This window comes from Meriones unguiculatus, chromosome 21, assembly GCF_030254825.1.
Source record: "Meriones unguiculatus strain TT.TT164.6M chromosome 21, Bangor_MerUng_6.1, whole genome shotgun sequence".
In the NCBI taxonomy this organism is placed as follows: domain Eukaryota; kingdom Metazoa; phylum Chordata; class Mammalia; order Rodentia; family Muridae; genus Meriones; species Meriones unguiculatus.
Window position 1 is genome coordinate 13,583,104 of NC_083368.1, and position 142,627 is coordinate 13,725,730.

Sequence of the window (142,627 nt, forward strand, 5' to 3'; positions counted from 1 at the left end):
ATTTCCTTCTGTTTCTATTTTGTGGAATAATTTTTGGAGTATCGGCATTGACTTTTCTTTAAAGACTGGTAGAATTCCATGCTACAACCTTCTGGCCCTGAGCCTTTTTGGATTGGGATACTTTTAATGACTGTTTTTTATTTCACCAGGTGTTATAGATCTGATCTTGATTTAACTTTGGTAAGTAGTATGTATCAGGAAAATTATCCTTTTTTTTTTTTTAAGATTTTCCAATTCTGTGGTGTATAAGTTTTAAAGTATGACCTTCCTTATGATTCCCTGATTTTGTCAGTGTCTTTTGTTATTACCCCCTTTTCACACACACACACACACAGTTGTTTATTTATTCACTTTACAAAGCCCCTTCCCTCCTCTCCTCCAGGTCCCATTCTCCATTCACTTTCTACTTACCACCCTCCCAGATATTTAAATGGCTATATCAGCTTGCTTTCTACATCCATTTGCTTGGAATATTTTTCCATTCTTTTTCCCTGAGGTAATATCTATCCTTGATATTAAGGTATGTTTCCATCCTTCTGCTGCATCCTGTTTTCACATCCATTCTATTAGTCTGTGCCTTTTTATTGGGGAATTTAGACCATTGATGTTAAGAGATATCAATGACCAGTTTTGGTGGTTCCTTTTGTATTGTTGTTGTTGGTGGTGGTAGTAATAGTGGTGGTATTGGTGGTGGTGATAATGGTGGTAATATGTGTGTTTCCCTTTTGATTTTGCTAGTCTGAGATTTTTATTATTATTCCCTGTGTTTGCATGGGTGTAGTTAAAACCTCTTTGGGCTAGAATTTTCCTTCTTTCACTTTCTGTAGGGCTGGATTTGTAGATAGGTATTGCTTGAGTTTGCTTTTATCATAGAATGTCTTATTTTCTCTGTCTATTGAGAGTTTTGTTGGGTATTGTAGTCTGAGCTGGCATTTTTTGTTCTCCTGGAGTCTGAAGCACATCTGCCTTTTATAGTCAGTGTAATTCTAGTAAGTCTGCCTCTAGATGTTACTTGGTCTTTTTCTCTTGCAAATTTTAATATTCTTTCTTTGTTCTGTACATTAAGTATTTTGATTAATACATACCAAGGGAAGTTTCTTCCTTTAGCCTAGTCTATTTTGTTTTCTGTAAGCTTCTTGTACCTTAATAGGTATCTCCTTCTTTAGGTTAGGAAAAAATCTTTTCTATGATTTTGTTGAGAATAATTCTTGTGCCTTTGACCTGGGTTTCTTCTCCTTCCTCTATTCCCATTATTCTTAGATGTGGTCTTTTCATAGTGTCCCAGATTTCCTGGATGTTTTTATGCCAAGACTTTTTACATTTAACATTTTCTTGGACAGAGGTACCCTTTTTATTCTATTGTATCTTCAATGTCTGAGATTCTTTTTTAATCACTTGTATTTTGTTGGTCAGCCTTGCCTCTGAGGTTCCTGTTTCAATTCCTAAATTTTTCACTTCCATATTTCCCTCCGTTTGGGTTTTCTTGAATGATTATATTTCTGCTTTCAGGTCTTGAACTGTTTCATTCATTTCCTTCTACTGTTTGTTTGTGTTTTCATAGATTTTTTTAAAGGGATTTATTTATTTCCTCCTTAAGGACCTCTATTGTCTTCATAAAGATAAAGGCCGTTTTAAAGTCTTTGTTTTGTACTTCATCTGAGCTGCAATACCCAGTGCCTGCTGTGGTAGGGTTGCTGGACTCTAGTGAAGAAATATTGTCCTGGCTGTTATTGATTGTGTTTTCATACTGGCATCTAGGAATTCGGGTTTGGGAAGATAATAATCCTAGGTGCTCGTGTCTGGTCTTGTCTTTCTTGGACGGGCATTTTGTTCCTTGTTTTCTTTTGCCCTCTCTGGTTCTTAGAAGAATGTAGTGGTGGCTCTGTGTTGCTTGGTAGAAAATTCTTCTGGGATTCTGATAGGCATGACTACTGGGGGTTCTGTGCAAAATGAGCTACTTGGTCTTGAGAGATGACACTTAGAAATAGGGATGGATTGCAAGTGGTGCTGAGGTGGTCCACAGAAGGGAGGAAAACATGGTGTTTCACCAGGATCTGCTCAGTACCCTGAGGATAAGGGGAGAGAACAAGGAGAGGCTACAATGTGTTGGCTGCAACAGAGCTGGGGATGAGACTGGGTGACTGGATTTGGAGAAGAGAAGAGAGAATGAAGATCCGAAGCTTGCCTACCTGCATCATGACCTACTTGCTTCTTTAGGCTTGGCTGGTGGGTTCCCAGGGAAAGCCTGCTGGGGTTGGGAGCTGGTAATAACAGGATAAGTAGGGAGGAAGTTTGGAGGAGAAGATGTGCATGATCCACTGGAGATGTGGGTAGAGAAGAGGAGGAGGAGGAGATCTTAGCAGGTTGTTTGCTATAGAGATGAAATAAGATTAGGGGTTTGGATTTGGAAGAGAGAAAGGAACAGTAAAGATTCACAACCTACAACCTGCTTCCTTGGCTGGGGCGGCCTATGGGTTCCCAGAGAATGCCTTCTGGGATAAGGACTGAGTAGGAGGAAGCAAGTTTAGAGGGGAAGATCTGTATGATACACTGGAGATGTGAGGTGAAGGGTGATTGCAGCAGGTGTTCTGCTACAGAGCTGGGAATGACTGGAGGACTGGATTCGAAGGAATAGAAAAATAAGAAAAAAAAATCTGCATTTAGTTTACCTGTTTCTCTAGCTTAGGGACCTACAGGTCCCTAGGACAACCCTTTATTTTAGACACACATATTTAAGCAAATATGTGCCTCCATAGAGGGTTGGGATTTCATCACCAATGCAGGAAAACTGGGGCTCTGTGCAGGCAGGGAGACCAAGGTAGGAAGGGCCTCACACAGCCCAGCCAGGAGGAATATGAACATAGATGTTGGATGGACGTAGGTACACTAGTGCAGATGTGGAGCTGATAAATAGCAGCCATGCTGTATTTGGGAAATCCACCATGTTTTCTTCTGAGCAGGGTGGCTCCAGCCCCAGAGACGTGCAACCAAGCAAAAGGGAAAGAGCAGAGGCCACCCTACCATGCAAGAGGGTGGGCCAGCACCTCTGCATTTGGCTGAAACACTGAGGCAGCAATAGAATAGGGACAAGGAGGCTTTACAGATACAAATGCAGACCTGGGAAGCTAGAGGCAGAGAATGACTGAGGAGGTTAGCCTTTTCTGATTGATTCTGAGACAGGAGTGGGGACAAACTTAGTAATGCAGGCAGTTATTAATCAAATTCTTCTGGTTTGGGATGAATTTTTCTGAGTACCAGTCAAGATCTCTGAGCTGGTTGCTAGAGATGGAAGCCAGATTTGCCCTAAGTCTGTCTCAGACAGAGGGTAGGTTTCTCCAGCTGCTGACCAGCGATGAAGGAGTGAGAATAATGGGTCAGCTTCCTAGGCTGGTGACTGGGATTGATAGGTTGGATCACTGTGCAGTTTACTATGGAAGATGTTGGTTCTGTGCATTGGTTCTCTATAGAAGCTCCAAAGGACTAAGAACACTAAGCAGGCCACGGTGAGGTATGAGTATAGGATACAGATACTTGTAATTTGCAAGAACTTATGAAATGCTTGCAAAGCTTTGTTTAAAATTATTGTGCATATGAGGTTTTTTTTCCTTGCATGTAATGTCTGTGCACAGCTTACATACCTGGTGCCAGCAGAAGTCAGAAGAGTACTTCAGATCCTCTGTAACTAGAGCTATGAGAAGCTCTGAGCTGCCCCGTGAACACCGAGTCCTCTGCAAGAGCATGGCGTGCTGCTGACTTCTGAGCCATCTCTCCAGTTCCCTGTTGCAGAGAGCAAGTGAAGTCCTGAGTGAGTGTATGTTTGACATGGGCACAGACATGACAAAGGACCTCAAAGCCCCAGCCACGGGATTGGCAAAACCTCTCCTGGGTAAGGCTCATGAATTGCAGAGCCTTCCACTGGTTCGCATGCGGATGTTGAAAGAATATGCAGAAAATGCCCACCGTAGCTTTCTCTACCCTGCCCCATGTTTACAGTCTGGAAATAACTCCCCAACAGAGTGCTCCCACTGGGCTTGTCTAAGCATGCCTCCTGGTTCAACTGTGTATCATACCCATATTCCTTGCTTATCTGTATGCAGTAGCCCCACCTTGCTCTTCAGCGGTGTATAATAAGCATGCTGAGCGTGTGGAAGCCTGCACGTTCTCCTTCAGAAAGTCCAATCCCCTTGAGTTCAGCTTTTCTACGAGACCCATATGTTTGTCTTTTTCCATTTCCTCAGCATCCCAGTTAAGTTGATCCCTGAAGCCACAGTGCAAGGCTCTGCACCCTGCTGCTTTGATTTCTTCTTTCTTTTCTTTTCTTTTTTCTTAAAGCACCTGGAGATTCCTTTGAGTTTCAAGAGAGGAATAAACCAAGAAGGGGACTTGGAGTCCAGGACACAGAAGACCCAGGGATGTCCCAGTCCATCCAAACAACTGTTCTCTGGAGAAGCCAGATGTGAGTCCCAGATCTGTGTAGAAAACAGAGTGCATGGCAAGGAAGGTCTTTCATTGACTTTGGGATATCCAAATGCAGTCAAGAGGGCAGTGCACTCTAGGCTCCCAACATTGTCAGCTGAATGCTAAACGCAGGTGAGAACACCAGCAGGCTGTCTCGGGGAGGAAGGGCGTGTGTGTGTGTGTGTGTGTGTGTGTGTGTGTGCGCAGTACTGGTAGTAGCCAGGTTGCTACTGTGTTAACCTTAACCTAAATGAGGAATTTGGTGTAGAACACCTGACCTCAAACTGCCACAAAATAGCAGTATGCATCTATCTATTTAGAAAGGTGGGTTCAATGAGGGAGGAGCACAGTTGGAAAGGTTTCATGTTGCCTCTGAGGAGTGAGTATCAGGGCTGGAGGCGGGATCCAAGCTGCTCTGTCCAGCAGTGTCTTGGAAAGGTCACTTGACCTTCGAAACTGTCTACTCTGTACAAGTTTGATAAATACGCAAAGGAGACATCTTCCAGACCTCTGAAGAATGAATCCCTTCTTTGTGGAAACAACTATACTCAATGCCTATATATAGCCTAGAAAGGCATCCACTTAGAACATCCCTGCACATGGCTTGGCCCAGCGAGCAGTCTCCTCTGCCCCACCCTAACAGTGTCTCAGGTGGGAGTGTAGTCCCCTACCCCATGCACCTCTGATGGCACACAGTATGTGTGGGGCAGAATGACACACATCATCAACCTTTTCAGAGGAAACTCAAAAAAATATGCAAAATGCAAATACAATATTGTTTACAGCCTACACAAACATTATTTCGCTGGCCTGAGCTAGTTAAGCACAGCCTTGCAGTGCCTAAGGCAGCATGGCACAGATGGCTCCAACCTCCGATTACAACCGCGCTTGGAATTGAGGTCTCATCTGATCATTGCCCCTCTGCTGGGGGAAGCCCAATGGTAGTTAGAGATGCTTAGCAGTTCATTTATTTTGTCAGAATTGGAGGTCCCAAGGTCAGAAATACTGCAATACAGGAGCCTGAAATCTGTGGCTAGTCATCTGGGTGACAAAGCAAGAACACATTCCACCAAGCAAGAAGTGGTTTTTATTTTGGTTTGGTTTGGGTTTTGCCAAATTTTGTTTCTTGCGGTTTTAGTGCCAGAGGGACTGGAAGCCATCTTCCCAGCTGTAAGGTGGGAAGATGGTTGCAGATATGTTTGAAAGTTATCACCCTCAGGTGCCTGCCATTTACCACACTGGACTTGTGCTCAGGCATGCTGCTAGGAATGTGTGGAAAGGCTCCTCCAGGGCCTCTGCTGGGCAGGCACTATACCGTGCCCTCACACAGTGCCAGTCAAGGCCTCACGGTGCTGCCCCAGTGCCACCATGCAGCAAGACTGTCCATGCAGAGCAGGAGAGTATTCCAGGAAGGCTTCTCAGAGGAAGTATGCTTCCACAGCTGGAAACCGGAAGCAACCGGGCAGAGTGGCCTGGCTTTCAGAAGGAGGCCATGGCTTCGCAAGGACACAGGGTATGTGTAAGGCACTCTAAGGCAGGCATGCAGGGGAGGTGACCTAGCGGGGCAGTCAGAGTTCACCATGTGTGATTGATGCTCTTCTCTGTGTCTGGAAGTGTATTTACTAAGCTCTTTCCTAGGCTCCAGTGCACTGCAGTGCAAGTTAGGCTATGAAACTCCTGGAACTCCTGAGGGCCAGGGGACATGGTATAGATACTGACTGCCTGTGCCTGCCAACACCAACTGAGGTCATCTAAGTTAAGTTCAGCCTTTCTGATAGCCATGCTCTTCCGGTGTCACTGCCGATTGGGACCAAGGGCTAATAACTCCCAGCTCCTGGTGGTCCAGAACCCTGCTCAGGTCTTCCTGAATAGCGCCTGTATTAAACTTCCTAAATTACTCAGTTTGCACAGGTAGTTGTTTTCTGCCTGGACTGATGTATCAAGTCCCTGTTGAACCCTGGGAGAGGATAGGTTCTTGGGGTGGGGGTTACTCCGACCTGCCGGCTGCAGGTTTGTACCCCGTCTCCACAGCTCTTAGGCCCTGGTTTATCACGGGCTGTAGTTGTGCAGGCCACCTCCCCTGCGCTGCACAGCTGAAGTCTTCTCGGTCCCTTGGTTGTCCATAAGGCTCCTGGCCTCCACTCTCACCCTCATAATCCACCCTAATCCTGCTTCTTCCCATACAAAGTCTAGACAGGCTTTTGCTTGTCATGTAATAGTGATGGGTGGGCTGTAAATAAATTTACCAAAAAGACAGAAGCAGAAAATGTATCAAGTCTGCTGTGGCATCACCCTCCAGCTGCCTGAGAAAGGATGGAGATCTTTTGTAGCAGTTGTGAGGTCAGTCTTATCCCGTGGATTGGTACCTAAGGGACAGTCTGATTTCTCTGACTTGTTAAGCACATTTGTCTCTATGGAACCTAGTGATGGGATGGGGCATGGTCCTTAGGAACCTGGCTCTGAGTGTTGACATCAGATTTCACAAGTCTAAGGTTCTGGCTCCAGTAGTCAGGGCCTGATTGCCCAAGTGTGCAGATGTTTGCTTTAATTTGGGGCCCTTCTGTCTCTACACTCTTTCTTCAGCAGGATTCCTCCCACGAGACATCTTTCACCAGCTTTCTCGAGGGAATACACCAAAGGGAATAAAGAGAATAGGAGAGGAGACTGGAGAGATGGCTCAGTGGTTGAGAGAATGGGAGAGGAGGAGGAAGAGGTGAGGCCTCTTCCTAGCTGAGTGGGGTGGGGGCTCCCTCGTCAGCTTCTCAGCCCAACAAAAGGGCAACACTGCCTCCTGGGCTCTGCCAGAAAGGTGCAGGTTTAGGGGTGCTGAGGCTACACCTGCTCTCCTTCTTAGCAGTTCCAGGTGGCACTCACTTGTTTTGAGGGTGCTCAGGGACAGGAAGTCACTTCTCATCTAAATCTACTTTCTCCGGTATTTAAAGTCTATTTAGACTCTCACATGCTTACAAGCCATTATTGCTGGTTATGCTCAGGGCAGGAAGGTCATGTGACCCTGCCCAGGAGGTTTGGGCTCTAAGTAAAAGAGACAAAACAATTCAAGGAAAGGAAAATGCGTCTCCAGCTAATCGAGGCCGTTCCCCACCCAGAGGGCCGAGGTTATTGGCTTTTTCTCTTATTCATTCTTTTTTGCCTGGAGGGTACCATACCACCTGGCCACAGATCCTTTAATGGGAATTTCTATGTTAATATCCTTATCGTATCTATTTCAAAGATTTAACCATTTTACCAGGGGAGGGACACTGAGTTTAGAGGTTGCTTTGTCCTCAAAAGCTCAGAGGCCTGTAGCTTTCTCCAGCCCCCATAGTTTTCAGGAATTTAGGGCAGATGGACAATGTGCCCCAGTACCTAGGTACCTACATGTAAGCCCGATAGCCCCTACTCAGGCTGCTGGTCTGTGTGGAAAAGAAGAGATATCCTCATCTTTGCCTCAGAAACTCTATCTTCTTGCTTGCCTCTTCCAGAAACACAGCACAGACTTCCAGGCACACTGGGCTCTGCAGGTGGCTCAGACCCAGCCTCCAGGCTGTCATGTGGTGTGGCCTTGAGCTGTGCTTTGCTTGTAGCACCTCTATGTGTTACAAGAGGCTCTCTGAGAGGTCCACTGGAAGATGGACCAAGCCTTGACACGCACAGCACCAAACCAGGAGGCTTGTTCTAAACTATAGCTATCATCTGGGCTCATGCAGTCAGCCATAGCTATACAGTGAGCCCAACACAAAACTGTGAACTGATTTAAAACACTGAGATTTTCAATATTTTGTTTGTTTACCATGTGTGAGAGAGTGTATGTGCTTGTGCTTGAATTTTGGTTTTAAATTTTCACCATGTGGGTCCAGGGGATGGAGCTTAGACACCTTTACCTGCTGAGACATCTCTCTCTCTCTCTCTCACACACACACACACACACACACACACACACACACACTGTGAGAAATTTTGTGATTTTTTTGTGTATATGTAAATATGTATGGACATGTGGGTAACTCAACTGTGAAGTTTTAGAGCATGAACTCTGTGGATGACATCATGTCAAAATGTCACAAAGCTGCAGCCCCTCCCCCCTTAAAAGTTCTATCATGCGGTAAGGCTGTCAAGGCCATCGAGTGTGGGAAGATCGTCCCTTTCTGGGTCCCTCCTCAGAGCAAGACTCACTGAGAGGAAGGAGCCTCCTCCTGCGCCTGGACCTGGGACAACACTGATTCCTGGATGCTTCAGCTTTATGGTTATCAGGCCAGATGTTTATGGGCTTGAGCCTGCTTCCAGGCCTGCTTCTTCTGGCAGGTTTTTCCTAGGTGCATTAGGACTCTGCTGAGGGAAGGGCAAGTGTCCGGTAGTCATTCCCTGTGTGGACAGCCCGATGAGAATGGTCCGCTGGGTAAGGGACCGTGAAACACTGCCTCACCCAGAACTCACACGTGGAGGAGTGCCTGGCTTGTGCCTGGAACTGGCTGTCTCTTTTCTGCAGTTGTTTTGGATACAGGACGCTGAACAGCTTTCCCTCGCTCCACAGATCCTAAGCACCATTTGCCACCTCCCATGAAAAAACAGATGTGAGGAGGGTCAGTGGCTCAGACTGCTCACACCGTTTAAGAGCGGTCTCTGGACTCCAGGTCTGATGCCACATGTCCTCTTACCACTGACCCAGTGCATGAAGCAGCCATATTATATGGCCCACCTCCAATGGGCCTCCTTTAAAGTATACAGTGACTTCATCCTCACACAATGAGAACCTGAGGAATGCACTATTTGACACATGCCATTAAGCTGTCCCAATTCTAGGCAGAGGCAAGATGCAAGACACAGCTGGCAGACACTATGTCTATGGCTATCTGGCATCCCCACCTTTTGGAACATAGACAGCAGGCTCCTCACAATGCTGAGACTCAGTCATTCAGTACCTTTTCTCTACCCCAAAGACACAAGACTCTCTAGCATCCCAACCCCACTCTATGATCTGCTCTAGTTCCCTAGCCTGCCTCTCATAGCACGGGGCTAGCCCCTTGTGTTGCATTCCTACCCCATCTCCACCAGTCTCTCCTCAGCTCGCTGTTACTATTGAGTGAGACACAAGGCCTGAAGTCCTCAGATGAGTCCCTGGGGGCCTTTCTGATTCTGCCTAGGCTATCTCAGTAGCCACAGAATACATCAACTCTGTGATTTAATCAGGAATAGCCATAAATGAGGAATGTTCTTATCCCTGGGTATGCTAAGCTTTCCAGAGCTTATAGATGTTATAAATGTAGATATTGCTGTCAGTTATAGAGTAGGTATCAGCAGAGCTGTAGATGTAGCTATGGGCATGGATGTAGATGAACACATGGACATTGTTGTATATGTAAACGTAGACATAGATGTTGTGGTTTGAATAAGAATGATTCCTATAGGCTCATGTATTTGAGTGCTTAGTCACCAGGGAGTGGCACTATTTGAAAGGTTAAAAGGATTAGGAGGTGTGGTCTTGTTGGAGAAAGTGTGTCATTGGGGGTTGGCCTTGAGGTTTCAAAGCCCATGCCAAACCCAGCGCCTGTCTCTGTCTGTCTCTGTCTCTGTGTCTTTTTCTCTGTCTCTCTCTCGCTCTTCCTGCCTAGGATCAGGATGTAGCTCTCAGCTACTGTTCCATTACCTGCCTGCATGTCATCATGCTCCCTGCCATGATGATAATGGACTAAACCTCTGAGATTATAAGCCAGGCCCCAATAAATGCCTTCTTTTATAAGAAAGCATGGTCATGGTACCTCTTCACAGCAACAGAACGATGACTAAGACAGATGTAGATAGATGCAAATAGATATGGACATGGCTATAGATGTAGAAATGAACATGACTATAGACGTAACATGGACATGGACGTAAATGCAGGCACAGATATGAAAATAGAAGTCGATATGAACATGAATGTAGATGTAAAAATAAAAATAGATGTTGCTACAGCTGGACACATAATGTACATCTTATAAACTTTGTTGTGGATATAGGCGTCGATACAGATATGGCAAACGCTGGGGGCTGTTAAGAAAACTGACTCTGCAGACGGGTCAAGGACACCACAAGAACATGGCCCACAGAATCAACTGACCAGAACTTATGGTGGCTCGCAGACATCAGGGAGCCTGTATGAATATGACCTAGACCCTCTGCATATTAGTTGTGTAGCTTGGTGTTCTTGTGGGATTCCTAACAGTGGGAGCAGGGGCTGTCTCTGACTCTTTTGTCTGCTTGTGGAATCCTGCTCCTCTTATTAGGCTGCCTTGTCCAGTCTTAAGGGAGGCAGAGGCAGGGTGGTTATGGGGAAGAGGGGAGGTGGAAGGGAGAGATTGGAGGGAGGGGAGGAAGGGGAAACTGCAGCTGGGATGTAATATATAAAAGAAGAATTTCTGTTTGACTCTTTCTTTGTTTTTCAAAACAGGGTTTCTCTCTTTTGCTCTGGCTGTCCTGGAACTCACTCTGTATACTGGGCTGGCCTCGAACTCACAAAGATCTATTGGCTTTGCCTCACAAGTGCTGAGATTAAAGGCGTGTACTACCACCACCTGGCTGAGAAGAATAAAATTTTTTAAAGGAGAAAGAAAGAAGAGAAGGGAGGGAGAGACAGAGAGAGAGAAAGAGAGAACTGGCCCTGTGACTGATAGGCCCACAGCCTCTCTGTGTGGGCCACAGAGCTAAGGAGGACAAGGCTGTGACTCAGTCAGAAGAGCTGAGGCCCTGAAGCCTTGGCACTGGTGCTGACACCAAAGGTCAGAGTACTTGCGGTCCTGACATCCAGGGCCAGGAGAAGAGGCATCCCAGCTGGGACACCTAGAATGGAAGTGTACTCTCCTCTGTCATGTTGCCACATTAGGCCCTGCTGACAGGAGGGCACAGAGCAGCACTGGGCACAGCAGGCTCTTCCTCAGTCAGATGGGAGGCTGACCTTTTCACCAGCTGTGGATATGTTGACACTTAACCACCAACAATCTACTTTACAAATTGGGAAACTGAGTTTGGAGGGCAAGCCACTCTCCCCAGATTGACACCCTGCATTAGTTACTTACCTGGTCTATTATAAAAACACCAGACAAAAGCAACTTAGAGGGGGAGAGATTTATTTTGGCTCACAGTTCCAGGGGGATAGAGAACATCACTGCAGGGGAAGGAGAGCAGGGGCAACAAGCTGGAAAGCCATAGTGCAGAGAGTAAACACGAAGTAGGGCCAGGCGCTAAAGCCTTAAGACCCACCCCTAATGACCGCTTCCTCTAGAATGACCCGTCTTTCTTTTTTTTTTCTCCTTCCTTCCTTCCTTCCTTCCTTCCTTCCTTCCTTCCTTCCTCTTCCTTCCTTTCTTTCTTTCTTTCAACATTATTTATTTGGAGAGCAGACTACTCTTCCAGAAGACCCAGGTTCAATTCCCAGCCCCCACTTGGCAATTCATGGGCCATCTGTAACTCCAGTTCCAGGAATCTGACACCTTCTTCCGACCTCTTCAGGTACCAGGCATGTATGTGGTACACAGGCAAAATACTCATACATCTCAACACCATTGCCCAAATGTGCAATCTCAAACAAGTTAGTGCTCCCTTTCTGAGGTCCCCAGATCAAGAGGCAGGGGCCATCTGGAGCTGGGCCTCGCCCGCACCATTTTGATCGAAGAAGGGCGGGACCTATGACATCCAGCCATGGCTCCTCTTTCTAAAACTCACACAACCTGTTCAAACAGTGTCAGCAGCCAGGAAACAACTGTTCAAGCACGTGAGCCTATGGGGGAGGGTTCACATTCAAGCCACAATAGACCCCAATACGAATAGACCCCATGGCTCATGAGGCAGCTGCCTGAGGAGCAGTACACCCAGCCTGAGCCACTTGCTGGTCATTGCCCTCATCTTCACTGCAGCCTTGGAAGGTGCTGCATGAAGCAGACATCTGAGACCAGCTCCGACACATTGGCCTGGCTGGTGGCCAGACTTGATGACAAGGATGATCAGACAACAGGCCAGTGCTGATCTCAGAGCTCAGGGCCCAGCCTGGCCCCAAATGTGGATGCTCAGTCACTACTGGCCAATATGCAAGGGGCAGTGGCTGTTTAAACCCCAGGGTGTCCTGCGTCTAAGTCTGGTCTGATACCCAGGTGAAGGCCTAGGGTGACACAGGGGAGGGGACAGCTTTGTAATAGGCCCCACTGTGTTTTCCCTCATCCCCATAGCATTGCATCATGCTGTCCCAAGCAGTCACAAACATGGCAGCAGTCCTTGTGGGGCCTCATGGAGGCTTCCTGGAGGTTGGACAGGCCTGCCCTTGCTAGGCGCTGGAATGGGGGATGGCACGAGGGATAACAACATGGTGTTGGGTAGGAGAGAGAAGAACAGTGGATATTTAAGGGACAGCTCCCAGACTAAAGGTCCACATCAGGGACACAAACTCAAACTCCCTAAAGGACAACTACAATCCCCATTACAGCAGGTGACTGTCTCAGACTCCCTGTGGTTAACTACAGAGGAGCTGTGAAATTGAAAAGCAGCTAAGACCCACCTGCCTTTTCCACAAATTGCCCTGAGCCCCATTACCCTGCATGCTTGCATAGGGGCCTCCTGAGCTCTTTCTGGCTTTAAAATACACTGGTTTCCTATGCCCACCAGACAGATCAACCTGATGAGGGCTTTTTCTGCTCTTTTCCTGGTTTATGCAACAGAAAAGCCTGGGGGAGACATGAGGATGCAGGAGAAGAAAAACCTCTGTAAGCTGGAAGTGGGCATTTCTCAGCCCCTGCCTGTACTGCCTCTTAAATCAAAGATGCCTGGGGCTCAGTCCTCTGTGCCGCTGTAAAGGGAGGGAAAGAACTTGTCTCCCTACAAGGCTGGGAGACACTGGGGTGCAGCTGTCTTCAAAGTCAGAAGTCTTTGGGCTCAAGACTGGCTGGTAAAATCAAATACACAGAAAAGGAAAATGCACTGGCAGGGTCCCTAGAAAAGAAGTCTGGGTGAAGCTTTATCACAGCCCAAAGGTATGCTGTCAGCCTTGGCTGTGGGTTCAAAACAATAAATTCATTACAGACCCATTGGTGTCTCCCAAAGTACAAAATATCCTCTTCCAGCTTCATCTTTGTTGTGTATTGTATGTCTGTAAATAGGCAAAATACTCCAAAAGGTTACACTGCGGCTGCAGCACTATCCCTCTTCTGTTACTGGTTCCCAATCTGAAACCAGTCAGCGCAGGATGACTCCATCTTGACACTGAGCACCAGGAGTTAGTGTCACATTCCACAGGTTTAAGGGAAGGTGTCAACAAGACCTCCATGGTGCCAGCTCTGTGTGGTCTCTGGATCACTTGTGCTCCTGGACAACTGGCCACCAATCCAGAGGTTCCCGTGCCCTCTCAGCTTTGATAACTCACTGATTAAGTCACAGAAGTGGAGAACGTACTTCTGTTTACATTCTTATAATAAGGGACACAAATCGGGTACATCCACTTGACAGAGACACATAGAGTAAGGTCTGTGGGAGCTTGTATGTCCTCTTTTATGGAGTCAACCTGTGTGCCCTCAGGACACAGTGCAGTTGGTGACCTGGAACCTCATGACACCTTGCTGTTCAGAATTGGCCTGCGCCCTATTTCACAAGCAGCACTGATAGGATCACTGGCCAAAGGAAAGTCCCCAAGATAGTCTGTAGGGTAAAGGGCAAGCTGAGAGCCTACCTGAAGCCCTTGCTGCCAGGACTGGGCTGTGGCTTAGGACACTGGTGTCAGCTACCTCCAGTAAGGAAGATGGCTCTGTCACTTGAAACTTCCCGCCTAGGACCAGGGACCAAGGCAAAGTCTCTCTATAGGCAAGTGCTCCTAGGTTGTTCAACAAAGAGAAGGCCTATGTATGCCTCCACATCCTTCAGAAAAAGTTTGCTCTACCTAGCTGGTGGCACACTGCATTACACAATGCAGTTTAAACTTTTTTCTAACAAAAAGATTTACCTTTAATTTTCATTATTGGCATGCATATGTGTCTGTATGAGAGGATGTATATTGCACAAGAGTACAGTGCCTACGAGGCTAGAAGAGGGCATTGGATCCTCCAGAGCTAGAGTTACAGGTGGCTGTGAGCCATCTGACACACGAGCTGGGAAACAAACTCAGGTCCTCCGCAAGAGCAGCACACACTCTCAACCGCTGAGCCATCTATCTCTCTGGCCACTTCTGTTTGTTTTTGAGTCAGTCTCATGTAGCTTCAGTTGGCCTCAAGCTCCCTATGTAGTTAAGGATGACCTTGAACTTAGGATCATCCTGTCTCAGCTCCCAAGAGCTGGGATCACAGGATGTGCCAGTCTGTCTGATTTTATGCAGGGCTAGGTGCGGTGCCCTGAGCTACATCCCAGACACCCTGGAAGCACTTACTAGAAATATTTTAGGAGCATGTGACCAGCACACATGCGGTTCTGGCTCCGTGCCCAGCTCCTGGGAGCGCACACATGTGAGACACAGACACCTTCTCCTTGTAATGCTTAGCAATCTCACCTGTTTGCTACTGATGTAAATTGTTTTGTGTTTGGCTGGCACAGCCTGTGAGGAACAGCCACATGGCACCTACACACAAGTGTGTGAGGCCACACACTTGGAAGCAAAACCTGTGAGTGGTCCCATAAGTGCATTTGTGTTGCAAAAGGTCTTTTGGATACTGTCCATTTAGAAATCCATGCTGGTTCCACAGCCACAGAGACTGTGTTCCCTCGCACGCACCCTGCCATCTTTCTGTGTTCCCATGTTTTAGTTCCAGTTTTTCTTTTTAAAAATTTATTTTAATTTTATGGACACGTATGGTTGTTCTGCCCACAGTATGTATGTATGACGTGTGTGCCTGGTGTCTGCAGAGGCTAGAAGAAGGCGTCTGTCTTATTCACTGTTCTCTTGCTGTGAAGAGACACCATGACCAAGGTAACTGATGTGTGTGTGTGTGTGTGTGTGTGTGTGTGTGTGTGTATGTGTGTGTGTGTGTGTGTATAATTTAATTGGGGCTTGCTTACAATTTCAGGGGTTAGTCCACTAGCATGGTGGGACCATGAAAGCAAACAGGGGCAGACATAGTGTTGGAGAAGGAGCTGAGAGTTCTGGGCTTGGCACGGACTTTTGAAACCTCAAAGCCTACCCCTAAGTGACACACTTCCTCCACCAAGCCCATACCTCTTAATGCTTTCAGGTAGTGCTACACTCTGGTGACTAATATATAACCCGGGGGGGGGGGCATTCCTATTCAAACTATCACAGCATCCAATCCTCTCGAACTGAAGTTACAGGCAGTGGTCAGGCGCCATGTGGTGCCAGGAACATAAACAAAACCAACCAACTGAACGGGACTCTCCAGCCCCATTCCCCAATTTGTAATGTTGCTGATTTTTTTTTTTTTATTTCAGTCCTTGGTTGCTAGGTTTTATTTTGGTCTTAGCATACCTCATTTTAGAGGGTGCTTTTAGGTTCACAACAGTATTTGACAGAATTATAAAAATGCCTTTTACAGATACAACCATTTCTAATCCTGCCAGAGGAGTCAGTGAGCCTGAATTGAAGACTCTGTGGACAGACACCTTACCACTGAGAGTTCTCAGTTACAACCTGATTCTCTTTTGTGTTCTGTGTTTGGAGAAATGTATTTTTAAATACATGTATTTATTCATGCATTCATTTATTTATGTGTGCATATATGTATGTATTTGTGGATGTGCCTGTGGAGATCAGAGGACAACTAACTGCTAGGAGTTGACTCTCTCCTTTCATCATGTGGGACTGGGGGATCAAATTCATGTCGTCAGGCTTGGGAGCAAGCAACTTTACTCACTGAGCGATGTCCCCAGCCCTGAAGAGACATATTACATTACAGCTGCACGAACAGCTATTGTTCATCTCTACCCTCTGGTGTGTGTGTGTGTGTGTGTGTGTGTGTGTGTGTGTGTGTGTGTGTGATGGGACCCTAGCCAGGCACACAGAGGAAGCCCAGGAAGCAGAATTCAAGGAGTTTGGCCTACACTTCTTTGAGCTTGCAGAATTAAGCAATTGAAGCTGCAGAGAAAGCAGGAACAGATGCTCCCTGCGGGAGGAGGTGCAGTGGGAAGGGGCGGAGCTGGAGGCAGGGAGGGAGGTTCCCAATGAGCCCTGCCTTACCCAGAATGGCCTAGTCCCTGTCCCCAGGCACCAGGGAGAAACTGTCTTGGTTTGTGGCTGCTGTTCTGTTGTTGAAGCAGGAGACCTACCTGCCTTCGTATTTTGGTGTTTTTGTTGTTGTTGTTGTTTTTGGTTGTTGTTGTTTTGACAGGATCTCATGTGTAGCTGAGGACGACCTTGAGTTTCGGACCTTCTGAGCACTGGGTTACAGGTGTACACCACCATGCCTGGTCATGCACTGCTGGGGATTGAACCCAGGGCTTCATGAATGGTAGGCAAGCATTCTGCCAGCTAAACTACATCCCCAGACACATGCCGGAATGATTTTTAAAGCAAGGTATTAGTTTATCAGCCTCTGTCAGGAGCTTATGGAGTGAGGACAAGGCCAGCAGGAGCGGAAGCTGGTGGAGGCTGCAGGGGTGGGAGGACAGTTGTGAAGGGATAAAGGAAGGGAGGAAGGAGAGTGGGCAGGGTGGGGCAGAGTGGAGAAAGGTGGGTAAACGCCTAGACAGGAGCCCAGCAGAAGGCCTGCTGCTGTAGTAACCACTACAGGAGTCTCTCAGACTCCATGGAAAGCTGTTTTCCATAGCAGCTGGAAGCCCAAAGAGGCCATGACCTCTACCTGCAGGGTGAGATTTTCATCCTTGCTTTGTACTTGGAACCCAGACTCCGGAAAAGGGAGACTAGGCTCAGTGTTGGGGTAGACAGGTTGGAACCTCAGATGGACAAGGTTGGGGTCTGAAGAACGATGTACCATAGGATGAAGGTCAAGATGGGGGCAGGGACAACCGCAGGGTTAAAATAAAGATCTAGGGGAGGCTGGAGTCTGTATTGTAGCTAGCTGGGTTGGGGGAGGCAGCTACAGACGTACATCACTTGCTGGGAAGTGAGTAGGGACAATTATCAAACGCAGGGGTGGTGCCAGCCCTAGGGCTGTGACCCAGAAGACGGTGGGTGGGCACAGGTTGGTAACCAACAGGAGGCAGCTGCGGTGCACCTGGAGGCCAGCCAGGCACAAGGCCTGTGGGAAGGGTGGAGCACAGATCTCTTCCAGCTGAAGCTGCTCAGGGACCTGCATGTGCCCTTTTCCTGTTCTCACGCTTGTGGCTGCTGCAGGCATCTTTGGAAAGATATGGGGCTCTCCTTGCTGCCCATGGCCTTGCTGGCCTTGTCTGCCCTGCTGCTGTGGCCCGCAATGACCCAGGATTCTGAGGAACCCAATGTTCGTTGTGGAGGTGAGTGCTGATGTGTGGGTAGGTAGAGGAGATGGGATAGCTCAGCCCCAGGTATCTGGGGGACACTGCCTGTTCCCACTCTGTGGGAGGCAGGCCACTGGACAATTTCGTTTCCTCATTGCTCCTGTGTCCTCTGTACTCAAGAGAAGCCCTCTGAGGTTCCTGCTATGTGGCTTCTGGTCCAGTCTTGGGGTGCTGAGCTTGCTTCTCTCTCTTCTGGCATTTCAGCTGTTCTGATCTGGCTTCTGTGTAAACCTGGAGGGTCCTTCACCTCTGCCAGCCTTGTCTGGGGTAGATTGGAGCCCCGTTGTGACTGGAGGGAGAGGCAGGTACCTGTCTTCCCTGGATAGTTTGGTGGGCTGCTAGTTCCAGGCACCAGCTAGATGATGCCTCGCTAAAGAAGCGCTGTTGTGGTTTTAAGTGTCAGTTCGAGGCTTGAATGCATAAGGTCCAGGGGTGGTTCTAGTCATTGGAGAACAAAGGACTGACTTGTCTCAGCGCTGCTGTCCACAGTGAGCATTTCTAGTGAGCTGTGAGAGTTGTAGGCAGGACGGTGTTAAGCCCAGAATAAAAATGCCTATCCACAAAAAGCCCAGTTGGTAGAGGACTACCATGTGCAGAATGGGGGGAGACCAGGGGGCAGAGGCACAGCCAGCTGCTTCTGGTTGGCTTTGGATTTGTTAGTTCACTCTTGAGTAGAACTCTTTACTGTCTACCTGCCTCTGGGCATCCACAGTCTTTACAAGATGACCAGTGGAGACTTGGGTTTGGGGCAGCTCAGTCAAGCTGTCTCTTTCTGAGACGCTAAAGCTTCTCCATATGATGTTGGCTTCTAGCCTGGCTCTGGGACCAGGACTGGGACTGTTGCAAAAGCACCAAGAGGGCACAGGGGGCTGACTATAGGGTTGAGAGAGGAGCAGAGTCTAAGAAGACTCTATCCCTGTGGCTCTCAACCTTCCTAATGCTGTGACTCTTTAACACAGTTCCTCGTTTTGGGCAGAAAATGATTTTTATTGCTATTTCACAACTGTAATTCTACTACTTTTATGAATCATAATTTCTTTTTGAATTGAAGGTTTGTCAAAAGGATCATGACCCACAAGTTGAGAGCTGGAAGGGGTGTGGGGCGGGATGAAGTTGAGGTGAAGTGCTGAAGGGTGGTGAGGAGTAGGGTGTGGGATGCACTCTTCCCCAGGCCCCTCCTCACTTCCCAATGTCAGCTGAGCCTCTCCCCCTACCCCAGCACATCACAGCACCGCCCTCCCAGCAGAGGTCATCAGAGATGAAGCAGAGATCCCACCACCTCAAACATGCCCTCTTATGCACAGACCCCGCACTGGATGTATTTCAGATTTCATAAAGCTTCTGCTCTCATGCAAATAGGAGGCCCAGCCCAGGAGCCTGGCCAGTGCCCAACGGAGGAGTGCTGATGACCAGCTGCCCAAGACAGAGTATGCTTGTGAAGGCGGCTGCCTGAGGAAGCCTAGAGCAGCAGTTTCCCAATCTTTCAGAGGGAGAGTGGTGGTGCGAGAAGCAGCTGGCACACAGAACATGGACCCTTGGGGCTGGCCAGGGGAGGCATGAACTTTGAGGGTTGGGGCGATGGGATAAGCATTCCTGTTGCTTCCCCGTCTCCACCCTGTGCTGTATGCAGCATGCAATAGGATTTCAGAGCCTTGGTGTGGACTTTAAGTAGACATATGTTGAGAATGCTTTGTGCATTTTGAGATTCTGGGCACAGGGTCCTGTGCACCAGTACCCCAAGACCTGGGTAAGGAGTTAGGAGCTAGTGAAGGTCCTAGCATGAAGATCTCTCTCTCTCTCTTTCTCTCTCTCTCTCTCTCTCTCTCTCTCTCACACACACACACACACACACACACACACATACAGCTCATGTGTGTGCATGTGCATGCATGCACGTGTGTGTGTTGCATACATGTCCATGTGTAGGCATACCTGTGTAGGCTGGGTGTTCCCTCAGTTGTCTTTCAGCTTGTTTTTTGAGATCAGATATCTCATTGAACCTGGAGCTCACCAGTTCAGCTAAACTAGCTGATCATTGATCCAGGGATTTTCCTGCTACTGCCTCCCCTCTGGGATTATAGGTGCATGCCGCTGTGCCCTTGGGTTCTGGGGATTAAGACCTCAGGTCCTCACACTCCTACAGGTCCTCCTACTCCTATTCCTACGTTGCTCACTGAGCTGCCTCTGTAGCCACCATTGTTCCTCTCACCTCTCTCTCGAAGCTGAAGCAACCCATTTAGGGGAACTGGATGGGGGTGGCTCCTGGTTTGGTTGGAGCTCCTGTCTCCGCACAGATGACTTCAAGCAGACAGCGGGTCCCTCAGCGCACCAGAGGCAGTGCCACTGTGTGTCTTGAGGCAACCCTAATTCTCTCTCAGGGAGAAGTAGAAATGGAAACCCATCCACACCCAAAGGGAAGGTGAGCACTCCCTGCCATCTTAAGGGGCTGATACTCGGGGCAGAGGGCAGAGCAGTACTCTGTCCCGCTTGCACACTGGTCATTGACATTTTCACTGAGAGGTTAATTGCAGAGCATGCACTTCTGACTTGGCTTCCCCCCACCCCACCCCTGGGAACGCTGGAGCTGGTGATTCTGCAGCCTGAGACATGTAAGGAGCCAGGCTGTTCTTAATGCCTTAAGGAGCTGATGAGACTGCTAAGCAAAGCCAGGTATAACCCTGATCCAAAGCACTGGAGAAGTGTTTTATGGGAGTTGTCTCCCTGGTTCTCAGAGACTTCTAAGGTGGGGCTCCAGCCTGTAGGTGACCTGCCTGTGGGTACGATGCCGATGCCCCTAGGCTGAAGGTCCTAAGAGCTTTGGTCTCCCAGCAAAGTCTCAGTCTGAAGACAGTGATGCTGGACGGCAGTGCTTCTCAGGCCTCAGAGACCATGGGTGAGTCTGGGGCTGTAGCTCCTGCCCCAGATCGCTCATTGCCCTGGAAGACAGCCCTGAAGGTCATTCCGTGCTTACTTGTTCTGCACACTGCCTTGGCAAAGGGTTAACTAGAAAACAGTTTAAAGTCACCGACCAGACAGTCTCTGAACTGTTACGTACTGACTTCTCTTGCTGTAGGTAGCACAGAAGCTGCCCTGAAAAACAATCATAAACAGGCCAACAAGATGGCTCAGCAAGTAAAAGCGCTTGCTGCCAAGCCCAATAACCTGGGTTCAATCCTCAGAACCCACATGGAGGAAGGAGAAAAGGAGTTCCTATAAGTTCTCCTCTACTCTCCAACCATGTGCTGTACCCCCTCCAGAGAGAGAGAATAAACAAACACAACAAAGAGAAAACCTATAGCACTCGAGTGTGCCTATGCCCCAATAAACCATGCAGAGCAGCTTCATTTGACCTGTGATAGCTGCCCAGCCCCGCTGCACAGGCTCTGGATCTACCCACGAGCATTCCTCAGTGGCTCCAAGCATGCACCCTCTTTACTGAAAGCTCACCTCTCTGTCTGCCACACCACTTCTTTGTTCCGGAAACTCAGCGTGTGGAATTATCATCCCATCGTCAGGTGAGGCCTGAGCGCGCCCTACCCCAGGGTCCTGCAGTTGAAGAGCGGCGCAGGTTCCGGGCTGGCTCCACGCCTGTGTTCTTACTCCTGCTGGCTGGCATCTCCACTGCCTAGTTGAGTGCTGGGTGGAAAGAGTCTGGGTGGAAAGGGGTTGGGGGAGACGGTAGGGAAACAAATGTCCTGGCAGGCCACTTTTCCTTTGGGAGACAGAAGCCCCGTGTGAAAAGGAAGCTCTTCTTTCCTTTGGTAACTGATTCCACACAGACTGCAGCTGTCCCAGACATGTGCCCCTCTGCTGTTGACACTCCCTTCCACTCCTTAGCCCAGATGCCCAGTGAGATGGCAGCCCTGTGGTTCTCACCTTTCTGATCCACTCTAGCTGGAACAACCACTTTGGACTCAGAGGTAGAAGACACTTGTGGAAAAGTAGAACCACCCAACCCTGAATTTCCTCTCAACTCTGACCTCTGGAATGCATTTCCACTGTGTCCAGAGCATTTTGCTTGGAGTCTTGTTAATGCTGCCTTCTCACCGTCACCCATAATCTTCCTATAAACATCCCACACCCCCACCATCACCACACAGCACCCCAACACCTCACAGTACACCATCATCACCCCACAGCACCCCACCATCACCCCACAGCACCCCACCATCACCCCACATCTCCCACCACCTCCCCCAGCACCCTACCATCACCCCACAGCCTCTACACCACCTCCTACATTCTCCACCATCGCCCTAAAGCACCCCCCCACATGGTCCATTTTCTACAGTGGGTGAATCTTTCTGACACAACATCATCAGCTGCAGTTCAAGGTCACTCCTGCACACGTCACAATGTGGGCATATAAATGTCATGTGTCCCACAGTCGCTTTGCTGCCCTGAAACACAGTGGATTTTGAGCTGACTTCCGGCTGGCCTTGTTTTCTCACAGCCTCACGTAGGTAAACATGTAGTGACTTTTCTGTGAATTTTGTAGGGACACTGCTGACACCCTCCGTGTTATCTCACCTGTTACCGCCCTGCCTGGATCCTGTGCTAACACTTGCCTGTGTTCTGGCTTGTTCTGCTTCCTTAGCCTGATCACTTCCCATTTCTGTGGGGCTTGACTCACCCAGACACTGGCCTGCCGATCTCTGACCCATCTTCTCTGTGCCCTGTCCTTGTCTGTGGAGAGCTTGGTTCCATCCCAGATGCTACTCTTAGATCAGTTATGTGAGTGGGTGTGTGCAATGTGTGTGCATGTGTGTGTAATGTGTGTGATGGCACAGTGTGGGGGGGCCATGTGGACTCTGTGTGTATACATGTATGCGTATGTTTGAGCCATGTGGCCTATATGTATAAATGTATGTGTGTCTTTGAAGCATGTGGGTTGTTTATGTATGTGCATGGGGAAAGCATTTCTTCGGGTCATGGTGGTTGTATATGTGTAGATGTATGTATGTACGTATGTATATCATTGTCATAGTTGTTGTAGATGTGGATGTGTATGCATGTGTATTGTTGGCTCATGGTGGTTGTGTATATGTGCATGTGTGTTTGGGGGCCATGTGGATTATATGTATGTATGTATGTATGTACATGTATAATGTATATGTGTATATGTACATGTATATATGTGTGTGTGTGCATGTGTGTTTCAAGGCCATATGAGTTGTATATATGTATGTATTATGTATATATGTATGTATACATGTACGTACATGTATGCATGTATTTCTTTGGGTCATGGTGGTTATGTAGTATGCATGCATGTGTGCATGTTCTGCATGTGTGTCTTTGGGTAATGGTGGTTATGTGTGTATGTATATGTATATTATGTATGTATATATGTGTGTTTTTCATGTTTTTCTTTGGGCCATATGTATATACATACACATATATGTATACATATAAATATATACACATACATACACATATATTTATATATAAATATACATATGTGTAAATATGTATAGGTATGCATGTGTGTCTTTGGACCACAAATGTTGCATATGTACATAGGCATGTGCATGTGTGTCTTTGAGCCTGTGGGTTGTGCATGTACATGTGTGCATGAATGTCTTTGGGTCCTGGTGGTTGTGTATGTGCACAAGTGTGTCTTTGGATCATGGTGGCTGTGTATGTGTAGATACATACATGTATGTATGTATGTGTGTCTTTGGGTCATGGTGGCTGTGCGTGTGGATGCATGTGCACACCCACATACATGCACGTGTGGTGGATTTTATGATGCTAGCTAGTCTGGAATCATTGTTGTATTGAACACCTGTGCTTGTCTTCTTGGGCACAGCTCCCTTCCTCTCAAGGACCAATCCCTTCTCAGAGAGCTAGATCATGTCCCAGGAAGATGACTCAACAGGTAAAAATTCAGTCTGATGACCTGAACTGACCTCAGGAACTCATGTGAAAAAGCTAGATACATGGTGTGTGTTTGTAATCTCAGCTCTTCTATGGCAAGTTGGAGGTAGCAGAAAGGACAAGAGAGACCCCACCTCTGTAAGAGGAAGACACAGACTCCTGAAAGCTGTCCTCTGATCTCCACATGCATGCCTTTGTACATGTATGTCCCCTCTTTCTCTTTCTCAAAAAAAAAATTAGAAAGGGGAAGAAAGAAAGAAAGAAGGAAGGAAGGAAGGAAGGAAGGAAGGAAGGAAGGAAGGAAGGAAGGAAGAAGGAAGAAAGAAAGGAAGGAAGAAGGAAGGAAGGAAGGAAGAAAGAGAGAGAGAGAAAGAAAGAAAGAAAGAAAGAAAGAAAGAAAGAAAGAAAGAAAGAAAGAAAGAGAAAGAGAAAGAAGGAAGGAAGGAAGGAAGGAAGGAAGGAAGGAAGGAAGGAAGGAAGGAAGGAAGGAAAGAAAGAAAGGCCAAGCAAGACTGTATGGACTTAGGAGTGAGTGGTTTGGTGGTCTGAACGTACTGGAATATTGGAAATCCGTTCTTCTTGTGGGCACATTGGCTGCTGTGGAGCTGGCGCTGCCTGGGTAGCAGAGCCCCCCAGTCCTTCCTGCATACATGCAGCTGTCCATCCTCGGGCTCGGTGGCTGCACTTCTTCAGTCTTCTCACCAGGGCTCACAGTGCAGATGCCGCCCAGCGGGTCATCTCCAAGGTCAGCCCTGTTTTCCTGAGGACACCTGTGCTGCGTCCTTGCAGACAGCAGCTTTCTGCATCTCCCCACCCGCCACTCACTCTCAGAGGGCACTTCTCCGGCACGTTGCTGCCAGACCTCTCAGCCCATCAGCCCTCAGCATAATGGACAGCCCAGGCTATTGATTTAGTGACAACTGCTCCTCTGAGACTGGGGCTAATGTTTTCATTACACTAAAAACACTGTAACAAGTTCATTCTGAATTAGGGAGGGAATAGTGTTCACTGAAGGAAGGGGACTTTTTGGAAACCTGAGCTAAGACCTACTCACAGTGACACAGATGTGTGTGTCCTTGTGTCACAGATCACCTTCCAGTGAGGGCTGGGAGACTCGGGTACTTTGCTTCCTTCCCATTGGGGTTTCTGGCTTCCCTGCAGCACTGGCCAGATGACCCTTATGTCCTGGGTTCCTCTCATCCTCCCCTTCTTTAGCAGTCAGCCTGGACTGAATCTCTGTGGAATGTTCACCCTCCTCATCTGCCTTCTGGGCATTTTCTATGTGGGGTGGCTTCACCCATACCTACTCAATTTCTCCACTGTTCATAGACCTATTTGATCTCAACCCCTTGCGCTTGGCTTCCCATATGTATTAAGGTGCTTTCTACTGTCGTGATAAAATAGCATGACCAAGGCAACTTGCAGGAGGAATGGTTTACCTGGCTCAGAGTTCCAGAGGTACAAGAGTCCATCACCATCACAGCAGGAAGGCGTGGCCCCAGGCAACTATGGCAGCTGGAGCAGCAAGTTGAGGGCTCACATCTTGAACCTCAAGCAGGAAGTAGAGTGCCCCTGCCATGACATACTTTCTCCTGCAAGGCCACCTCCTAACTCAAACAATAAGGTCTGGGTTGACCAAATGTCCTTCTCCCCACATGGGAGACGTGGGGCTGGTAATAGGGACCTGGGGCTTCTGCTGTGGCTGAACTCAGTGCCTGTGGCTGGTCGACTAGGAGCTCTTCAGTGTTTTCTGGTTTTCTGGCAGGAGTCAATGGGAAACTGAGCTGTGTGTCTAAACAAGCCCAGGTGCTCAGCAGCCTTGCTTGTGTCCCTGCCATGACAGAGACACCAGGGCCCTTCCTTTTTAGAGCTGAAACGTTGGAGCGGTGGTGAGCATTTGCCCATGAGGAAGTCAAACTGCCCCAGGGGGAGTATAGGCCACCGCTCTCAAAATGCCCCTCTGAGGAGCCAATAGTAACTGGCTGCCTTACCGCACCCTGCCAAGACTGAGCTCTTCAGGCTGGGAGCCAGGCTCTTCTTTGGAATATACTTCAGAACTGACTTTATTGTGGCATTATTTTCTTCCTGTGCAGGACAGGTTAGTGAGCCTGCTAGGTAGGTCCAATGCCCTTGGATGAGACTTCAGGGGTTCAGTTATCCATCAGCAGAGGTGGCTGGCTTGGAAGACAACAAAGCTGGCCTGAGTGGTTTCTCTGTCACTCTCAGAACTCAGATGAACTGCGCTCTTCAGATTCTTGCTACCACTAGAGTATTTTGCCTTCGTTTTTTGAGACAGGTTCTTGATATGTACTCCAGGCTAGTCTTGGCCTCACTGCCTAGCCCAGGGTCACCTCTGACTCACAGTGAGCCTCCTGCTTCAGCCTCCTGAGTGCTGGGATTACAGGCATGCACCACCCGGCCTGGGATGCATTTTCTCTGGAAAGGGGCTGTGGTTGGAGTCTCGAAGGGTTCTCAGGAGACAGTCCGTGGTCTTGAGACCACTTGGTGGCTATACCTGGAAGAGGTTCTACCTGCCCGCTTTCTGCTCACCGGCCACCTACTCACATGCTTCAGAGGGGTTTCGGGAAGGTGACAGCCAGATTAGGGAGCTCAACTTGCTTTTAAATCTTTGACCCTTACAGAGTAGGACCCAGAGCACAAGAGTCGCCTCGGGTGCCGAGCAGTGTTCACAGAGAATACCAAGGCCAGCGTCTGCTACTGTGGCTTGTGGCCTCCAGCTTCCCCAGGAGTGTCAGGGTGTAGCCTCCCCAGAGTGCTTCTAATCACATAATGGTTCTTGTCACCGACACAGACCCACGGGACCCATGAGGTGAGAAATAACACCGAAGCACCTGCCTGTGTCTTGTGAAACAGCAAAGCAACATTCAGCCTGTTGCTTTTTCTGTTCTCGCCTTCCCCTCCTTCTCATTGCTTTGTTTTTTGAAGCATAGTCCCATGTGGCCCACTTGAGCTTGGGATTACAAGCATGCACCGCCACACCCAGACTTTTCTTGAAGTAATCAAATATTTTTCGGAAGAGAGTCAGCACTCAGGAAGCATGGAGTAAAGTCTCTCAAACGAGATAGAATACGGAAGCAAGATCCGAGTGGTGGTGCCTGGCTGGGCGCCATGCATTTCCAGTTACCCAAAAGCTGCCGGCAATGCTCCATTTGATGTTCGCAACTTAAAGTCCTCCCGCTGTATGTCTGTTCATATGTTTACCAAAACAAATAACATTTTCTGATCATGGTTCTCTGTGTCCTCAGGCACACAGGGTCGTCATCTTGAGCATCAAAGATGGTTGTAGCTGGTGGCAAGCAGAATGACAAACAGTGACACTAGACAATTCCTTAAAAGTAACCCCCACACCCTAACACCAATCACACATCTTCCCAGAAGCAGGAGGGAGAAGCATTCTGGCTCTGTGGAGTTGGTCCATTTTTAAAGCAGTGTTCAGTCGGTTTTTTTGTCCTTCTCAGCATCCATCCCTCCTCTTTGTCTCTCAGCCAAGGCATCTTAAAGTTGTGAAAATGAGTTCTTCCCTTAGAGTGGCTCTGATTTTAGACCTGGAAAATATAATTTGGGTTAAAACTCAGTGGGGAGCCCCTCCCTCAGCCGGGTTGCCGTGGTGATGGGATGGGGGATGCAAGGCCTGCTGCTACTTGCAGGAGCCCCAGGCTTCGGTTTTGTCCACACCAGCTGGTAGAGCCTCATCTTTGCAGATCATCCCCCTACAACCTGCTGCCTCCTGAATCTCTGCCCAATGCCAGACCCTCACAGAGTGGGATGCTGCTCTCTGGCTAGACATGCTTGCTAGTTAAGCCCTTTTCTTGCTCAGCTAATGAGCAGTCAAGAGCTTTGGAGACTGGGCCAGGCCTTCCCAGTCCTGTAAGGTAGGTTGTGGCCTGCCTCAGCCGGACATCCTGACTGCTTGTATGTAGGAGACAAGATGAGGCCAGGCCACAGGATGGCGCTGGCCATAGCAGCAGGCTTCAGAGATGAAACATAGTCCTTTTAAATGACAAGTTGACAGGCTTGGGAGACCCAGCTGTGGGGGGTCTGGGACTCTGAGGCCTGGAACTATAGATGACATCAGTACCCTGCAGGGAGAGCCAAGAGCATCGCCAATATGTGGACCAGACAGGCCGTGAGGGGCTGAGGCAAGCAACTGGGAATGACCATTGAATGGACTTCCTTCCTGTAGAAGGCAGTTTTTCTTCCTATTGCTTGTTGGGTAGAATTGTGCCTCTCTCCATTCATATGCTAAGACCATAGCTATCCATAGGGCTGTTTTGGGAGACAGGCCCTTTAAACACAAAGAACTAATTTTTAGTTATAGGGTTTTTATTTGTTTGTTTGTTTGGATTTTTTTTTTTTTGTTTTTCAAAACAGGGTTTCTCTGTGTAGCTTTAGCTATCCTGGAACTCATTCTGTACACCAGGCTGGCCTCAAACTGTGAGTGTACAGAATGAGTTCCAGGATCTGTGGGGTGGGCCTTGTCCAATATGCCTGGTTTCTGATAAAATGAGTAGACATACATACATACACACAGAGACAGACATGGATGGAAACATGGAGAGACACATCATTGGTAGGCCACAGAGAATGGAAGCCCTGGGAGGAACTGCTTTGTCCCCCTAACACCTTCATCTCACTGTCAGCCTCCAGAGCTGTGAGAGACTTCTGCTGTCAAGCCCTGTCTGTAACACAACAATCCTAGCAAACTACAGTACCTCTGAAGGTCACAGGCTTCGGAAGCAAGTTGCATCATGCTGAACAAAATGCCTTCAACACCAGGGGGATGGATCAAAGCACACCCATGAAGTCAGGCGCCTACGAAGCTCTCAGCTCTCCGGCTTCTTCCTTCTCCCTAGCTCTGAGATGTTCCTCCAGGTCTCCATTTTGTAAAGACGGGGAGCTTCCAGAAGGCCTCCAGCAGCTTTTCCCTTCACACGACATCTCCATGGATATGATGCAGTCATCCCATACCAGGTCAGGATACGGTCAGAGGATAACAACTAGATGTGAGCAGTGTTTACTAACAGAAGAAAGTGGGCAGCAATGGTACCTGGGAGGCAGCCAGTGGGACTGCCCTGCCCTGAGTACCACCTCATCACCAGTGCTCTCAAATTCACTGACTTGTTAGCATTTTGCCACCGTCGTAATTGAAGCTATGGCGATCTCTGGCCTGGACTGTTACAGTAGCCCATCAGCTATTCACCTGTGTACATCCTGGTCCTTCTTCTTCTACTTCTTCCTGACTGTGACTTAAATATTCTGGACAATATACAAATCTCAAGTGTCACTAAGATCAGAAGACAGGTCTCTCCTGGCTCAGAATGAAGACACTTTTCCTTCCTGTCCCTCCTACCCTGCCACCTCAGCAAATAGCACACAGTCTCTCTTTTTCTCTAAGAATCTGGGCTCCTGTTTTTCCTTGTCCCTCCATCTTGCTTTGCACCTTTCCATCACGGTGTTTTCGTAAATGGTTTCCTCAATTCTCCCACTAGTCAGCAAGGCCTGGTTCTGAGGTCTCTGTGGCTTTTTAGGGCCCTCCTCTGTTCTCCACTGGTACCTACCCAGCTGTCTTGTGTGGCATCAGACACCAGCTCACTTCTACAATCTGGCCTGCAGCGCCACCCCTGCCAAGGTGTGCAGCACAGCAGGTGGTCCTGCACAGCTGGGGCCTGGCTCTGACTCTCACTTGCTTCCATTCTTGCGCACTCTTTTACTGTGTGGCAACCAGTGTGGCTCCTTACACAGTGGCCAGAGCCCTCTAAGCAGACTGTGGTGAAGCTCAGGGAAATTTGGGAGGGTTCTTGGCCTCCACACTTTGCACGGTACCTCTCTACCATGTCCATCAAGGCAGGTGACAGGTACTGCTATACCCAGGACTGCCAAAGCGGATGCCTCAACCCCTGCATGGAAGAGAGGCTGAATCTGTGTAGGTGGATGTGTCCTGGCATGTAATCCCTCTTTCCTGAAGGACACCAGAGCTCTGCTCCCATGAACTGATAAAGGAGAGAAGGCAGCCTTTCCATTCACAGTGGCAGAACCAGAGTGTGCACATTCTGAGTTGTGATCCTCAAGCCAGTGAGAAGCAGTTTCACTCTAAGTGAAGGTGTTCAGGTGTCTGTTGGCAGAGAGGTGACCCCAGGCTAGACACACATCTTTTGTCTGCAAAGGAATGGGGCCTGCAGTACACATGCCTGTTGGGATATTACCCGACAATTTAAAAGTAATTGATCATGCCGAGATTAGTAGCCACCCCAACCCAGGCTCCTTGTACCAGAGGGCTGTCGAAAGTTTCATGGGATCCTGTCCCCAGATGGACCAGATGTCATTGGGCACCAGTGGTGTTCTTGGATGCTTCTCACCACGCGGCTTGTCTTCTGAGACTGAGCTCACAGATATCCACCCTGCCAGGCAGGGCTGTGGTTTGTGCTCACTGACTTCTTTGTACCTCATAAACAAGCATCAGATTCCTTTGCCCCAAGAAAGATACAGCACCAAAGAGCACACAGCTCCTGAGTGGCAGTGCCTGCCTGTTCTTATTATGTAAATTCTCACAGTGTTGTGTCCTGTCCAGGCTGAGTGTCTTGCTGGCTTTGGGAGGTGATGCATGGGGTCTGCTCTAGTGGATGTCTGGAGATGGCCCATTCAGGAGGTCACCTGAATTTCCTGTCCCCGTTTTCAAATCTTCTTCTGAGAGAGAAAGAGGAAGGCAGGGGGAGAGGAGGAAGTACAGCATGGAAGGGGTTGGGAGACCCAGCTGGGAGGGGGCTTGCCCTCTGGCAGGCAATGTGACCCGCCAGTGCCCCCAGGAGGCTCCACCCCTGCCGTCTGCTCTAATAAACTCTAAACTCCAGTGGCTTACGTGAAGATTTCAGATTAACATTTAAATTAATGCTGGACTTGAAATATGGAGCCCAGGTCGCTGATGTGACTCTCCTTTAACATGTTCTGTGACCTGGGGCAGAAATTTAAAATGATCTTTTCTCAAAGAGCTGCTCCTCCTCGGGGAGGTCAGAGATGGCATGGCAGTGCTGGAGGTGCCCCTCCCACCCACCTTGTCCCTTCCAGAAGCTAATGTTGTCCTCTCAACCCTGAGAAGCTGTCCCAACCATGGCTGTGGGTGCTCCCCTGAAGGCTATAGCCTTCTGGGAAGCCCCTCAATGCCCCTCCCAAGTCTAACCGAACCTCTGGGCTTCTCATCAGGCCTAGATGCAGAAGCAACCCTGAGATTGTGAGACCTTAGGATGGGGTTAGTGAATGTCCTGCACATAGGAATAGTCCCCTCTTTAGTCCTTGGGAGGTGAGAAAGAGAAGCAGAGTGGGCTGGGAGGGCAGCATGTGCCAGTGACAGCCTTGCACTCCACAGTAGACACCACAGCCGTCCCCAGGACTCCAGTAGCCAGGATTCCTGTCCTGACTTGACAGCTCACAGTCCACCCCAGGGAGAGTGACCGTGACCTGAGGCTTGCTGGCTGGAAAGGTTCCAGACACTCCCACAGTCCATCCCAGGAGGCACAGGGAAGTACAAAGCCATCCGTCATCCCTGTTCTACCATCCCTGCTTTCCCCTGCTCATTCATTACCATGAGTGAATGCCTTCCCTTCTCAGCTATTCGGGATGAGGGCTACGGAGGCCCCCTGGGAGGCACTGGACCCACAGTTCCTCACCAGACATCTTCTTGTGTCCTGCTCCTGACTGCCCAAGACCAGGCTAGACCTGATCCAGACAGCATCCTCACTCTAGGAGTAAATCAAGAAGGAACAAGAAGCTGGCCCTTCTGGAAGGTTTTAGAGCAAAGAGCTTTAGAGTCAGCAAGCATCACTGGGAGGGATGCTTGCATTCTGTGACCCGAGGAGTGTGATCATAGCCCAGAGCAGCCTCACAGGTCACGTTAGTATAGTGCCAATTGAATTGTGGCCAGCTACACCTGTGACTCTAGTCAAGAAAACCTTTTATCCCCACAGACCATGGTTGAGGAGTACCCTCAGCTGTTGCACTGAATGCCCCAGGCTGCACACACTGGATCCACCGTTCAAGTAGTAATCAGGCGCAACCCCATTTAGCTTCCCAGACCAGATAAGACTGAGTGGTAGGGCGGTACACTGGTCCAGCAATAATGGTAATAATGATTGGCAACAGCTCGTTCTGACCTGGCTGTCATCAGCAGGCTCAAGCAAAAGAGTGGCTGGGCCTGCATCAATGGGAGGGATGCATCAATGGGAGACTGATGCCTTAGTTCCAAGTCTGTGGCTGAGGGAAGATCAGAGCTGGATGCATGGGGCAGCAGGCACTGTTCCCTTCCAGACAGGCCCATGGGGCAGGGGGAGCTCCGGCATTAGCCACAGGGCAGCATCCATGACTGCAGAACCATAGCACCATCTACGTAGCAAGTGACTGGAAAGCAGCAAACATGCAGCCCCCCGGAGTCTCCATCCTTGCCTCGTCAGGCCAGCCTGTGTCACCAGCTGCTGCATTCTGATACACAATCAGGAAAGCATCTAATCCAGGGTCAGACCTCCAGTGCTGAAGGCTAGTTCTGGGCATATGAGGTTCCACTGCACCAGCAAGGATGTTCCAGGGTGGAGACCCAGGGTAGAAGGAGACAGCCTCTAGGTCAGTCGCCCAGCTATGTCTGCACAGATTGCCTGGAACCTGGATTTGCCCTGTTGAAGTTCTTCAGCGTCCCCTCCACCCCCAAAGCTGCTGCTATTGTGCTGGACTTGTGTTCACAGAAAGGCAGAGATAAGGAATCCAGAGTCAACCTCCAGGGCAGCTGAGGAGGTTGGTGTGGAGGCACCAAAGGCTTTATTACAGTAACAGCTCAGCTTTCTCAAGCTGGACGGTGAGCACCTGAGAGGGAAAAAGATTTTAGGTGGGGTAGATCATTTAGACAGCCCACAAGAAGTACGCTTCAGAGTTCATAGAGATGGACTTTTAAGGGCAGGGGACAACTTTTGGACAACACTTCCTGTGGTACAGGTGGCTTCTTAGGGCCAAAGCAAAGCCATCACAGGAGCTCTGGGATATCTCATGAGTTGGCAGCTCTAGCAGCTTCCCTCAGTTACAACAGTGCCATCTACGTGCAAGGGGAAAGACACGGTTTGAAAGACCAGAAGAGAAGGTCTGGAGAGGTGGTTAAAAGTACCTGGGTTTGTTTCCAGCTGTTTCCTAAATTCAGACCTTGAAGGGGAAAATCTCTTTGCCTAGCCTTAGTAAGGATTTCATTTGTCAACTGAAGCAGACAGAAGACAATAATAGAATGCTAGAGAGAACTTAGGTTTGGTTCCAAGAACCTGGCAGCACATTCAATATGATGCCCCGTTCTGGTATTCCCCACACACCAGGCATGCACACAGTGTACAGACACACACTTATATACAGAAGAGAGAAACACATCCTTTTTCTTTCCTTAAAGAAAATGAAAAGACCACTGTACAAAAGAGACATAAGGAACCCAGGTCCTGGTCTGTCTGCCTTTGGGCACTGCAGAGCAGTGATCCTCGGTCCCTGAGCCTGTCCCTGAGTTGGAGTCCATGCACATCTGTGATTGTAGGAGCTCTGTGCCCAGGGGTGCAGCCGGCACTTCCTCCACCTACCCTGCTCTCTCCCCTGACCACACCATCTGTCTTGTTTAGCATGCAGGGCCCTGATGGATGAGGTGGAATATGACATCACCAAGGCTCGACAGAAGAAAACCAAGGTGGGCTCCTACCGCATCAGGCCTGATGGGACACAGGAGAGGAAAAAGGTAGCGGAAAAGGAATTATGTGCCAGTATATAATTGCGGATGTGGGCAATTACCAGCCATTTATCCAAACAGCAGTTGGTCTTAATCTTCTAACCTTGCTCTTGTTCAGGGTGTCAGCTCTAAATTGCTTCTGAGTCCTGGGGGACCAAAGTAATCTTTAAGCTTGAAATTGAAGTATCTCTCTCAGCACCTAAATTTTGTGTTTTGTCAAGTTGGAAGACATTTCGGCCCTGTTGTTCATCAGAATAAAAAATAGTGAGACCATGGTTCTTAGGCAAGACCAGCAGGGGGCCCAGGGGGTTGCAGGGCAGATGCTCAAAAGCTGTGCAGGCCCCTCTTGGGCACTCCACCCCTCCTCCTTTCCAATTCTACAGAATGAAGCCAGAACAGAATACAAGCTCTTCTTGGGAAAGACAGGCCCATGGCACAGAGGAAACCAGGGACCTCCTTCAAATGTACTCAAAGGGGGCTTGGCCCAGGGGTCCACAGTGGCAGGTGCTGCAAGGGAAGCACCTGGGCTCAGCCTGCAGGCAGGACTGCCAGCTGAGGGGAGGTCAAACATTTCAGCAGACACCATTCCTTCCAAGCATAGATTGTGAACACTGGACTTAGAATGGCTGTCCCCTACGCTGTCCAGTCCACAGGAGCTGGATTCTCGCTGTCTTGTCCTGTGTCAAAACAAACATGCAAAGAATTTGTCTACATATTATCCTCTTTCTGACATGTCCTTCCTGTATGGAGGGTTGATGTGTGTGTGTGTGTGTGTGTGTGTGTGACATGCTGGCAATATTGCTTTAAAAGCAATTTTTAGTAACCTGAGTGAGGGCTACCTGATCCATCACAAGATCACTTAGATCAGTAGAAAGATCATTTTCATGGCATCATTGGGGTGACAGAGGAAAGTCCCATGGAAGGGCACAGGGCTTGGAGGGGCCAGAAAGAAATGGGTGGCTGTTTGTTGGAAGACACAATATCCCAGCTTCTAAGCAATTTCTAATCCTGCGAATGACCTTGAAGAAGAGCTAAGACCCTGTGATACTGCCCACTGTGAAAGAGCCATTACACAGTGGTTCAGGGAATTGGAAGAAACGACCTGAGCATCTTCCTCCTTACCCTACTGCAACATCCTGTAGCTACTTCACCAAAGACTAGTTGTGTATGAATCCTGTACCTTCCTGGGGGTCTAATCCCAAAAAGGAATTAATTTTACTGTTCTCTTTTCCTCCTTGACCCGCCTTGGCAAGCTTACTCCAATTTTTTTTTTTTCTGATTTGCCAGGACACAGAGTAACTTCAGAGTCTCCACGGTACTGCACATACCATGGAGCATTAGACTTGGGCCAAGCTCAAGGTGGTAGCAGCAGCATGGGGACTGTCCTGGGGCTCCTCCATGCACAGCGCATCCTGTACACATACAGGTGTGCAGCGGTGTTGCTGGGAGAACTGTCAGATGGTCAGTTATCTGCTCTGGCTGCCTCATAGTGGCGTGATTCCCCATAGCACGATCTTAGGAGAACTCCACCAGCTTCAGAAGAAACTGACTAGAGGGTTTCATATATTCCATTTGATTGACAAGGCTTCTCTGTGACCCAGAGCCCCACAGGGGCTCTTCAGTCCTAAGCTACCTGGCCAAACCTTAACCACAGGGGTTTCACAGTGTGCCACAGAGGAGCTATCAGCTCCTCCACGTTAGGCCTAGCCAGCTTGAACAGGGTCAAGGCCACATAGCCTTGCCAGTGGTGCAGATAGAGAGACATCTCCATGGCCTTCCCTGCAGATCAGCATGAGACTCAGAAAATGAAATGAGGTGCTTAGCTATGTGGCTGGGCAGCCCACTCTCCTTGCACCCTCATACCCCCCTCAGCCACCTTTCTCACATAGTCCTCTTGGACAAACTCCCTCTCTAAAGCACCTCTCTCACACCTACCTATCCTGCATCCTTGATCCTCCACCTCTCTGGCACAAACCTTTTTCCCATACTACCTCTTTGCTTACTGGTATCATTTGTGGCCTTCTGAGAAACCTGCCCCTTCCAAGACAGTGTCAAAGGCCTAGCAGGCAGCTGGAGAGCCTGGGTAAGCTCCTTAAACCATCAGAGGCCAAGGCCCACAGCCAACCAAGGGATCAGAATCTTTCCCTCTACTGCTCTTTCCTTTGTCCCTTTCTGGGTCCTGGCTGGCTGCTCTCAGCCCCTTCCCTGGCCTTTCTTCCTGGGCACCACATGCTCTTGAGTAAGGGCTGCCATAGGCAAGGGAAAGCCATTGGCTGGAGCCATCATATCTCTAAGACCCTAGGTGAGGATGGGGAACATGGCCAAAGGTGGGTGTCCTTAGAGCTCCTGGTAAGACTTTGGCGTCTCAGAGGCTTCCTAGTGGTGAACAGACCCAATAAAGTACTGGGAAGATACAGGGCCTTCATCTGCACTATTCTCTCCAGCCCCTCCCCACCCACGGAGTAGACACTATCTTTTAGGAAGTCCTTACTTAAGAATTGTTCCACCTGGCAAATTGAGTGTCTTAGGAGGACAGGCTAAAAGACAGACTCTTCCCTGACAGCTCAACACCTCCTTACTAAGCAGGCAGGATGCAGTTATAGAAAAAAAGTCTCATCTGAATGTCTTTTGGCATCATCCCCCAACCAGTTGGCTGTTCTTGTCCCCTGTACTGACATCTGTAAAGGACTGGATGGGAACACTTGTTCAGTTCCACTGTGAACTGCCTCAGCTCAAGGACTGCCTGGCTTGGTCAGAAATCCTCTTCCCATCAAAGGAACTCTGTTCTGCTTGCCTTGTTTTGTTTGTAAACGAAGTCGTCTATAGCCAAAGGGAGCACTACCATACCCAGCATCTTTTGCTTTGTTCTTAGGAAGAGATTATGCTCACAGTGACAAACTTGGGCTTGGTGTTGTTTTCTGGTGGTATCATAGCTCCTCACCTGCAAAGAATGGCCACAGCACTGACCTCAGAGAGTTGTCTATAGCACTGAAGGCTGATGAAAGGTGAGAGACCACCCCTGTGAGCTGCCTCCACAGGAGAGTCTTCCTCTGTGTTCCAAAGCCAGCTACTTCAGAGGTTACAGTCACCTTGGAGGTGTGGAGTCAGGGATGGTGTCAGATGGGGCCAGCACGAGCCATGGATTCACACTTATTTTTACATATTAAAACCTTTAAGTTCAGTCACTACCTACAGTCCATGATTCTCTACACTAGTTGCCTGACAGGCTGGGAAGTGTGTCAGATCATTTAGTCTGGAGGGTTTCTCTGCTCTGAGAAAACCAGGGTACATACTCTCTGTAAGAGGGCAAGCACTTTTAACAGACAAGTGCTACCATCCAGTGCTGGTGGCAAAGGGGTCAGCATCTTGTCAAGCCCAGCCACTCATGACTTTGGTTCCTTTTCTGATTTTAATAGTTAGCTGGGAAGTAAGCCACCCATTTGAACTGGGCTCCTTTTACAGACAGAAAAGTGATTCAGGGATCATTAGTTAGTGACTTGGTTTTGGCAAAACGGCATTTATCTGATTTGTTGAGAAGCAACCTCATTGCCATTTGCTGCTGCCAGAGCCACCTGTCCTGTTATGTACTGTGCAACACCAGGATCCCCAGACATCCTGGAGCTGCACAGGTACAGTGTATACTGTATAGTGTATACCGTACTCAGAGTCCTGCCCACTAAAATGAGGATGGTGGGTCATTGTCCCAGTCATCCGGGAGGCGAGGGGTGGTGGTTAGCAGCTGTCAGTGAGCCTTCAAATCATCTTTACGAGATATTTATAAGAAAACATATAAATGCCAGAAAGCATCTTCTAGAAAAGGAGATGTCGAAGCTTGTTATTTTATATAAAGTGTTAACATAAAAAATCGGCCATGACTAAAAATCCAAAAGCCACCATAGCAGGTGGCTGTTCCCAGCATGGGAATGCAGCCTGAAGACACTTTGTTTGAGAAGACTATTAACGGAACGTCGCATCGATTCCTGGCTGCCTATGAAGGAAATGCCAAGCTTCTCTGAATGTAGAGGCTCTAGAGGCCATGGCTTTGGGTTTAGAGGCCTGTACTATACTTTCATACATACAGGCCCTACCCCTGGATCTAGGCTACAGTAGCTGTATGCTTGGTGCTGGACTCAGCGCCTCCATGAGTTGATACCCAGACTGGGGACTATTGATCATGTGAAGAATTCTTACCAGCTACTGAGATCTGAACTCTGGTTTCCAAGACCAGTGTGAATACCATGCTGCAGAAGGTTACAAGCCTCTGGAAGGGCCTTAGGATGACCTAGGAAGCAGACAGACAGTGTGGTGGGCATCAGTGTTAGGGCAAAGGGAACAGCGCCATATTATCTTCTTTATAACGGTGGGACGTTGCAACCCACTTTGCACCCCCAGCCCCTTCCGCCTCAGCAAAGAAAGCCTCACCTTACACCTAAACCAGCCAGCACCTGTGAGTGTGGAGTCTGCTATGATCCTCTCAGAGACACCCCGACCTAAGCCAAGGCTGGGGCGCTAGTCTGTCCTGAGTACAGAGTGAAGCTGAAATATAGTTCCCACTCTGTGTCACTCCCTGTGAGTGTGGAGCTCAGGAGAAACGGGCCGGTGGAGCACAGAGGATGGGGCCTTCCTTGACATTAGGCTACCCTTTCCTTTCCTTGACTCTAGCTGATTAGGAACCTGTTCTGAATCAAGATGAGCACACCTCTCAGTCACCTACCATGGCATGAGCTCTTTGTAGGCAGGAAAAATAAATAGATCGTCCATCCCTTTTCCTGCTCACCTCATAGAGAGCAAACACCAGTGGACTGAACCATGGATGAGAGAGAGAGAAAGAAAGAGAGATGTGGATGGATAGATAGCTGGGTAAATGGATGAATGAATGGATGAGTAAGTAGGTAAATGTATGTATAGGTAAATTGATAGATGGTTGAATGGATGGGATGAATAGATAGATGAATGGATAGATTAACAGATGAATGGATGGATGGATGGCTAGATGGATAAGTGGATGAATATCCCTGCTCTCCAAGACTATAAAATTTGGGCTGTACACAAATTTTAAAGAAGAATTTATTTGACAGTGTTACACTGGATTTAATTGTAAAGATTTTGTTTCCCTGACTTATGTAGAAAGCATTTAAATTTTTTTACTATTATTATTATTATTATTTTACACTTTATTCACTTTGTATCCCCCCATAAACCCCTCCCTCCTCCCCTCCCGGTCCCACCCTCCCTACCCCTAAAATTTTTTTTTAAATTACATTTGTTTGCTTTTTTAGCAAGAACAAAAAAAGAGCACACAAAGTATGTATGTGCAGGCCAGAGGACAACTTGCAGGATTCGGTTTCTCCTTTCTACCATGTATGTCCCAAGGAGTAGCCAGTTCTGCCCTAAAGGCTGTCCAGTCAGGTCCCAGCACAAATACAACACCCTGTGAGCATTGGGGAACAGGACAGCAGGGGTGGGGCACTTCACTCAGCCTCACAAGACCCTGGGAGACTCTGTTCACGCCAGGGGTAAGTGGGTCAGGAAGTGGCAACCTGCCCTAGGTGGGGCAGTGAGCTTAGGCTCGGGATTTCTGCCCTAGAGCTATGCCTTGGTTACTGGATCTGCAGAACAAAAAACAAACAAACAGAAATAACCCACAACCCAAATAAAAGCCTGCCTATCTCCTCATTGCACAACTGTCCTTGTCACATATAGGAGGCCTAGTGTGAGAGGCACCCAGTGCTCACAGCATAGGGAAAGCAGAGACCCATGTGGGCAGTTCAAGTGGTTGCACTTGAGTCTCAGTAGGACCGTGCATTCTACCTGAAGTCAGGAGAGTACAAGAGCCAAATGTCACCTCCATATTCATTAACATTCAGGAATAAAAATGGACATCAATCGGCAGGAAGAGAGGATGAGCTCAAGGGAGACAAAAGAATTGTCCTTGGGGTTTGTGCTGCTATTTAGTTCCTTGGGAGAGCCTCTCTTTCACTACCTTGAGTGTCCACCACAAGCAAGAGATAAATAGAGTATTTATCTTAAGCTTGCCTGTCAGGGCTGCAGACTCTAGCACCCCACCTCAAGGAGGTTTTCCTCTGATCAGTCCCTCTCCTCCAATACAGTCACACCACGAGGAACAGAAGCGGCCCAGGAAAGTCCTTCCAATCCACTGCAGTGGCCCAGATGTTCAGCAGGGTGGTAGGCAAGAGCTGACAGGCACCAGCACTGGCACCCTGTGTCTGTGTGAGGCCTGATGCCAACAGAGGGAACTCACCCCCTTTGTTTAGCTTAGCCTGGCACTCTCATCAGCTAGGACCACCCTGGGGCTTCCTCATCCTCCCACACTCCTGGCAGAGTCTAGATGCAGAGAAGACCTAAAAAGGCAAAGGCCGTGCCCTGCGGCTTCCACCTCTTAGCTGGCCTCTGTGTCTTAGGAGTCGTCAGTGCTTGCTGGTGCTGTGCCTACAGCCCTGCGCACCTGCCCCATATGTTAACTGTAGGGCATCTGTCACCTTCCACACTAGAGTCCTGTCACCTGTGAGTCTCCATGCCAATCCCTTGCTGTCCAAAAGAGGTGCCCTCCAAAGTGCCTAGGCCCTGCCATTAGGGCTGTCTCAAGATCAATGCCGTTGGACTGCACACTGAATAGGCTTAATTAGTGTTCCAATAGCCAGGCTTCCTTCCTGATCAGTTTCTTGCTGGCAAATCTGAAGTCACCAGGTAGGCCATTATGAGAACCAGAATTGGTGAAAGCAAGAGTTCCAGATAGTGAATTGTCCAAGTCTGTATATGCACATGTGTGTGCCAGGGTATGTATGCCCAAATACACGTATGTGCATGGGTGTGACTATGTGTGCGGGCACATGTGTAAGTGTGTGTGTGTACATCTGTCTTCACGTGTGTATAAGTGAATCTGTGCGTGCACATGTGTATGTGTGCATGTGCACATGTGAGTAAGTGTGTGGCCATCACAAACACAGGCAGAGAGCCTGAGCATCACTGAGGATGGTGTGGCGCTCTGTCTAGACTACAATGGTGACACCTTCGTTGATTAGGAAGCTCTTGGGATCCCAGAGCTGGGAAAGGACAATGAGTCACTTTTTGTGCTTGCTGGGCAGGACACCCAGGATGGTGTGCCCCAGCAGACCTGGGGGACTTGTGCTATTCCAGGGAGAGCCAGCAGGTGGATCTTTTCCCCAGGGCCTCTCAACCTCCCTGACCTTCTCGAAGGGTTAACAAGCTCCTCCCCCCTCCCAAAAGCAAGAGAATTTAACTTTTGTGCCCTCTCCACTGGTCTGGGGAGGGGCTTTGAATTAAAAGGGAAAGAGAGTCTCTTATTCCTCCTCCGGGCATTGAGAAAACGCAGGGCAGCCAGATCCTAAAGTTTGGCCACTTGAGGTGAGAAGGGGCTTCACCATCAGAAACAAACTCCTCTAATCCACAGATACTGTTCTCTCTCCAAAGATGCTCATTTCCCCCACTGGCTGATTTTGCAGACCTCACCCATGCTCCCCCTTGAGTTCATACATTAACTCTGCTCCATCCTGAAAATGGCCCAAACCTTCCCCCTTTTCCAGAATGGCATACTCCAAGACTCAGGCAGCCTCAAATTTGTTGGCCTGCTAAAAATGTCAGGCCCTGTGGGGTACCTGGCTCTTTCCTTCTCCCACATCCTCTGCCCCAGGCTTCCTGCGTGGAACTTCCTGAGTTTGCAGGATGACGGCAGCAGGCCAGGGAAGCCTCCTGGAGACAGAGCTTCTGAGTCACCTGTCACACTGTGTGCCTGGGAAGGCTGCCCCTGTGCCACCTATTCTTGGCGCTTGGACCTGCTGTGGACAGTCTTTACAGGCATAACTTTTCCTTGTAAGTAAGAATGTGAGTGATAACAGTTTGAATATCAGGAAGTTGATAATGAAGAGGAATGGAGAGAGGAGAAATTTCTGTTTTTCTGGCGGTGGAATGAGGCAGATATGCTTGGGGGAGCTGGAGCCCAGAGATGGGCCTTGCTTACGGTGTTCTCCATGGGAGGTAGCCTGCTGCAGGCTGCACTCTGCAGTAGTTTGGGATGGTCTGTTAAAAGTGGTATGGGGCATATAATTCAAGTTGTTCAGCTACACTTAATTTTTTTTTAAGCCCAGAATACTGAGAAGGAAGCAGAAGACATTATAAAATCAAACTGAGTCCTGGGGCTGCAGAGCTGCTCTGTGGGTAAAGTGCTTGCTGTATACTCACAAGAGGTCCTCAGCACCACATGAAAGCTGTGTGTGGCAGCGGTGCCTATAACCTGGTACTGGGGAGGCAGGGAGGATCCCGAGGGCTTGCTGCCACTCAGTCTAGGCAAACCTGTGAGCTTCAGGTTCAATGAGACAGCATCTCAGAAAGCAAGATGATGAACAGTGGAGAAGGACAACTGATGTTCCACAAACTGTTCTGAGGAGAGGGAAAGCCATTCTGCAAGTGTGGCCTAAAGGCTAGGACCTAGAGAGAGGGAGTGAGAAAGATGGCTCAGTGGTTAAGCGTGTATGCTGCTTTTACAGAGGACCCAGGTCCTTCCCATGTCCAGTGGCTCGCAACTGTTTGTAACTTCAGCTCCTAGAAATCTAACATCCTCTTCTGGCTTCTGTGGGCACCTGCACCCATGTGCACACACTCCCACTACATCCACTTAGATAAAAATAAAAAAATCATTAAAAAGCCTTAAACTGTGCATGATGGTACAGGCTTTTAATCCCAGTACCTGGGAGACGGAGGCAGGCAGATCTCTGTGAGTTCCATACCATCCTGATCTGCATAGGGAATTCCAGGACAGCCAGTGTAACATACCCTGTCTCAAAAGCTCTAGAGGAGACATAGAGCCCACAGGGACCTCACTGACAGACCTTTTTTGTCTCCTGAATCTCAGAAGCTCTCTAAACTCTGTAGAGAGGGCATCTCCAGACATTCAAGGAAGCTGACTCCTGTTTACCAGATCAGACAGTTCACAGTGCATGGTCCATGGATCTCATACAAGTTGGGACACACATGGGGAGTAGGGGCTAGGTTCTTGCCTGTTGCTCTTGGGCATTCTGGGATGTGGTGGTCACCAGGCCTAGCCTCTGGTGATGAGTCCAAAGAATCCTCTCCCCATGGAGCCCTGGCCCTGGCCCTGTCCTCTGGAGTCTGACATTCCTGCAGGGATTTCCTGTTTGCTGTCTGAAAGAGGCCTGAGCTTCCAAAGGGTCAACTGAGCAGCTCTCAGGAAGCAGAAGCACAAATAAGGAATTATCCGTGCTCAATGCCTGATTCTGCCCTTCTCTATTCTCCCATCTGTGGGGGAAGTGCTGACATCCTATGCTTAGAGCAAGCGGGAGGAGGGCCTGATGAAAGAAGGCAGATGGAAATCAGGCTCACGGAGAGAGTGAGTGCTTCAGCCCCAGCCTAAAGTGGCCCGGGTGGATGATCTCAGGACCTTAGTGATGTGGGTTGGAGCTGGGGGCTGGGGGTGGGGCTGAAGGGGACATGTCGGGAGCTTCTAGGGATGGAACTCAAGTTGCCCAGGGCTTACCCGGCAAATGCCTTTACCTGCCCAGACATCTCACCAGCCTGAATTCATTTCTTTTAAACTTCTAAGTTGTTTGTTTTGCCCTCCAAAATATAAATGTCTTGACTAGTCTAACTGCTTATTGTTTAGCTCATATAATTTGATGCGAAGAAGTCCTGGAATTTAGGTTAGTATTAAGTAACAAAGCTTTGTAGCAGATATAGACCCAAGTCTTTGAAATTTCATTTTAACAATGAAAACATAGGAAGATTAATTATCCAGAGTTTATGCATAGAATGAACCCAACTTTTTCCCATTTAGAATATCCATGCTGGTAAAATGGCTCAGTGGGTAAAGGTTTGTTACCAAACCTGATAACCTGGGTTCTATCCCTGGAACCTTCATAAAGATGGGAGGTGAGAACCAACTCCTTCCCTTTGTCCTCTGACCTCCACACATATGTTGTGTGTGTGTGTGTGTGTGTGTGTGTGTGTGTGTAAGTAAAATAAAAGGTCTATTCAGGTTTGTTAACAGGGAAGTCTTAACAGCCCCATCTTCAAAGCATCAGAGGCCTGCAGGGACCTGATAAAGTTCAGGGTAAGCCCCAGAGTGGACTCAGCAGCTTGGAAGACAGGTACACTGGTTCTGGGTCAAGATTCAGTAGCCAGAATTTAGCATGGACAAAGTAGGTGGAGTCTTAGGTAGAGAGACACTCACACTCACCTTGTGATCCAAGCCTCTGGTCCAGAGCCAGAAAGCACATATCCTCCTGCTTCCAGCCAGCCTAAAGTCGGTGGCTAGTGATGGGTTTTTATCCAGTGCTGGGATGGGGTGAATCTGATGCTATGTGGTGGGAAGAGGTTGTTCAGTGACTTGTGAGGCACAGGGTGACCCCCAGCACAGAGTCTGAGGTGCTGGCTAGAGGATCACTGGGCACAGTCCATCGTGGGTAGCCTAGCAGACACAAACACAGTCAGTTCTAGCACAGCGATTGGCCTCACAGGCGAACTCCTGGCTGCTTCAACATCCCAGAACCCTGGTTTGGGTAAAAGGGCATAAAAAGGACAAACACACATATAATGAAGCTAGGATCAGGCAGCTTCCTCTGACTACTACCAGTCAACCTGAACCGCCTCAAGTAGGAACCTGGGGACATTGTAAGAAGGTGAAACATGCCTTTGAGGGAACTTTAGCTGGAGACAGAGGCCGGGCCTGGAGCACCAGAAATTGCTAACAAAACTCAAAGCTGGTGGCAGCAAGAATGGGCCTTCCCCGAAAGCCCTGCGAGAGAGCACATTGTGCTGACATCTTGCTTTTGGACTTCTGGTCTTGGGAACTAGGAAAGAATGGATTTCTCTAGTAAATTCTCCCACTTGTGGGCAGTTTATGATGGGCAGCCCAGAAAACACAGACAGCTAAAAACCTCTGATTCCATGAGACCTGGGAATGAGCCTACGAGGTGCTAGCTCTCTGAGGTCAAGCTGCTTGCCTATGAGAAACGTGCAAATGCACTTTCAAGTATTTCCAAGAAGAGTTTTTGGCAGGGGTGTGGTAGCGCATGCTTTTAACCCCAGCAATCAGTAAGCAGAGGCAGGTGGATCTCTGTGAGTTCAAGGCCAACCTGGTCTACAAAGTAAGTTCAGGACATCCAGAGCTACACAGAGAAACCCTGTCTTTTTGTTTAAAAAAAAAAATTTTTTTTTTTGGCAGGTTCAGAATCCGATGCTCTGACTTTCTGATCTCTGTGGTGATGTGCCCAGATTCCCCTCTTAATAATTCTCACTGCTAGCACCCAGGGGTTGTCTCATAGGTGGAACATCTGGCTATACTCAGTTCTTTGATTTGAAAAAAAAGGGGGGGGGATGTTTTAGAGCCAAAGTGGCTTCAAAACAGAAACCACACTGTATGCATAGTGCTCTGTGGGGGTGAAGAAAAGGCTGCTGCAGCCTGGAAGGTAGGATGGGACTCATGGTCAGGAATGTGTGTTGAGAGTAACGCTGGACACCGGAACTTCCCATCTCTCTAGCTGAGCTGAGCTGTGACTCCAATGTGGCTTCCTTCTGTGGCCTCCTTTGCTAATTCTCCCACAGTGTGACCTATTGTGGCACCAAGAAAGAATAGTGAATGATATGGCAGAGAGAAGCAGTCAGAACTGTGGGAACCAAGCTGCCCAAGGCAGTCGCCAGGCCCTGGCCCCTGGGCAGCTTCTTACCAATTCAATAAAACGAATTTAAAGCAAATAAAGGAAAGTGGCGTGAATAAGACTCCAAAAGGGAGGTTTATAAATTTGTATCAAATAGGGACTTATCCTCCTGCCCCTTGCTTAAGCAAAGTGAAGAAATAATTAGGCTCCTTGGGCCTTCCCCATGCCCTTACTTTCAAACTTTCCAAAGACATCGAGGGAAGGAACATTAGCCACTTTGGAGCTATCTGAGTTCAGGCGTTCTGGGGAGATACATGCTCCCTTCTCCGTGGATCAGTTAGGGTCATCCCTAGTGTTTCAGAGGGCTGCTGGGTACCTATGATGAGCCTATCTCCTGGGCCAACAGTCTTATAGGGCCTCATGCTTCAGGGAAAGGCCCACTCCTGCAAGAGGCGGCCAAGGCCATTTCTAAATGGCTGGGTCTCCGCTGTGGTAGACCCATGTCCCATGAGGTTGTGTGGCTGGTCCTCAGCCTGTGGGGCAGTGATGGAGCCATTGAAAGATGGGGTCTAGGAGGAGGAAGGTATGTCACTAAGGGGTGCTCTTAAAGGAACACTGGGACCCAGCGCTTTCCTGGGGCCACAAGGTGATCAGTTTCCTTTACCATGTATACACATCCGGAAGTGCTGCCTCCCCCCAGGCCCTGAAGCCATAGCACTAACTGGCCATGGACTGAAGCCTCTGAAACCGTGAGCAGCTAAAATAAATTGTCTACCTTATAAGTTTGTTTGTTTGTTTTTATTTGTTTGTTCATTTGCTTGTGTTTGTTTTGAGACAGAGTCTCACTGTGTAGCCTTGGGTAGCCTGGAACTCCCTGTATAGTCCAGGTTGGTCTTGAACTCACAGAGATGAGCTTCCCTTGCTCCCAAGTGCTAGGGCTAAAGTAGAGCACTACTACACCCAACTCCTCATACGTGTATCTCAGTAATTTTTCAGTGATGGGAACTGACTAGCACAGGCTCCTGGGGCCCCCAGGGAACCCTCAAAGAGATGTCCAGCTTGGAGCAGGGGATTCTGAATTGTTTCTACAGGAATATCCAGGGTGTGTTCTCTATCTAGTGATTCTCTTTGGACTTTCTTTCCTATTGATTCATTTATTTTTGCTTTTTCCAGAAGAGGTTTCTTTGTGTAGCCCTGGCTGTCCAGAAACTCACTCTGTAAATCAGGCTGGCCTCAAACTCAGGGATCCACCTGACTCTGCCTCCCTTCCCTGGAATTAAAGTTGGCTATGTTTCAGATTTTCAAGTGTTTCTTTATTGACATTTGAAAATTACAAGGTATGTTGTAATATTTACTACAGAAGGGACAGTCCCCTTCATCCACACTTTCAATCACAAAAGTTTCAGTTTTCTGCAATCATACTGAGGTCCAAAGATAATAGATGGAAAATTCCAGAATTCAGGCAGAAGTGTTTCATGATATATTATCAAGACAGAATTTTGTGCCTCAGGTTTCTTATTTGAGGAATATTCAAAATGTGTTTATTTTCAAACATTGATATTTAGCAAAACAAATCATTTTGACTGGATTTTAATTATTGGCTTTAGAATACTATGCTGGCTAGTTTTATGTCAATTTGAGAAAAGCTAGAATCGTTTGGGAAGAAGGAACCTCAGTTCTTCAGTTAAGAAAATGCTGTTACCAAATTGATCAGTAGGCAAGCCTGTGGAGCTTATTCTTTATTGATGACTAATGAGGAAGTCATCCCTGGGCTGACTCAGGAAGTCATCCTGAGTTCTATAAGAAAGCAGGCTGGACAAATCATGAGGAGCAAGCCTTCAGCTGTCTTCCTCCATGCCTTCTGCGTCATCAGTTCCTGCCTCCAGGCTCCTGCCCTGACTTCTCTGGATGAAGAACTTCAAGCTGTAAGATGAAATATGCCCCTTCCTCCCCAACTTGCTTTTTTGGTCATGGTGTTTTACCACAGCAGCAGAAACCCTAACTAAGACATCTCTGTAGAGTCAAAATTATGAGGAATAATCTTAAAAGCAATCTTTTAAATTCCATAGTTCTTGACATTTCTGTGATTGAAATGGGTTTTACATGTCTAGTTTCTCCACGCCTTGTTATTGTTGGGTTTTGTTGTTGTTGTTTTTTGTTTGGTTAGTTGGTTGGATTTTTTGCTGTTGTTGTTTTTGCTGTTGTTTGTTTGTTTTTGTTTTTTGCAGTGGGATCTTGCTGTGTAGCCCAATCTAGCCTTGGGTCTGGGTCTACTAGGGAACCCAGGCTGTCTTGAACTATGGGAGTCCTCTGCCTCAACATCTTGAGTGTTGAGACTATGCGAGCCACCTGCTGAGGTGGTTTGGTTTTAGAGTTGGCTCCTTGTATAGCTTAGGCTAAGCAGTAGGTGGGATTCCAGGTGTGTAACACAGCGCCCCCATCCGATGGCTCTTTGCATTCTTCAGTTTGGTGATTTGCTACAGGGAACATAAGAAATAGGAGCGTTAACTTCCAGTTGTTAGTTTATACCTATGTGACAAGCAGGTTAAACTTTAAAAAATTATTGGTATTGTGTGTGTGTGTGTGTGTGTGTGTGTGTGTGTGTGTGTACAGAGGCCAGAGGACAACTTGCAGGGGTTAGTTTTCCCTCCACCATGTGGGTCTTGGGGATTGAACTCAGGTTATAAGGCTTGGCAGCAACTGCTTTTCCCTCTGAGCCATCACATCTGGCCTAAATTTCTTCAGACGTATGTGCATGTAGGAAAAACAGGATTTGACACTCTACATGGAAAATTTCTAAGAACTGTCTCCATCCCACCCTTTCGGACATCAGCACCTTCCCAACTCTTTCCAGTCTTAAGCAAATATATATATGCAGGCAGATGTTTAGTGTTTCTTGGCTTTGGTCATTTTTAACTGTAGTGAGATTATAATATATATATATATATTTTTTCCTCCATGAAGAATGTAGAAATGTTAAATAAGTTTATTGTTAAGCATGTACACTCTCTTCTTGGGATAGGCCTAACTGTGTCACCCCAAATTCGTATGACAAAAGTCTGCCTCCATGACTGTATTAGGGGCAGGTGAATCTGCGAAAGGACCTCAGGTCAATCTGCGAAAGGCCCTGATAAGAAGACACCCCAGAGCAGAGCCTGTTATTTGTGGACACAGCTTCATCACTAGGAACTAAACCATCTAAACCTTGACCATGGGCTGATGACCTTCAGAAGAGAGTAAGGGAAGCTGTAATGCTCTTGGCGAGAATCACAGAGCAGGATGTGGCAGTACAGGCTCTGAGACATCTCTCAACACACACAGGCCACCTTCCACAGGAGTGAGTGGAGAGCTACAGCAGTCTTTACAATGGGCCCTAGTAACTCAGGTAAAAGTTCTAGGTACCATCATAGCAAACCTCCTAGGTTCAAGATTCTGTGTGTTGCTAATATAATTTTAATTTTCCTCTTTTTTTTTTCAGTACTTGGGATGATCTAGGACCTTGCACTTGGGAGCAAGCACTTTACCAACTAGTTCACCTCCAGCCTTGTTCACCTGATTTCTATAGAATAGATTCTAGATTCTTCAGTGGTTTGGGGTCAAACCACATAGGTCTAACCATTTTAACTTCTGTCTGTGTCCCTGGATAACCTCCCCAAGGCCTCAGCATTTTTTTTTTTGTTTGTTTGTTTGTTTGTTTTTATTGGCTTTTTTGAGACAGGGTTTCCCTGTGTAGTCTTGGCTGTCCTGGACTCGTTTTGTAGACCTGGCTGGCCTCGAAATCACAGAGATCGCCTGCCTTTGCCTTCCAAGTACAGAGATTACAGGCGTGTGCCACCACGCCCAGCGGCCTCAGCATTTTGTAATCCCACTGGCAGTGTAGGAAAGAGTCTGGTTTCTTTTACTTTTGCCCATTATGGAAAACACTATTTGTCCTCTCATTAGTGACATGGTAAGAGCGAAAACTGTCATTTCACTCCTGTTTTAATTTCCCTTTCCAGTCTGGCAGTGAGCAGTCTCCTTTGTCTGGAGTTCCGGCACTGCTTGCTTATTTGCAGCTTCTCCCATTTTTCCATCAGATTACGGCTTTATGGCTTTAATGCATCTGTAGAGACACTACCTCCGTGAGCCAGTGAGCCGCTGCTGCTCCTGCTTCCTGGGCTGTGATACAGCTGGGCCCCTCTGCCACAGACTCCTCCCCTTTCACTGTGCATTTGGGGCCTGCCTTTGTCATGTAAATGATTTTCCGAGTTTTGTTCCCATGGTCCTGCTTCCCTGCTATGCTCTCCTGGAGTGTCTGTGTTGAACATATCTTTTAACACTTGTGCCCTGAATCTCAAGTCCAGGGCTCTCTTCCTGGTCAATAGCAAGTCCCCGTGCTAGCAAGCCCCCCGTCCTAAATAAGCCTTGCTTCCTTACTGACCTGGAAAGCTATTGTGTCTGCCACCTTAAAAAACAAAATATTTAGTTAGGTGATGGCAGCACTTAGGAGGCAGAGACAGGGGGATCTCTGTGAGTTGGAGGCCAGCCTGGTCTACAGAGTGAGTTCCAGGACAGCCAGGGCTACACAGAAAAACCTTGAAAAAACAAAATAATAATAATTATAACAATAATTGACCTTATCTGTATGGGTGTTTTGCTTGCATGTATGTCAATGCGATAGTTGTGTACATAATACCCAGAGAGTCCAGAAGAAGATTCCTTAGGACTGGAACTACAAATGATCGTAAGCTACCATAGATGCTAGGACTCAAACCAGGATCCTCTGAAAGAGCAGCCAGTGGGGTGGAGCCACCTCTGTCCACCCCAGTGCCTTTCACCTTTAAAAGACAAATTTCTAGGTGACAGAGGGAATGCATATTTCTTGTCATGTTATGCATATTTTTTATATATTTTTTTATTTTAGTTATTGTCAAAGTGCAATTCCTCTCTATCTTGAAGCTTTGGTTTGTTTTTTGAAACATCACCTCATAGAGCCCAAGGGAGGCTCAAATCCTGAATTCCTGATCCCTTTACTTCCACCTGAGGAGTGCTGAGATTAGAGATGTTCCCCACCACACCCCATTTATGTGGTGCTGGGGACTGAACACAGGGTTTCACACGTGCTGGGTGAGCACAGTACAACTGAACCAGGCCTCCTGAAGCCTATTTTTAATTATATATGTGTGTGTGTGTGTGTGTGTGTATGTGTGTGTGTGTGTGTATGCCATATGTGTGGGGGTACTTGGGGTCCCCTAGGGCTGTAGTAACAGGTAGTTGTTGGCTACCCAATGTAGATGTTGGGAGTCAAACTTAGGTTCTCTAGAAGAACCTGAACTATTCTTAACTGCTGAGCTGTCTGTCAGCCCCACTAAGCCGATTTTCAGGTGCATTCTTATACTCACCGCAGTGTTTGCTCATAGCGCACCCCTAGTTCTGTCAGATGAATCACTGGAGAGGAAACAGTTTACGTGGCTCTGCTACTTCTTTAACAGTTTAGAAGTTCATTTGGGACTGACTACTTCCACTGTGTTGTGAAGCCTAGTGTTTCATTTTTTAATCTATGTATATATGAAAGGTTTTACCTGCATGTATGTCTATGCGCCATGTATGTCCCTGGGGCCCCAAGAGATGAGAAGAGGGCATTGGCTTCCCTGGAGCTGGAGTTACAGATGGTTGTGAGCTGCCGTGTGCAGTCAGTCCTCTGTAAGAACAGCCAGTGCTCTCCACCTCCGAGTCACCTCTATAGCGGTGAAGTCTAGGAAAGCAAGGAAAGTCAGGGGAAAGAGAGGGGATATTCACCCTGGCCAGCTGTTTTGCTTGCTGCTGTGAGTCTGTACTGTGAGGATTTAACTGGTAATGCCCAGCGTAAAGAGAGAGCTGCCTGTGAAATTGGAGCTGCCATTTCATGGACAAGATGCAGCGGAGAGGTCTTATGGGAAAGACCTCTGTCCCTGAGAAAGATCCTGCCTTCTGGTGAACCCTGATGGCCAGAGGCTAGGTCTAAGAAGAACTTTAGGGCAACCACCATCCTCTGCACATCCACCCACATGCTAGGTTACCGCGATCAGACCAGCTAGCCTGAGCTTAAAAACTGGCAACACTGTATATGATAAAGTGGAGACCCAACATCCTCATTAACCAAAGACTCCAGTTAAGAAACAAAGCCTGGCATTACCACTTGGGCATATAGAAAGACCGGATGCTCCGCTGCCCTTGGGGAGGAGGAGAAGACAGATGATTCAATACTCCTGAACAGATAAAAAATAATAATGATCAGGAGGCACAAAGTGAGGGAGAATGAAAGATTACCGTAGCTTAGCACAGAATTAGGGCTAACTAGCCAAATGCTGGCGGTGCATGCCACTCATTTATAAATACAAACAAAAGCTGTGATTGAGCCCTGCATGTGTGAAGGCTGCCAGGGCTCAGCATCACTGACCTAAATCTTCTCTGGGGACCTGGAGAAAAGAAGCCCCTTGCCTGTCACTGTCTGGGACGGCTTTTCAGTGCCTGTTATACCTTGTGGAAGAGGTGGTTGGGACAGTGCACAGCTATCTGTTCATCCTTCAGGGCTGCACAGCACATCAGGGACCAGACGTTTAGAGCTGAGGATGGCAGAGTGGCTTTCCTGAGAACTCAGAGGGAAGGAAGGCCTAGCCTAGCATCTTCCAGCCTCTGGAACCGTTTCCTTACTCAACAGGGTCCCTGCTGGGAAATGTAAGACCTTAGCGTATCCCTGGGTTCACAGAGCTGTGGCCTTGTGTGTCCATGTGTCTCCCTCTTGCTGTAAGGGCACCCATCACATGGGCTAAGAACCCATTCTAACACCTTGGCTTAACCAACAAAGGGCACACATGAATGTCAACATCACAACCTGAGTTTCACATTTGTGGACACAACTCTACCACCAGGCAGAAAGAGCTGGGACCCAGACACTACACTGGTTCCATGGGCCTGGGTGAGCTCATCTCCCATTGTACTTCTTTGCAAGGTATTCTTGGATGGAAGGTGGGTGAGGATGAACCCAGCCCCGCTGCTGCTCAGATTCTCCCATGGTTAAGCTGCTCTGGGACAAGCGCTGTCTTCTGAGGGCTGGGGCTGGTTTCCCACTATCCCTACAAGCCGGCAGTACACCCGTTCCCTCCCTCTGGATGATGTCCCTATGGGAACAGACTTTATCCTTGACCTTGATGGCTCCCCATGAAATGCCACTCTCTTCGCTACCATTCCTGTCTGGATGTGTGGCTGCATGTCGTGTGTCCTTTATATCTGACCTTTGAGTCTGTTTCTGGTATATGACTGTCCCCTGCTATTTGGCAGGAATACTTCTACAAGCCTGGCATTAGACATTGCACTAAAGTCTAAATACATAATGCTTCTAACCTTGGATTTGGTAATTCTGTCACACTCAAAACAAGCTGTCAAAACCGTCTGGCATGACTTATCCTTAATAAATCCCTCGTAATGTTAATTGTTCCTTATCCACTGAATAAGAATCGCGTGGATCCACAAATCGGGTGGCGGATGGAGAATGGAGGATAATGGGGAAACGTTTAAAGGATTGCCCATTTCTCCCCTGGGACAAAAGGATCTGTGTGGCACAATGGGCAGCACCATGTCCTGGCACATGAGCAGCAAGAACAGATGTGCTCTGGCTTTGCGTCTCCCTGTTTGCAGGAAATCAAGGATACCAGTCATTTGGGAAGAACAGTGAGTCCAGCATGCTGTTCTAGAGCTGTGACTATGGGACTGGCTTGCTGTGTCAATGTCACGGGAGGGTGCAGGACAGTATACAGCTCACAGGGAGCACTCCATTTACCACAGAGGCACCTGGCACTCTGCACTGGGGCCTCTGATGCTTAGGGGCTTTGGCCTCTGACTGACCTGGCTTGCTTGCTGCCTTCAGTATGTAAATGAGGCCCATGACCCTGGGCAAGAAACCTGTTTCCAGAGGCTGCTTTCCTCTGTGAAGAAAAAAAAAAAAAAAAAAAAAAGAATTATTAGGATGGAAATCTTCAGAAGCACCTGGTCCTGCTGGCCTCCCCAGTGTAACCCCAAGACATTCAGGGAACTTTGGCAAGGAGAGTCCAGTAGAATATTACCACTGAGGGTCTCAAGGGTTTGACCAGTGAGCAACCAGGAGGAATCACCACATCCAAAGCTCTACACATGACTCTGGTTTCTTGGTCCAGATTGCATGTAATAATCCTCACTTCTTCAGGTGCAAAAAGGTCTATGCCCACGGCCTGATGGAAAATATTCCTCAGGCCATGCCAAGATAAGCAACTGGGTGCTCTCAGGTGCATGTGTGTGTGCATGTGTGCATGTGTTCCACACATGTGGAGCTATAGGTGAATCTTCCAGGGGAGCAGTACTATTTGGTTTCCAGAGGAGTGAGATAAAGATAGGGTGACATCACACATGGGCAGGACCATGCTGAGGAGCAGAGTGTCAGAGTGTCAGCGTGTGTAGGTATTGCCTGTAAAGGCTGAGGGTATCACCAGCTCCCAGATGCAGCCCACTGTACCTCTACGCTTTGGATGGTAAGGAAGTGGCTGGAGATATATCTCAGTATAGAGCTCTTGCCCAGCATAAGTGAGGGCCTGGATTTAATCCCAGTACCACAAAACAAACCTTTAGATGCTGAAATGAAAGCTTCTGTACTATAAAAGTACCTTTTCCGTAGCAGTATGTGACCTTTTCCACTCTTCATAAATATGAAAAGCTGCTCTCGTCAAGCAGTGGTGGCACACGCCTTTAATCCCAAGCAGAGGCAGGCAGATCTCTGAATTTGAGGCCAGCCTGGTCTACAGAGTGAGTTCCAGGGATACACAGAGAAACCCAGTCTTGAAAAACAAAACAAAGGAACAACAAAAATCAACCAACCAAACAAAACAGCTGCTCTTAGCTCAAGACTGTCCCTAAGCAGCCTATGCCCAGGACCTTGCAGCAGAGAAGATCACCATCAAGACCACATGTTCGGGTGTGATTTTAGGCCTGGGCCATGGTTCTGGGGACAGGAGTCCCTTCATTTTGCTCGCTACCATGACTCCTGTCTGACCCCATACCTATCCTGCTTCGGACATAGTGACCGGGTGGGACCTCCAGACCCATTTGAATGGCTCTCTATCCAGACTAGATTTCCCCATCACTCATTGGTCCCTGGCACAGTATGAAGTTTCTTCTCAAGAGGAATATTGGAGAAATAGCTCTCATCTGCAGGAATGTGCCACTGGGCTTTGTCTCCATCATCCCTAGCACTGCTCCTGGTGGAGATTTATCCAACAAACTTGGTCTTTACAATCACAATTCCATCTGCAACCAAAAATTCTTTCCCCCGGGGTAAGAGTCTGAGCTGGCAGGAAGATTGCATTTGTCAAAATGCAGTGTTAAGAAATAAGACTTTCTTAGGGTTGATGTGAACACCATGACCAAAAGCAATTTGGTCAGAAAAGGGTTTATTTCAGCTTACAGGTACACGACACAGTTCATCATTGAAAGAATTCAGCAGAAAAAGAAAGGCAGGAACTGAAGCAAAACCATAGAGGAATGCTGCTGACTGGCTTGTTCCTCCTGGCTTGTTTTCTTCTTCCACAGTGGGTCCGGAGGACTGAACTCAGGTTCCTAGGCTTGGTGGCAAGCGCCTTTACCCACTGAGCCACCTCACCTGCCCATGAGTTGTGAACCCCTACAGAGCACTCTGCTAAGACTTGGGCAGACTGTGGAATGACAGGAGGGTCTGGCTCACTCCTTCCATGTGGGGTGGAGGGTGGAACCTTGGAAGTACAGCCTTGGAAGGGACAGTTTGCTTCCTCAGGATGCTAATGTTTTGTGTGGATTTCTCTTCATGTCTGAGTTCCATTGCTGCAGTGAACACTCATGTTTTATTAGATTCTTGGATGGTGAACACACTGACTGTGTGACAAACCATTACTAATGGCTCCAAAAGAGGTAAATAACAATGACAAAGGTTATTTAAAGAGGACAGGATGGATTTACTAATTAATACAGTGGTCTTTTGTTGGGGACACAGACATAAGATTGGGTTTGTCCCGTTGGTTTTGTTTTGTTTTGCTTTGCTTTGTTTTTTTCTTAAGACAAGGTCTTATTATGTACCCTTGGCTGGCTTGGAACGCACTATGTAGACCAGGTTGGCCTTGAATGAACAGAGATTTGCCTTCCTCTCTGTCTCCCAAGTGCTAAGATCAGAGATGTGTGCCACCTGACTCCTTATACTTCAAACTTTTCCTATCCAAATGAGAGGAGATGGTTCCTAGAATCACAAGAGAGTACAAATAATCTACCCACCAGAACCCAAGTGCTAACACCACCTTTTTTTCTCTGGAATTGAACCTATCTGGTCATGACCTGGTATTGCTGAGACAAATTTCTGAGCTGGGAGGAAACATGAAAACCTAATGTTAAACATCAAACCCATGTCTCAACTGCAGTCTGGAAAGGACCAAGTCTGCTGAGAATTCTCCCAAAGAAAGTGGGAGGCACAGTCACGTGGGCGTCTCAGCCCAGCCCAGCAGGTCCTCTGAGTAGCAGCTGAAGAGGCCCAGACACCTTCAGGAGGAAAGAATGGAATTAAGAAAGATCCAACAGTGTTGGTGTACTTTTAAAAAACTTTTTTCTTTACATTTCTGTATCTTTTTCTCCCTACTCCACCCCAGTCCCTTCCAGTAGCCCAACATGAGGTAGGAGAAAGAAAAAGCTAGGGGGAAGGGGGGTGCAGTTCTCTTTTTTAACTGTTTCTTACTGGTTAGGGTTGTCAGGTTCTTTGGAGCCAGTCCAATCCTTTCAGGAGATCTCCAACTTCTTCTTTTTAAGAATTGAGTTATTATTTATACAGTATTCTGCAGCATGTACGTATGCCAGCAGGTCAGAAGAGGGCACCAGATCTCGCTATAGATGGTTATGAGCCACCATGTGGTTGCTGGGAATTGAACTCAGGACCTTTGGAAGAACAGTCAGTGCTCTTAACCTCTGAGCCATATCTCCAGTCCAATCTCCAACTTCTTGTCTCACAACAGCAACCAGGAGCAGCAGGGGGAAGCAGGAGCAACCTTGTTCTTCCTCGTTGCTCCTCACTCTGGGCTCTGGCATTTCTTCTCTCTCCAGAGCCCTCAGCTCTAAACTCTCTGCAGCTGGCAAGGATCTCCTCTCAGAGCCCGCACAAAGCAAATAGTCTGCTGCTGTGGACCACCTGACTCAGGCCCACATCCCACACCTGGGACCGAAACAAAACCATGTTATATCCACAGCACAACAGTGCTGAAGAAACGTTTCGTCCTGAAACAACACAAACCATGCCACAGCGCAACGGCTGCGGCAAACGGCTGGAGACCCCACCCCAATCTTTGTTTCCTGTTTTCACTAGTAAATGGCTTCTAGTCTGTTTTTGCCCTTCTGAGGGTGGAACTCAGGCCCTGGCTCATCCAGGCATGTACCCTTCCACCAGCTACACCCAAGTTCTAAAAAAAAAAATTTAATTGATTAATATTATTGTATATATGTGTACGTGATGTGTGCATGAGTGAGGGCACCCATGCGCCATCGTGTGCATATAGAAGTCAAAGGACAGCTGTCAGGAGTCTCTTGGTCCTGGTGCTACATGGCCCTTCCTCCAGGCTACTGGCCTGCTATTTTCAGATACGGCACACGGGAAAAAAAAATTAAAGTCACATCAAGGGCTGAAGAGATGACTCAGTAGTTGAGCATTGTTGACCATCTTGTTTGTGTGGTTCCTAGCACTAAGTTGGGTGGGCAGTCCCGTTTCCAGAGCATGCATAAGAAAGGTCTTATGTCTTCTGTGGGTACCCACATGCTTGTGTGCACACACTCCCAGACACAGGCATACACATAAAGTAATATTTTGAAGGCACCACAAGCAGCAGCCTGTCCTTCCTCCTGCTCTGTGCTCTCACAGACTGATGGCAGCTAAGATCCTAAAGGAGAGCTGCTGGTGCTGGTCCCAGAACACACTTGGGGAACCACTGATTGCCACCCATTCCAGAAGCTCTCATGCCTGGAGATGCTGGAGAGGGAGAAGATCCACCCATTGAGAAATTTGGGGGCCCCGGGGGTGATGTGTGCTGTCTAGAGCTCACCACAGCTGTGCTTGTCAACATGCAGAGCATGACATCCCCTCCCTCTCACTTGCCTGTCAGGAGTACAGAGGCACTCACACTCTCCTGAAATTTGTGTCATTAAAGTGAGTAAATTCTAAGACAGTCAGCCACATAGAAAGAGAATGACAACACTCTGCCTTTGTCAGTGTGCCTGCCTTAGTCAAATGCTTCGTCACATACACAGAATGGTGTTGCTATGGCCCCATTGACCAAAGAGGATGCTGGGAGATCAAAGGTCACTGGCAGCCTTACCCACAGTTGGGTAAGTATAGTCTGACTAGACTCTTGTATTTAATCTCAAACCCTGGACTTCTTCCCCACCAGACTACACTGAGGATTGCAGCAGGCAGAGCTTCTGGCAGATGGCACCTTCCTTAGCAATATAGCCCCCAAAGCAGGAGCTGGGCCTTCAGAATCTCTGCGTGTAGGCAAGGTCCCCATAGCAAAAGTCCCACAGATGACACCCTCGTCAGTTTTCATGAGGCTGAAGTCAGGGTTGAGGGTGCTGTGGGGCTAGCATCTCTGTAATCTCTCTGACTACGGATGCTGTCTCTCTGTGTCAGCCCTTTGTGTATCGGTGCCCAACTCTTCTCTTTATTTGTTTTATTTTCTATTTTGAGACAGGGTCTCACTGTGTAGCCTTGGGTGGCCTGGCACTCCCTATATAGACCAGGCTGGCTTCCAACTCATAGGGAACTACCTGTTTCTGCCAACTGAGTGCCTGAGACTAGAGGTGTCTCTAGCTCTAATCTCCTCCTCTAATCTCACACCTAGTTCTAATCTCCTCCTCTTAGAAGAAAACATTCGTGCACTCTAGGAAAGGGTCACCCCAAATATACCATTTAACCTTAATTCCCGATTCAAAAAGCCTACTTACAGATGTGTCCTATTCTAAGGTATTGAGGGCATGAACTTAGGAGAACACCATCAGCCTCGCCCATACCCCACCCTGCCCATTAATGTGGGCACCACACAAAACATGCTGCAAGAATTGGTTGAGCAGCAGAACGCCAGGACACTGGGCCATATCCAGAAAGCAAGGTGCCACAGCGGCTTAGGAATGCTGTCAGGGCAGAAGGAACTGCCAGGTCGTCCTCCTGGGAGAGAGTCCCCTGAGGCAGACATGGCTGGCCACACTGTGGGCTGAGCAGGGGAACTCCCGTGGCTTTGGCTTAGGTCACAGTTGTTTCAATTGGATCACAGAGAATTCTAGACATGCCTCTGAGGTCTGCTGTAGGTGTGAAACTTATTTTTCTTATTTTTTTAAATAATAAAATGCAAGTGTTACTCTTTGTATTGAAAAATGTTTTTAAAGAAAGCTGTCTCAGCCAGGCATGCTGCATACAACTGTAACAGAAACACTTGGGAGGGTGATGCAGCCAGGCTACACAGACAGGCTTTTTAAAAATAGACGGACAGACAGATAGATGATAGGTAAATAGCTGGCTGGCTGGAAAGAAGGGAGGAAAGCAAGCTTTCTCTCAGCGACCTCCAGGAATCGGGACACAGGCTGGCCTTTGGAAATTGGCTGGCTGGCTCCACTATGTCGTAGAAAGGTCTCAACTCAGTTCAGGCTGAGCCCTCTTCTCCCTCTACCTTCTACTTTTAGTTATGAAGATAGCCTGCCGTGAGGCAGAGCTGCATGGGTAGCCCAGGGCAGTTGCTCAGTTTCTGCTCAATAAGATTCTTATCATATGAAGAGCCCAGGGCTCAGGCCAGTGACCTGAATGCTCAGAATCTCTGCTGTCCCCAGGTCCTTTGGACAGGGAGATGAATAGCACAGGAACACACCAAAGAGGGGTGTAAAGGCCTGTGCTAACTCTTCAGGTTGTCCTCAGGCTCAGTTGGGGTCTGGAAGATAGCTCTCATTCATAGAACACAGGCCTGTTCATAGGCCATCAGAGAGCCCTGGGAACTTGGGGCCTGAGACCAGGATGGGGTATGGAGGCCAGGTGATCAAGGACTCTCTGGAGAGACCCCAGTCTCACGAGGGTCGGAAACCCAATAGGCATTCTGCCTGCAGTTATCACTAGCCCCACGCAGAAGGCAACCACACAGTGCTTTCAGGTTTATTGTCAGCTAAGAGGCCAGCTGGTGCTCTCTGCATAATCTCTCTCTCTCCCCCTCCCTCTCTCTCTTTCTCTGTGTGTGGGTATGGGTGCACATGTGTGCATGTGTATGTGTGTGTTTGTATGTTTGTGTATACATACACATGTGAGAATGTGTTGGTTGCGTGTAAGCACATTTATACGGGTGTGTAGCATGTCTACGTGTGTGTGTGTGAGAGAGAGAGCATGCCTATGGATGTGGGCACACATGTGTCCATGTGCTTTGCATCTATGGAAATGACACACCTTAACTCATGGCTTGAGTCCCAGACCTTCCCCTTAGACTTCCCAGGCTTCGCCAGGCAATCTCACCCCTTCCCTGCCATGTGCCCATGACATGCGAAAGACAAAGCCAAGCAAGGCCGTGGTAGACCAGCTGTGCCACCGCACCACGTTCGGCAGAGCTGGCTCGGCAGACAGCCGGACAGCTACTGAGAGGTGCGCAGTCACGAGACAGGGAAAGACAAGGCTGGGTTGGCAGGGATCTATAAGCCAAGGAGACAGCAACAGTGCAGCCACGCCGGAAACAGGGCCACACTACCATCTGACATCCACTGGGAACATAGCCTAGTTAAAAAGGTTCATCTCGGGGTTAATTCAGAAGCATGAAGAGTCTTTAGGAAAGTCTGTATTTGGGGTGGGAGGGATGGCTCAGCAGTCAAGAGCACTGGCTGCTCTTTCAGAGGACTGGGTTCATTTTCCAGGACCCATGTGGCAGCTCATGATTTTACCCTCTGAGGGCACACATGTGGCACACAGACATGCACACACCCATGCACATAAAATAAAACAATAACATGTTTTTTTTTTTTAAAGTTTGTATTTGAGAAATGCATTTGTCTGCAGTGTAGCTAAGGCCCAACAATTATTTGGTGAATGAATAAACAAATTCCTTTTACTTATTTATTTTTATTTAAAATTTGACCTTTCAAGACAGAGTACTGTAGCCTGAGCTGCCCAGAAACTTCCTGTGTAGCTCAGGCTGGTCCCCAGCTTTGCTCGGCCTTAAACAGTGCTGTCTTATTCTGCTCCGCAACTGGGCACACTGGCTTTCTCCCAGCAGAAACGTTTGAGGCAGCAGAATTCTCCTCACTGCCCAAAGTACAGGACAAAGCCAAGCAAGTGGTGACACTGTGCCCAGGTCTTTGCTGACAGGACTTCACAGAGATTGGGGAGCAGCCCTGTTTTCATATGGGGAGCTGTGCGTTTCATTTCACCTAAATGTTCAAAACTTAACAGGTTAAAAAAAATAGCAGAGTATTTTTTAAAATGAGAAACTTAATGGCAGTGCCAATTTAAAATTTAATAGTGAGAAAAAGATACATATATTTTAACTTTAGAAGTTGAGTTAGATGACTCCCCAATCAGCGATTATTAATGCTACCCACAGTATGATTCCTTTTTATTATCTTCTGTCACTGTTAAGCTGAAGATAACCTTCAGAATAAAAAAAAAAAATTGTGATTGGACTCTGGGGGCAAGGGTATTCCCCCAAATAACAGGGTTCTTATTTTGCTATTTTTCAACTCCTCGAGAATACATGTTACTGATAGGTACCCTCATATTCTAATGATAAGGACAGAAAACACTTGCAAAAAAAAATCAGAATTTTTTTTTTTTTTTTGGAAGGCAAGGATACTGTAGTAACTGCTGGGCCTGTAGCCCACAGACCTACCTCTATAATAGGAAGTTTGTGGAATCTTGAAACACAGTAATGAGAATTTTGTGATGTTCCAGCTGCTTTTTAAATACAGGCTACCAGAAAAACGTCTCCCTTGTTCAGAAGAGACTATTCTTTTTCCTGGTATGCATAATACTGGAAATCCATCATCTTTTATTATTTCTCATCAAAATGAATTCCTTTAGATCTGTAATCATGTTGTCTAATAAAGCCAAACATTTGATGCAATTTGCATATTATATGAAAGAATATCATACAACAAACTCATAGCAGTCAATTAACATAAAAGCTAATTATATATTTCACCAGCCTACAAGAGTTTCTGAATCCTGGCTTAAGGTGAGGAGCTGTAACTTTTCAAATCTTTTGTCTCTAGCTTTTCCAATTTTGACTTTTAGCTAATATCAGTGGCTATTCCATTCTTTACAGATGGAAGGTTAGCAGTTAAACTGGATCTAATATTTGCTCTAAAACACTTAAAATTGCTACATTAACCAACCCTCAAGAAAGGAAAATCTTTGCAACAATATGAAATTATCAGCCACTAAGCAGGTTAAGTGCCACCTTCACGTCTGAAGGAAAACTGCACAGCAGCCATGAAGATGAATGAAGTTTATTGGTGACTGTCAGGCTGTGATGGAAAAGAGGAAAGCATCAAAACTAGCGTCTCCACATCCATTGTGCTGTGACATAATTGTATTCCTGCCTGGTTGTGATAGCTATCAAGCAAGAAATTTGCTACAAGATTAACAGAGACACAGTAATGAAAAAACACGGAGCATGCTGTAATTGGCTGTTATTAAAGTGTAGTCATAGTGGTCTGTAACGAACTCAGTAGCTGTAGACTCCTGGGTAAACCCAAACCAGAACTTTTAGCTACTTTCCTTCTGTTTCAAAATTGTGGTCTGGGTACCTCCCACCTCCTTTCCCTTGTTAGCGGTCAGGAGAAAGATGGGGGTGGGAGGGGGTGGACACTGCATATGCCATATGTGATTTAGAGGTGGGGGGAGCTTCAAAAGTGGGAGATGTCTTTACCCTGGGAGAGTGAGGAAAAGATCCCAGATCACTTTTACATTCCTAACATGCTATAGAAGTTCCTATAAAACAGCAAGAAAACTGCTCGGGAAGCCTGAGCGGGTTCTCTACTGACACAGCGGTGGTGACAGCGGCCCTTTCCATTCATATTTTAATGAGGCCAGTATCTCCGAGACAGTCCTTGCAAGGCGGAGGCGAGGTTCCTGGAAGATCACAAAGGGAGTCGCGTTATTGACAAGTCCCATTCAAAACCTTCACTGTGTACAAAGAAAGACTTGGTTCTTATTCCACTTGTCTCAGTACTTAACTGCCCTCCTAGAATCCGAGCAATTTGGGGGGGGGATTATTCTATGAACAGTCTTTAAATATAACCAAAGGTGGTTCAGTTGAGTACAATCATATTAATGCAGATTTTAATACATGTATAAAAATTCTGTGATGAGAAACAGCTCTTAAAATATTTTTCCAAGATCTGGTGCTTGGGGATTTTGAGATCAAAATTTGGAGACTCTCTCATAAAATGACCTCAGCACCACCACGTTGGGAGGGCAACCTTTCCTCTTCAGAAGACGTTTACAGGATCTTCTCAGCCAGCAACTGTGCCAGGTTTTAAAGACCCCTGGAAAAGGCTAGCTAGCCAATGCTATTCAAAAGCTGTCAATCTTCAGACTTAAAAAATAAAACAAAACCTGTAGAAATTCACACACACACACACACACACACACACACACCTATTTGTGCTAAAGTAGAACACACTGCCTCCAGATCCAAAGATGTGAGGTGATACTTTAAAAACAACTCACGGTTAAGGACTGTTTTCAAAAAGTGCAACCCAGGGGGGGAAAAATTAAAGTAAAAGCTTTCAAAAGTTACATGTAGAAGGCCTTCGTGATTTTGCCCCAAACTTACAAGGCTCAGCAATCTTCTACACACAGCTCAGAGTATTAGGTCAATTTGAAAGGAGAAGAAAGAATAGTTTCTAGGAGGCTACTAGAAACGCTTAGCACATGAGGATGATCTTGGCCTGGTAACAGAACTGGCCTTCCCAGGGCCCTTTTCCTCACGCTGGGCCCTCCCACCCGAGGCCCTCCTCCACCCCCACACATAGAGCCTGCTTATCTGAACAAGAGGGGAGGAGAGAGTGAATTTCCTAGTTGCTATTAGTTCGTTTTGTTTTGTTTGTTGTAATGAACGACCCCACTCTTTGCTGTGACTTAAAATCCAGCTTGTGGAAAACTAGAAACTGACATTTATACATTCAGTTAAGGACAGACGCTCAGCACAGGCTAGCTTTGCGTCATTAACTTAAGAATTCATCTTTGCGATCTTGCGCCTTTCCAGTGGCCCCTCCGACTTTACTGGAGTCTTCCATCAGCTACCCAATTTTCAGTAGTGTCAGTAAACCTGTGAATTTCTTTCTTGCAACTTAAAAGTTTGAAAAGCATAAATAAAATGCCATTTGTATTTGAAAGTGCCCTTGTAGATTTTTTTCACTGTATATATACATTTTAATAATAATATATATTAATTTGGTGAATTTGGAAAAGAACTTGACACCTGCTGTGGAATGTTCTCATTCTAGTTCGCAGACATATTTAATTAATTGCTCTTACGAAGCCAGGGCCTTGAGAGTTCCCAGTGGCCTGAGGTTCACCTGGGCCGCGGGAGGTGCCGGGTGTGACCGGGCGCGGTCCTCACGCTCGGTTCCTGCGCTTCCTGTAAATGCGTGCCTAGGGTCCGTTCCTAGTGGACGCTCGGGGCAGCAGCGATCTGGGGGTGTTCCTCGCGGGCCCCGCCGCCCGTGCTTTCATGTTAATTGCGGATCGGCTTTGCGGCCAGATGGCGGGGAAGTGCCGGGACCCTTTGTGCGCCCTGAGCGCGCCAGTGAATGTCGCGCAGTCGTTGGCACCGGAAGGGTTCACACTGCGTGTGAAAGGGGACAAAGAGGGCTGGATATATCAACACCGCAGAAACCGAGTTCATTTGTCATGCAGCCCCTTTCAGGGCAGTTGTCATGCAAACTTCCTTCTTTGATCAGCAGAGGGTGGAGGGAGAGAAAGCGCGCAAAGCTGCGGGCCCGGCCAGGCGCCCTTGGCGGCTCCACGCCCCTTCCGGAAGGAACCGCGGGGACCCGGCCTCCTGCACCTTGACCCGTCTAGACGCCGCACTAGGTTTTGTCTCGGTTTCCTAGGGCGCGGGATGCTCTTTGACCTGCGCCCGGGGCGGAGGTGGTGGCATGGAGCCCACCGCGCCCCGGCAGGTCCCGGAGGGAGAGGGGCGCCCGGGACGCGCGCCAGCTGTTCTCAGAGCAAGCCGGGGCCAGTGAGGGGCGCCCCGGTCCCCTCTGCTCACGACCACCTCGGCGTGGACCCCGCATAGCCTTCGCTATGCGCGATGTGTTCGGAAGGCGAGGGGGGCAGAAGTGTGGCTTCCCCCTCCCGTTTTCTGTGCTCCCTTCAGTCTCTACTCAACAACTTTTAAAAATGACATCTACAAGTACAGTTTCTAGATTTTTTCCTTTGCTTACTGTCAAGCACGTTATTTTCTCGCTAGAATTTAAGCTCTCTTTAAGCTGCATAAAGAACGGTGCAGCTGCTTCCGTTAGGAAGCCGTCCTTCCACGCGTCCACTGGACCCGCGTGGGCGTGGGCACGTGTCCTGGCTGGTTCTGTTCTTCTTGTAGGTTCCCCTGGCCCAGTCCGAGGCGTTTCTCGTCGACCTTTTGGATAAAGTGTGTCTGCGAATGAACGATTACCAGCTGGAGGACGACCCAGTGACCAAGCAGAAGTATTTCAGGAGATACGCTCCGAGAAAGGGAGACAAAATATACAAAGAATATAAAAAGTTCTTCTTTTATTCCGATGCCTTCAAACCTTTGAGATTCGCGGTAAGCGCCCTTCTAGGAGCCGGTTGGGGGGGGGGGCTTCTCCTTTTTCTGCTTGGGGTTGACGGGCGGTGGAGAATCAGGCATATTCGCGTGCCTTGGTGTTCTGTGTTGCCGCACTGCTTAGGTCTCAGCTGAACACTTAAGTGTTAGGCGTCTCAGGGATTGCAGCACGCTTCACTAACCAGTGGGGAGGCTGAAGGGAGTTTATGGAAGGTGGCCCCTGTCCCCTGTCCCTTGTCCTGGTGACATGGACACCATTTGCACATTCTGCTGGTGCTGGGTTAAGAAGACCTCGGCCTGTCTTGTCATCAAGGGACGGGTCTCAGGTTTTCACCAAAGCAAGCAGGGCTTGTGGTTTCTATATACTGATCTATATACTGAAATCCCAATGAAGGCCAAGAATCGGTTTCAAATATTTATAGTTCAATGTTGGGGATGTGGCCCCCAAATCCTTTCTCCCACCCCAGCAGGTTTCTCAAGGAGCATTTTCGTGGGGTTAATTCACATTTTGTAGCTCAGACTAGGCTACATCAAGACTCGGAGTAGGACGAGGACTAAAGCTGGCTTTACAGAAAAGTTGGCCTCTGACTTACTAGGGTGTGCCTGGCAAAAATACATTTCGAAGTATTATTTCCCCTAATGCTGTTGAATCACACAGTGATGGGCAGGCCTGTTTAAAAAAATGTATTAAGTTCACACAGTGGCCAAAATGTCAGGCGTGCTGCAGCCCCAACATGGGGCTGAAGCTGACATTTGGAGATTTCATTTTAATTAAAAAGTGAGGGCAGTGATTCAGGGCTAAAAGCCCCATGGAACCTGGATGGTGATATGAGTGTGTTTGTCTTTCACAGGTTTTAAATAAACACATTATAGTGGAATTTAAATATTTTTAAATGCCATTTAAAAATCTTAGAGTCTTGCTTAATGAACTCAGAGATGGTTTACAAGTCTCCAGTGGATGGCCATCAGTAAGTAACCCCACAGTTCAAAAAAAAAAAAGGCCGCCTGGTAGTTCCTGACACACTCCAGACAGAATTTAACTCTTTCAGATCCCATGGCAAATTTGTGCTTTCTCCTGCCTGAAGTGTCAGCTTGTTTTATTTTCATTTTTTGTTTGCTTTGGAAAGTAACCCGGAGATTTGAGCTGGGTTCCTCAAGGGTCTACTGAGAAACTTGCCGAGTGACCTGTAAGGAAGAACAGTGCTCAGCAGCTAGCTAACCTGGCAGGTGCCAGAGTTTTGAGGGCTGAGGAGCCTCGATTGTTTCAGATATTCAAACCACAAAGTGAATTATTATGTTAGATTGGAAGGGAACTGGTTTAACTGTTTCCAGGAGATGTGGTCTTTAAAATGCTGAAGGAAATGGGAAAGGAAAGCTTTCAGTTACTTTCTGCCTGCGGGACTCCAGACTTAAGAAGCGAAGCAAACACAGCCCGCCATTTTCCTCTCTCCTCCTCCTCCTCTGAGGTCTTGCAACAGAGTAATCATTTAGTTAAGTCTCAGGAAAATGATAAAATGAGCATTCCTGGAGGAGGGTTTCTCTTGTGCAATGATGTATCAAACCAAAGGGGCAAGGAAGATGGACATCCTTGGTTACACGCTTTCCTGTGTTGAGCTGCTAAAATGTCTCTAACTGCGCTAATAAGGGTTCCTGCCGGTGTGCCCCTGCTCACACGTGTTGCTATTGTGTTTCTGTAGTGCGAAGCCATCATCGAAAAGTATGAGGATGAGATCTTCGCACTTATCACCCAGGAGGCGACCCATCTAGCTGACATGCTGTGCAGTGAAAAATCAGGTACTGTGTCTGATGTAACAAGTGCTCCCGGCCTGTCTCACCGCTCTCACTCAGCCTTGCACAGCTCATCTGCCAGCCAGCCTCCAGCACAGGCTTCTGGAGCCAGGACGGACCCCTGTGCCAGAGAGCAGAGCTGCAGAAGCTCAGGCCAGAGCTTGCCTGCTGACTTTTCTTCTTTGTTTTTTTCCCTCACAAAGAATTCAGATTTGATTGTGGGTGTTATGAAACCCACTGTCTTTCAGAGCTGGGTGACCCCAAAGCCAGTGATTTTAATTTTAAAGCCGTAGATGTTAGACTATATTTTTTAAAATCCTGGCCAAGGAAGGGATGTGTTGTTTGTTTGTTTGTTTGTTTGTTTTTTTACAAACTTAAGTATTTGTCCTCACAACAGAAGGTGGGATTTTTATTTTGAAAGAAAAAGCATTAGAGTTTTTCTTGTTTAGGTTGGGGGTTATTTGGATATTTTTTCCAGGTTCTTCCCCCTGAGTATCTACATCTAAAAAGTGTTTTCTTCTGTTTCAGCATGTTTAAATAATACTTGTTTTATACTTTCAGACATGTGTACCCACTTAGAAGCTGGGGGGGGGGGGGAATGAACAGAGCCTGTGACCACTAGCGAGTCCCTCCTGTGTCGGCCTGAGCGTACCTCTGCTCTCATTTTGACACATGTCCATACAGAGATGAGCACGGGGTGAATCTGTTGGGCGAGGTTTCTCAGATGGCCTTAGGAAGAAAAGGAAGGAGTTTATGTGAAGACAATGGTTTATCACAGTGCAGTTCTCCATAAGCCATGCAGAAGCTTAAGGCTGAATTAAGCGGAGTAGACACACTCCACTGATATATCGAAGATGATGCTGTAGTCCTTAAAGGAATGTTACTGTGTGCTTGTAGCTAAGTGTTGATGTCATTACAAGTTTCTAGATAAGGGGGCCATGTACCCAGAAACAAGATAGTTCAAGTTTCCTTATTCTGAGTAGACAAAAAGATTGCTTTCTATTTAAAATTCCATCCTGTGGGAGTGTGAAAAAAATCCAGTAAAATGATGGAGAGGATTGTTTGGTAGCCTCAGATGTTCTAAAATAGTTATATAACCTACAGAATTGTGACATTCATACAAGTTCATAGCCATACTTCCCAAAGACAGGCTTTTTGAGGCATTTCAATCAGTTCGGCTATGACAGGTGTGTGTTAGATATCAGTGCACATGGGATGGCAGGGTTTGAAATCTCTGTGCTAGTTTTCCTTGTAAACAGCTGAACCAGCCACAGTCCCCATATGATGGCCATCAGAAATGACGGCATGAACACCCAGCCATTCCACAAAGGCCTGAGAAGATGCTAGACACTGGCTCTGGCAGTCACTGCCTCTGCATTAAGATTCTGGGGAGGGCTGCTCCCATGTTGAGCGATCTGACTCAGTTTCAGTAATGTTAGCACCCTCTCTTCATTTTCTATGTAGGTGTAACTGGAGATAAAAATGAAAATATGAGCCCAGAGAATAAACCTAAGGGATGTGCAGAGGTGCTAATGGGAAAGAGAACACTAGGTGACTTGGCTTTTGATTGCTTTTCAACTCTTCTGTCAGCAGCTGGGCTAAGCAGAGGCAAAGGGGCCTGCTCTGCCCGTCTGCATGGTGGACAGAGCTCTCTCAGGCTGTTCTCCTTCACGAAGCTTGTGATGGCTACAACAGCTTGTATCGAAGTCAAACACTGGGGCAAATTAGTGTTTAACAGAGACCAAGTTTCCTTAGCCATGCAACTGAGGCAGGCTAACACCATGAGAGCAAGGGAGAATGCTTTTTCAGACTGGCATAAATTATTGCCAGAGAAAGTTAAAATAACACTCAATGATAAAAATGCCAAGCTACCTGCCAAATCTTTAGTTCTAGAAGTGTCTATTCTCTAAATAATTATTGTCTTCCTAAAAGCAATAGATATTTTCTCCAATTCTCAAGATATACATTCTTCTGTGCAATGTATATTTATGAAGTAGTTAGGTTAATGTAACCTCAGACATGTACATGTGCAGCTAACCTAGCCCACATAGGCTCTGTCTCAAGAAAAATAAATTAACAAATTCTAGGGAATGGAAGAGTAGCAAAGGAGTGCTGTGATTTAACCCATGGGATGGATCCAGACACCCACGGCATGAAAGGTGACTCTTTCATGTCACAGAAAAACTCCCGGTGCCTTGAAGTATCATCTTCAACACAGAACAGTGGCCTTTCTACCAGAGCAGGGCACCAGCTGCATTTCAGAGATTCCGTGTGTCTTATGTAAGAAGACAGCTTTGCGGAAGCCTTAGCTCGGCAATGTAAACCATGTCTCAGGGCTGTGTCCTGTATGTCTGGGGGGGTGGGGGAGCACGCCACATGTAAGTTGCCACCCTGAGAACTGAGCAAGTGCACACAGGGGGATAAATAGTTATTTGGAAAATAGATGTTTCTAGAAATCGAGATCTTCCAGGAGCTTACCTTCCATATCCCACATCCACACTACGTATGTGAGTTTTTGCTTTTTCCTGCTTTGTCTGGATTGTCCCCCTTTCTTTGCAGCGAAGCTGATGAGGACACAGCCTGACTCTTCAACATGTCAAGGCTCAGCCATTCACCGTCATGCACAGACGAGAATGGGGCATGATGGAGAAGACCTGCCTGTGTCTCAGGCGGGCCATGTTTGAAATGTGAAATGCCACAGCAGTTGAGAATCTCTTAAACACTGCTGTCATCTGATGGGGTGGGGAAGATCTTACCGAGAGAGGGTGCTACCCGGATCTGTGGGTGCCATGCCCTGTGGTGTCATGCACTGGGTACAAGGCGAACCACTGAGCACACACTCTGCTTCTGGTGCAAGGCAGGGGAGCCAGGCTTACTCCTCTTTTTTCATAGACAAAAGAAAAATGTGTAGGGAAGTAAGTTCACTAGGTTTTCCCGGTGACATCTTCTGTGGCAACCCCTGCATCTCCAGAGGGTCATTTTGACATCTTGAAATGAGGATGATTAAAACCATGATATACTATCGAACATGACTCAAAGTACAACTGTGTCTGTCCAGGGCGGAGGGCATGTGCCATGGGTTATGAGTGAGCACAGCACTGGTGCCCTGGAGATGTAAGTGGAAACATAGATATATTCTGTATTGATCAGTCTATGCTAATGTCCAATCACAACACTTAGAAACATCTTAACAGAACTCATAGTGTTAAGATAGCAAGTATCTAGAAATGGCTAGCCAACATTTAAGTGAGCAAGAATCTTCAGTTATGTCTGACTTCTCAACGCAAGAGGGGAGACTTAGATTCTAACACATAAAAAATCATTACCCTCAAAGGCTAGCACATTTCAAATAAATTATGTAGTTAAAATAACCCACAGCCTTCCTAAATAGAACTGCTATCTTTGATTTCAAAAGGAAAAGCAATGTAAATCAAAACAGGTAGTGCCAGAACCCTTACCCCTTTGCACTGTGCAACACCCTGCCTGGATCTCCCTTAAAAGCTTCCAATCCTGATGTCCTTAAATGATGCTTGGTCCAAAAAAAACCAAAAACCAAACAAACAAACAAAACCAAAAACTGGAAGACGAAATGCGTACAGTAGGGTTGGCCGGCTTCATCTGGAAGCTGGGCTCGAGATCTGGGAGGCAAGCAGGGAAGGAAGTGGGTTCCTTTCTATGTTTCTGTGTATTTATATTTTTTCATAAAAAAAAATTAAAACATACTGCTTGTCTGGGCCTTCTGTGAAGAGAATTCATCTCAGTGGCCTGGGATTTACTTGTTAGTGACACTTTCACTCTATTTTCCAGATCTATGCGGCACTCCTATCAATCATCCTGAACCCTAAGAGTGAGGAGTGGAGTCACGGCCCCAAAGGTCGCTGCGTGCCTCCATTCCTGTGTCTGCCCTGATAAGGAGGTTCATCTCCCGTCCGCTGTACTTGTCTCATGCGTGATATTGGTTTGAAAATCTCTTGTTTGGCATCGTGACAAGCCCCAAATCTTCTTTTAGGTGAAGAGAGGTTTCTCAAACTGAACACCCCTTTGCAAATTTGGATGGAAGCTGGCTTGGCAATAGAGCATTAAGTTTGGCCGTGGGAAAAGGGTGAAGCCATTTCTTTAAGTCAGTAGGGGTTTCAAGGGTGGGTAGAGTGTTTCATAGAAAGTGTGTCTGACGTGTCCACACACATGGTTTCCTGTTCGGGAAGAACTCAATTTGACTTCTCAAATACTCGGTCAGTTACAATTCAAGGCATTTAGGTGCAGGTTATTCTGGAAGGTTCTGTGTAGTGCATGTAAAGCCCCCCCCGCCCCAGTCAGGAATGGGGCTTACAGATCTGGGAACTCCTATATCTTAGACCTTCAGCCCTAAGATTCAGAACAGATGAATGGCCATCTCACACCGACATCACAGCAGTCTCCTAACCCAGCTCTGAGTTCAGATGTTTCGGAAGGTTATCGCACACTGGGTTGGGAAAGATATGGCACCGAACACATTTGTGTCTTGCTTGAAGCTCTCTAGGTTTGTTTTCCCCTCAGTGATCACAGTGTGTAGGTTTTTATTTATGTATTTATTTTTGGATGTAGAGGGAAATTCACCTTTCCTACACTTAGTGTATCGAAATTCGGTAACAGCTTCTCCTGGGTGTTCTCATTGTCTCTGCTAAATTTGCATTCAGTGGAATTGAACCTTAATTATTCAGCATGTGTGGGTACAGGTTACACCTGTTTAATTAAAGAAATTTTCATCATTGTCAGTGAAACTTGCATGGGTAACAGGCAAATTTTGAACCAGAAGAGCTAAAATGGATGTTTATAAAACCATCCAGAAATGGCAGTATTTAGATCATTTACTGGGCTCCTCAGGCAGAATAATCTTTATATTTGCAAACATTTACCCAGATAAAGGGAAGATATTTCTATTTTTTTCCCTCCCCTTAGTCTTAAGTCTCAATGTCACTTGTTTATCTGGGAATCTGAGAAAGTGTGTGCTTTTGCAATGTGTCTGTGGCTGGCTGTATCATAGGTCCTCTGTAACCCTGAGGTTCTGTGTTCAAAACAAACAAGGAAGAGGAGACACAAGGACCGGTGATGCTGCTTCCCAGAAGGGAAGAAAACTGTTACTTAAAGCATATTCTGAGCTATAGTGGGCGATGTCAGAGAGAGAGAGAGAGAGAGAGAGAGAGAGAAAGAAGGGGGACCCTTGTTCCTGTACCTTATTTTTATAACCTGTAAGACTAAACTTGGCCTTTGAGACAGGAAGTCTTGCATTCTTTTACCTGGACTTTCTCGGTAAATGCACACTACGGTGCTGTTTCATAAAATTGCCTTTATGGGAACTTCCCATTATCACGCTGGTTCTCACCTGCGGGGGCCTTTATGGAGATATATGGTCAGACACTTGGATTATCATATTTTCTTAGATTTTTTCACCAAATAGGGTTATGGATCTTACAATGGTTTTGATATCTTGACATTTAAAAAATATTATTTTCCATATCAAGCTTTTGAACTCATAGGAATGCCTGTAGCTTACTGAATTGCTGATTAAACCTTGGTTGGATTGAGAATTACCCAGAGCCCCAGGTATCTGCCTGTTTCCTGTGAGGTGCCTGCTTTTCTGGGAAGTAGGAGAGAGAAGCTGGGCTGGCTGGTCACTCTTTCTACCTTTAAAATGACACCAAATACAAAAGAAGATGAAAATCCAGGGGAAAACCACTCACCACTAAAAACAAAAGAAAGAAGCACCCAACCTGCAAGATGAAAATTTCTTAGAGTTAACAACAATTTAGACCCCAGTCAAAAAATTAAAAATGATGATAATATTAAAGTTCCTGTTAAGACAGGGTCAGTGATAAAAGGCAGGAAGAGGAGACGTGGTCCAGTGAGATGTGTTAGGGTTTCCATGGAATCCTCGCTTGAGCCTGTATCCTTACAACTCACAAAACAAACTGGCCTAGACAAGATGCTTATCTTTGTTCTACAGGTTGCTGTTTGCTAAGAACAAGCCAAGACTGCTGAGCCCATTTTCTTAGAGAGTACAGAGCAGAACTGAGCCAAAGTCCCAACAGGAAACATCAGCACTTACTTAGACAAGTCCTAAGACATAGCCAAAGCAGGAGTTCTGACATACCTTTCTTAGCTTATATTGTGTTTATTCTTATATACATAGTTCAATGTAAGAAAAAAGAGTTTAAGCTGTCTATCAGTCTTCAAATTCAGATTATGGTAGGATACTGGGGAAAAGTCAATCTAGTATATTTTTTTGTGGTCTGTTCTTAAACTTGATACAAACTTGTGAGCTGATCTTAGACTTAGAAATGGTAAAGGCCAATCAGTAGCATGTGGCACCATTTGGTAACTAGATACAGTGAAAGAACATTAAATTATTGTAATAAAAATACACTTAAAAGAGACCAGTATGTTTTGTTATGATTTCCTGTCTTCAATGTAATTTTCTTTTTAAGTTTATTTGCTTTTAGAGCAAGGAAAAGGGTGAATAGAAAAGATCAAATGCAAGCTGGACATGGTGATGCACACCTGTAATGCCAGCACTCTGGAAGGCAGAGGCAGGTGGATCTCTGTGAGTTTGAGGTCAGCGTGGTCTACAAAGTGAGTCCAGAACAGCCAAGGCTACACAGAGAAAACCTTGTCTCTAAAAAACAAAACAAAATAAAAGATCAAATGCAATAAATGGAACTGATATATCTGAGAATCATTTAGGAAAAGATTCAGGAAATGGCATTGTCCCTCTGGAGTACTTGCTGCCCTGTCCTGGACATGTGTGGAGCAGGGGTTAACGTCATGCTTTGTCATCATTTGCCCAGTGGAAAAGGTGACAGTGTTTATGTAATGTTAGTTGGTCTACTTCCTGTTGCCTCTTCATCTCCAGCAGGAGGTTTGCCTCAGAAGAAATGTCACTCCCCTTCTAATTACCTGAGAAAGTCCAGAAGTGAGTGGAAGGTTGGGTGGTAGATAGATATTTTATAGATGGGTAGGTAGTTGGGTGGAGGGGTCAGTAGGTGGGTAAGTGGATGGATGGATAGGTAGGTGGGTGGATATGTGGATAGTGGGTTGATGGGAAGGTAGGTGGATGGATGGATGGATGGATTAGTGGGCAGATGGGTAGATAAATGCATACATAGAAAGAAACTTAGATAAAAAAGATTAAAACACACAGGGAAGTACATAAAATTGGGACATGGGAAATGCATTTGGAACTTTGTTGACTTTGGAAAGATCCTGGGGAGATGGTATCTGGAAATGTAACTCCTTACAGAAAACACAGCATTCCTGTGCTTCTCATCTTCTAGTCATTTCTGAAAGAGAAAAATACTTCAAAGTGCAACAAAAATGATCCCATCTCACAACAGTAAGATAACTATAAAACATCTTCAAGTGTTAACTTGCTGAAAAACGAAAGTGCTGTGGAAGGTAGAATCTTATAATGTGCCAGGATCACGGGACAGAGGACTAAAACATCCAGTCAGGTCTGTTGTGCCCTCCAAACACAGCACAAAGCAGAAGGCTGACCAGAAAAGGGACTAAGTAGAGGGTCTTGCTTCCTCCAACTGAACGGGAAAGAGCCAGAGCTTGTGGGGTGCACATTTCTTCCTGAGAGCTGCTGAAGGGGCTCTAGGGCATGTCCATCTCCCCATGCCTGAGGAATGAATGCTCCACCCCTGGGCACTAGAAGCCCAATGCCAGCCAGTTGAGCACGGCTGGCCCTCAGATCCTATGAGGTAGAAGTGAAACTATTGGTGCTGACTTTAAATGTCATGATAATAAAGCTGGCCCTTCAAGCAACACAACCTACTCCTGGCATTTTCTGTGAAGGGTTTGCCTCAGCAGCTCTCAGAGTGAGTGGGAATTTCTCCACAGTGCCTTTTCTGAAATCAGCTGATAAAGGTGATAAAGGGAGACTGTATCCCAAAGTGACACCGTGGTGACAGATTTCAGTCACCAATCTGGTGGGAGCCATCTTTATAGCTCTGTTGTTCTTCACCACAAGACACTGGTGAAACACTTCTGCACCCCTGGGTTATGAAAGAAAACAACACTAAGACATGGACTATCTGGTCCTGTTAACAAAAGGTCTATTAAGATGGGGAACTCTGATACAAACACAGGTCCCACACAGGATATCAGATAATTAGAATAAAAACAGATGCCTCGACTGTCTTAAATGTAATCAAAGTCTTGCTTAACTACGAATCTCCTAAGATTAATGGGTTCAGGGTGGATATGTGCTTTTTAAAGTGACACTCTCAAATGCTGGGCAAGAGAAATGGCCAGTTAGCTCCTGGGTACCCATAACTGGCCTGCTCTAGGGCTAAAGCCACACCTGATCACAGGCTAGCAGTGTATCTCTCTTAGCCAACCAGGAGGCTCAGGCCTCTTGTGGGTGCCTGCCAGTGGGATCAAAAAGTCCTTCTTCAGATGAACAGAGCTGGGCTGGATGATGCTGACACCTGCACTGTCCAGCATAGACACAGCAGTGAGGAGTGAAAGCTTAGGGGTGAGGGTGGGGGAGGGGAGCATGGGACTGAATGACCAAATGCAGATTCCCACTGTTTCTGAGTACTGCTCTTCTTTTTCCCAGTGAGTGTGTATCACATCAGGCAAATCTTCACTCCCAGTCTTTCCTCATAGCTCTCGTTCGTTGACTGCCGGACGAGAACATTTCCTCCTACAGTGAGCAGCTTTATGGGAATATCAGGGCAGGAAGTCAGAAAACCTGGAGATCTGTCACAGCCCTGCCCACCACAAAGTGGAGCCAAGGCCAGCAACAGGAAGAACTGGGGACAGTGGGCAGGGACTGAAGTCAGCTTCTTTGCTGTCTGGCCCATCTGTATTGCTTCACCAACCGTCAGCCCCCTTAAGCTGCCTGTGTCCTTGAGCAGGGGCTATCCTGGACAGTCAATAAGGGTCCCAAGGGAACAGTGTGGCTCAGACAAAGCCTTATCTGAGGGATGAGTGATGAGCTGGGGGCCAGGCCCCTTCCCATTACTTTCTCATTGATTTACACCTCAAAGGCCCAGCACACAGCTGTGGTGCCTCTCATAGGCTGAACTGTCAATCCAGGTTTCAGTATGCCACATCTGGAGAAAGGCTTCTCCCTAAATTTGTGGGTATAACCGACCTTGCTGAAGCCAGAGGTGAAGAGGTTCGGCATCCCAAAGTGGAAGACAGCACACTTTGGGACCATACTGGGTAGCAGGTGATTGATTCAGAATAATCGCAACTCCTCTCTTCATCTAACCCTCCCCACACAGACCTCAGATGTCCACATCCAAAACCATAAAATGTACTGTTTGTCCCAACTCCTCCTTGATCACAAAAGCAGCCAGTCTTATAAGGTCTGTGCTAGGTCCAAGATAAGAAAAAATCTCCAGGGGTCAGGAGCCTCCTGGTCACCCCAAGCATGCTAGCCTTCCTTGCTGTGGCAGGTGAGGGCAGGCAGGAGCAGGGTCATGGGGAGGGACCCAGCAGTAGGGAACTCCCCTGAAAGGGACTGAAGAGGTCAGCTTGCAGCCAGCTAGCTGGAATGCTGTAAGGAGTCTTCAGAGGAAACCCTGGTCCCTGGTGAGGTTCAGGCAGTAGGGATGAGCACCCCAGTGCAAAGAGGTGATGTACCCATGGCATCTCGGGCTCAGACAAGAAGCAGAAAGTGGGAACAGAGAGAGCAGAGGCTGGAGGCAGGAAAAGGTGCTCTGGATCCCACGCCCCCCAGCCCCCAGTGCCTTATTCAGGCATTGCTAGCCTTTATGCTGGCTGAGAAGCCAAGATACATGCATCCCTCTGCACTCTGTGACAGGCTTCCCCAACTCCAGGTCAGTTTGGGGTTTAGGGAGATGAACCCCAGGGAGCACCGGTGGGGCTGCCTGTCCCATAAGCAGTACTCCTGATGGCACTGTAGGCACTGCTTGATTTCAAGCTGAGCACCAGCTCTGTGGGTGGGAGGGCAAATGCCTTTCTGCCAGTTGTTGATAAAGTGGTTGTTTCATTCCTGAGTTGAGACTTGCAGCCTGGTCGGATAGAGTACACAGAGGAGACAGATCCCCTCGACCAGCTTGTCTGTTGTCTATGGCTGTCTGACTCAGGCCCTGCGGCCAGTTGGCCTCTGGCTATTTTGTCCTCTTTTAGGCCTAGCATGGGAGTGTCTACTATGGAGAGTGGGTTCTTGTACAGGACCTAAGTTCAGTTCCCAGAATTTACATGGTGGCTTACAACCATATGAAACTCTAGTTTCAGCAAATGGGACACCCCATCTAACCTCCACAGACACCAGGCACATATATAATGCACATACATACACATGAAATAAATCTAAATTTTTAAATAATATAATCTTAAATAAATAAATAATAAACAAATAAAGAAAACCTAGAGTAAGTACCAGGCATGACTATGCATACTTGTAATCCCAGCACTCAGGAAGGTGAGGCAGGAGCATTGCAGATTTGAGACCCACCTCAGAAATATAGTGAGATACTGTCTCAAATAAATAAATAAATATTAATAGAACCAGACCAAACAAAACGGAAAAAAAAGTAGAAGCAAACACTCATGTATTTTTGTTAAAAGTGAAAAGAAATATATTTAGAAAATGCAGATTTTAAAAAGCAGGGAAAAAAATGTCCTAAATCCTATAACCCGGAAGCCTGTTGCATTATGTTCTTGTAGGTGCACAAACACGTGTGTGCTCGTATGAATTAAATTGCCTTTCCTACCACTTCTCCGGTGTATATGAATTAACTTTCATTGCCTTCTACAACACAAACTTCAATGGCTCTGGCATATTTCTTTCATTCACTTTGATTGTTTTCAATGCTTTCTTCTTGTGAACAATGAAGAGATTAATGTTTTGTTCCTATGTATTTAGTGAGCTCCAGAAACTCCCTCAAATGACATTGCAAAGGAGCAGATGCTGCCTGGGACTGTGGGGCAGGTGAGGTCTTGCTGTCCTGTTCAGGATCCCCACTGTTCTAGAAAGAGCTCAGGAGACCCAGCCTGAGTCAAACTGTGATGTTATCCAGTCCCCCAAGTGTACCTGGCACCCCTGTAAGTGAAGAGCACCCTATCAGAGGATAGTCAGATAAATCCTCTCTTGTTTGGGACATCTCCTGTCCTTGGCCCAAGGAAAGGGGGCCCTTGGTACCCCTCCCCTGCCACAGGGGTCCTGAGCTGACACTAGCTGGATCTGAGTGCCTTACAAGTGCCTTAAGGTGGCTGTGAACATGCAGATTCTTCCTCGGCACTATCCCCGTTCATCCCCATGACAACCTTGAGTGTAAACACCACTAAAATCACCTTGTGGCACTGAGTCCAGGGTCTGGATCAAGATATGCAGCTAAAGTCAAAGCTGGACACCCTTTCTCAGAAAGACTCCAGGCTTGGGGTCCCGCCCTTTGCCTCCAGGGTCCCAGCCCAGCCCTCTAAGTGCAGTGGCACTTTGGTGTCCCCGACACTGTGGATGTCAGGATATCAGCACTAAGACATCGGGAGGCATGACGTTGGCTCTGTGGTTTTCCTTGAAAATGCATGGATGTCTGCAGTGCAGCTGTCAGTCATTAAAACAAACCCGACAGGGTTTGTCCGCCAGTCATTGCTCCTGAAGATGATAGTGATCAGAGGAAGGAAGGCCAGGCAGACCCAAGGGTCGCGAGTGCCACTTGCAGCCCTCCATGATTGGTTGGGACATCCAGGAGAGCTAGAGTCACTGGGGCCCTCTGGGGCCAGGTGGTGGCAAGCAGGCACAGAGCCACATTTTCCAAGAAGCAGGCCCTTACAGGGACGGACTGGATAAAATTATTTTAGGGTGCTGCCTCAGGCCAGGCGTCTCTGTTTTATTGCTTGTTCTGCTTACGCAGAAGCGCTGTCCTTGAGTTAGCTCTTCTTACTGCACTACAGAGCCTGCCGTCCCTTTCGCAAACTTCCCTCCGCTGTTTGTAGGCCCTCACCCACCCAACCTTCTTAAGCCTTTTGAATACTGAGGATGCTTGCAGCGGCTTGGGGAAGCCCTTCCTTAAAGTTCTCCACTCCCACGCATCAGACCAAGATCTAGCCACTTCCTGTTAACAAACTTCAAAGTGGTGATGAGTAGAAATGGCCTTCTGAGGCACCTGCAAGGGGACACGAGGATCTCCATGAGTGAGTGAGTCAGTGAGCCCTCCCCCACCTGATTTTTTTTTTTTACATGAAAAGGTTGAGTTCAGTTAGAGAGCAATTAGCAAAGACCAAGAAGGAGCCCTCCACACACCCAAGTTTCCAAAACCTTCATTAGGAGCCTTGTTCTGAGTTATTAGGAGTTAGGAATTCTGTGTGGTGCTCTGAAGCACAGAGAGGCCATCTGTTGCTGCCAAGGGCAACACAGCAAGCCAGGCTTCTATACATACAACCCTAGACTTCCTCTCCTCGAGCTTTGCTTCTTGTTTGTTTTATGTTTTTATTAATTAGTTGAGAATTTCATACTTATATACAATATAATTTGGTCATACTCATTCCCACCCCCTCCCTCTCTGCTCCCAGATCCACCCTCTACCTCCCTACCCTTTCCAACTTCTCTTCTTCTCCTAGAGCCCATTGAGTATAGTTTTGCTGGCCACAAACTCTTGGGTGTAGGACCATCTACTGAGGCATGTCCACCTGGCAGGGGCCACACCCATAAAGCAAATTGACTCTCACCCAGAGGCCAGCAACCGTCCAAAGCTCTTCAGCTAGGGCTGGCAGCTCACTCCATGCTGAAATGTTGGCAGCTTGACCTCTTGCAGGTAATCACAGCTGCTGTGAGGTCACGAGTGCAGCAGTCCTGTGATGTCCAGAAGACACCATTTCACTCACAACCTCCCCAGGATCTAAGCGACTCTTACAATCTCTCTGTCCCATCTCCTACAATGGTCCATAGGCCTTAGGAGAAAGCGGTGATGCAGATGTTTGTGGCTGAGGTCTCTGCAGCTTCGAGCTTTGAGCAGTTCGGTTTCCGTATTAAAGCACTGTCCACTGCACAAAGAAACTTCTCTGATGAGGTCCGAGGAACTCTCCATCCTAAAATAAGCAGGAATGCAAAGACACTGCTCCTAAAAACTGCCAACAGAATTAACCAAACAGTTGCGTCACGACAAAGACTTCTGGTGCAGTGCACCCTTCTAAAAAGACTCTTAGGAAGCACAAAAACAACTGATAACATCCACACCACATCCTGCTCTGCTAATTACAAGGACCCAGAAGCTGCCCCTTAGCCGTGGAAGTCTGGCCAATGCAATCGCAGTGCTGCTTTTTGGGAGGGCAATAAATAAACAATGGGTTGCTGGGAGAAATGTTTTAGACCAGCAGCCAGCTGGGACATAAAATGATATTTGTAACCCGTGAACGGTAGGTGCACTTATCACAGTCCAGTGGCAAAGGGGGCTGTGACCCTGGGTCTTAGAGTCATATGTTAGCCAATGTTCCAAGAAACAAAACCAAACAGAAATTCAAACAAACAAAAAACAAAACAAGAGCATTTGGGGAAAGGAGGTTCTTAAAACACAGATTTAAGAGCATACATTTTTTTAAGAAGGGTCTGCAAAAAGAATGGCTACTCCCTCAGCCAATAACTTGACTCTGTGTAGCCATGGATGACCTTGGATTTCTGAGCCTCCAACTTCCACTTCTTGGGTGCTTTCCAAGCAGGCAGCCCCATGCCCAGGTTATGTGGTACTGGCTTGGGAAACCTGACTCTCACCTTTTCTGGGACACTCCTTCCTCTCAGTCCCAGCATTTTGTTCCATAGCCTTTGTACTGTGAGGCTCCCTCCCTACTCTCCCCTGTTCCCAGGAGACCCTTGTTGTGGCCCTTCTGTTTCTGTTTGTGACTCTGTCTTCCTACCAACGGTGAGATGGCCTCTTCGTTGAAGTTACAGATGTACAGCTGTAACTTCAGAGTGAGGACACAGGGTGAGTACACAGACACTGGAGGCTCAGATTGCTACCTCCAGGACGTGCTGTCCCCACCGTCTGTGTCCCACTGGACTGTCCCTCCCAGGCCAGCTCTCCCTTCTCTCTGCACTGCTCCTTACTCCTCCAGATATCTTTATCACAGTACTTGGCTGTCCATGGGCAGGCAGAGACAGTGGAGAGTTTTCTGAGACACTAGTCCTCATTCATCCATGTATGTACCAGCTGCCCTTCACACTCTGACTTCTCCAATGTTCCTGCCTCTGTCGTGGGCATCCTGTACCCCTCTCTCTACCTCTATATCACCCCTTTGTGTCCTCTAGTGGGGCTTGCACCCAGTCTCAGGAGCCCCTTCTAGAAGCGTTTTAACCCCCCCCTTCTTGCTGCTTGCTCCTTACAGCTCCGAGTCTTCCTCACCCTCTTCTCCCCCTTTGATGGAGTGTCTCCATTCCACACTCTCCTTTTGTTTCTGCTGCGTTCTCTACACTGTTTGCTCATTTAAAGCAATCTCTGTCTTTCACCTTAGCCATTCTGGCCTCTGCACAGAGCTCACAGCCGTGTTTCCTGTGAGTGCCAGATGCCTGAAGCCAGCCATGGCAACCGCAGGCGTGGGAGGGGGGCTCTGTGTCTGTAGCTCAGCCTCTGCCTCAGCTTCCCCTCCTTGGAGAAGGGGCAACAAGGAGCAGCTTGGAGCTCCCAGGAGACAAAGGAAGATGATCTCAGACACCAAGCTGAGTCCCAGGTATGGAGCCCCCAGAAACTGTAAAGCTGGACAGACCTACAGGGCCACCAGGAGCTACAGAAACATGGAGCACCACCTCCTTGCCATTAGTGATGCTTGGAGCTAGGAATGTAGATAACACAGATGGCCAGTGTCTGCTGCTCATGTCTGAATGAAGGATGGTTTGCTTGATTCCAGGCAAATGGGAGAGTGCTGTTCCATGCCCACTGGTGTAACTTATCCTCTGTGGTTAGACTGCTTCTCAGGCCTCCCTCTGAACTGAAGTCCTAGCCTTTCCCTGCCTGAAACTGCTATCCTGATCTTCACCATCCCCGCTGAGCGTGAAGGCAGGGGGGACACTCCAGCCCTGAGTCCTATGAGAGCAGATGCACTCCTTCCTGAGGTGGCCTCCCTTTCTCTTTGGGCAGTGGCATTTCCTCTGTGAAAGTCACTCACAGCACAGAAGACGCAGCCATGCATGCAGGCCTAGCCGCCATTCAGCACTGGCTCTTCCCAGGGCCCTGCATAGCATCTGTGAACAGACACAGCTTGCTCCTCCTTGAGGGCTTCTTAACCATGAGGACTGACCATGGCATCTTGGCAAGGGGTGGGAAAGCAGTCCTGAGATATTAGCTCCTCATCCCCACAGCTTCTGCCCCACCTCACCCCAGCCCAGCCCTCAATCTCCCAACCAGCCAGGACTGTGGCTGGGAAGAGCCTGCTCAAACGGAGCTCTGAAAACCAGTGACGTAGCACAAAATGTCATTCTTTCTCATTGCCAGGGTACCCAGTGCCCCATGCTACTCCCTGAGCAAATGAGAAGGGGCTCTTGGACATAGCCTCTCCTCCCACTGAGGAGCAGGACACAGCACGGAGACGAAAGCCAAAAAGACCCACTAGTCTTATGTTTCCACATTCAGCCACCACGTTTTGCCCCAGCTCTTCCCTGCCAACCCCCTGCTGTGGCTGCCTCTATCCTTCTGCTACTATGGTCACCAGAAGCAGTCCTCTGTCCTAACTCCACACAGCCTGTGGCTCTGGATGTCACCCAAATAAGACACTCTCCATCCCTGCTTCTCTATGTCACCTTTGGTCATCTGGGATTCCAGTCCACCGAATGGCTCTCCCTAAGCCCATGGGTGCCCCTCCTCACCTCACAGCCACTTGTACAGATGCAGACTCTCACGATGGTTTCAAGGGATTTCTCGGGGGCTTGTCAGGACAGAGGAGGATCCTCATGCTCTACCATAATGATGTTGCAAGGTCTAGGTCCCTGACAAGATGATCCCAAGCAAGAGTGTACACTTAGAATATCAGGGGAGTTCTGGTATTTTTCTCAAGGATTCTGTCCTTAAATATCTCTGAGGACTGTGTCCTGCTTCCATGCTAGTGGAATAGGGCAGAAGCAAAGTCCATCCCAAGGAGCTGGGCACTTTCCACAGAGGACCCACAGGGCTGGTGTTATGGTGCCTGTGGGACACCTTACCCAAACCAAGGAGCTGACCTGAGACCCTGGGGCTCTTATTAGCACAGATGATGGGCAGGATTCTCCTCAGGTCTGGCTGGCCTGGTTCTGGAGGGGAGGAGTAGCCCAACACATCTCTATTAGTGACTGAGAACCAGAGATGGGGCAGAGCCAGGGTGGTGGACATGGGACGGTTAGGGTGGGTCATCAGAAGGAGAAACAGATCTGGGGAACACTGGGGCGGGGGTCCAGGACAGCTGCCAAAGGTGTGGCCTGCACTGTCCATGCAGCCATTCACTGTGCTCTCATCAGGAAGGGGATAGATAGGCTTGCAGGAGGAGCAGAGGAGAAGAGGCAGAGCAACATTGCTATTGAAAATAAAGGATCACAATCATGGGCAGGTATCAGTGAGGTCATAACGGTGGATCTGCGGAGATGCTTCACAGGCCTCAGGAGGATATGATCCACAGGACCCAGGATAAGAGCCAAAACAGCTGGATTGTGTGGCAGTAAGCCTAGGCTAAGGTAGGTGAGTGCCCAGTGATGGTACGGGAACTGTGCACAGGTGGGCAAGAGCCCTAGTGGTACCTATCAGAGCCACGCACCATCTCAGACCACTGCTCCCCAGAGCAGCGTGTATCTAGACTAAAAGATTAGTTTTCAGGGGGAAGGAGAACGGTTCATCCCGATGACCGCTGCACCCAAACCCTGCCCTTGGCTGTGGGGCTTCCAGGAACAGACCCCTCAGCAGAGAGTTGTGACCCAGCATACAAGCACAGGAGGGTGCGCATAATGGGGCCTGACCCCTCACTGACCTCTCCTTCCTGGGCACTATATGATGCTTCAGAATGTGAGCCCCTGGGAAGCAAACTGAGGCTCAAGTTGAGGCGACTCCTCCACCCTGCATGTAAGAGTGAGGACTATGGTCCTCGCAGTGTGGATCCAGAGACTTGGATAGGGTGCAGGTGACAGGTCATGTCTCCCTACCCAGGGCAGGTAGAGCTGCAGGACAGGCTTTTGGGAAGGGGGAGGGGATTCCCTGTGCAAGTGGCAGCTCTGGGGCTATTCTCAGGGGTTCCCACGAGGGCAGGGGTGGCAGGAAACAGAGCAGGGGCTGTCTGAACCTTTTTGTGAAAATAACTTACTCTAGAGGCTGGAGAGATGGCTCAATCAGTGAAGGGCTTGCTGTGTAATGAGAACCTGAGTTCAGATTCCCAGCATCTGAATAAAAAGCAGGCTTGGCCTGTAACTCAGTGCTGGGAAAACAGAGACAAGCAGATCCCTGGGACAGCTGGTTGAGCCTAATTGGGGAGCTCATGCCCAGTAAGAGATTTGGTCTCAAAAACCAAGGTGGAGGGGGAGACTTATGAATGTAAGTCTCTGGCCTACACACACACACACACACACACACACACACACACACACAAAGAGAGAGAGAGAGAGAAACACTCCTCTGCTCTTCACAAGTAGGCAACATTATCCCTCCAGCACACATAAGGAAACCGGAAGCATGAGTTGATATTGGGCTATTCTCAGTGGCTGGGCTCTGCTGGGACTGGCTTCCATCCCATCTGCACTGCTCAGTGTAGTTGGTTGGACACAAAGAATAACCAGCATGTCTCCTCAGAAGTGGCCAGTCAGAAGCACAAGGCAGAAAGGGTGGTGGCCGGCTGGGGTAAAGAGTGCAGAGTTTCAGTCTGGGTGGCAGTCATAGAGATGTGGACAAGCTTGCTATTGCCAAGATGTACTCTTTAAAATGGGTACAATGGTAAATGATGTTACGGGGATTTGACACTATGGGAAGCATATAGGTCAGCAGTGGGAGAAGACAGTAATACCCAGTACAGGTGGGGATTTGCCTCATCACTCACTCTGTCTGGCTCATAGTGTGTATGTGGGAGTGCTATCTCAGTGAATAAGAACTAAGTGAGGAATAGAGCTCATACTAAGGACTAAGAGTAATAATAAGGAAAAGGACAAATAGAGAAAGAGAGATGGTTCCTCCCTCTTCCCATCATAGCCACAGGCTCATGGGGTTTAGGGTTGTTCCAAGTTCTGTAAATTTTAATTCTCGATGTTCAAACAGTGTGGCTCAGTTGAATATGTCTGCCATGGTGCCTTCTATGTGGTCTTAGCAGGACTGTAGGTGGGGCTGCCTAGTGGCAGACAGAATAGTGGGTAGCTAGCTCACCCGCCAGGTAGGCAGAAGCAGACAGTGTTCTATCATGGGGCCTGGAGGGGCTGGGCTTGTTCTCTTCCTGTGTCCAGCTGAGGTGGCTCTGGTGGAGAGGGCCAGTAGACGGCTGTGATGTCCTACGGATGAACAGGAACCACTCTGTCCAACACAGCGGCTGAGGACACCGAAGGCACTGGATTCTTCCACTCTGCACCAGCCGCATTGAAGATGCGCAGGAGCCTCGTGGGCAGTGGTGACCATGCTGGAGCGTGGGAGGTTCCAGTGAGTGTCTGCACAGAGAAATTGGGTTTTCTAGCTGACTTCCAGCTGCACAGAACGACGAGCCTGAATTATGAGGGCACATCTAAGTCAGTGCTTTCCAGCTCATTCTTGACTTGCTGGCTTTGCAGAGTTGTATGCCTATGCTGACTAGGCTTCAGACCTACGTGGCTACCGCTGTGAGCCACAAACACAAAGCCACTGAAGAGCCCCAGGGCTCTCAGAGCTCCTTTTGATCTTCCTGTGTTTTCTTAAAAGCAGGGAAAACATTGTCATTGTCACCTGGAATGGAGGAATTCACTGAACCAGTCAGGAACCACCAGATGACCTGCAGGAGCGCTCAGAAGGAGAGAGGTGGGCTGAAGGTGTCTTTGGATGCAGCTGGCTTCTGACCTGGTTCAGGTAGGGGTTCCAGCCTGGCTTGGAGGCAGCTCTCTGAAGCAGGTAAACAGACCTGGCATAACCACTCCTTCTGTGCCTTGACACAAAAAGCTCTTGCTTTGGTTTGGATGCGAGGCGCAGGATTGTTTTGGATATGAGGTAAGTGGCTTATTCCTCAGCTAGTGGCACTGTTGTGAGCAGTTTTAGGAACTCTCAGAGGTGGGGCCCGGATAGAGGAAGTAGGTGGCTTAGAGAGGGTCTGAGGGTAGAGCAAGGCTCCTCCACCACAATCTCCGTGTCTGCCATGGAGTAATAAGCAGCCTCTCCCTCCATACGCTTCTGGCACCATGAGATCTGCACCTTACCAAAATCAGTGCAGCCAGGACTTTGGACTGTGGCCTGTGAAACCATGTGCCAAAATAAATACTTCCTTTAAGGGTCACCCGCTAAGGCTACGCGGGAGGTGGCTATATTGGGGTGATATATTCCAGGCAGCACATTTTGGGTGGCATGTTCCATGCAGATCAGGAAGATGATGTATTTAGGTGGTTGCTGATGTTTCTGATATAGAACCTCAGGAAGATGCCCCAGTTGTCTGTGAGGCTCCAGGAAGCATCTCCAGTGGCACAGCCACTGAGGTCACAGGAGGGCTATCCATCATGCATGTTGTTATGCTGGGCTGGTGCAGGGGACAGTCAGACCTTTGTCACAAACATCCCACATTCTTGGTCCCACCCAGGGATACAGTTACAAGATATAAAATGCTGAGGGAAAACAGGAGTCACCTCCCTTCCAGGTCAGGTCCTAAGAGAAGCCACTTTGAGGTAAGACTCATAGAACAAAGCCTTTCCTAACATTAGAGGAAAGGCCTTTGGCCTGGCCCCACCTCCCCAGAAAGAGCTGCCATTTGCCTCCTTCACTGGAAAGACACCACAGATCCAGAAGCCCTCCCCAATGGAAAAAGCCATACATTGAAGAAAGAGAAGAAGGCATGATGTCACAGGGCCCAGAGGGGGGTGGGGTGGAGGTGGGGTGTCAATGCCATTGTAGGAGTGGCTCCTTGTGTGACCAGAACAGTCATAAAAAGGGATGGCAAGGAGACCTCACCCTACATTTCAAGTCCGGATTTCGAGGAAACTTGTAGCTTCGGTGTGGGTGACACGTGTAAGACAAAGTTCTCTGTCTTAAAGCGACCCAGAAGGATTCTCTCCTGGTCCTTCCTGGACACAGGTCTACATCCTGATTCTGCCAGAGCAGATCTCTCTGACCTCCTTTGCAGTGTGGTGCTGAGGCCCCAGCATCCACTCCTCTCATATTTACAGATCGGCCTGAGAGAAACCACTGCCTTCCACAGAAGAAGGCGGTGGGAAACCTGCCAGGGGGTCCTTGTGATGGTATCTAACAGCAGAAGCCAAGAGTTTGAGGAGAAGTCAGACTGAGTCCTGGTCTAGAAGCCAGAACAGGGTAAACGTTTCTCATTGTTTTTAATATTTCAGTTTTTGTCATTCACCCCATTACCCTTGTCCGTCCCCCTCAGACTCCCACTTTCTTCTTCTTTCCACACAGTCTCCCTCCTACATTCATGTCTTTTTTGTAAGTGTTGAGGTCTTGCATAGGCAGCCATGGGTGAAGAGTGGTCATGACAGCAACAACCATGTTGTGGGATCATTTCAAACTCCCCAAATCCCTGAAGCATAAAAAAAAAAAAAGGAAAACAAAACAAAACAGCAACAACACAACAACAACAACAAAAAAACGGAGTCTTAGAGTAGGGCTCACTGCATCTCAATGCCCTCCGGAGCTGAGCATCGGGAAGGGAGGGAGGCTGCTGCAGCTGTGGGTAGATGATAGCTGGGTGACATGTCTTCAGGCTGAAGTGTGTGTCACAACAATTATCCTGGCATCCGGGCCACCCAAGCACCCCCTCTATCCTACACTGGTCATCAATACACAAAAAGTTGTGCTGCTTGGTTTTTTTGTCAACGTGACACTGGGAATGTGTCATGTGTGTACATACATGCACACACACACACATAGCACTTCAGTATTACGAAAAGCATATGCACTTACGTGTGTGTATGTGTGTATTCATACATACAACTTAGCATGGTGGCAAACCCTTGTAATTGCAGCATTCAGGGGGCTGAAACGGGAAAATTCAAGTCTAAGGTCAGCCTGGGCTATATAGTGAGACCCTACCAAGAAGATGGAAGAAGCTGGATGTGGTGGCAAATGACTTTAATCCCAGCACTAAGGAGGCAGAGGCAGGAGGATCTCTGAGTGTGAGGCTAGCCTGGTCTACATAGCAAGTTCCAGGACAGCCAGAGCTGCATAATGAACCCAATCTCAAAAAGGGGGAGGTGGGAAGAAGAGGAGAAAAAATAGACAAACACAAACACAAAATGCACACACCCTGTTATAAACATTTATGCACACTCTTTCTGTAAAAAATAACTGTGTCAGTAGACAACTGTTGACATTTACAGTGTGTGTGTGTGTGTGTGTGTACGCTGACTATGTACACATAAGTACATGTGTCCACAGAGGACAAAAGGGGGTATAGAATTCCCTAGAGCTGTAGTAACAGGTGGTTGTGAGCACCTTGCTATGGGTGCTGGGAACCCAACCCTGGTTCTTGGCAAGAGCAGCACTGAGCCATCACTCCAGCCCCAGTCACAACTTGTTTTTGTTTTGATTTTGATCTGACTTGGTTTTGTCTTCACTAAGAAGACGCTGGCCTTCACCTCTCCTCAGTGCAGAGCTTGCCTCTTCTCTGCCTCCTCTTCTGAGCTCTCCTGTTCTTCTGGCATCCTGAATAGCTGTTGTGCAAATTGGAGGAAGCTAGGTAGATAGCTGGGTGACAGGTCTGCAGGAAGTGGGTTGTACTTCAGTGCAAAGCAGAGGAACACAGTTCTTTACTGAGGTGGACACAGCCCCGTACAGGGACATAGCTTGGCAAACTATTGCAGGTTAGAGTTTTAGCTAGCCACCTGGAAAGGCACACAAGAACAAGTACCACATTGCCTTGGCCCTCAGTTTCTTACTATCCCCAGGAGATGAAAAAAAAAAAAAAAAGAAAGAAAGAAAAGAAAAGAAAAAAACAATGCTAATGGTGTGGCAGCACACACCTTTAATTCCAGCACTCTGGCAGGCAGAAGCAGGCAGATTTCTTTGAGTTCGAGGCTAGTGTGCTCTACAAATCTAGTCCAGGACAGCCAAGGCTACACAGAGAAACTCTATCTTGAAAAACAAAACAAAACAAAACAAAAACAATGCAAAATGAGATGGCTCCATAGTTAAGAGCACTAACTGTTCTTCCAGGGGACCTGGGATAGTGTCTTTTGCAGGCTCTTGTGTATAGTGTAGCTGAACCCTGGTGTGTCACTGGTAACATAAAACAACTCCCCCACTACTCCAGCCAAAGTCTAAGAGTGATGTCACACAGCTGCAAGTTGGCTAGCCAAACAGCTTCCCAGTTTAGTCCTCCTCATAGGAGGTGGTGGAATAACAGCAGGAGGGACTGGGAAGGGAGCAATCTTCAGGAGGTGCTTGGTCCTACTTCTCTAGGCTGAATGTTGTCCCCCACATTCATGAACCTAAAAATATGACATTTTGGATGTGAGGAGGTTTAAAACTAAGGGGGATGGTCGTAACTGAATTAGAAGGTATAGGAAATCCCAAACGACAGGTGTCCTAAGAAGGTGTATTTATATGAAGGAGAGCCACTGAGTACAAGGCCACGTGGCCACAAAGGCACACATAGCCTGGAGCAATGTGTCTCATAGCCAAGGACACAGATGGCTGCCAGCAATAGCAGAGGACAGGAAGAGGGGCTGACCTTAGCTTCCAGACCTAGGGCATGAATTCTTGATGATTAAGCCCCCTAGCCTGTGTGTAGAGGTCCAGGTGAATGAATACCCTGGCACATAGCAGGAACTCAATGTATTTTAGGTTACTATTTAAGACAGAACGAGGGCTGAGCTCTGGCTCAGTAACATAGCACTTATTTAGCATGTGTGATGCTCTGGATTACAACCCCAGCACTAGAAGCAAACAACAAAAAATCAGAAGGATATTAAAAAAAAAACAACAACTGGGAATGCTGGCTTGGGAAGCAGATACAGGAAGGAAGCAGTAGGGTGCCTTTAAAGGTGACAGAATGCTTGGAGCTTGGTGGAGACAGACATGATCAGGACTGTGGGCTGCTCCTTCAGATCTCTGCTTGCTGATCACTTAGCTTCCTTTAGTTTCCCTCCCCAAGCACTTTGAATTCTGCCATTCAGTGCTGTGTTTAAGCAATGCTGTGCCTGTGTGCTTTGTACAGACTTGGGATGGGAGGGAGTAACACCATTCCCTGCAGCTTGACAGCCCCTTTGCACGAGGTCCAGGAGGCTGAGTGTCTCGGCTTTGCCTGCCCCGCTACACTGCTGTGTGATTCGTGGAGGAGAAGCTCCCAGTCGGAGAAGCCAGGTTTCTGCCTGAGGCGGATGGTATTCTAACACAGCCCGGAGCAGAAAGACAGAAATTGCCTTTTAGACGGCTGCCATCAGCAATCTTCAGCAGGCAGGTTCTGTAGGGCAGTTTAACCTTCGGTGACCTCACAGCTCAGCTGCGCGGGGCACCAGCACCCTCCTCTCTCTCACACACACCCTGGCTCACAGGAAGCTGTTCAGATACATTGGTGACTCTGTACAGTATTTGACCCATCTTGTATTTTAAAGGAAGCATTAGAGGTGAACTTTTTTCTCTCTTTTGTGTGACTGAGGGTATACACACACACACACACACACACACACACTCCTTCAAACTCACCATCACGGGGAGGTTAAACCTAAGATCTTTGTGCTAATCAGGCCACACCAAATATACAGTTGGAGCTCAGCAAATAATTAATAGTAATGAAAATTGACGTTGTAAAAATTAAAGTGAGAGGGCTGAGAGACGGGGAACTGGTCTGGTTGTCAAACCACAGGCCTAAAGGGAAACGGATGGCTTAGGAGGATCTTTTAATTAATTTCAGAGTTTCCCTGTTTCTCTTCCAACAAATGAGCTGAGCTGACAGGACCCTGTACAGAAAGACTATGGAGAGATGATCCCATTTAAGGACTGGCCCAGCCAGGACCTCCAGGATCTGTGCCTCCTAGCCAGGGAAGCTTAAGGTGTGGGTGATACACTCCAAAGATGGGTTCATTTCGTAAACGTACTTTTATTACCAGTGAAGAAAACCAAGAGGTCTACCTCATTCATAGCTAAAATAAAAATGGGTCTCTACTGCTTGACCAAGTTCAGCCACTGCACTGCAGCATTAACTTGTATTCTAACAAGATTAAAATATATTTGTCCTGGGGATTAGCATACTTAAGTCTCCTTTTGCCTTTTTAGTGGTGGCAGGGCACTTTGATCTGCCTTGCGTGGCAAGAACGGCTTGGGCCCAGCTATCCGACTGCCAAGTGTGAAATCAGCCTGATGTCATCCCTATTCTTCATCTTTTACATCTTTCACCAGTTTAATTATATTTCCGCCACAAAGCTCCAGCACCTCATTGCATATTCAAGTTTGACCAGGAAGCATTTCTTTAAAAAGTACGAATGAAAATATCCCTGTTGGGGGAAGGGAGGGCGTTGGGTTGGGATGGGGTAGGGAGCTACAAATCTTCATGGAGTGAAAGCAATGGATGGATCTAGCTTTGGCCCGTAGCTGTTTTGACCTGTGTGGAAGAGTGTGTGACTTCCACCAGCCCCAGGAGGTGGGTACTGTGTCCCTTCCACAACCAGGAATAAGGGCCTTGGGTACAAGGGACAAGAGCTGCTTGGACCCGTGACTCCTGTGGGTTGGCATTACCTTTTCCTTCCACAAGCTATCTTCATTTCCATGTGGCACTTCCATCTCCTCATAACTCTCTGCACCCAGGATGAGCCTTCATCCAGCTACCCCACAGTTAGGAAGTGTAGACTGCTAAGAAAAAGTTCTTGACTTTAATCAGTCTTTGATTACCTTAAAAGGAAAATTAGAATATTACAACAAAGTCTATCTCTCTTCATAATAGGTACAATGATGGGCAGCTTAGCACTGGGGAGCAGGAGCAGGGCAGTGCTGGACTTTGCTCACACAAGCCCTGAGCTAATAAATCTCCCAGGGAGCGCTTCCCAGTTGCTCACTGTAAGTGACCAGGCTGGCCATATTGGGGCAGTCTACTGCACTTTCCTCAGAACTGCTGGGAGAGATCAGCCAGTCATCAAAGGTGCAGTCACCCCAGGATGACACCTGACATAGCCACCTTCCTCCAATGCAACCAGAAGCCTCTTCCAGTGCATCTGGAAGGGGATAACACAAGGTAGGAAGGAGGACAGAGGAATGTCTCAGGTGGAGTAGCATGCCCATTATGCTTGGTCTAACAGTTTGTGGCAGCCACTCTCTGTAAGAAATGGAAATGAAATGAAGCGACTGTAGATGCCTGGGCATTGAGCTTCAGTTCATGCCCAGACTCCACTGATAGCCCACTGGTATTCCTCCAGGACTTAACAGCCCCTTGCATCACTTGCACACCCAAGCTCCTGAGAAGAGAAGAGAAGGCAGTGTTAGCACTGGGCTGGCAAGGGCAATCCTGGGCAGTGCTCTCCCCAGTCTGTAGTTCCTCGGGGAGTGATGTCCACTTTCTCTCACTCACAAGTGACCACTGCTTACTGTTAGCCAAGGCACAGCCCAAGAGGCTTTTGATAGGTACAGGCTTATGGTTATTTTCTTTTGAATAGTCACTCCTGTTAAAATTGGAAGTTAACAACACATTGCTTCTTAAACGGGATGATATAATTATAAAATTATCTCCACATAATTAACTCAGGATTATGCTTCATTCTAGTTAGCATGTAATCAAAGCCTGTTATGCTTTTAGCTATAGGAACATCAATTAATTGAAAAGGGTTAGTTAGAGCCTTTGCTGTTGAATAGCTCATCATATCATAAGGATGCCCATTCATTTCTGTGGGAAGAGCCACATGGTGAGACGGCTTGATGTGAGGGGTGTGCACAGGGTACCGTGCATAAGCCAGGGAGGTGACCTTCAGCCATGCAGCTTGGTTTGGGGCCTGGGGATGGGGAGGTTCTCCTTTCTGGGTTTGGGGTGAGGTTGGCCTCATTAAGATAGCAACCTCCACTCAAGGCAGAAAAGATCATGTGGACCAGAAAACAAGGTTCTTGAAGAGTTACATGTCTGCTATAGAAACCCAGGGCAGAATGCTTTTACCTATTCTGAAGTCAAGACCAGTGTGTGTGTGTGTGTGTGTGTGTGTGTTGGGAATGTGTGTGTGAAATGGAGCTCCCTAGCTCCATTTCCTAGGTTGGGGGTTATAGAATGCTAGGAAAAGCATTCTATTTGGTTGGTTTAATCACCAACACAAAACAACAAAACAAAACCCTAGAGTAGATATAGGAGTGTAGCTCAAGATTTGCAGCTTAGCTAGCATCCATGAAGCCCTGGGTTCGATCCCCAGCATGAAGTAACCTGGATGTGGTGAGTCCTGAGTCTAGCACTGGGAAATGGAGGCAGGAGGATCAAACATTCAAGGTCATCATTGACTGTATGGGGAGGGTGATGACAGCTTAGGATACCTGGGATCCTGACTAAAAATAAATAAATAAATAAATAAATCACACTCTGGAATGAAGATGGGCGTTTTTGCTTACACTCCACAAAAACAAAGAACACAAATAGCAATTTCACAAAGTGTGGGGAACTAGTATTTCTGGAAAGTGCTAGAAAGTCCTGTTATAGTTCCTTACTTCCTCTCACTGTCCCGCTTTCCTTGACCAGATGCCTTTCTCTTTTCCTTTTCCTCCCCCTCCTTCCCCTGCTTTCCCTTTTTTCTCCTCCTCCCTCCCCTTTCCTTTTCCTTCCCCCCATGAGAAAGTCTTACTGAATAGCTCAGGCTGTCCCCTAACACGCCTCCCCTAACTATATCTTCTAGCTGTCCTTTCTCTATTTTTGCCTGGACAGTTGCACAGATATCTCACCGGTTAGCAAAAGCAAGCAAGGCATGGGTGCCCAAGGCACCTGCGCTGGGAGGGCGCAGCTGTGAGCAAGCCTAGAGACTCGCCAGCAGGGGAGGGCAAGGCTGTAAGCCTCCCGCTTGCTGAGCCTATTCAGCACCAGGCCTTTGTGCTCATTAGCTCACAAAAAGTCCTTGCAGGAAACCCATTAGGTAGATGTTCTGTCTGTTTGAGAAAGAATGACTCCACTTCCAGGGAGTCTCTATCACACTGGGTCAGAAAGTAAGCATCAGGGCTGGGATTTGAACACAGGACTACCCGCTGTCAAAACTTGGGGCTAGGAGTGTAGCTCAGGGCATAGCATGCCCTCTTCGGGTCCCCGACTTCAAAACAGCAACAAGGTCACAATAAAACAACAAAACTCTGTGGCTTTCCAGAGAACCACCTTTCATGTAACACTAGGGACATGAGAGGAGTATTTGCAAAGTATTGAAAAGCAGAGAATCAAGGTCCCCAGGACATTTGTAGAAGGCTCAGCCTTATTTTCTCTGTGGGCTCCAAACCTTCCCTATATGAACAGATGCCTCTCACCTGGAGGTTTTAGTCTGGGAAGCTACCGGGAGGCTGTGGTATGAGGCAATGCCTTCCCGATCAGGCGGAGACTGAAGGGATGGAGAGGGTGAGAAAGGAAAGTGGGGAGCAAGAGGTAAGGATTGGTTGGTTCCCCTTTGCCAGTGGAGTTCTGGAGGTGTGTTGTAGTAACAATTTCACAGCCTGGGGGTATTTACAAGTGTTTAATATCACTACAGGAAATATACACAGAAAAGTGGTTAAGATGGTGAATATTGTCATTTTACCGCCATAAAAAAACGGGGGGGGGTGCTGTAGGGATAGTGGGACTTTTGGCAGGAGCAGACCCTTGCAATGAGGAGGTAATTGTGCCCTTTCTCTTTACTCCTGGATATAATGAAGCTACAGCTCCTTTAAGTCGATGTATTACTGTTGCTGAGAATGCAGAGCAAAGCTCTCCAAAACAAGTTTTAGTCTAAAGGAGAATCTCAGATGCAGGACCCGGGAGCGCCCAGGGATGTCCTAGTGACCTGTGGAGAAGCGTGCAGTCGCGTCGGGAGGGGCAGAAGCTCCTTGTGCTGCAGCTGGGGCCTGTGACTACCCATCCAAGGAAGAGAAAAAAGAGAAAAGGAAGTTAGTGGAGGGGGTAGTGATTGGGGAAAGGAGGAGGGCAAGCCACGATGACAGAGCCTGACAGCCCCCATCCAGACAAAGGACTTGGCGGGAGACGAGAACCCCAGTGCGCCGGCTGAAAGGAGCGAAGCCGGCCCCTTCCGCAGGCAGCGCGACGGGACCACGCGGCCAAGTTTCGGGTCTGGGCCGAGCAGCAAGCAGTGGCCCGGCCTGGTTGTTTTCCCAGACGGTCCTGCAATCAGTGGCCGCCACCATTCCTGACCCCCACAGAGGACCCAACTCTGGGTGGGACGTGGCGCTTCCCGCCTGAGCTAGCCATCTCTCTAAAGAAAAAGTGGCGCGGGGGCACAAGAGCCACGCAGGCCCACCGGGCCTTAGGCTCTTCTTTCCTCTGTGTCTTGGGGGTGGGGACAAGGGAAAGGGCTCTTTGGGACGTCTTCCAGGCTGAGGGGGTAAAAAGGCAGCCGGGAGGCAGATCTCTTCCCCATCACTCTTTGTTTCTGCTCCAGGCTCTGCGCTACACTGGGCCCTGGAAGGGGCGGGACCCGAAGTTCTGCTTTCCCAGAAAGCCTCCCTGGTGCTCCCCCTCGAACACAGATGGTCCCTAGGGCCAGAAGAAAGCCCTACCCTGCTCTGGGAGTAGCTCAGGCCTTGCTTGGAATTAGGCCTGAGCTAGTTCCGGGTACTCGCAATTATGCAGTCCTTCCAGGGGAACCCTACTTCCATTTCAGGGGGGGCGCCCTCAAATCCACTTGAGGGGACTGGGCCTCCGCTGAGGAGCTGACAGTCGTACTAGCGGCCAGGACCCGGCCAGTACCAAAAACAACAATAGTAACGCCATCCACCCTCGGTTTTCTTGCAGGCAAGAGCAAAAGCGCAGGCCTACCACGCTTGATTAAATCATATAATTAGGAACGACTTTAATGAATATTATTACATTTGCGGAGATTTCAAGAATGCCCTTTTCTTTTCCATGGGCAGGCAGCCTAAGCGTAATGAGGTATTTGAGGTTATTAATAAAAACAGGCACGGTCTACTCAGGGTTCCAGCCCGGCAGCTGTGAGGCGGTAGGAGCTCGGCGCGCACCAGCACTCCCTGCACAGCCAGTGCGGCCCTAAGTCCGAGGGACCCAACGCTGTACCCCTCTGTGGCTCCCCGCCCCGCTACTTCCAGGCTCAGACACAGCCTAGCCCTCCGCGGGGATAGAGCCAAGGCGCAAAGAAGGGGTTCCCAGCCCCGAGGCCCCGCGTGGGGAGCTCAGCGGTGGGGGAAGATCAGTCTCGTCTCGGGAGGGTGATTTCTGCCTCGCTCGCTCGCGCAGTCCTTGCTTTCCGGGATGGCGCCACAGCCCTGTGTCTAAGTCAGTCCCTATCAGCCCCCAGTGCCAGCTGGCTCCTCCAGGCAGGCTGCAGTTTTCGCTGGAGCCGGGACTCTCCTGGGGGCTCTAGGGGAAGGGCCCAGGCAAAAAGAGACCGCAGAGGTCGTGTATTAAATCAACGGGGGGGGGGCAGAATGAAGTTTATTTAGCAGAGGCCTGCCAATAAACCTCCAGGCTGAGCTCAGGCGGGCTGGACCGCTTGCACACCTAGGCTCTTGAGATCTGTGTACCAGTGTCAAGTGGCCAAAGTCACCTCACTTTTGTCCTGTCCACTCAAGGAAAAACAAAAACCAACCGAATCAACAAAAAACCAAATCCAGACTTGGAGCTCTGTGAGATCAAGCTGGGGTGACATGGGAGTCTCCTTCATCCCCCTCCTTAAAAGGAAGCATGATCCAGGTCCACACGGGGCAGCCTTTGGGCAGATCCTACTCATATGATTGCTGTTGTCAGAACCAGGTCAGAGAGAGCACCTTAAGTGAGCCGAGTTTGGCTGGGCTTTCTCAATCAGCATCATTGTTGGGAGGGGAGGGGAGAGGGGAGAGTTGGCCGGGCCTGAAGGTCACAGCTAGCCCTCTGTTAAATTCCCAGGCGCTTCCCTAGTTTCAGTGTGTTGTGAAGAACTGAAGAATCAGCTTGGGTGAGGCAGAGGCATACTAAGTCCAAGGCAGGAGATCCAAAAGGCAAAGATTTCTCTCCCACTTGGGATTCCCTCCTCCTGCAGGGTGAGCTTCGAGCCAGGGACCAGTGGCCAGGCTCCCTGTCCATCTCCAAAGTACGCAGAGCTTCAGGGGCAGGGGTAGACTTGGGGAATCTGCAGTACCTCTGAAGGTGCCCTGCCCTTTGAGCTGCTGGGATGTAGTTTTCTGCTCCTTCTGGATGAGAGAGCAGTACTAGCACAGCAAAGGCTCCAGCTCTGGTTGCTTGCTTTGAAGAAAAAGTAACCAAAGACCCAAGGATCTGAAGATCCTTCCAGTTCAGGGCCTTATCATAGACAAAATAAATAAAACCCCTACAACCTGGTGTTACTGGCTGGCTGGCATCTGCTTGACCACCTATGGGGCCCAGGAGCTCATTACTTCACAAAGCTGTACCCCCTTTCCCTACCAGTGTTAAGGTTTGAAAAAAAGATGAATGTCGCTGTTTTTATTAAAACAAGAAAGAAGCCAACAGAGCAATGTAAATTGTGGTAGGGTTTTGAAGCTAAGCCCTCAGGGATGTGTAGAAGACGAGGTCTTGAAGAAGAGATGGTGTCGCTCTGAACCTCACTGTAACCCTGAAACTCCTGGGCAGTGACATAGAGGCTTTGGGTGACCTTGAAGTGGGCCCAACTCTCTTCCTTGACTGTCCCCTGAGTGGTAGGAATGGTGGCCCAGCATCCTTCTGGAAGTCCCTGATAGCCTAGAAGGTTGCCCTTGGCAACAATCTTTGACGCCCTGAGTTTCTCTTCCTAGGAGAAAAACAAAAACAAACAAACAAAACCAACTTTCAGTCAAACCAAGAAAGTTTGGGAATACTTTCCCAAGGGCCAGGCTCTCCCCGATGTTGGTCCTTTGCATTGGCAGCTTGTGTGTATGTGTGTGTGTGTGGGGGGGGAGGGACAAAAAGAACATTCAGAGGAAGAGAGTGTCCCCTGGGGAGCCCTTCCACCCAGCAGGAGCACAGACACCCCAGCACTCAGGGGCAGTGGGAAGGGTTGAAAAGACCTTTAGATCTCATACACCCAGACACTCCAGTGAGTGGAAGCAGCATGTTTTGACTCATTCCTCCTGGAGACTAAACGGGAACAGAAATTACTTCCTCTGTTCTGTGCTTACATGGGAGATATTCAAAGGTCATTATTTAAAAGAAACAATCTCTTGTTTCAAGGGCAGGTGCAGACCTGGGCACGAGAGAGACCACCTTGGGGTGGTTCCTGGGCTCAGACGCACACATGGAGAAAGTCCACCTCCTATCGCCAGCGTTTTATAATAAAGAGCTGTTTCTTTTTATTTAATGTAACTTTCAAGAATTTAAACACACAAAATGCACAGGTTGGAATGTTCACAATTCTGATAGCCACAGTTGTGAGTAGGGAACATTCATCCATTCCTCATAAGATTATAAATATTTGATACTGTAAAATGCACATCTTATAAACTTAAAAAAGACAGATTTGCTTCCTGCGAAAAGGCATGTCGCTTCACTGATTCCCAAGCAGCAGATGGTTATTCACAGACTCTTAAATTACAACTTTTGTTTTTATAGCTTCCTTTTCAGAAGGTTGGCACTAATATGTACAAAGTGAAAGTATTGGCGCAGTGAAATAAAGAGGTTTAAGGCAAAGAGAGAAATCCACCGTCAGTCCTCGGCCGGCAGCCTGACTCCTAGCTCAGCCGAGAACACCCTCGGCCACTGTGCTGGCCCCAGGTGGACATTTGGGCACCTTTTCCCATACACTAAACAGAAGACATTGTGAAGTCATATATAACGTGTTTGCTTATATATATATGTACTCGGTGACGGATATATTGAATATCTTTAATTTACACAGTACCACACCTTCAAAAATAAAATGTATATTTTCTTAAAAAAACAAAAAAGACAAAAAGTGATAAGAAACGATTATTTACACACTTCCTCTAGATTCAGGAGGGTTCCAAGTTTCTTTGAAAAATGAAGGTGGCTGCGAGCTCCAGAACCCCAGCTTCACACAGGCCTGGGGTGTGCGTGCACATGCAGACAGGAGTATATACACATACATGTATTTACCACTCAAAAAGAAGTCAAAAAGAAAAAGGAGGGAAGAAAAAGGGGGGAAAAAAGACAATGCCAACTCGTTCTGCCAGGCCCCAAGGCCGACCTTGGTGGGGCTTTTGGGTCAGGGCTAGCTGTCCCTGCAGCAAAGCCTTCAAGCCTTGAGGCCACACTTCCACCTCTCCCAAGGCCCCAAGCGCCCGTCCTCAGTGTCTGAGGTGGGAGAGAGTTGGTGCTGGCAGGTTACTACCGGGACAGGGGTCATTGACAAGACGCAAACACATGGTGGTGGCCAGCGCCGGCCTCTGAGGTGGCTGGGAAGAGAGGCTGCAGGAGGCAGGTGTGGAGAGGTGCCTGGAGAGCTCTTGGCCTGCCTGGACTTCCTCAGACCTCAGCCAAAGAACGGTGTCCTCTCTCCCCACCAGGGTCCAGAGCTCTCCAGTCATCATGCTGGCCTGGCCAGCACCAAGCAAGCGGCAGAGCCCACAGACCAAATAGGAGCTATTATTTCGGTTCACAGTCCTGTGAAATGCAGCAATAAAAATCTTTGGACTTTAGCAAGTTGTTTTAATTTTTTTTTCTTTTGGGGAAGAAAAAGTGTCCGATGTCCCATAATGGAGTTTAGGGAACAAAAGAAAAAGAAAGGAAGGATAGAAGGAAGAAATAGAAAGATTTGAAACCCTAAACAGCCTCCTTTGCAGAAAGAATAATAATAAAATTAGCATAACCTCTTGAACACAAAAAAACTCAAAAAATATTTTATAGTCAGATATTTTGGATTTTACACCACCTGTAAATTATATATACACAGATTTTTGTAGAACCATAGCTAATACATGGGATTTTTTTCACAGATAATGCTGGTATAATCTTTATACACTGGCCCTTTGTCCACGGTTTTTGAATTATTGCATTGTTTTGCGCGGCCCTCGACCCGGCCGGCCCGGCCCGCCCCCCCTACTCGCTGTCCGACTTGCCGTCCTTGGCCGTGGTGGAGTGGTTGTACAGGCCCTGCGCCATGAGGTGCACCGCCAGAGTGTTCTTGTTGCCTGTGGCTTTCTTAATTTTGGCCCTCTTGTTCTGGAACCAAATCTTGATTTGAGACTCGTTGAGGCTGAGCTCCTGTGCCAGGCTCTGGCGGCGCTGCTCAGTCAGGTACCTGTTGGTCTGAAACTCTGCCTTGAGCCTCTGCAGCTGCTCGGCGGTGAAGGCCGTGCGGGGCCGCTTGTCCTCTTTGTTGGGGTTCTTCTTCTTTGGTTTTCGGGACCTGGGACCTGATTGGCAGGAAGAAGAGGGGGCAGAGGTTACCGGCTGCTGGAGCCTTCGCGCATACTGCAGCACAGTCACCCAAGCTCGAGAGGTTGAGAGAGTCCAGAGAAAGTGACATGCCCAAGGCCACACCCGGGTTGAACAGCCTGGGCCGGGTGTAAACTTGAGGTCCGGCATGCGCCCACTTACTGTTAGGAAAATGCATGGGGGGGGGGGCGGTGAAATGAGGAGAATTGGCAGATTTAGCTAAAAGACCTATCACAAACTAGGGGGTCCTAACAAAAGCTAACTGAAGAAGGAATGCCCAGCCTGAAACTTTCTGGCCTTGTTTGTGTCCCCTCCCCCTCCCCCCCCCCCCCCCGCGCCCCTTCCCCAATCCCTTTCCAAGACGGTCCCAGCAAAAGGGGTGAGGTAGGTGAGAGGAGATGGGGTAAGATTAAAGAAGGGGGTAGGCTAGACAGTCAGGGGGAATCTTGTCCCCCTCTGTATGGAACCTCCAACAGGATGGCAAAGCGGTGTGGTCCACAAGCAGGGGACAGGGCTGAGCCGCTCCTGCAGCCTGGTGAGCCCAAGTTCATTGTTTTGATGGAGCCTCTGGCATCTATCGCTCCCTTCAGGCCTTCTGCGCAGTAGAGGGGTCTGGCTGCTGCTGGGGTGCTGATCCTGGTGGCTTGTTCTTGTCACCTTCCACCCCAGACCCGGGGCTGCCTCATCAGAAGCAGGCCACCCGACTGAGCTGGGCAAGAACATGAAGTGACCCTTCCAAGAGCTTCCTCACAAAGGGTTCCTCTGCTGTTCCCGCCCCCTTCTCCCTACGGATTTGCCAGGGGGGGGGGCAAGTGTGGTGGGTGCCAGGGTCCCAGGACCTAGCCATCCAAAGCAAAGGGTAAAGTGGTAAGAGTCTTGGGATAGAGGGTTCCCTTAGACACAAGGTTCACAGGGTGCGGGAAAGGCCAGCCAGGCCACACACTGGCTAGGAGCTGAGACTTTCTTTCTGCGTCTCGGTGCAAAGAGTATGAATCAACTTTGGAGGCGCTTCGCCGCCCCTCCGTCGAGTCCCCTTCCGCGACAAGCAGAAGAGGCTGGAGAGGGCCTCCTTCAGAGCTAGGGGCCTAAAGTGCTGCCCTGAAGCGCGCAGAGGCTGAGCGGTACTGACTCCCCTACCCGCGCAGTGCCCATCCAGGCGGGTCAGGGCCGGCCTGCAGAGCCAGGCCGATGACTCCCCCACCTCCAGCCAAGTGGGGTCCTGGTGCGCTGACCAGAGGCCAAAGGAAAAGGGTCTGTGGGCAACAGAGGAGGTGAGGGCGTGCAGCGCCAACTCCCGGTGTTTTAGGTGTACCCGCGGTCGCACGCGCCCGCCGCGCCACACAGGCACCTTCGCATCCACGCTGAGGACGGGGGGAGCAAGGGCGCGGCATCCTTGGACCTGGCTTTCGCCTGGCCAGTGAAGCTTCTAGGGTCTCGGGTCGACCCTGGGACCCGCAGAAATATTAGGACTGGAGGCTGAGACCACGGAGGGGGGGCGGGGGAGGCCTCCTTAGACCTCCCACTTCCAGAGCGGGAGCTCAGACTCATCTCCTTCCCTCCCTGGGAAGAACGAGGTCTCTGTCCTTCGGTCTCCTCCACCCTAGGGTTCGTGTTCCATCACACACACTTCAGCCTCCGAAAACTCTTATTTCAGAGAAAGAACATCTGAAAACCATACTTTCGGTTTCTCTTCCTGCGAATTCTTTTTTAAAAAGCGCTTAGGGGACTCGGAAATAGAGCCAAACCTCAGTAAGCACCCTCTGCCCCTCCGCTCCTTCTTAAAAGCCGAGGAAAGAAATCCTACTTACAGGGAAGGGGTTTCGTTAAGCCTCGGAAAGCTGCGAGGCGAGCCACGCGGGCGGTGCTGCAGGAGCCCCGGGCGCCAAGGCTTGGCGCGGGCCGGACTCACGCGCGGGCGCCGCACAAAGCCGACCGCGACTCAAGGCCAGTCGGCTTTGTGAGCCTATATGTTAATTAAATATTAACAAAGGAGGGAGTCGAGAACAATGGAGCAAATTTCAGGTCTAGCAGCAAAAAACTGGATTTCATCAGACATACACTGGATGCAGCAGGAAGGCAGTGAGAGCGACCCCGTCTCGCTCTAAACATAAGTAAAGGACACACGTAAAACAACTGAGGATTCGGTGGCCATGGGGCCTCCCTGAGCTCATGGACAAATGAAACCCATCGCTAATGGCGCTCCCTAACCGAGACCCGCATCGAATGTGGCTGGTGGTTTTTATGAGGTCCTAAAAATTATAAAGGAACGGAGAAAACGTGTCCCAAGCCTCCTCACACTCTCTGAAACCCGCCTCTTCCTCACTCCTGGCAGCACTATAAAACCCTTGAAGAGAAGATTCCTTTTGGCTTGGGGGCTGGAGGTTCGGAGGTGGTTGTACCTTCTCCAAGCTGCATGCTGGCAGGATGTGTGGTACTACACGGTTCTCCAAAAAGTGACAAAGGGGAAAAGGTGCCTCAGTTTCCACTACTTTCCCGGAGTCCTTCCCCCTGTTCCTCCTTAGTGGTCCCCCTAGGCCAAGAGTGGAGAAGAGCACACAGCCTTGGGATAGCTGGCTCAGGGGGGATCTGGGAGCTCCGGGCCTGAGGATGGCAGTGAGTTGACCAGGTTCAGACTTTGGAGAGAGAGAAAGAGAGAGAGAGAGACTGAGACCATGAGACAGAGATTTCTGTCTTTCAGTGTCCTAAGTCTGTGTCCCTAAAACCAGTCCTTCTTTCAACTGCCTGGCTGCTTGCTGCTCTGGCACTGTCTGTGAGGAGTGTGCGTCTTTGTGTGTGTGTGTGTGTGTGTGTGTGTGTGTGTGTAAGAGAAAATGTTGATTCTTTTACTCTGTGAAAAATTCCCGGGAAGCTCCCTCCCCAGCCCCGCGGGCCTCCCCTTGGCGGGCTGGGACTCCTGTCCCCCGGGCTCACCTGAAGAAGGCCGGTCAGAGTAGCGCGTGCAGTAGACCCAAGCCGGCCAGAGCATGGGCTGCGCGCCCAGGGTGGCGCTGGCTTGAGAGCTGTCCGAGTCCGAGCTCACCGAAAGGTCACCGCCGCCCAAGCCCCGGGCCTTGAGCGCTCCATCCAACGAACCCCCGGAGTCGCCGGCTTTTTTCCCACCGCCGTGCAGCGACAACGTCTTGGAGCCCCCTTCTCCGTCGGCCGCAGAGTCGCCGGCGGCGGCGGAGAGCGGCCCTCCGGCGCTGGGTGCGCACGCTGGGTTCGGTCGGGACTCCCTGGCGCCCGACCCCAGGAGCTGCTCGGCTCCGCCCGCGCCGCTGCCTCCCTCTGTACCGCCAGCGCCGCCCTCGCCGCCTCTTGCTCCGCCCGCGCCGGCACAGCAAGTCCCCGCGTCCTTTCGGCGGCCGAACTCGGGCCGCAGGATGTTATCGATGAAGAAGTTGGTGATGCGGTGCGGGTGCTGGTGGTTGCCCGGCGCTTGCAGGACCGCGGGCAGCATCAGAGCCCGCCGGCGGCCGGTGTCCGCATCACTCGGGCTGCTGCCGCCGCCCGTGCCGCCGCCGGGGCTGGATTCCGGCTGCCTCTGCGCCTCCGCCGCCGCCTCGCTGGGCTTGGAATCCTTCTCCTCCATGCTTCACGGAGACTCCTAGACCTCCTCTCCGCCGACCCTCCTCCGAAGCGACCTCCGGCCGACCCGCGGCTCACACCGACACCAGCGCGCCCCTAGCCAGCCGAGTCCTCCGAGGGCGCGAGCGGCCGCCGCGGCCAGGGCTGGAGTCCTATAGGTCGCGGGGCGCGCTCCGAGCCGAGCCACGTCCGGATCCCCGAAGCCCGTCAACAGATAAGCAGTCTCCCGGCAGGCCGGGACGCGGGGAGAGTCAAGGGACGCGGGTCCCGGTTTGGGCGACGCGCCCGGCTCTAGACGGCCCCCGCGCTCCAGCGGGGACCCGGGGCGCCGGCGCGGCTCCGCGCTCTTCTCGGTGGCCAGCCGCCTCGGGCTCCGGCGCCGCCGCCTCGGCCGCCGCGGGCCAGAGCTGCGCGCATGCAGGCAGCGCGCTCACCGCCGCCCGGGCCCGCTCGGGCCGCCACCGCTCGGCCGCCGCCGCCCGCCCGGCCCGGCCGGCCCTCGAGGCTGCGGGGCGCGAGCGCTCAGCGCGCCCGCCGCCGCCAGCACGCACATGGAGGCCGGCGGGCCCGCGCCGTGCCGCGCCCGCCCCGGGGCTCCCCGCGCCAGGCCGCCGCCCCGCTGCGGGCCGGGGCGCCCCACGGCCGAGCGCCTGCGCCCCCGCTGAGCCCCGCGCAGCCCCGCGGCCCGAGCCGCATGGGTGAGGGGCGGGAGGCCGGGTCGGGCTGGGCCTCCCGCGCGCCCTCCTGCCCCGCGCGCCCTCGCCGCCTCTGTTTCCGCGCGGGCTCGGGAAAAATTTTCGGGCCACTTGGCGCAACCTGAGACACTTTCACTCTGGATTTTTGTTCTTATTTTTAACAGAGCCCCCTCGAGTGACGTCGCGGGCCGGTCTCCTGGACACGTGCCTCGGGCCAATGGCCGCCGCGCCGCGCGTCCACGTGACGCGCCGGCGGCAGCTCGGTGACAGGAACCGCCTGTCGCCCCTCCCCCGCCACCGCCTCCCCTCCCCCCCTTAAAGAGGCCGCGCTCAGGGCTCCGGACGCGGGAGCCCGTAACCCAGCCGGATCCGCCGCTGAGTCCGCTGTGCTCGGTCCCTCTTCCCCCGCGTATCCTCGCGGTTCGGGGAAACTGAGGAACCTTGTGACAGTCCCGCCATGTCCCTGCTCCGCCTAAGTGGACACGCGCTGGAAGATCGTTATTTTTAACATTCTCGTAGTGTTTACGGTGGGAAGAGATCCCACAATTCCTTGCACAAAAATGCATAAATAAGATTAAATGAGCTGCCGAGGTACAAAGGGAGGTTTGTAACCCGCTTTCCTTGCTGGTGGAGGGGGAAATTGTCACTTACATTTGACTTTGGTTACCTGGCAGCGTGGAGTCCTGGTCGCGAGACGGGAGCGCGGGGTGCTCCTGCAGACTCGACTCAGCGTGCACGCCTGTGCCAGTGCAGGATATACGTGCGTACGGAAGGATTCCACCCGTGGAAAGCGGCTCCATCAGGAGCCTGAACGGAGATCTGTATCTATTCGAGAGTACTATTTAGGGCTCCGTTTAAGGAAAAAGAAATTTAAAAATATATATGTTTTAAGAAGAGTTGTAACACAATCTTCTGTTTTAGAAAGGAGTGATGACTGCTTAGCCAAACCCCTAAACCATCCGCCCCGAAAGTAATGATCCTGAGTGCAGCTGTCTTGGCAATTCACCCCTCCCCCAGTCATCAGAGTTCCCCAACCCACCAGGCCACCTTTGTCTTAAAGCATTTTAGCTGGTTTTGCGAGAAAGCACGGCTAATCTGAAAGAATAGGAATGCTGTGACAGGGTGGGGGCCCCAATTTGTTTCCCCCTTCTCTTGCCTTTATTCCCCCTCTAAACTTCTCTCCAGTTGTCTCCAGTTGCTGACAGAATGGCCCTTCTCTATCCCCCCCCCCACTTCCCCCATGGTCCTTCCAGTTTGCTTTTCTCTCCCCCACCAAAACATACTGGTTTCTATGGGCTCTCGTCTGTCTACTAAAAAAGAAAAAAAAGCATTTTTATGGAAATGTATTAACTTTGAGAAACACCCAGAAGGGCAGCTGAAAGGGCACAGGAGTGCTTGATCCTCAGACAAGCCTGGGATCCGAGCAGAGGGAGGTCCCAGGCTGGCCTGGCTGGGTGACTAACCCCAGGCCGGCCACTGTTGTACACATACAGTGCCTGTTGGCCACCACACCTGAAGCCCAGGTGGCCACCTATAAGAAGCTGCCAGGTCCTGGGGAAGGGCAAGGATGGAGGCCTGCCAGGCTGTCTGGACATAACTGGCGGTTATGTCCGGACTTGGGCACCCACAGCAAGCCATGTCTTCCTGGTGGACACGTCGTCTGCCTGGAAGGTTTCACCAGAGGCAATAATCCCCAGGGGAAGTTAGCTCACACAGACACCTACCCTCCAGAAGTTTTAGGTTCATGCTATCGGAGGTGGTCTTGGTGTGGTGTCTAAATCAGAGAAGCCACTCTGTATTTAGGGGGAAGAGTGTCTTTTCCTGCCTCTATTTTTTTTCTCATTTGAAGGGCACCACACCAAGGTTTTTGAATAGGAAAATAACCTGTTGGGTCTTTCCTAGAAGAGAGACAGAGCAAGGAAGAGGAAGAGAGGAGAAATGTCATAGTTTACCTTTCAGAACACGGGCTCAGTGAGTGTGTTGGGGAGCAGCCTATGAACAAAAACCATTTGAGCTCTCACCAGCCAGTGAATGGAAGCTCTGATTTCTTCTTGTCTCTTAAACTGGACCACAGCATGGACTGGCAGAGCTCCAAGATTCCTGTAACCCATTCCAAGTTTTTTTCCCTATCTGTCCTTGAAAACAATACCTGTTGTGTTTTCTTGGGAACCCCTGTCTCAGGTAGATTGCTCCAGCATCAGATACACCCGAGGTGCTAGACTTTGTGCTCAGCCCCCCTGTCCCAGCCTCAGATTCAGGTCTGCAACATAAACCCTGAGGACCAGCCTTGACTGCAGGACCTAGGCTGTTCCTGGGCCTGGCGCTCCTCTGGAGAGTCCAGCTAGGCCACGAGCGGAGGAAGGGAGGGGCTGAAGAGGAATCCAAAAAACTGTAGATTGAGGAGGTTGTGGGGCTATCCAAAATGAAAAGTCCAGGAAAGAGTTATCCATAGCAGTGGGGCACCGCAAGAAAGGACACCTTTAGAAAGGGCAAGGACCTTTTCCAGTGGGTGAAGCTGAGGGGAAGGTAATTAAGTCTTAGCGTGCTAGAGTTGGGGAAATTTCCAGTACCGCGGCTTCCCGGCTTTCAGGGGGGTTCTAGTGGGTTTGGAGGTCCAGACCGGCCTTTTGCTCCTTCTGTGATAGGGGCAGCTTTGTTTTTTTGGGGGGTGGGGGTGGGGGAGTGCCTTGAAGTGCACCCAGTTTCCAGATCTGCTTCACCCGGGTCTGAGGCTTTAGCTTCGGCTCAGCCACTGCGCCGGGCGGGCCCTCATCCGCTTTCAGTGCCCTGCGGTCGCAGACCTCGGCGCTCTCTCGGAGGAGCCAGCGGCGGCCATCTGTCCCTCTCCGAGCGTTTCGGGCGGCTCCTGCCTCAGAACACCGTTTCCCTCCCGCGTGTGCCGGGGACCAGCAGTGGGCCCGCAAAGCACCCGCTTCCATGGAACTCCACTCCGTGTGTCCGAAGTGAGCGGACAAAGAGAGGCCTCCGAGGGCACAAAGGGGAAAGCAGCGTCTGCACAGCGGACTCAGTCACTCTCAAGTGGGTTGCAATCGAAAGCCGCTGTCGCAGCATCAAGACTCGCAGGCTTGTTTGGTTTTGGTTTCCTCATTCTGGAGACGAAGCCCCGGGAACAGGAGTTTCTCGGCCCTTTACCGTCCCGCACTGCCCTAACTGCTCTCAGTGATGCGGGAACTCCAAGAAATAACGAAAGCAGCGAGAGCAAGGTCCGCAGCTCGGCGGGGACGCAGCTCTAGAGAGCGACACCTCCCCTAGCCAAATCAGGCCAGGTTTGCCAGCTCCTCACCCCGGCGAGAGTCGAGGTCCATACTCTGGACCTGGACGCTGGGTGGGATGTTAAGCCAGTGGCAGAGACGCCTCCACCGTGAGGCGAGCGTCTCTCGGCTCCTGATGCTGCCATTGCGACCTGCCTGCAGACAAAGGCCCAAATCTAAGAATGGTAGGAAAGACCAGGGCAGTGGACCCCAGGTCCAGGTCTTGTGCCTGTGCTCACCTGAGTGAAGGATGGTCCTGCAGACTGTGTTTGACTTAGACTGGGGCCAGAAGCACATCCGCACAACTCCAGAAAGGAAAAAGTTGAACTGCTTAGAGATATAGGCCCGGAAAGAGGGCTGGGGGCACCAGGCCATAACCGACCAGACCTTAGTCTGGGTGAGTCAGACATTTTAGGAGCACCCGCAAGGGTGGAAGAGCCGGGTCGCTGGCTTGTTGCTGGCACAAGCCAGGGTCCTGAGCCTGCCGCAGCACTGCCCTGTCAGCTTGCCAGAATCTTCCGGGGAAACGCAGCGGCAGCGCAGCGCTCAACCATCACTCCTTTGCAGTCACGAAAGGAGGTGGTGAAGTGACCAGATACAGGAAAACGGTCCGGGAGAGCCAGGAGGAAGATGGGTTAGGTGGGGAGACTTCCAAGCCCAGCGGAGGTAAACTACTTCCTACCACCGTCCCCTGAAAACTTCGTCCAGGAGTATCTCCAAATTGCTTTGTTGGTGCTGGCATACCTTTCTTGACACCAACCAAGCTTCCCTGGGTTTCCTTCTCCACCAGGACTCTTGGTGCCTCCCTGACAAGTTGCCTACAGCTGTCCCTGTTCTTGAAGATGCTAGTCTTCATCTTGGTCAAATGTGGAAACTGGGGGAGGCCATTAGGGCCCACTGCTCTGAAAAAGTCAAGCAGACCCACACCTTGGTCACAGAATTGGACCCTGGTTGGCTCTTGCACACCTGTCACTGTACGGGTACAGACCATTTCTCGAGTTGTTAAGAAGCCCAAGACAGGGAAAATGGCCTCCAAATGGCATACAGGAAGAAAGTGGCACCAGCACCAGCACCAGCGTAGAAACTGTACCCCTGAGCTTGGTTCGCAAGGTGGACCTGTAGGCCTAGTCAACCAAGTACAAAAAATTTAGAAGGAATGGTCTGAGGTCATGAGTTTTCCCTGCAGCCTCACCATCTGTATAGGTGCTGGGGCTGGGACCCATTGTCTTCCTCCCAGTCTTATTGAAAAAAGCAAGAAGTTCGAGAGAGCATCCTAGTGTGGACTCATCTCACAGAACCTTCTCTTCCGGTCCCTACAGATATCCCGGAAAGGCTGCTTTCTGAACTCTTTTGAAAACGCTGTCTGAGTGGCTAGACAGTACACACAGGTTTAATGTAAGCATCTGGGTGGGCCCAGCTGACCTACCTACAGCTATTAGGCTACTATAATACCCAACCATTATACCCCTTTCCAAAAGGAACATCACTGAACTGGGCCCACCTTGCATGGACTTGGTTAACAATGAGGGAGAACATTATTTATTTTTTAATGAATGAATTAAAATCATAGAAGTATTTTGTTTTGCTCTATCAAATATAAAGATGTGACTAAACCGCATTCGACTCAGAATCTTTTACATTTGCTAAACTATTGCTGGATTTCTGAGGCCAGCAGTGGATAATTTCTTCAGTGTACTTTTCACTGACGTGTACAGCACACACCCTTAGTGTGTGTGCATATGTGAATGTATGTGGGGGATCCCTGCACCCAGGCAATTCCAGTGTCAACTTCAGAAGCAAACGCTATCAAAGCATGGCGACCTTTTCTAAGCACAAAGCCTCAGTCATGACCTTCATGGGCTCCCTCAAATGGGCTCTAGCGTCACACCTCTAGTCCCCAGTGTTTGCTACCCTGGCCAGATGTCCCATCTCACTGCCAGCGGAGACTGGGAGCCACCGTGTGCCTCCCGGCAAGCTCACCTTTCCTTTTACTCCCATTCCAGCACCCCCGGCTCCGAGGAAAGCAAAACCCAGATTTGATTCCGTTCTTTCTGGAAGCCTTTCTGTGCTGTGATAATTTCATGTTGAGGTGTTCGTGGATTTTGTGTGTCTCTCACCAGTTAATCCCATAAGACAAACAGCCTCCGCGAGGAAGGCAAACGTGAGTAACCCTACACGGTCCGGAGAATTAACACGGCCTGGAGAAAGAAATGGGATATGCCAAGGATTTCCCGCGTTCAGAGCTAATGCCCTCACATTCCTGAGGATTTTCACTCCCCCATCCGTCAGGAGCAAAGAAATAGGAGCTGTTCTAATTAGCTGCCCATTTCCAGTTCGCAGCCTGCACCGCCAGGGCCGACCTCGGAAGCCCTGTGCAGCCTTTGGGTTGCAGGTGTTGGGCGGGGAGGGGGGGGGCTTTGGCGAGGGGATCCCTCCGGCTGCTTTCGGCTAGAACCCGAGAATGTTGGGTCCCCAAACACCCTGACTCGTTCACAAGGCAAAGCACAGTTTTCTCAAACAAAGGCCACACACTTAGCACTCTCGGCCTTCTGTGCTGCACGCGAGTTCAGCGGAGCCTCCGTCAGAGCAGTCCTAAGGGCTGCGGCCTGAAAACCCGGCGCCGGACGCTGTCTCTTTGGGTCAGAAACCTCATCGCAGGGGTTTTCTCCCGAGTCAGAGGCCAAAAGGGATTTGGGCAGAGGTTCCCACAAACCGCGAGTGTAGGCCAAGGTCCAAGAACAGCCTAATGGCAGGTTTGTAACCCTTTTGACCGGGGAGATTTTTCTTTCCTTGTTGGAAACTTCTGGAAAAACATAAAACCAAGTGACGGAAAAAAAGCGACCCTGCTGCGTGAAGCAGAGCTCCCTCTCTGGGGAACCAGGTACTTGCAATCCTCTGAAGTGATGGAGTGGGGAGGAGCTGGAGGAGTCACAGGCCTACCGTGGCTTGGGGGACGGGATTTCTTAGGCACCCGGGGCGGAGTGGGAGAAAGGGCCCCGCTGTCCCCCGGCCCCTCTGGAATGGCCCAGCGCTGCAGAGCGGGGCGCGGGGCGTCTCTGCCCAGCGGGGAGTCAGACCGCCGGGGCTAACCAGGGTGCGACGCCGCCGTCAGCCGAGTGTGGCCGGGGAAGCTCGTCCAGCGAGCGCGCGCACCGGCGGGAGCTAGCTTTGTGCGGCGGTGGGTGGCAGTGCGATCCAGTGAGCCAGCCTCTCCTCCCCAGATTAGTAGCTTTCCTAACAGCACAGCCGCTCTTTCGGCTCTCCTAATTCCACTTGCTCCCTCTCTGCTTTCCCCAGTCGGTTAGGGGGATCCTCTCATCGGAGCTTTTAGTGTAAGGCTCGCAGGGCTGCAGTGAATAACTTTCCCCCAGTGAAGAAAACCAAATCCTTGTGGCTATCTGCCACTCAGTCATCTACGCCGGCAGCAACTTCCTGGCAAGCAGTTTGGGAGTGATTCTTAGTGACTTCACGTATGCAACGAGGTGCCTAAAGAGGGGGCGCTGGGGTGGATATGAGAGTTTACACTTGCCTGCCTTGGCTTGAAGCAAGGCGCTGGGGCTGCGTTCCTGCCTTCTAGGGAGGAGGAGCCTCCTAGGCGGTGCCCGGGGCCAGGCAATCAGAACTAAGGACTAAGAGACGACTTGGCTCCAGAGCTTTTCCCTGGAGGCAAAGGCCATTTCCCCGAGCATCCACCTCCCTGCCCCCCAAAATCTAGTGCCTTGAAGGGCCTACTGGAAAAGAAGGGTGCGACAGGAATGAGATCCCCTCCCCCGTGACCAGCCCCCCCCCCCCCCCCCCGCACATCGAGGGACCGCCGGGCGTGGATTTGTGAATGAAGCGCTGAAATCTTCCCAGCTCACAGATCAGAGGGCTGTGCTCGCCCCACCGACGTGGTCCAATGAGCTCCTGCAAAAAGTGCTTAGCGACAAAGCTGGGGCCACCGCGCGGACTCAGCGGTACTGCGCTGCAGCAGGGCGAGACAGCGGAGGGGGGCGAGCAAAGACTGAAACTTCAAAGCCTCTTCTCAGGACCCAGTGAAAGGGTGGCCCTCCAGGGTGGAAGGAGCACGGCCCCACCCACCCAAAAGCTAGAAGGCTCTCCGACAGGGACCTAGGTGACACACCGCCCCCTGCGCCCCCACCCCCACCACTTCGCCCAGCGCCGGGCGTCTTTGAGTACTTCTTGAGATCCTGGGCAAAGCCTGAGACTTGATCTGGCTGCTTCCGGAACGAAGGTCCCCATCCGGAATAGCTGTGTCTTTCAAGTCTCTCACCACCAACTCGCACCTTTTAAAATTAACGTCATCGATTGCCTCCCTGGTGTCCTAGTGTTGGAGGAGAGGGAGGGAGGAGAGGACACCCACATCTGCCTCCGGCTGGTGCACACACAGCCTCCCCGCCTTACTCTTAGCTGAAGCCCCTGCCGCCCCTTTAGAGAGGAATCGATCGGCAGATATCGACCCGCGCGCTGCCAGGCAGAGCTCTCTCCCTGGCCAGTTGGGCCTCGGTGGCATCTGCGTCTCACACTTGGGAAGAAATGTCTCTCCCGTGGTCATTGCCTCCTGAGCACTCTGGCATTCAGATTTTAAGTTTACACGCTGTTTTGCTAAAAGAACCTTGGAGAAGGGGGGAGGGCAGGAGAGGGGGTGAGATGGGAGGAGGGAGAGGTCAGAGGTTAGGAGGGATTACGGATCGCCGCCCCTTCTCATCCTCAGTGGCCCAGAGGGGAGATCACTGTAGCAGGGGATCCGGACACCTCGTTAAAAAGCTATTGTTTGGGGGGAAGGCCTGGCGTCCAATGAAGATAAAGTCTAAAAGGCTAAACACCTGGGTGCATGCGGCGGGGAAGAGGGAACTGGCCGGAAAGGCATAAACCCACGGGGCAAAACGCTGCTTTCTCTCCCCTGGACCTTTCAGAGCAAGCTTAGCTCTCGCTCCTCTTACAAGGAATCGCCATTCTATGGAAGGGCGAGAAACCAGGCCGGGTAAGGGCTTTGCTGGACAGGGAAGCAGAAGGCTGGGGCTTGGCTATGCCCCACCCATCGCCCCCAACGCCCCCACATTAAATTCTCTCAACCTGCTAATCATCCTCACTCATTTCCCCAGCCACAGGAGTGGGTCAGAAGCCATGACCCCAGAGGGAAAGCCAAAACTTGCAACTCCGCCTGAACTTGATCGCTTCCCCCAAACCTCCTCCTGCCATCCTGCAATAAGGGGGCGCCCAGCTCTCTGAAAAGCGGCTTCAGTGTGTAACTGTCTTCTGAGAAGCCCCCTGCGAGGTGTTTGGGATCCTGAGTACCATTCTCTAGCCCCCAGTGGCCTTCCAAATCTCACCGGCTCACACAGCTGCTCTGGCAAACTTTTACCTTGGCCTTGAAGGCCTGAAGCTCCACCCGCTGCTTCCCTCTGCTAGTGTAGGCTGCCTGATCTGATCTTGCCCTCGTTCTGAGCCTCCAAACCATTTCCTAGTTGGGGGAGGATTGACCTTCAATTACAGGTTTGTTTTTTGTTTTTTTTTTTTTAATGCACTAAAACATTTCCCTCTGGAGCCTTGGATACAGGCTGGCCTGAGAGACCATGACAGCTACCCAGCTTGAAGGCACAAGCCTGTTGGCCTGATTACTGTTAGGTGAACTTCAGGAGGTGGAGTGTGGGTGGCATCCAGCAGCAGGGCACCAACATCCTCCAAACTTTTTAGTTTTTTGTTTGTTTTTGTTTTTGTTTTTCAAGATAGGGTTTCTCTGTGTAGCCTTTGCTGTCTTGGTACGTACTCTGTACACCAGACTGGCCCTGAACTAGCAGAGATCTGACTGCCTCTGCCTCCTGAGCCTCCTGAGTGCTGGCATTAAAAGAGTGTACCACCATTTCCTGGCACCATTTGGTTTCTTTACACCCTCAAACATTTTTATGAGGATCTGAAAGCATATTTTATGATGTACTTTTAAAATTATGTGTGCGTTAGTATTTTACTATATGTATGTTTGTGTGAGGGAGTCAGATCCCCTGGAACTGGCACTACAGAGCTGTCATATGGGTGCTGGGAATTGAACCCACGTCCTCTGGAAGAGCAGTCAGTGCCTTTTAACTGCTGAGCCATCTCTGTGGTACTAAGATACATTTTATTTTTACATAATATGGTTTGATGAACATTTGTTTTAATATCCCAAATAATAGAAAATTGGTCTCAAAAGTGGAGTTTTTTTGTTTGTTTGTTTGTTTGTTTGTGGTCATTTCTTCATGGGCTGGCTTAACAGAAGAAGGAAAGAGTGTCACTTCTACTTGTGCAACTCACTAACCCAGGGTGGAAATCCTGGTACATATGTAGCTCCCAAAGGAAGGCACATTTCACTTGCCAGGTCAGGTAGAGGTGAGCTTTCTGGGATATCACATCACACTTCATCAAGTGCAAACATCCTCCTCCTTCACTTTTCCTCCTTTCCCTCTTCCTACTTCTCCCCTCTCCTCTCTCTTCTCCTTTCTCTCCTTGTCCCCTCTCCCCTATCTTTTACAGTAGTAGGGGTTGAACCCATGACCTTATAATACTGAGCAACACTCTAACCCTTTTTACTTTTTAAAAATGTTTATTTCTTTATTATGTGTACAGTGTTCTGCCTGCATGTACACCCGCATGAGAGAAGAAGCCACCAGATCTCATTATCAATGGTTGGGAGCCACCATGTGGTTGCTGGGAATTGAATGCAGGGCCTCTGGAGGAGCAGCCAGTGCTCTTAACCTCTGAGCTATCTCTACAACCCCTTTACTTCTTATTTTGAGACAGAATCTAATTTTCCCATGTTGACTTTGATTTTCTATCCTTCTGCCTCAGTTTCCCAAGTAGATGAGATAACAGGCTTAGCCACCAGAACTGGAAAACCCATCACTGGGTATGGCTTGCCCGTTATGTCAGGCTCTCCAGGCCTCTCTTGGCACTCTTGGTGGCTCTTTTGTAACCTCAGGCATCAGACCTTGCTGGACACACCAGCACTCCTCTATATGGCCACCGTGTCTCTGCACACTATGATTCCATGTGTGAGCTCCCTACTTCTTCTTCTTTGTCTTCTCAAGGCCTGAGACTGACAAACCAATATTCAAGTACATCTTTTCTTAAAGGAAAAAAATAAAAGCAAAACCAAACAGGGTCACACTATACAATCCTGACTATCCTGGAACTCACTGTATAGTTCAGGCCAGCCTTCAACTAGCCATCTTCTGCCTGTATCTCTCAAATCTTGAGATTATGAGTATGAACCACCGGATTTGATTGCATTCTTATGTGTGAATATAAGTTTGTGTGTGTGTATGCACCTGTGTGCTCTTGTGAAGGCCAGAGGTTGAGCTCATGTATTGTTTTGACCACTCTATTTTGACTTATTTAATTATCTATCTATCTATCTATCTATCTATCTATCTATCTATCTATTTATCTAGTTACTAGAAAAGAATGTTAGTGTTTTTTTTTTAATGTTAGTGTGTTGTTGTTGTTGTTTTTGGTTTTTTTTTTTTTTTTAATGTTAGTGTTTAATGAACCTTTCAAATCACCAGGACACATGTTCCCCTAACACCTTTAATCTTCTCCTTGGCTCCTCTGCTGAAGGGTCTGGCTTTCACACTGACGAGCTTTCCTGTCCCCAGAACCTTGTAGTAGGCCAGTCAGACAACATCAATGATGGGAGCAGCTCCATTCTCACCTTGGGTAGCATCTGCCCATGTCTGCTCACCAGCCTGTGCCCACAGCTTATCCAGGTTGACGGTTGGGCAGAAGCATGTTTCTTTTTAAGTGGTGATGCCTCATACCAACCTCCTCAAAATCACCTGGATAATATTGCTCCTTGGCTGGCATGGGAGGAAGAAAAGCATCGAGTTCTCAGGAACACAAAGCAGTTCACTCTCCAAAATGCGTTAGAGAAGGGGAGGAAGTGCTTTCTGGTTCTCTGGGTGACTAGAAATCCTGAGGTGAACCCCAGGTCACTGCCTTGAACCAGCTTACAAGAAACAGATCACAGGAGCCATGTGGCTCTTGCCCAAGTGTAATATGTCTAGGCTGCTGAGTACAGGCAAGTCAGATGAAGAGGACAGAGCATAAGTGCAAATTCTGGCTGGAGTAATGGCTCTGATGGGTGGAAGGTACCTCAAGGGTGGGCTGTAGGGCATGAGGTGACTGGACCGCAGCTCTCTGCAGGGGTCAGACATTTCGGGACCAAGTTGGCAGTGTGGAGGAGCTGAGCTGAGACTCACATCCAGAGCACAGGTTGACATGAGATGAAGGAGAAGGTTCCAGAGTGAGATAAAGGCAAAGTTGGCAGAGGGCTGGCTGGGGAGATGCTCAGTGGGTAATGTGCTTTCTGCTCAAGCTTGAGGACTTGAGTCCTGATTCACTGAGCCCATGTGAAAACTGGGCTAGGCGGGACACGAATCTGTAACTCTACTTCCTGGGACAAGGAAGTTAGGGGTGGGGGAACAGGAGAGTCCTGGAGCATGCTGGCCAGCTAGTCTAGCTCTAACAGCGAGCTTCGGGTTCAGTGAGAGATGCTGTCTCCCACTGATACACATACACACACACACACACACACACACACACACCAGACAGAGAAAGTTAATGGCTGGAGGACGCCAGGTAGCCTCCCTATCATTTTATCAGCTGTTCTCATAATGCAAATCTATATTTGCATTATGAGGAGGGACAAAGGACAGTCTGGTCCAAGAACGCTATCCTTTTTATCCCAGTCAAAATGGTCCCCAGCCAAGAGCATTTCAGGTTGTAAAGGAGTCTGATGGTTTGAATGAGAATGTCCTTCATAGGCTCTTATGTTTGAATGCTTGGTCCCCAGTTGATGGAACTGTTTGAGGATCAGTAGGTGTTGCCTTGTTGGAGGAGGTGTGTTACTGGGGTGGACTTTGGAGTTTCGGAAGCCCTTGTCAAGTCCAGCTTCTCTCTTGCTATCTCTATCTCTATCTCTATCTCTATCTCTATCTCTATCTCTATCTCTATCTCTATCTCTATCTCTATCTCTATCTCTTTCTCTCTCTCTCTCTCTCTCTCTACCTCTACCTCTGTCTCTGTCCCTGTCTCTGTCTCTGTCTCCATCTCCATCTCAATCTCTCTCTCTCTCTCTCTCTCTCTCTCTCTGCCTGCTCCAGCTCCAGCATGCCCAGTGCTAGCCTTTGGTGTAGAGTCCCTAGTTTCCTCTTAGGTAGGAGCTGGCCATGTTGCCTAGGCTGATGGACCTTATCCAGGTGGCCACTGTTATCTCAAGCACCATCTATCTGGATCCAACTTGTGTGCTGGCTGCCCACCCCTCCCCCCGTCACTTTCCCTTTTTGTGGAAGCTCCAATAGAGGCACCTGTCTGTTCCCTCTGCAATGCAGGCATGCAGAACAGGCTGTGTCTTTACACCCTGTTCTGTTCTGATCTACAGAAAATGAAGTCACCGTACCAGAGAGACGTGTCATACCATTCAGAATGACCCAGTTGTGGAACCAGCCTCAGTGCCAGTTGAGGGAGGAGTGGGTGGAGAAGATACGGAATGGATACATGATGGAGTATTATTTAGCTGCAAAGAAGAGTGACATCCTGCCACCTGCAGCAAAATGGGTAGAACTGAAGGATTCTGTGTGAGATAAAAATGAGTCAGACACAGATAAACAAGCTCCGCATATGTTCCCTCAATGTAGAAGCTGAGAAAAAGCTAACCTGAGCACAAAGCAGTGATGGAGAGAGGGTGGGGGGTGAAGAAAGCTGGATGCTGGTTTCGTTAGTGCATGGGGTACACATGTAGAAGTGCTACCCTGTGCCCCATTACTCTGTGCAATTAAAAACACAGAAAAAATGTGAAAAAATAGCTGCTGGTGGGATATATGTAAAGTTTCTAAAGAGAGGGAGTAAGATGAAGAACAAAACCTCATCTCAGCCACCTTCCTGAGTCCATCCAGGCCACAGTAGATGCCTCTTGGCATACCTGTGTGCATCACATCCTGTCTTCCCATTGACCCTTGAACTTTCCAGCCTTACATTTTGCTCCTGGGTCAGGTCCCCTCAATGCCTGTTAGACCAGAAGGTCAAATCAGAGAGTGGAAGGCACAAGGCAGTCTTTCCTGTTAGTCCCACCTGCAAGGGCCCTTCTGTGTAAAGTGGCAGTCACAGTTTCCAAGATTAGGAAATAGGTGTTGTGAATGGAGGTCTTTATTCTGTCTACAGAGCAGGTCTGTGGGTCTGTAGGGGCATGATAGGAATGTTCTGAGAATGCCTTGTCCTAAAACTGGCTCAGGTCTTGTGAGTACCCAAGCCAGTAGTCAAAGTTGATACCTCTGACCATCAGAGTAATTCTTGCTGTATGGTGAAGGGGCAATTCTGAAAGCTAGATGTATACCCAAAGATTTTCCCAAGCTCCTTTGGGTAATGCTATATACACAAAGATCTGGCCATTGTTGTTTTGGATAGAAACAGCTGTTGGAGCTTGGAGGCTGGGGACCTTCCTGAGCCTGGGAAATCTGTGTGCCTGACTCTCCACCTCTGCCTGTGGTTCCAGGAGAAGGAGAGTCTTCTGATTTTGCCCACAGCGACTGTGCACCTGGTAGACCATGAAGCCAGGGGTGGCGGTAGCACTGGAGGAAAGGAGTTTCTGACTTAGGACAGGAGCACAAGGGAATGTGTGGCCAGCCGGAGCATGCTCTGAAGGGGGCCAACCTGACTCCTACTCAGAAAAGCTGTCTCCCAGTGTGTTTGCTAATGTTGCTGAGAGGAGAGCACCAGGCTGGGACCAGAAGGGAGTCAAACACCCACCCATCATTAAATAGCTAGCAGCCCTGGGCAAGTCCCAATACCTCCTGAGCTCCCAGAAGGAAGCTCTGGTGTAGGACTTTCAGGAGTGATTCTGATGGGACCGCTCCTGCTCAATGGTCAGGCTGAGGGGATATTTTCTAGGCTAATTGAGCTTTGCCCCCAATTCCACCCTCTCCAAGAAGGAGATGCCTTATTATTCGATTATTAGAACATGCTTTAAATAGTACCTCCATTCTCTTCCTCACCCATCAAGTGGGGGGCGTGCGGGGTCTCCATGGAGAAGAAGTTGCCCTGGGGAACAGGCTCCCAATCTACATCTGAGAAGAGGCATCAGTAGAGGAGCTGGTCTCCCCACCAGGGATGGAACCTGCTTCCATTTCATTTCCACGTGGGGGCGATTCTCAGGCTGTGACAATTAAAAAGAAGGAAAACCCATTTGCATTTTTCCTGGGTGTAATGACCTTCCAAACCAACGTTCAGTCGTCTCATTTAAAACAGTAGCGTGCGCGGTAGCATGAATAATTCAAAGGCCTGGAGTTCTCCCATGCACGGGGGTTAAAAACCTTATTTTTGACCTAGTTCTAAGTTGAATCGGTTCATGTAATCTCATATCCACATGGCTTCCATTCTTTAAGGTATGTTCTGTTTTACTCAAAGATCTCATATCCTAAGTAAACTGAGAGTCAAGGTTTAGAGACATAAATTGGTGAGGCAGAGACTTAATTTGTTTTACGTAACCCGAAGCCTTAAACTTAATTAATTTTCCGTTTGGGGCACAGAGGCACCTACTGGTTCAATGTGATATGGTTATAGCCAATTTAGTAATAATATACAGACAATGAGCGGAATGGACAGGCCCTGGGGTCCTGACCTCTTAAAGTGGTGGCTCTGACCTGGGGTGGGGACTTGGGTGGTAAGAATGGAGAGCTGTGGGTAGACAATGAGACAGGATTAAGGACTGAGGTTCCCACCAGGAAGCCTGACACACAGCAGGATGATCTTCTCCTTGCAGAAGACCCCATGTGTCCCACTCTTCCTGAAGAAGTCTGTGTCACAGATGGTGGCACCATCCTGGCCAGAGCCTGAAATTGTCAAAGCGAGATTTCTGGGCCGGAGTTGGGGGTTGTATTTTAAATGTATTTTCCACACAAGTCTTAGCCTGTCAGAACTGGCTTCCTGCTTAGCAGCGGTGTGTTAGGAAGCAGGCTGCAGCAGATGTTGCAGTAGTGAGATGTTGCAGTATGGCGTGAGAGGTCTAGCGGATGGGGTGGACATCGCCGACTCCATCTTGAAGCAGAGTACCTCTGATCACCTGCACGTAACCCTCCTAAGATGTGAACTGTAAGCACTCCGTCATGGAGGGAGAGGAGGTCCTAGAGGCTCATGGGATTATTGGAGCGCCCCTCACAGTCCCTGGGACTCTATTTGCTGTAATATATATATAAGAGGTAGGGCTTCTCAGAGCTGCCTTTGAATCTCTGCACAGTCATCTAAGTTGCCCCAGTAAACTTATTAGTCCAGAAAGCCTATCTTGGACAGAGCATTATTCAGGGTTCCCTAGAGGAGCAGAACCTATGAAAGGGAAATGGATGACAAAAGGGTTCACTAGACTGCCTTGCATGGACCAAATAGTCCAACAGTGGCTGTCTGAAGACTGGAGAGGCTGAGAACCCAGTAGCTGCTCAGCCCATCGAACAGAACACCTCTTCCATCCTAAGCCGGTGTTGAAGGCCTGGAGGATTCCTGGAGAGCTGAAGAAGGTGGCATCTGACAGCAACAGGGGATGGGAACAGGAGGAACAGAATGGATGCACTCACCAACAAAGGCAGACAGGCAAACATCCTTGCCTTCCCTGGGATCGCATCATACTGAGCTGCCCTGAAAGGTGCTTTCTGCTTTAGGGGAGGGTCTCCCCCGCTCTGTTAATTCTTCCTGGAAATGCCTTCCAGACCTGCTCAGAAATCAGTCTTATTTGATTCTGGATCCCTTCGAGCTGGCAATCAAGATTAAGTGTCACAGAGTGCCTTCTTTGGTTGGTTGATGTGTTTGTTATCTGGAGGGAATTGACATTTCCTTATGTCTCTCCAGGAGACATCTTGAGACAGAGGGGTGCCCTTTTAACTCCAGGGCCACCAAACTAGAGAGCTGTAATGTTATGCCCTATACCACAATGCTGTTCTGAGGTGCGTGCTGGGGAGGATGTAGGTGTCCCATCAATGTGTGTGCTAGGGAATGGGGGACCGCCCCACTGAGACAGTTCCTGAGGAAAGCAGCATTGTAGAGAAGACTGATTCATTCTCACATCAAGACTGCTGTGCCCTGTGGTGTACCAAGCTTTTTTCTTCTACATCGCAGTGTGTGGCTTGGGACAGCTCCTGTCCTGAGGGTGTCTGAGTCCCTTTAACTATAGCCTGACAAGTTTCAAGAGGTCATCCTCAAGGCTAACTAAGAGACAGTCAGTGGTCATGAAGTCTGTCTGCTTTGGTCAGTTGATCACAGCTGATGAGGTCTCCTCCATCATTTCTAAGTGGCTTGTTTCCATGTGGGATCCAGTGGTGAGGACATGTGAGTTACAGAACACATCCTGTTCTGCCAAGAGAAAAATATCTACAAGCCCAAAAAAGAAGCAGGCACAAAATAATAGAAAGACACTAGTGTAATAAAAGTTTGTCTGTCACTAGGGGCAGGATTGACCAGGAATGGCTGAAAAGAAATCAGCCAGTTGTAGGACCCAATGACTTTCCAGGTCACTGCTCAAATCTGGTTGTTCTGGAAGATGGGAAACAGATTGCAGAGCTGTGGGGTGTCTTTGTGTTTCCCTCGACCTTGCCCTCCATGTTGATTAGTTTCTGTTAACGTGACACAAGCAGGAGTCATCTGGGAAGAGAGAACCTCGGTAGAGAACATTCCTCCACCAAATTCTCCTGTAAGCAAGTCGGTGGAGCATCTTCTTGATTAGTGATTGATGTGGAAGGGGCCAGCCCATGGTGGACGGTGCCACCTTAGGACACGTGGTTCTGGAGTGTATAAAATTCATCAAGCAGAGTGATGCATGTGGAGCAAGCCAGTGAGCAGGGATCCTCTGTGGTCTCTGTCCCCAGGTTCCTGCTCGAGGTCTTTCTATCCTGGGGCCTTCCCTGCCCACCTCAGGTACTTGCCCCGAGCTTACCTGGAGGCAGTTGAGAAGCTCCCCTCCCTAGTGGGGCTCACAGGAGGATGGCCCACCCCATGCCAGGCTGCAACGAAGGCCAGGGATATGGAGGCCCTTCAGAGATTCAGAGTGGGGATCAAGAGAGGGCAGCATGTGTCTTGCTGAAGCAGCCTTTGGAGCCTCTGATAGATTCACAGTTCCTGCAACCCTGAGACTTGAAGGTTTCCATCACACCGCTGGAAGCACCCATCACAAACAGGTGAGCCATCAGGGAGCAGCTGGATAGCTGCTGGCAGGATCCAGTGAGGTTTACAGACTGCTGTGCCAGCCCTGACATGCTAACATGCTGGAGCTGGGATGCCAGGAATAGGGAGGGCATGGAGGGACAGTATAGGCACTTGCTTGCCAGCTCTGGCTGGAGGCTAGGTGACATCCTGAGTCATTGGCACAGTCCGCTGAGGTTGCAGTCCCCAGGGGGTGATGGTTGTGCTTCCTGGCTGCGAGGTCAACTCCTATGGTGCACTTTCCTCTCTACAGCCAGTCTGGGATGGCTCTTTGGTGACCTCTTCTCAGGCCAGTGGGGTCACTTGCCAGCAGACATGGTGATCTGGGAATACCCAGCCATGTCCTGTTCTCTGGTGCCCTGCAGAGCCCTTGATTCAGGACAGGCACCTGCTGTGTGTCCATCTGCCCTACTCCGCTGAGTTCAGCCATGTGCATCGCTTGCCCAGGGCACCTGTGGCTCTTCTATGGGCCCTGACTCCTAGTTTCTCCTCCTGCATGTTGTCCCCATGCTCTGAGCAGTCTCCCAAGGGGCATTTCCTGAATATATCCTTTGTTACTCCTCTCCCCTCAGAATCTGCTACTGCATTTCCAGATGTGGAAACTGGAGCTCAAAATAGCGAGGCCAGTGGTTTAGGGTCGCTTTACTCATAGGAAGGAAGGCTGGGTTGTGAGCACAAATCTGTACCTACGTGTCTTCGGCAATGGAGTGGTGCTCCGGGCAGTAGAGCTACGATCTTCTGCCTTACCTGGAAGCTTTTCCCAGATGAACGGCCTGTTACTGCAGGGTTCCACAGGAACGCAGAGATGGGCCACCAGTGCGAGGAGGTGAGGTCTGTGCAGCATTTGGGAAAGGTCTGCAAAGCTTGGTGCCACCCAGGGTGAAGAGGCTGCTTGCTGGCAGGTGGCCTTGACCATATGGTCTCTAGGGCTCAGGAAGGCAGGGGTGATGGCTTTAACCTTAGCATCTTTCCGCCCAGTGGCACTGCAGATCATCACAGAGGCTGACAGGTACCTACTCTGACATCTTAATTTCCAGATGTCGAGTGTGCATCTTGGTTGACAATTATAGATCGGAGGCCCCAAGCCTCCCCCCCCCCCCAGCATTAGCCCTGGTCTAGCCCGTGTCTGCTGAGTAGAATGAAAACCAAGCACAACAAGTCCCCTGTGACGTAAGATGTGACATACGAGCCTGAGGTGTGAAGAACGTCCACAGGATGACATTTGGTTTTCCAACAGTTTTTCTTGAGTGTCTCTCACCCAGCACCACCGTCCAGGGCTGCCTCATCTGTAAACAGAACCCTGGACCAGTTACCTCACACATTCTTCAAACTTGCCGTCTTCTGTGTCTCTTCTTCCCCAGAGGTCCCTCCCCCCCCCCCCGAGCTCTGTTGGCAGAGGGACCAACTACTGTGGAGCTCTTGGCATCCTCTGAACATTCTAGAAAAGGGGACTGCCTAATCAATATGGCTAAGGACTCATAAAGTGTGCCTGCTGGTCCCAGGACAAATAATCCAGTAACGCAGAGTGCTACCAGAGGCTGGGGTCCTGTGGGAAGGACTCACAGGGGAACTGTGGGAGGGGTACACAGGAAAACCATGGGAGGCATGCATAGAAGGGTGAGTGGTTCTAATTGCAGCTTCAGTCAGAGCACAACCTGGACAAAGCTACTGGTGTCCTGCATGGAACTGTGCATCTCAGAGGACCTCCTGGGGACATTATATCCACCCCCAACACATGATGGTCAGATCATCTCTAGACCGCTCTGCTAGCCTGTGAGCACACAGTACTGTCCTGGGGCACATGGGAGACCCCACCAAAACCCACCTAGGAGCCTCTCTCAACAGCTAACAGCAGCACACAGTCAGATCACACCAGCAAGTGTGTGAGATAGGAACAGACGCCTTGATGTTATAGGCAGCTTGGGCTCTGCAGAGAGCCCAAACGGTAAAGTTACGGCAGTGGGTGTTTCCCTGGGTTCACTGAACAGTTGGTAGTCTCATGGCCACTTTAGCTCATGGCCGCTCAGCTACAATTCCCAATTTATAAGGACAATGGTCATTTTGAATGTTTAAACTAGTTACAGCCGTAACTGGTTAAGTAGAAGTCTGTCTAGATCCTTCTGGTCCAGAGCGGAAATCTCAGTGCCCTATGTCTTCTGCGTCTTTGTCCTGTTTGCCGCAGCTCCTCCCACCGAGCCAAACACTGCTAGCTTCCTCTTGCAAGAAAGCAATACTAGTTAGCAATTCAGAAAACCCCGGACCTGCGTGGGTCCAGTGGCGGCTGCACAGGTGCTGTGGTTACTGCACTAGGGGCTGAGAACATGGGAGAAAGTGACTGAAGGTTCCATGGGGTGTGGCTGCAGACAGGATCAGGGAAGGCCTGACAGATAACAGTGGGTGGGATGTGGGCTATAAGGTATGTATCTAGAATGCTAGGATCTCAAGGAAGAGGACTCTGGTCCATTGCCAGGAGTGGGACAAGTGGCTGCTCAGAAAGAGAAGACCAAGAGCACCTGGGAGCTGCCGGAGAACAGCAAGGACTGAGTTCCAAGTCTGAGGTGTGGGCCACCTTCCCAGAGCCAGAGTCTGTGGGCACCTTTGTCTTCTCCCCATAAGATGCTTTTGATATCCTGTGTTTGTCAGGGTTCTCCAGAGAAAGAGAGAGAGAGAGAGAGAGTATGTGTGTGTATGTGATTATTTATTACAAGGAATAGACTCCAGTGTTTATGCAGGACAAGAAGCCCCATTCTTGTTCATCTACAAATGAAAGTCCAGAAGCACACGTGGGTTAGTTCCTGTCTAGGGTAGAAATGCAGAGGGATAAACCCCAGGCACTGAACTGAGTTAAGGAGAAGGCCAGGGCCCTGGATAAAGCTCCGGGGTGCAGTGAATTCTCTTATCGTAGAGTGACTTCAGCTTTCTTGTCCTATTCAGACCTCGGTTGATCTAGTAAGCCCTGCATATGAGGGAGGGCCATCTTCACTCAGGCCACTGGTTCCAACAGCCTCTCGGAGAACTGCCCTCAACACTGAATACCACTGATCCAGCTCTCTGGGCAACCTATGGGTCAGTCTGGTTTGTGCAGAAAATGAGCTGTCATAAGCCCTCTGGGGACGATCCAGAAGATAGCACTGCAGTGAGAGGTCCAGCAGCAGGGCAAGGATGGAGGGCTTAAAGGGCACCCCCCTGAGGAATCCCTGAAGAGCATAGAGGGCACTGGAGAGAGACTCCTCATAGAGAGGTGACCCTTCATAGCAGCTGTCTGCCCTGCCTTTAGAGTTAGGAGAGTGGGGAGTATCTTAGGAGGTGGCAGAGCTGGGCAGCCGGCAGGAGAGGCGGTTGCATTTGCCGACCTCACAGAGGTTCTGTGTAGGAGCTGCCCATGTGGCTGTTGGCTCGGAAGTTGAAGCTGAGCCTTCTTCACACTTGCTGAGGTCTGCAGGGTTGCCTCGGCGAAGCAGAGAAGGACATACGCACTTTTGCTTGGAAACCAGAGGCGCTTTCCATCCTCTGCGATTTATTTTTTTTTTCAACCCTGCCTTGGCCCCCTTTCCTGCAGCGCAGCTGCCGTCTCCTCTGCTAATGCTCCCCTACACTTCCGTCTCCTCTCTTGGCTTCTGGGTGCTCCTTTCCTGCTCTGAGCCAGCAAGAGCTTTGATAAATCTATCAGCTCTAACAACCTGGATTCAGGCCACTTCTCAGATGAGTGGCAAATCTGTCATAAAGTCCTTAGTGGTAAGCTGCGGTGAGTTTAAAGGTAAGCCCTGGATAGTTATTAAACTGGAGGCCTTACAAAAAGAAAGGTAGATTTTTTAAAAAAATGAGATAGAATCCCTTTAGCAAATATCCCCTGTCCCGGTTTGCTGAGTTCTAGAGACCCGCTAAGGCCCCTGCAGCAGTCAGCGCCATCCCTGGCTCAGGGCTATCCTGCTGGCTCAGGATGGCCTATTGCACCAGGGAACTGTGGTCTCATTGCATCATTCCTCAGTTTTGCATCTAGTTCCTCGGCTGCTTCAGAGCTTTGAGGGGCAGGGGATGTGCATGTATATTAATGTGTGTGGGCACCATACCATATATGGCGTGCATATATATGCACACATACATACGTACCTTATATTTATGCATGTGTGCATATGCATCCATGGCACCGTGTGCCTCACATGCACATGTGTGCATTCCTGTGCACATGTATGTCTTGGTTGTGAGACCTACGGGCATATTTGTGCTGTGGCGTGTGCAAGCATATCCGTATGTACGTGTGTGTGTGAACATGTATGAATATGAGGGCATATGTGCACATGCACATACCTGTGCATGTGTTTCAGCCGTATACCTAGGTGCATAGGAACACAGCCACCCTCTTGCTGTAGAGAGTAGAGGGAGATCTTCTCATGCAGATCTGATTAGTGCTAATAGGATCAGGAGGCATGGCTCTGTGTGTCCATATGGGAATCGGAGCCCTTCCGCCCCCATGCTGCCGTCACCCAGAGCCTGAGGCCCAGCCTTCCACTGAGATGGGGACAGGCCAATTGGCACCGATTGAGGGTGGATTTCGTATCCAGTGAGCAGGAGCCCTGCCTCAGGTTGAGCTCCACCTTCAGCAAGGCCTTAGAGCCTGCCTTGGATGTGGGAGAAGGAGCCTTGGGTCAGATGGGTCTGGAGGCCTGAAAGCGCACCTCTTTAGCCATCTGGTACAACCCTCACTGGTCAGAAACAGGCCAGCAACAATCTCATAGAAGCTCACAGCAGCAGCAAAAGCAGCAGAGGTCACATCAGGTCAGCACTTTGAACAAGTCTCCTTCTTGGTACTTTCCCAGGGCCTAGGTCCTTGACTCACTGTTGTTTTGAAAACAGACATTCAGAATGCAGGTTTTTTGTTTTTTGTTTTTTTGCCTTGGCTGTCCTGGAACCTGATCTGTAGACCAGGCTGGCCTCGAATTCAGAGATCCACCTGTCTCTGCTTCCCTAGTGCTGGAATTAACTCCATGCACCGCCATGGTGTCTGGCTCAGATTCAGGCCTCCTTGGCACCGCTGGAGGACTAGGAACTCAATCCCTGATTCATAGTGTGGATTAGGAGGGTGAGAGGAGACAGGGCTATGTGAGCCCTGCTAGGGAGAAACTGAGATGCTGCAATTGATTCTGCCCGAGGTCAAGGGGACGATCAGTGCTGACTCAGGGAGCTGAGGAAGCTTTGAGCAAATGAGCAAAATCTTGAGTGAATGTGCCTGGCCATGTCAAGGACCCCAGTGCTTCAGGCCCACGAGAGTGGCAAAGACTTCTCAGGTCAGGCTCCAGGGACTGTTGACAACTTCTTTCTCCAGGATGTCTGCAGCTACCAAGATCAGCCCCACCTCCTCGTTCAGCTGTGTGCAATAAACCTGCCTCCTTGATTTGGCTGTATGGAGTAAAGGCTCTGCACTTTCAGGTTGTTTTTGGCGTTTCCAGCAGAGTGCACATGGCCAACTAGATCCCAGCCTTTCTGTGTGTGTCTGTGTGTGTCGTCTGTGTGTCTGTCCTTTCCTCATGTTGCCCAGTCAAGTTTCTAGGACTTATCCATCCAGGATGTGGCAGGAAGGGGCATCAAACATAGGTAGGAAGAGACAAGAACAGAATGTATAACATAGCAACCATCACAAAGACAGCAGAGCTGACAGTGGGTCAGTGGTGCAGGGAGAATGTGAGGGTTTGTGGCTATTCTAAAAGTGGACTGTCCAAAAGCCTCCTGTTTGCAAAGGACGCATGACCCTGGACAGCCCCTTTCAGGGAAGGCCTGCTTCGTGGCCACTGCACAGCTAGACACACAGCTATACCAAGCACCATCTTTAAGGGCCGTCAGCCATCACTGCTTTCCCTGGGGCCTTTTCTGGTAGTCAGGCATCCTCAGTACAGTCAGGGGCCTGGGTCAGCCAGAAGTTTATTTCTTCCGGATAGGGTCAGAGACAGGTAGGCCTGGGTTTGAGGCTCTACAACCCTTGTTCCAGGCACACTTCAATGAGCGATAGCAATCAGGGCAATTTCCTCTGCTGGGCCAGGTGTAACTAACTCCCTGGTCAGGTGTGTGGGGGCAGGAAGGGAAGGCCTGCTCTATGGCATCAGGAAGGTTCTCTGCCATGTCCCTGCTGTTTGAGAGTGGGATCAGCTCAGACCTGGACTTTATAGGAGATCCCATGTTTGTGGGGAGCCCTGGGAATCCCACAGGGAAGAGGAGAGACTTGGGTGTCTGCCTTTCCTCCCTCAGAATACCCAGGATATATAAAGCTACCTGCACATCTCTCTCACTAGCAAAAGAGGCAGCTAGGGATGCTGTGGAAAGATCAGAGAGAGGCCAGGGCTTAGTCACTGAGCCCACCTACTTCCTCTCAGTCCCAGCTTCAGAGATTTCAGTTCAGTGACCAGCGGAGCAGAGTGAGTCTCAGACACCATGAGGAGCCTTTGGAGCTCGTGGCCCTGGTTCTCAAAAACACAAAACAGAACAAGACAAAACAACAACAACAACAAAACCAGCTACTAAGAGCACCCAGGCTTTTGGCTTGATTTGGACTGGGGGACTTCTCAGATAAGGCCCCCAAGAAATGGGAAAGAACACCCACAGCTTGAATGCATACTCACGTCGCCCACCCTTCACACACACGCACTGCAGTCTCCCATGAACACTTCCACAAACACCCGTATCCACACTCACCCGCATCCTCCCAGAACCCTCTTCATTCCACAAGCACAGGGCTGCAGCCCACAGCTCTCAGCCAGGATGGCTGCATGTCTTTCTTGATGGGTTCAGATTACGTGTGTAGTGTTTGTAGTCTGATTTTCTGTTTAGCTCTTGTGCTGAGCCTGAAGTCTAGTGGACAGCTGTTCTTTCCTTTGGTGTCTCAAGAAGGGTTCTGCAAGCCAGGAGGCAAGGCTTGTCGGGGGCAGCCTGGCTGAGCCCATTGCAGCCACTGAAAGTACCATCCATCATGATCTCACTGCGTGAAAAGGGGAGCATTGGTTTGGCCGCTGTTTCACTTTTGAGGGCACCCTGTGAAGGCCATGAAGGGTCTGGAGGCTATTTCTATTGTTTGTTTGTCTGAGAAAGGGTTTAACTCTACAACCCTTGCTAGCCTGGAGCTCACTCTATAGACTAGGCTGCCTTCGAACTCACAGTCTTGATGATGAAATGATTTAATAATATCTGTGGATCTCTTAGACGGTAATGTACAAGGTAAAACTATGGATGTTTGTAAATGTGATTTAAAAATTTATAAATACATGTCACCATCACAGCTGAGGTCTTGATGCCATCCCCTGAAGGTCTTTTTGTTTTTATAGATTGGGGTTTTCTACATGTGATAGTCTTTGCTTTCAACTACATCTGGTGTAAGCTCCCACTCCCAGCCACTTCTGAGGTGGTCTGTGTGTATGGTTTGGGACTCCTGGGGACATTGAGGAAGAGTGAAGAAGTAGGTGTGCACTTGTCCTGGGGAGGGTCATCCAGCTGGGAAAGATGGGAGGCATCCATGCCTCGGGACCCCAAGGGCACAGGAGTCAGTGGCAGGGACCTAGGGAATGTACACGAGGTGGGGCCAAGGGGCAGCCAAGGCGCTGCCCCCAGGGCCTCTCCTTATGTGGGGTGCTTCCTGGGTGCCTTGCAAGTTTTTGACCACCCGAGGACATAGTGCTAGGAAGGCTCACACAGGACACTCAGGTCATAGCAAGGGTGGGTGTCACCTCACCAACTGACTACCTTGCTTCCTGCCACTTGGGGGCCTGAACAGCAACTAGGTGCCCAGGCATGGCGATCTGCACCCCACCGCTGAGCTGGGGGTTGTCTGGGGTCTGCACCCCACTGCTGAGCTGGGGTGCTGTCTTAGTTTTACTTCTGTTGCTGTGCTGTTTGTTTTGTTTTGTTTTGTTTTGTTTTGTTTTGTTTTGTTTTTAATCAACTCTGACAGAAATGAGAGTCACCCAGAAAAAGGGAACCTCAATTGAGGAATTGCCCCATTCAGATTGGCCCGTGGCCATGTCTGCAGGGCATTTTCTTAATTAATGACTGCTGTGAGAGGAGCTCTGGTTAGGTTAGGTGGCTTGGGTTGTGTAAGGAAGCAAACTGAGCAAGCCATAGGAAGCAAGGCAGTGAGCTGCACTTCCTCATGGCCTCTGCATCAGCTCCTGCCTCCAGGTTCCTGCCCTCACTTTCCCTGCCACTGGACTGTAAAGTGTAAGGTAAAATACCCCCCCACACACACACACAAAGTTGTTTAGGCTGGTGTTTTATCACAGCAACAGAAAGCAAGCTGAGTTCCTGAGATAGAGCGACATAGGAGACAGTGGGTTTATTTTAGCTCACAGTTCCAGGTTATAGTCCATCATAGCAGGGAAGTCAGGGTGGTGGGGGCTCAGAGTGCCAGTCCCATCCCCTGCAAAGTCAAGAGGAGGGAGAGAAAAAGATGCCTGTTTAGTGATCACTTTCTTTGCTTTATACAACCCAGGCCCCCGACCATGAAATGGGTCTTCTTACCTCAAATAACCCAACTAAGAAAATCCCTCACAGGCAGGCCTACAGCCCATACCGACCAGATAATGCTTCAGTGAGACCTTTTCCAGTGACTCTAAGTTGTCAAGTTGCCAAAACTAACCATCACAGGGAGGGGCCAGCAGTGGTTCTCAACCTGTGGGTCACGGCCTCCTCAGCAAACCTCCATCTCCCAAAATATTCACATTACAATTCACAACAGTAGCAAAATTACAGTTATAGAGTAGCAACAAAAATAATTTAATGATTGGGGAGGGTCACCACAACATGAGGGACTGTATTAAAGGGTCATACGCAGCATTAGGAAGATTGAGCACTACTGAACTAGAGAGATGACTCAACTGTTAAGAGTGCTTGCTGCTCTTCCAGAGGACCGATGCACCACACTGGGCAGCTCACACCATCTATAACTCTAGCTTCAGGCAATCTAATGCCCTCTCCTGGCCACGGTAGGCACCAAGACAGACACATGTACATACACACAAGTCAAAAACAAACAAACAAAAAACCCTAACGGACAGGCGTGGACTCCTAGACTTATTTATCTGATTCCCCAGCTTGGGTCAGTGATAAGAGGACCAAGGGAGATGCTTGGTACAGAAAAATCCTGCAGGTCACACAAGGATTTTCTGAAGGCTTTGGAGCCAAGGGACACAGGAGGACAGCACAGCTTTGGGGCATCTTTGAGTAGCTGTTTGGTGGGTGGTCAGAGTGAAGACTGGGTTTGGGTCTGGGCCAGCCTCATTCCAAACAAAGGGTGTCAGGTCCTAGAAGCAAGCCCTCAGAAAGCAGGTGGAAAGCCTGTAAGCCATTCACCTCACACGAGGAGAAACACAGTTGTCCCTCAGGGTGCCCTGGGCACCCCTATGAATGCTGCACTCTTCTTGTTGCCTTGAGGGTCTAGGAGAGAATCTTTCAAATGGTTGCAGCTGGAGGAACTGGCAGGCTGAAGAGAGCATGGGAGTGGGAGTGCTGTGGGGTGGTGGGCTGCAGTGTGGAGACCATGGGATAATAACCTCCCATCCAGATTTTTTTTTTTTTGAGCCAGATCTTCTTCTGTCAATTTGACACAAGCTAGGGTCATCTAAGAGGAGGAAGCCTCAACTGAGAAAATGCCTCCATAAGACTGGGCTGTAGGCAAGCCTGTAGGGCATTTTGTAATTAGTGATTGATGGGGAGGGCCCCAGGCCACTGTGGGTGGTGCCAACTGGGCTGGTGGTCCTGGCTTCTATAAGAAATCAGGCTGAGCAAGCCACGGAGAGCAAGCCAGTAAGCAGCATCCCTCCATGGTGTCTGTATCAGCTCCTGCCTCCAGCTTCCTGCTCTGACCACCTTCAAGGATGAAGTGTGATTTGGAGGAGTAAGTGAGATAAACCCTTTCCTCCCCAGCTTACTTTTGATCATGATGTTTCATCACAGCAATAGTAACCTTGGCTAAGACAAGGGGTTTAGAGCATTTTAGGACACTGAGGAAAGTCTTGTTTGTTATTCTCTCTCTTTTTTAAAAGGGATTCTTCCCATTTTCCCTTGAAAACACGTGTAAAAGACCATTCTGTGAAGGACAGCAGCAGGGTGAAGGACCTGACAAATTCCCCTGCCCGTAGACACTGGGTGTCTCTTAAAAGAGCCAGGCAACTTCCCAGCTGAGACAGCTGCAGCTTTCCTCCGGAGAAGGAGGGCAGGAGGAGGCAGGGTACAGCTTAAGATCCAAGACCAGAGCAGAACCCAGGAGGCAACAGGCTGGCACAGGGCAGCTATTAACATATGGCTTCAGAATGACCTTGAACTCCTCAGCTGAGAAAGGAGAGTGGGTGGCTGCTAGAAGCTGTCACTTGGTCCCTCAGGGCCAGGTCATCTGGGCCCACTTTTTCATCTGCCCCTCAGGAACCTGGTAGCTACCTTGCTGGACTTGTTCTTACAAGGAAGGAAAGAAATGATAACCAGTCTTTCCAAGTGTCTAGATAAAGTCACGGGAGGCCCTGCTTCTGGAAAGATGCTTGGTGCTGTTGCAGATGTCACTACCTTTGCAGGCAATAAGGACTTGACCCTCAGACTCCAGAGACGTGGAGAATGAGAGGTGCCACCTTGGATCTCTTGATCCTCCCACCTAAAAGCTCCCTGGACTCCCCACAAGGCCATTGTCCCCATACCCTTAGAGGCCTGTGTCAGCAGCCATATACAGATCTCAGTGGCTGTATGAAGTTATGTGCTGGGGAGCTGACAGCAGCCTCCGGGCTGGCCCTTTGATCCTCCAGGCTGCTGACATCTTCAAAACACAGTTCTTTCCCAGCTCCCTGCTCCCCGGTTGGTGGTAGCTGGTCTCCTGTGGGATGTGGCAGGGTAGTAAGAACACACATAGATGGACTAAGTTGTCACATACACACACACACACACACACACACACACACATACTTGGGATGGGTTCAACCCATCTGACCATGGTCAAGGAATTGGGACCAGTTACCTCTCCTGGGACCTGCTTTCTATATCCTTGCTCTCATCCTCCTAGGCCCCTCCAGGTACCAATGAAGATGTTTGTGAGGCACCTGTTGGGGGCTGTGAGGGCTCTCTGTGTGAGCCAGAGAACCTCGGTTCCACTTGAGGGCTGGGAGTCAGTGTTCACTAACTAGATAAGACACTTAAGAGCTGCTGCCCATCCCAAGTTCTCGGTTGTCTCAGAGGAGGACCATGGTTGTGTCCACAGTGAGGCATGAGCAAGGGGGTCCCCCAGGAGGCCATCTTTATAGAACCAGGTGCTGGGTTCTTACAGAGATGGGAAAAAGTCATGTAGGGAAGTGAGACGGTGGTGGGGTGATGAAGGGGACAGGAGGAAGGAAGTCTGTTGGTCCTGGAGGCAGGACATGGGGACATGAGCAATTGCTGCCTCCAAAACTGCCTGCAGTGGATGTTACCAGAGTTCTCCAGGCAAACCAGGAACTGGATGTACATATAGTCTCCTATGAAGGATTAGCTCACCCAGCTATGGAGGCTGAGAAGGCCCCAGTTCTTCCATCTACAAGCTAAAGCCTTAGACAGGCTGATGGAGGCGCCAGAAGTGCTGAGAGCATCAAGGTCAGTGGTGTCCATCAAGTCTGAAGGACAGACATCTAGGTGCACCTAAGTAGCAGAAGCCCCATGACCTAGCCCCTTAGTCAGGCTGGGAACGGACTGACCCTTCCCCAGTCTTCCCGTGTTTACTAGCCCTCACACTCTGCGCATGCCCACTGTTGGGGCTTGGACAGTGTGGTTCTCTCTCCAGCGGTCATGGTGGAGAACACTGATGGGAGGATTTGTTCTGGGAAGCATATAAGAAGAGACACAGAGGGGAACATGCAAGAATGGGAGAAATGAATTACAGCTCCCAGACAGGCTGAGGTGTCAATGGGAAGCCAGTGATGATTCCAGAAGTGGCCTGCAACTCAGCTGGTACATATAGAACGAAGGAGAACGAGCTAGTAGATCTTGGCTTTACTGAGACCCAATGAGTGTCTGGCTCTTGGATGCCAGGGGGTTGGCCTGCATAAAGAAAACACGCTCAAGTGGAACATAGTACGAGATTTGACCAAGTCCCGTGCTGATGTCCTTCTCCTGTGTGACTACTAATACCCCTGGAACCGCTCCTGGCTCCCCCGCACCTCAAACTTAGGACATGAGGCACAGACTCACACCTGGCCCCTGCCGTCCTGTGGAGACCCACTGGTTGCTGGGGCTGGGGTTGTTCGCAGCAACAGCAGACTGATAGCTTATGTCACCCCTGTGCCAGGCCTCATGTTACCGGTCTGTATTCAGATAGCCACCAATGTTAGTTTGATAAAAGGGGTTTGCTTTTAGGGGAAGGAAAACAGGAAAAAGCCAACAAGGGCAGCGGGACTTTATCTCACAGCAGTGGGAGGGGACCAATGGAGGGCTTTTTCATGGGACTCATTTGCCAGGGACCCCCCCCCCCCAGGCTGAGGTAAATGAAGGGGGAGGAAGAATACAGAGAAACCTGTGGGAAGCTTTGATTGTTGGGTTAAACCCAGCCCCACCCACCTCTTCAAAGAAGCTTCCTCTTTGTTTTAATACCGTGCTGAAATCTTTAAGTTCAGAACCCCCTTTCCCCTCATCATTTTTCAGCTGTGAGAGGCTGGGTTCTCTGGCTTGCGGCTCTGGGGGGTGAGGAGGCATGGCCTCTGAGCGGCTAGCCAGGTCTCTCTCCTTTTCCGGGTGTGTTAATCTGGCTCTCAGACTGGTGCCAACTCTTCCAAGCTTTGGTTCCTCCTCCTCCTCTAGCTGCAGGGAAAGCGGAGCCCGACTTAACTTCTGAAGCCATGCAGAGAATGCGGGAGGCCACTCCAGGCTGGATTAAAACCCACTTTCATGGCAGCTGGCTTTCTGACAGAAATGCCACAAGCCAGCACCTGGCAGCGTTTCTGGGCTGGCAAAGTGAAAACTTTGATTTTGCGAGGCTCACACGGTGGAGCCTGCAGCCCCATGCAGCCCCGCTGTGTGACTTGCATTGTTGAGTGGGGCTGGTGCGGGAAGCCTTGTCGGCTGCTCTCATTTGACCAGCAGCTAATGGTGCCGTCTGCAGTTCCAGGGGAATTTGAACCGGGCACCATCCACTCCTGTCAGTCACAGCTCAAGTCCACCCGGGTGGTGTCACCAGGAATTCTGACCCTCTCCCTTCCCACCTGTCTGTTTAATTAGAGCCATGCTGTCATTAAAGGGCTATCAGCTGCCCTGCACAGAGCTATAATGTACCCTTACTTTTAGGCTTAATAATTGAATTTTAGATTAGAGAAATCTCCAATTAAAGGGAAAAAATGTATTGTCCTCTGCAAGAGAGGAAACTGAGGTTGACTCAACTCATATGAGAAAACACCAGCAGGCACGTAGGCATCAGAAAAGCAGGCCAACAAGATTGCTCAGTGATTAAAAGTGCTTGTCCCACAAGCCTGATGACCTGAGTTGGCGCTTCAGACCGCACAGTGGGAGAGAACTGAAGGTTCTCTCAGCCTGAAGGTTGTCCTCTGACCGCCGCATGAACACCGTAGCACATGTAAGCCTGCCACTCTCGGACATGCACACACACGGTAGCAACAAATGCGATTTAGAAGAGGGAAGGGTTGGAGAGATGGCTCACAGTTGAAAGTACTGGCTGCTCTTCCGGAGGACCTGGGTTCAATCCCCAGCACCCACATGGCAGCTCACAGCTGTCTGTAACTCTAGGATTTCACAACCTCATACAGACATACAGACAGGCCAAACAACAGTACACATAAAGTAAAAACAAATCAATAGAAAGAAAGAAAAGCAGGGGACAGCTGGAGCTGGAGCTCATTTTGTAAAGTGCTTGCTTCGACCCTTAGAGCAGCGTACTATGTGGGTGAGCTGGTACATACCTGTGACCCCAGCCCTCTGGAAGCAGAGGCAGGAGGATTAGAACTTAAAGGTCATCCTTGCCCACATAGTCAGTTTGAGGCTGGCTTGGGAGACATCAGACCTTATCAGACCCCGTCTCATAAAAGGAAGGAAGAAAGGGAAGGAGGGAGGAGAGGTAGAGAGAGGAGTAAGCGGGCCACACTTAGCATGTCCTCTCCATCTGCCACCTCTGAAGCCAGGGCTGGAGGAAAGTCCAAAGGGAAGACAAGACTGGAGGGGGCAGGGCATGCTAGGTGTTAGCAAGCAGGTGGGGGCAGCACTGGGGTGAGGCCACCTTCCATCCTGCCTTCCTGACACCCTATGAGAAGGTTCCACCCTGCTGTGACTCATTCTCCTGTGAGGGGAAGGAGCGAGCGAGGAGCTGAGAGAATCTGAAGGTGGAGGAGCCGACTCTATAGCCAAGGTGAATCTTGTAGTGGAAGAGTGCTGGTGTCTCATGTGTGTGTGTGTGTGTGTGTATGTGTGCATGCGTGCATGGGTGGGGGGCACGTGGAGCTATGGACACTTGTGAGCAGCCTCTCTCTAGCCTCCATCTCTGCTTCTGCTGGGAAGCAAAGCCTGCTTTGAGGACAGCCGTAAATCTGCTCGCTGTTTCCAGGGTCCAGTTCTCTCTTCTCCCCTCCAGTAACTTTGCCTACAACACTCACTGGACTGTGAGTAGGGATGACAATATGGGTAGGCAGCATCACCTCCAGGCCACGTGTTGCTGGAGAGAACCATATGCCTTGCCTTTCCTGGAACTCCCATTTACACTTGGAACATGGGCATAGACCTCCAGCCACGCAGGCGGTACCACGCCTGGAAGAGGCAGAGGCCTGGGCCTGGCAGCCTCAGGAACAGAGCTGCTGCAATCAACCTACCATTTCCTGCTCTGGGCTATGGGGAGGGGTACCCCCAAGTTGGTTTCATACTACTTCCTCCCTTTTCATTAGGGTATCTGAGGTGGGTGCTCTTTTGGCCGCTGCATACGAGCAAACCGTGGTACCCAGAGACACTGAAAACCAGGAACGAACCTGGATCCCAAAGACCAGCTCCAGAGTGTGGCCTTACACAGAGGGCTGACGTCTATGTAGACAATGCAAGACATTGTGCAAGGCTTGGGGAATTTAGGACAAGGACCCAGCACTCACTCACTGACTGGAAGAAGAGCTGCCTGGGTGACAGTGCCTGAGCGAGTAAGGTATGTATGCCACTAGAAACCCTTCCTTCCAAGCTACCTGAGATCAGATGTCTCCATGTCTTCGGCACACCTCAGTCTCTCTTAAATAGAAGCACCCATCACTCCTTCAAGAACAACGCACTACTGGGCAAAAGCATAAATTTGGGACCTTTCAAACTCTATGATTATGCAGATACCTGCTTCATGCTTGTCTCTTCTTGAAAAATTCTAGAACCTTAGCATATACCTTAAAGAAGCAAGCAGGCAGCTAAGGAGGTGTACTGGGGTGTCCTGCGGACAGGAGATAAGAAGCTAGGGTAGAGTCTGAAGGCTCTGATGGCTTGCTCGAGACTCTGCTGCAGTGGGGGAGGATACAGAAGTGGGGACTGAGCATCCAAAGTCCTGGAGGGCACACAAGAGGCCTAAGTTCCAATCTGCCTCCAGTCCACCAGTTCCCTGATGCTTGGTGGGCCCCACCTTCCTGAGCCTCAGTTTCCTTATCTGTGAACAAAAGGCTGCCACAGCACCCATAGGTCCCAGCTCTAGGATTAGTGACAGTCACTGCTGTTTCAATATACTCTGCCACCTTTGGCCAGGATCCCTTGTCTTTGAGATGAATAAATGCAGATGCAGACTTAAAGGGCTGTCCTTTGAGTTGGTCTCTGCTGCCTCTGGCCTTCCTCTCTCTTCAGGTAAGAGCCATTTCTGTGTCTACTCACTATAGCACCACAAACCCCACACAACACCAACCAAGCAACAAAAAGGGCTGTGCCTGTATAGATGCAGATTCAACAGCTAGGAAACTCACTTTCGTGACAGCCCAGCTCGTGTCTGATCAACTAGCATGGGTACGGAGATGCAATAACAATAAACAAGCAAGGAAGAGTGCAGAAGGGACATGGAGTGGAGGATGAGAGCAGGCTGGGCCATGGGACAGAGTCCCAGGAGTTAGGCAGGGTCTATCTTTCCACTCCTGTAGCCTTATTTTGAACACATGAGAGTCTCCTCTGGTGGTTTTGTTTTCTTTGGTCAACTGTGACGTGGAAATACTGCATGGAAGATTCTAGAACAAATATTACAGCCTTTTAAGCTGTGTGCCATCCCCACTAGAGTGAGAAGACCTCAAGCTTTTCTGCCGTCTTGCCCAGGACATAATGCATCACTTTGCAGTGTTTCCTTGCTGTATACGCTACCCACCCATGAGCCCCAGGATAGTCTTCTGACCACATAGATGTCTGTGGTTTCAGTGTGCTTGGGATCAAATAAAAATTATGCTAAACTTTATCATAGGCATGTGTGTTTAGGAAAAAATAACTTCATGGGTAGGACTCAGTACTGTCTGGGTGGGGAAGTAGCCCATTCGGGTAAAAAGCGAGTACTATATCTTCGGTTTTATCTTTGAAATAGTTCATCTGACAAGAACTGGCATGAGCTCTCCAGTGCCAACCATCAGTATCAACCTGTATCTTCACACCAAGACCACATGGCTTTAAGCAAAGACACCTTCTGGCTGTGGGCCAGGAACAGATTGCTAGAACTTCTGTGGCTCAGGCACCAGAATGGAAGCTAGTAGTACGTAAAGCAGATACCGACCACTAGCCAGCTCCACAGGGGTGGACTTGGGAGGCAGAGGGATATGGGCCTAAGGAGAGGAGCAGGGACACACTTTCCTGCTCTGTCTGGACATGTTTAGGGTCCTGGAGAATGAACATCAAGGGCCAGATGGCAGGGGACTCTGGGCAGACAGCTTCATTCTGGTTTCAGCTCTTGCCCACTGTACCACCAGATTACAAAGTGCATCCCAAGCCCCAGTTGCCCCTACTATCACTCTGCATATTTTTGGCAGTAGTATTCTCTTAGATCACGATGCTGTCAGTCTCTTCCCTGATCTAAAACCTGTGCTGCCTCTCCTTCACAAGATAGACTCCTGGCTCTTTTTACCCAAGCTACCTGGAGCCACACCTACCAAGCACTGCCCTGACCCTTCAGCTCTGAGTACCTGCCAGGTGTCGCTCAGGACATGCGGCTCTTTCTGATCTCATGTATGTGTCCTCATTATATCCATGTGTCCCTTTACCGATAGCAGGATGACTCCCATATACACCGATAGCAGGATGACTCCCATATACACCAGGCATCTTATGCAGGATTTGCTGCGTATATGCTTGTCACGCAGTCTTGTCTCCAGCCCCAACTGCATGACCTGAGGGATTTCCCAGGATGAAGCTGTGTGCACTTTGCCTCTGTCTCCGTATCTTCCCACAGCACACACAGTAGGTACTCAGTGAACATGCTCCTGTGAGTAGGTGTCCAAAGTCCAAGCTTGACACAGGAATAACAAGGTGAAACGCCACAGGCACAATGACATTTTCTAAGTATCCTTGCTATGGGGTGAGGCTTTAGATTCTGTTTTCTGGTTGCATATAACTCTCTTGGCACTTAAACATATTTTATTGATTAAAAAAAGAAAAAGCCTAAAAGAATGAAGTAGGTAGTCCAGAACCTCAGAGCTGAGGAACAGCAGGGTTCCAAACCAGCATGGCTGACTCCATAGCTGACCCACATTCATCCCCACCTAGCTGAAGCCTCCAGTCATGATTCTTGAAACCACTGTCCTCCATTATAGTCCATGCTCCTTGTTTCTGAGGAAGCTTGAACACCCATGTTGGACACTCTAAACATGGCTGCTCCCCTACTTCTTTTTGTTTTTCTTTTTAAACTTTTATTAGTTACACTTTATTCACTTTGTATCCCCCCGTAAACCCCTCCCTCCTTCCCTCCTAATCCCACCTTCCCTCCCTCTTCTTCACGTATGCCCCTCCCCAAGTCTACTGATAGGGGAGGTCCCCCTCTCCTTCCTTCTGATCTTAGTCTATCAAATCTCATCGGGAGTGGCTGCATTGTCATCTTCTGTGGCCTGGTAAGGCTGTTTCCCCCTCAGGGGGAGGTGATCAAAGAGCAGGCCAATCAGTTTATGTCAGAGGCAGTCCCTCTTCCCATTACTATGTAACCCACTTGGACACTGAACTGCCATGGGTTACATCTGTGCAGGGGTTCTAGGTTATCTCCATGCATGTCTCCTACTTCTTAATGCAACCGTGGATGCTTTGCTTTTAGTGGTAGGGAAGGGTTAGGGAAGGAGAGTGGTGGCAGAGGCAGCAGAAAGGTCAACACCAGGTGGGGTTTTTCTCCTGGTGCTACATTTAAGGTAAACACCGCACTATAGTCTTTGTCAGCTGGTGACACAGCCTAGAACCATCATATCTGCTGCAGAAGGAGGCCTTTGCCAGGTAGTGCCTGGAGCCTCCCCTGCCTCTTGCAGACAGTGCTGGCCTTAGCCACATGGGGAGGATACCCTGTGCTGTTCCTTCTGAGGACACCTTCAGGAAGAATCTGCATGGTAAGAGTGGTCAAGCAAGCATGCCACTCTAACCACCCTGCTTCCATGTGGCCCATGGCATAGGTGTTTGGGGCAGAAGGAGGACAGGCCTGCAGAGTAGACTCAGGCATCTCACTGCCTCTCAGCCTCTCCATCCTGGTCCTCACATGCCCTCCACCTCTGTGCTGTGTGAGGAGAATACGGTTGGAGAATAATGCAGAAAGGAAAGGTCCAGAGGCATCAAGATTAACAACATGCAGGATCAGTTAGTGGCGGAGAAACCTACTCCAATTTTAGACGTAATGTAACAACAGCAGACATGAACCTCTCCTGCCCCTGACCCCCAAGATGTCTAGTATAAGATCTCCCAAAGCCAGAGAAGATGTCCTATGCAAATGATTGATGGTGCCTGCTAGGGGCTTTAGAGCCTCCAACTTTTCCCAGTTTTCTGGCCCATTCCTGAGAGTGCCTGTTTCTTTCTTAATAAACTGTCTCTATTTTTATCATTATCCATGTGGCCTTGGTCCAATTCCTTGTTCCAGCACACAGGAACCTGAAAATCTCAGCAGGTGCCCACTGGCCTCAGACCCAGGCCTGTAACAGTTGGCAAGCCACCAGTTGGGGGGGGGGTTGAGATTATTAAGATGACAAGAACAAATGCTCTTTCCATCTTGATGTGTTTGAGCTGATAGTTCAAGTTAGCTGGGTTCAGGGATGTGCCAGGTATATTCATCCATATTTGGAGGGAAATGGGAAATTGACAGGCTCCTGCATTCAGCCCAGGACTTCTGTCTGCATGGGAAAGGAAGTCCTCAGGGATTTCTGCAAGTTGCCTGGAGAAGATCTGGACACGAGACTGCAGCTTTCCCAAAGCAAATCAGGAAAAGTCATGAACTAGCCAGTGAATATGCAAAGTCCCTCTCTCTCAATGACCACCTAGGGGACATCTCAGGACTCACCGGCCAGGCACATGCTAGAGAAAGGCCCCCTTCCTCTGATGGAACCCTGAGAGCTGAGGAAAGATGATTCGGTGGAAATTTAAGACAAAATAGAGCACCTACAGGAACATCGTGCTTTTAAACTTGAATTTCAAATTGTTGTTTTCAGACATGGAATCCAGCACATTTCTCCAAACAACATAACTGTTTATAATCTGTTCCCCCTAAAACATGTACTTTCCATGCAAATAGACATATGCAGTCAGTATACATGGTTCCCTTATTTTTATTTTTTAAAAGATTTTTTAGCTTATGTATATGAGTGTTTTACCTGCATGTATGCCAATGTACCAAATGCATTGCGCTTCCTAGAGAGGCCAGAAGAGGGACTCAGATCCTCTGGAACTGGAGATAAGAATGGTTGTGCGCTGCCATGCAGGTGCTGGGAATCCAACCTAGGTCCTCTGCAAGAGCAGCCAACCTGTGGGCAGGCTCTCCAGCCCCTATTGCTTCAACATTTTATTTTACTTTAATGTATTTAAGGGTTTGCCTACATGTATGTCTGTGTGCCACGTGAGTGCCTGGTGCCCACAGAGGCCAAGGGAAGTTGTCAGAAACCCTGAAACTGCACAGAGGGTAACTATGATGAGTGGGGATGTCACAAGACTGGCAGGGCTGAGGCTGTTGCCCCAAACCATTCCAGAAGGTGAAAGGACCTGCTCTTTGGTCTGAACTAAGCAACAGAGAGCCAAAGTGCCTCACTTTTCCTTTCAGTTTTATTTGTACTGGGAAAGAGCCTGCCCTCAGAGGCAGCAGCCTGGCCCAGAGCTTCCCTGTGAATGGCATCTGCGGCTCACACGGATTCTCAGGACAAACCAGCTTTGACATATAGAAGAGACAAGAAGATGGGCCAACACATTAACATAGTTCCCAGTAAAGGCAGAACGGACTCCCTGCATAACAACATTTAAATTCAAACAGGTTCCACATTATTTCTTGGGAACAGTGTGTCTTCATAAATTGTTTATGTTTGAGTGGAAAAATCATTAACCAGAAAAACTCACACCCTGGTCTCTCCTGGGAAATATCACAAAATGAAAAGCATGGAGCATAGATCTTCCCATTGCATGAAACCATGAG

At 49.2% G+C, this 142,627-nt stretch overlaps 2 protein-coding genes across 2 annotated transcripts; one reads left to right on the forward strand and one right to left on the reverse strand.

The window, feature by feature from the left end:
• Positions 1-17,754: 17,754 nt before the first annotated feature.
• Positions 17,755-71,518, forward strand: Cnpy1 (canopy FGF signaling regulator 1). Its single transcript, XM_021648532.2, has 5 exons — positions 17,755-17,829; positions 33,384-33,496; positions 64,758-64,961; positions 66,659-66,755; positions 70,557-71,518. The coding sequence occupies exons 1-5, from the start codon at positions 17,790-17,792 to the stop codon at positions 70,592-70,594; spliced, it is 492 nt and encodes a 163-aa protein (XP_021504207.2). The 5' UTR covers positions 17,755-17,789; the 3' UTR covers positions 70,595-71,518.
• Positions 71,519-98,242: 26,724 nt separating this feature from the next.
• En2 (engrailed homeobox 2) lies at positions 98,243-104,308 on the reverse strand. Its single transcript, XM_021648538.2, has 2 exons — positions 103,236-104,308; positions 98,243-100,282 (listed from the first exon to the last, which is right to left on the reverse strand). The coding sequence occupies exons 1-2, from the start codon at positions 103,894-103,896 to the stop codon at positions 99,966-99,968; spliced, it is 978 nt and encodes a 325-aa protein (XP_021504213.1). The 5' UTR covers positions 103,897-104,308; the 3' UTR covers positions 98,243-99,965.
• Between the last annotated feature and the right edge of the window lie 38,319 nt (positions 104,309-142,627).

What these genes read in the sequence shown, in the direction of transcription:
- Cnpy1 (XM_021648532.2), top strand. Translation starts at nt 17,790, where the DNA reads ATGACCCAGGATTCTGAGGAACCCAATGTTCGTTGTGGAG. An exon ending in GGACACAGGAGAGGAAAAAG is followed by an intron (nt 33,497 to 64,757) that starts GTAGCGGAAAAG and finishes TTCTTCTTGTAG; the next exon opens with GTTCCCCTGGCCCAGTCCGA. An exon ending in TCAAACCTTTGAGATTCGCG is followed by an intron (nt 64,962 to 66,658) that starts GTAAGCGCCCTT and finishes GTGTTTCTGTAG; the next exon opens with TGCGAAGCCATCATCGAAAA.
- En2 (XM_021648538.2), bottom strand. Translation starts at nt 103,896, where the DNA reads ATGGAGGAGAAGGATTCCAAGCCCAGCGAGGCGGCGGCGGAGGCGCAG. An exon ending in CTCTGACCGGCCTTCTTCAG is followed by an intron (nt 100,283 to 103,235) that starts GTGAGCCCGGGG and finishes CCTGCCAATCAG; the next exon opens with GTCCCAGGTCCCGAAAACCA.